This window comes from Megascapheus bottae, chromosome 26 (assembly GCF_031878675.1).
Source record: "Megascapheus bottae isolate mThoBot1 chromosome 26, mThoBot2.hap1, whole genome shotgun sequence".
Taxonomy (NCBI): Eukaryota; Metazoa; Chordata; class Mammalia; order Rodentia; family Geomyidae; genus Megascapheus; species Megascapheus bottae.
This window is the reverse complement of record NC_143534.1, coordinates 1230929-1369937: the sequence shown is the minus strand read 5'-3', so window position 1 is coordinate 1369937 and position 139009 is coordinate 1230929. Positions and strand designations below refer to the sequence as shown.

Genomic DNA, 139009 nt, shown 5'->3' with positions numbered 1-139009 from the left:
CGCCGTGGAGGTCTCCGCGGGGACGGGCGCCGACTGCGCCTGCGCCGACCCGGCAGGAACCGGTACGCACCCCGGTCCCGCGCCCCCCCTGCGGCCTCGGGTGTTCGACGGCGTCCCGGGGCCGGGCTGCGCCCCCCGCACGCAGGGCCCGGGTGGGCCGTTCACACCGGGGAGGGGCGACGACGCAGCGCGCCTGGAGGGACTTCGGGCCCCCTCGTACGGATTTCCTTCCCCGCGGCGGGGGCCCACTCCTGCCCGGCTGAAGTCAGGAGCGGCGGGGGACTTGTGAGGACAGACAGTGAGGACAGACAGCCTCCCGTGGAGGAAGAAACCCCTCCAGCCGGAGGTCTGATCCACTGCCACGCTGGGATTTTGTGCTGAGTAGGGGGTTCGGCACTGATGACTTCGCGCACAGTAGGCCTGCATGGCCGGCTGTATGCAATCAGTTGAAGGAGACACTGTCCTTTCCTGTCGTTGGAATGCTTGATTCCACCCATCTTTGGGGCGAATTCAGCTCCTCATGCGCAGCCATTTGCCCAAGACCGACCATGAGGCCGGGTTTTGGTTAGTCTCCCAGGAGGAGGCGGGGTCTCTCCTGGAGGGCCCTCCCAATCTTGAGGAGGGGTGGTTTCTCCCTGTACAGATATCCTTGGTCCACCATCCCTGCGCCTGCATCCTGGGCTCCCTGTGCCTGAACCAGTCCTGTGCCAGAGTTCCTGCTCTGTGCCTTAGTTTCCTCCACTCATGCCCGTCCTGCTGGAGCACATGCCTCCATTGTTTCTACAGGTGTAATGGTTTTAAAGTTGATGCGCCTGATAGCTCATCTAAAGAAATATCGGAACTGGGCGCCAATGGCCTATAAGTGTAGCTACTTAGGAGACTAAGGTCTGAGGATTGTGGCCCAAAGCCAGCCTGGACAGGAAAGTCCATGGGATTCTTAACTCCCAAGGACACACCCAAAACAACAACAACAAAACAGAAGTGGAGCTGTGGTTTAAGCAGTAGAGTGCAAGTCTTAAGCAGAAAAACTCAGGAACAAAACTCTCCCAGGCCTCGAGTTCAAGCCCCAGGACCAATACATATACACACATGTTTGACATCATGTTTTTATTTCTAGCATTTCCATTTGAACTTAAAGTTATTATTCATGTCTGAAAATCCCCATCTGTCCACCTGTTTATCCATGCTGCTTACCTTTCTGGTAAGGCCCTGGAATGTGTAAGTGTAGTTATTTGAAAGTCTGACTCCTGGAGTGGCCTGGGCAGCTGTACCTGCTCTCCTTGGAGCCTCCGAGGCGCCTTTGTGTACCTCGACACCCGTTCCTCCATTACTGAAGTCTGCAGGATTTGGTAGCAGCAGCATAAGTATCGTTTAAATATGATGGGGAGAAAATGGTGAAATTTGTGTAGAGAAAGGCTGATTTTCTTTTTAAACTCTTTTAGGTCCAAGTCTGTTTTGGTGGTCTGAGAAGAAAAAAGACGAGCTTTTAAAGTTTTGGGAAACTTATATTTTAATTATGGAAACTCTAGAAGGAAATCAGGTAAGTGTTTTCCCATCTCTGTCAATGCTTCAGTAGACCGGATTTCTTTCTCTTTATTTTTGGATATTCATTGCAGAAAGGCCGACTTAGACAGAGGATGGTAATACACATGTTATCATTTCAAAAAAATGTGATTACATTTCATTTTCCCTTGGTCTTCTCGAACTTTTAAATCAGAATCATCCTGACAGGTTACAAGGTGTGCATTGTCGAGACACATCTGGGCTGTGTAGCCCAGCAGGCCTGGGGCCGGGCTGGAGAGTTTGAGTTCTGTGCAAGTTCCCAGGTGTTGTCTGGGTTTCCCTCCTCCGAGTCCGAGTCCACGGGGTACACTGCAGACCACCTCGGGGCCAGGCATCTGTGGACTTAGTGTGGCAGCCCACTGTACAGCACACGTGTGTTGTGGTAGACAAGGACACGCGCGAAGGGTGTAAAATGTAGGAAGAACAACAAAGTGTCCTAAGTTGGGATAAACGTCAGGGTTTCTTTGTCAGCAGACTCGTAAAGCCTCCATTTCTTATTTTAGAGACTCCAATTTGTATACATTTCTGAAGAATGTATAGACTGCCACATGGGCTCAGTGGCAGAGCATTGCGCTCTGAGTTGGCTCTGCCTCTCATCCTGGGACTGTCAGCCACTCCGGTGACTGGAGCAAAACACACGTGGATTCTTTTTCCTTTTGGATCTCTTGGGCCTTGTTAGCCGTGTTTCTTGAGTCAGTTAAGGGGTAGCGTGCCTTTCACCATGTAACTTCCACACTCGTCCTGACCTGGGCTGTGGTCCCTGGCTCGGCCGCACTCCTCCTTACACACCTGAGTCAGACAAACTCAGTCAAACTGCTTGCCTAGTTATCATGTGGGTATAATCAGGAAGATCGCTGTCCCTCGGGCCTTTTTATGGGTGCTTTTCATTTCATATGATTTTTTGCTCTTATTTTTAGATACATGTCATAAAACCAGTCTTACCAAAGCTAAACAGTCTGTTTGAATATGCAGTGTCAGAAGAGAATGGTAATGGTGATTTTCTTTTTGCTTTTTAAAAAACAAAATAACATCACTTACCCCCCCCCCTCTGATTTTATAACTAATCCTATTGATTGTAAAGAGTTTGGGAAAACTATTAAAGTATAAGGAGGAGGAGTGGAATCGCTGAGTGATGCTTCCAGCATTGATGGTGGTGTCTGAGGCTGTCCTCACTTCCCCCGACACAGCTGGAACGCTCTCCTCTTCCTGCCCTTGTCTGTCCTGTCTGCCCCATCCGCTTCCTGCAGACCTCAGTGCTTTCCTAGAGCGTAACTTCTCATGGCCTGTGTCTGACTGATGATAGGAACTCCAGACATCTGTAGAAGAAGGGCAGTGAGCAGTGAACCCATTTCCTGGTAGTCCACAGTGGCCAGCCTGGTTCCTGTGTGCACAGCCTCTCCAGCCCCTCCCCAGCAGCTTCGCCTCTCATCCCTACAAACCTCAGGATTCATGCTTAGAAGATAAAGACTCACACTTTAATAGTGACATATGCCTCTCATCATAGCTCTTTGATACCAGTATGAAATTTCACCTGCTTTCCGTCCTTAATATATCTTATTATGTATAAATATGTGTATCTTAGCCAGGTACTGGTAGCTCACACCTGGAATCCTAGCTACTCAGGAGGCTGAGATCTGAGAATCATGGTTCAAAGCCAGTCTGGGCAGGAGAGTCTGAGACTCTTTATTTCCAGTTAACTACCAGAAAACCAGAAGTGGAGCTGTGGCTCAAAGTGGGAGAGTGCTGGCCTTGAGTGATAGAACTCAGGGACAGTGCCCAGGCCCTGAATTCAAGCCATAGAATCAACGACAAAAACATGTATCTTTGTGTTTGTTATACTTTGGGGGTTCATGTTAGGCATCTTGGGCTTCTTAGAGAACATTTCAGAGTGTAGTTTTAAATGTCATTTCTAAGCCCTCAAGAACTTCTGTGTCTTTAGAGCTCTCTAGAACTACAACAAAGCTAGAGCTTCCTAAAGTCATGTTCTGCAGTTTAGATCAGCAAAGCAATCAGCTGCTGGTATTGTCTCCATAGGAGCAGTAGAAATGCCGGGTGGGTACCATGTCTTGTGAAGATTAACCAGGCCCTGCCTTGCATGACTGCAGCCCTGCAGAGCTGAGCGCTCCTCAGCCGATGGCTGAAGCTTCTTTCTGATGTCTCTCTCTCTACCCCCAGGCTACATTTAAGTGAATTTCATTGTGACCTCACCTACGTGCTTGCTGTTAAAATGAGTGCTCTGATTAGCACATTTTGCTTATGGCTCATAGTAGACATAATCAAATAGCAGTGTTTGGTTCTGAAAATAGAGCCATTGCTTGAGACCTGGACAAGTATGTTGGTATAATTTACAAATGATAGACCAATTTGCTCATTGTCAGGGATGTTTTTTTTCTAATAGAGTTAAAGTACATTTCAGAAGTCAGAAAAAAAAGTATCTCTAAGGTGCACATTCCGTGTCTTATTTGCTCAGTAATGAGCTCTCCGAGTAGTTAACATCCAGTGTGCTAAGCACCAGGGACAGAGTTGTAAGCCAAGTGATGTTCTTTTCACCTGACTCTGGCTGTTTCCAATGGGGAAAAAAATTGTTTTGTTTATGGATTCTCTCAAGGATGCAGAGGCAAGGCTAGGCAGGGAGGGACAGAAGGAACGCATGACGAGGGTAGGCAGAGAGGCGGACTTGGGGAGGCCAGGACTCTACCCTGCCTGGAGAGCAGCTCTGCATGGAGAGGGAGACGGCAGGAGTGCAGGGCTGCAGGGCTGGCGCAGCAGCCAGCGGCCAGCTGCCTGTTTTAGGCTTGGTCTAACGGTCAAGGGTCTTTAGTAGTTTCAGTTTCCTGAAGGAGAGGACGGGAATGTGAGCCCCTGTACCCCTGTGTGAAGGAGAGGACGGGAGTATGTGCCCCTGCACCCCTGAGGTTGTAGCATCATGGTTATTTGCCAGCCTGACTATAAAGCAGAACGGCAATAGAGGAGAGAGCGAGGGTGGGAGTAGCTCAACGGCACAGCACTTGCCTGGCGTGCCAGAGGCCCTGGGTTCTAACCCAAGTACTACAAGAATAAATACGTAACTTACAAACAAGAGTAGTGTGCTGTGAACCTGGCACTTGAGCCTGAGGTTGGAAGATGAAGAATTCCAAGTTCAGCTCAAGAACCTGTCTCAAAAAAGAAAACAAAACAACAAATAATGGGTCAAAACTCAGCCATCTATCTAAAGTTCCCATCTGTATGCCTAAAATTATATTTTATACAGTGTTGTTTGCAGACCTAAGTTAAACTGTATAAATACAGAAGTATGGATACTGAATTTTGGTTATTCAGTTAACACCCTGGAGGTAATGAAAAGCAAACTCACCTTTGTAGTGCACTAGTGACATAAATGTGTTTGCCTGCACGTGTTTATTTGATCAACATGCAGAGATATAAGGTAAGACCCCAAATTTAGCCTTAGATGTTTTATTTCCACAGGCTGTTGGCTTTTTCACCCCTCCTGGCACATGTGTATTTATAAAAGAATGTTTGAGAGTGAAAACAAATCCCTGACCAAAGAAGGCGTTACCCACTTTTTGGAGCTGTATGAAATGAAGCCTCTTCCATTTTCCCCAGAGCTTTCTGAGGTAATGTGACTGCTGGTTCCCCTTCCTCACTCCCTGTCCCAGGTAAAGTCATAGACCATCTTCAGACTTGGCATCAGCACGCAGTATTTCCTGGGCTTACACAGGTCCTTCTGTCTGGGAGGAGCTGTCTTTCTGTGGGAAGGCTGAATGGTGGTCGGCGTGTCTCTGGGCCACTCAGGTGCAGAGTTTACAGCCTGGTGTCGACGCTTCCCAGGATGCCGTCCCTGCAGCTCTGGCTCCGCTGGGCACCGGCTTTGTTAGGCTTGCACTGGCGCAGTCCGGGGCCTAGCTGTCTCCTGTCTGGAGGAGAGGATATGTCGCTCCCATCCCCAGTCAGTTTACCCTGCTGTTTCCTAGCTCACTCCACCTGCTGGAGTTCTGTGGTCTGTGTGACACCTCTAGGTTTATAGCCCACCTTGCACGTTGGCTTTTCTAATTGTCTTCTGCACACAGCTGGAGTGTTTGAGATGTTCCGAGTTTCAGCATCTGCCCTTCCGGCTCGCTTTTGTTTAACAAGTATTCTAAGAACCTTTTTAGGATGTAGTTTTCCCTTTGTAGGCCTAAGTTCTTACGTGTTCTCTTTAAAGGCCTTCTGTTTTATTTGCTTGATTTCCCATCATGTAATGACTCCTTTTCTTCCTTGGCACTTAGGTTTGTGAGGTGGAAAGCTCCATGTTTAAGGGATGGGTCTTGCTGTGCTCTCTGGTTTCCAAGTAGGGGAGTCCAGGCATTCCTCACGTGTCCTTCTCGTTTGTTTGTTTTTTAGTTTATTATTGGCCCGCTAATGGATGCTCTTTCAGAGAGTTCTCTGTACGGCAGGTAAGTGGACACTGTGTAGCAGCCGTGTGTGTCTGATCGTACATTTGATGTGTGAACAGGGTCACATTGTTTAGTGCAGTTAGTATGTAATCTGTGTCGTCCAGTAGAGAGTCAGCTTTTAAAATTCCCAGTGCCTTTACCTTGACTTCTGTATTTTCCTCTTTCCTTTTTCTTATTTCCTTTGTACCTTGAATTTCTCTGCTTTTGGGTTTTGGAAACTGCACCCTGCGTTGCTAATATCACCTTGCTATGTTTTCCACCTCTATGGAAATTGTAGTGACTTTGCCTGACTAACATTTTGGGCCTTTCTCTTCTCTTCTCTTCCTCTTTCTCCTCTTTCTCTTTCCTCTCTCTTCAGGTCTCTATGTAGTTCAGGCTGGCTCTGAATTTGTGGTCTTCCTGCCCCTGTATCCTGAGTGCTAGGATTTTGACTTGTACCTCTGTGACCTCATGCTGTCCGTTTAATTTTTTATTTTAGCCTGGCCTCACACTTACAGAAGAGCCTTGGGAATAATATAAAGAAATATTTTCTTTCAGTATTCACCAAATGTTGATGCTTTCGTTTAGTTTTGTGTACTGGTTAGACAGATCCATGCCTATTTGTTGTTTGTATATGTCTATCTGCCCACCCATTCATGCTAAGAACCATGAATTCAATCTAGTTTTTCTAACTTCTCTCTAGTGCCAAGGTTCCCCCTGTCTTTCTTCTTTCCCTAATTCAGCATGTATCCACTTATTCTACTTTCCCCTGTGGAAAAGGCTAGCTGTGAGGAATGGTCAGGATTCCACCTTAGCCCATCCTGAGAATTACTTGACTCTTAAATTATCCCTTCAGACTTCTCCTACTTTCAAAATCAGGCTGTCTTTGTAATACCAACTCACAAAATTCATAGCTTTAAATTTGTTTGGCATGCTTATGAATAGGAAACTGTCCCTCCAACCCCCACCCCTACCCTTGCCCAGCAATTCCATTAAAACACTTAAGGTTCTATGCCAAGGTATTTATTTATTGGCCAGTCTTGGGGCTTGGGCTCAGGGCTGAGCACTGTCCCTGGGCTTTCTCAAGGCCAGAGCTCTACCACCCAAGCATAGCACCACTTCCAGGTTTTTTTTGTGTAGGTGGTACTGAGGAATTTGAACCAGGGCTTTGTGCATGCTAGACAAGCACTCTACCACTAGGCCAAACTCCCAGCCCTCATGCCACGTTATTTTAGCACTAATTTGTAATGTCTGTGTAATAAATATCCAAAGAGAGTGGCTGTGTTCGCTGGTGAGCAGCATCGGGAAGCCAGGAATCCCGTGGAGTGGACGGCAGGTCCCGAGGGCCCACACCACACTCAGTACCAGGCTCCTTAGCTCTCCTGACCTGGCTGCTGATAATAACTCCCCGGCGAGGCCAGCGGAGCCCGTGGTGGCACTGCCTCACTCTCAGCACGTCACTGCTGTGATGAGATTTCTTCTATTGTAGACGTGAAGATTTCAAGTCATTAAATTCCATGTTAGAAATAGCAAAGTGCAGTTTAAAGCGGTATCTTCATTCTTGCTCCTGTTTAGCCAGGTTCTCATGTGGGTGAGGGAAGGAGAGAGTCCTAGGCCGGCCCCAGGCTTGCGGAGGGCAGGACTGGCCCCGCCTCATTCTCCCTGCAGCCCGGTGGTGACAGCCACCGGGACTCATAGGTACATGGAAGCCAGGTGCAGGTGTCCCTGCCCTGTGTGCTGAAGGCCTGGGGCCCTGGGACTGACTTCAGCTGCTCTCCGCAAACATGGAAGTAACTCTTTCTCTCCCTCTTTGCCTGTAGGTCCCCAGGCCAGCTGGTAGGAAGTGGTTCTCCATTGGGATTAAAGTTGCAGACGTTTTTAGTCACTTATGTTTCTCTTCTTCCTGAAGATGTAAAGAGTATGTGTCAGTGAGGAGGTTTTTACGTTTTTATTTCTCTTTATTTTAACTGTTAGCCTGTCTTGGCATAAGCACCGCTGTGGGGGTTGGGGTCACTGCTCTCTCTGATCTGACTGTGCTGTCGCCCTCAGGAGGCCATCCAGAGGTGCTGGCCTTGGCGGGGGGCCACCCCGGAGTGTTGAGGGGCTGCGCTCGACTGACTTGTCTGTCTGTGGTCTGGTTCAGGCATCAGTATGCTAGCCAGGTGGAGCACAGGAGATGACCGCAGAGGAGCCAGCCTCATTGGCAGGAAGAGAGGAGAGGTGCTTCTTCCGTGGGGCAGACGTTGCTTTTCTTCTTGAATATGCTCTCTGCTGTGGAGACATAATCACCCCTTGTGCTTTTGCTTGCTGAGTTGTGGGAGAATGCAAGAGTTTTCTAATGCACCTTTTACTCCTGCCTTTACGACTGATACCATGATCTGAGCACAAAATGTGTTTTATTTTTTGTGTGGATACTGTGATTTGAGCTCAGAGTCTCACTTGCTTGACGGGCTTGCATGGCTGGCACTCTGGCACTTGAGCCACACACATCTCTAGCCACATCTCTGGCTTTCTTCTGGTTATTTTGCAGATGGAGTTTGAGAGACTTTTCTTCGTGGGCTGGCTTTGAACTGTGGTCCTGTGGATCTGAGCCTCTTGTGTATCTGGTGTGAGCCACCAGTGCCTGGCAGTTAATTTAAATAATTGAATCTAGGCAGTGTGGCCTAGTAGCAGAGTGCTTGCATGAAGCCCTGGTTTGATTCCTTGGCACCACATACACAGAAAAAGCTGGAAGTGGTGCTGTGGCTCAAGTGGTAGAGCTCTAGCCTTGAGAAAGCTTGAAGACAGCGCCTAGGCCCTGAGTTCAAGCCCCAGGGCTGGCACCCCTCCCCCCACAAAAAAATTGAATCCACAAATAGTGTGGCAATGTTTGCATGACAATACCTATTCAGAAATTTAAAAACAGGGCACTTTTGTTTGTTTTTAATGAGTTATCGGGAAGGTAGTTGAACTGTGGAGTCTGTTTCGGCTCTAAGCCTCTGGTGTGGTGATGTGTGACCATGCGACAAGGTTGGGGTAGGCCAGGAAGGGACAGCGGCACCCCCTGGAATCTGCCCATCTTAGCTGGGCACCCATCATGCTTGGTGAGGACAGGCGGCCGTCCAGTCTGCCCTGGTCAGGAGGGACATCAGGGCACAAGGTGGGGTTTGCTGAACTTGAATGGTGCACACTGAAGAGAAGGCAGCTGAAATGTTCGTGTACCGTTCTGGCTGCCTTTCTTCAGTCACAGATTTCCATAGAACATCTTTGGAGAATCCAGTTAATGCTGCCCACTGTGAGGGGAAAGAATGTAACTTTTCAGGAGTTACTGGAGTTTCTCATAAGTGTGCCGGGGTGCTGAGCTTCAGTAGAAGACGTGGCCCCGGGGCCCTGTGTGTGCTCTGGAAAGGGCAGGAGGGCCGGCCTGCTGGGGGCCGCGACAGTTCCCTCCCCCAGCACTTCTGTCCCATCTCCTTAGCATCTCAGAAAAACACTTCCAGCAGACAAAACTTAACATTTGCAGCAAACCCAGCTGCTTTTGTTATCCAAGTTTGGACAGTGCAGTTGAGTACATGTCACACCAGTAGGAGTGGATTGAAATTACCTAGGTCTTTCAAAACAGGAGCCTTATTGGGTTTTTTCTTGCACAAGGTCACCCTTTTTCCGACGGTTCACCTCAGTGGTGGCCGGGCTGTGCCCAGAGCCACCCTCAGCCCCTGCACCCGAGGGCCATCGCTGGTTTTCTTCCCCCACCTTGGCAGCCATTTTTCCATCAGTTCTGTGCTCCGAGCATTCCTTTCACGAATGGAGTGAGGCGTAGGGGGTCATTCAGATCTTGGTTCCTTCACGTGGCGCAGTGTTCAAGGTCTGTGTGTTGTCGGATGAGTCAGTAGTTCCCTTTCTGTGGTGGACACAGCTCCACAGCGCAGGTCCTCCGGGACCTCCGTGGAAGAGTTGCTGTGGACGTTGACGGCGTGCGGGTTTCTGGGCATCTTCCGGGGAGCACAATGGCAGCCACAGCTTCTTCACACGTTCTCTTTCAGGGAGCTTCCTCCTGAGGTTTCTTCAGAGGATGACAGACAGACACTGGTGTGCTGTGCCCATTTTGTTTCTGTCCAAGGCTTTGGCGGGTGTCCCTAGATGGACGGCCCTGGGCGTCGAAGGGCTCCTGGCTCTCAGGTACCTCCCCATGGCTGGTTGTTTGCCCTGACTTTATATTTGTGTGTTTCGCTTGTCCTTATTTCATCCATGTGGAGTGAATTCTGTTAGTATGATCTTGTAAGAGGAAGAGAATTCCGTCCATCGTCCCCTTGGTTGTTACTTTCTCATGAACTATTAGTTCCTCTGCACCACCTTCCTGTGCTAGTGGATTTTTGACCACCTAAAGATCTGCACATTTGGTATAAAAATGTAAATTGAATTTTAAAATGTCTTTCTCTATGGCCTAATTTCCAAAAGAATTTTGCTTCATATTAAACTGGAAGTGCTGCGCACTGGTGGTCCACATCTGTCACCCTAGCTGCTCAGGAGGCTGAGGTCTGAGGATGGCAGTTCAGAGCCAGCCTGGGCAGAAAAGTCCATGAGACTCTCCGTTAACCAGAATCCTGGACGTGGTGCTGTTTCTCAAAGTGGTGGAGCATTAGCCTGTGCAAAAGAGCTCAGCCAGAGCACCCTCTGCGTGCAGGCCTCAGAATCGGCAAAAAAAACGTAACAGTGCCTTGAAATCTCATGGAGGCCATATGGAAACCAATGGCTATGAAGTTCTGCCGATGTAGGTGGTGTCAGGAGTGGCAGGGACAGGACTGTCCTGCGAGTGTGACCGCCTTCTGGTCTGCCGCAGGGACGTGATGCAGTGTACCATGATCACGCATCAGACCCTGCTGAGAGGAGCTGCGCAGTGCTATCTTCTCCAGACCGCCATGCACTTGCTGGACGTGGTAAGGCTGTCTTGGGTGCTCCTGTCCCCGAGGCCCTCTCAGGGAGGGGTACTGCGGAGGAACTGGCATCGGGGAGGATTTACACTGTCCTGGGTAGCAGGAGCGGCCCGCTGGGCAGTCCTGTTCAGGACTTGGCTCAAGGTGACCCCCAAGCTCCTCTGGATGAGACTGTCAGGCTCGCGCAGGGCACAGGTGGTCTAGGCCCTGGGTCTAGTGCAGCCAGCTTTGGAGTGGCCGCACTCCACCCGCTCTGCCACAGCTTGCGGCAGGGTGGCAGTGGGGAGTGGGGAGGGGAGGGGAGCTCTCCCTGGATCGGCACTCGCTCCTGGCTCTCTATACCACCTGGAGGCCTACAAGTGCATCCTGCCCACAGCAGGCTCACAGCAGCAGAGACCGGTCACATGCTCAACGCCATCTAGACTGCATGGTTGCCCGGTCTTGGGTGTAGTGTCAGCATTCCTCCCTTTCACCACAAGCAGCCACGGGCAGCTTATAAGTAACTGGGCTTGCCCCCCTCAAGACTCGCTCTCCTCAGGAGATGCTTTGCCTTGGCTGATGGTTCTGTGGCCTTGACAAGAGTGGCTGTGTGTGGTAATGTTCTTCTAGCCATCGTACTTGGGGGAGACTGAGGATCTTGAATTTGAGGTCACCTTGAACCATGTAGTGAGACCTTGCTCAAAACTTTTCTTTTTCTTTTTTTTTTTTTTTTTTGCCAGTCCTTTGTCTTGAACTCAGGGCCTGAGCACTGTCCCTGGGCTTTCCTCAAGGTCAGCACTCTGCTACTTTAGCCACAGCACCATTTCCAGCTTTTTCTGTACATGTGGTGCCAAGGAATCGAACCCAGGGCTTCATGCATGCTAGGCAGGCACTCCACTAATAGTCCACTCTCCTACCCCTTCATCTGATCTTTTAAAAATATAGTTTTCTTTGGGTTTAACTAGTGATATGTCTCCAGAGTCCCATGATTTTGTTAACTTTTTTGATGGTGGTTCTGGGACAAGCTCTGGCTAAGTGATCAGGCTGTCCTTGAGCTCACTGCACTCCTGCCTCTGTCTCCCAGAAGTGGAGGGTTCAATTATAAATGCTGAATTCTTTTCTTAAATTTCCTGCTTAGGAGAAAGTGTCACTGTCCGAGGTCTCCACTTTTCTTGTGTCTCTACGACAAGAGGAGTCTTTGGGACGAGGAACCACTTTGTGGACAGAGGTGAGAAGAAAGCAAGTCTAAGAAATTTATAGAGGTTTTGTTCTGAGGGAGTTTTACTGTTTGTTAGACAGGATTGCTGTGTAATCTGCCAAAGGCTTCTTTCTTTTTCCATTTTTTTGGTGGCATTTGAATTCAGCACCTGCTAGGCAGGTGCTCTGCCACTTGAGCTGTCCCTGCAAAAATGTCACAGCATTGTGTCTTTGCCCTGAGAACTCTTAACTCAGCCTACTCCTGACAGAGGCTGGCCTGCCAAGCAGGAGAGCGCCAGTGAGCAGGCTGTGTTCAGGGTGAGTGGCAGTAAGAGTGACCATGTCAGTCACAGGGTGACAGATCTCCTGTTTGTGTCTCTTCTGCCAGTTAATCTGAGTCAGCGATCCAGGGTGACGTTCCACTCAGTCTGTTTTTAAATTAGTATGTGTGGATTGGGCAAAGTAAGTTTTGTTCCAGTATTTCCAGGCACACCCACGGTGTCTCCTGTGGTTACAGCCGGCCTCGCTGTGACTGTTTTAATTCTATTGTGACCTCTCTTTCTTCTCTGTAGCTCTGCAGTCGGAGGAGGCCTGTGATGTACTTTTCTCTCTGAGCCTGGCTTACTCCATGTAGTGTGATGATCTCCGGTTCTGTCCAGTTTCCTGCAGAGACTTACTTTAAGTCTTAATGTTCAAATAATCCTCCTTTGTAGACACATTTCTTCAGAACACTAGGAAAACTAGGCATTGTAATTACCTAGGAAAAGAAACATCATAAACCGATTATCGTTACCAAGCTTCATAGACGGCTCAGATGGAAAGAAAAATGTGTATAGACACATAAGGTGACACTGGTCCTGTAAGATAGTAGCAGGCGCAAATTCAACCTCTTAAGATTGGCTTGGAGAAAGTGGAGAGCCTTTGTTTAGTCAGGGTTCTAAAAACAAAATCCTGTAACTGTTTTCTTTTCTAGCTCTGTGAGTGGCTACATGCTAATGAAGCATGCTTCAGGCAGTCCCCAGCTGGCTCAGAAGACCTCCAAGAGACATCTTTAAATGGGTTTGTGAAGAGCCTTGTTCAGGAGTACATCAGGTCACCTGCCTGGGAGAGTAAGTCTGTCCATCCTTACAGAACCAGAATGCATCAGAGAGTTGTGCACTAATTTGGGATTTGGGGTGCGTGAGTGTATCGCAGTTGACTGAGTTCAGATGTGCTTCTAGTTAAGTCAGGTGGCAGCAGTGAAATGCCATCTCCTGACTGCGCTTGGCTGGTTCTAAGATTTGAAATGGTGAAATGTGTACCATGCCTTAGGAGCTGAGCTGAAAGCTTACCGAAGAGTGAGAATCAAACACAAGTCAATTGCTTTATTTCTTCTCTTGGGGTTTGAATTCAAGTTCTCAAGCTTGACAGACAGGCTTTCTACCACTTGAACCATGCCCTTAGTGCTTTTGTTTGACTTTGTTTTTAAATGGGTCTCTAGCTTTGCCCGAGGTGGTTTTAGACCACAAATCTTCCATCTCACCTTGTAAGTAGCTAGGGTCACAGGCATGAAACATTGTCATGTTAACACATTGTCATGAGCCATATCATATTCATATATTAGTATGTTCTATATTTGACAAGTCCTGAACTAGATGTATAGGTATGTTTAGAATGTGGAAATATGTGGAAGGGAACTGACTCATTTTTGCTTTTAGGAGCTGAATATGTCTGAGCTAACCATGAAAAATAATTTTGGAGATAAAATCTTGGATAAATTTGCTTTTCTTCCTTTCTCTTCTTCCTCTTCCTCCCCCCCTTTCTCTTTCTCTCTTTGTCAGCCATGGGGATTGAACTCTGGACTTGGGCACTGTCCTTAAGCTTAAGGTTAGCATTCGGCCACTTTGAGCCACAGCGCCACTCCCAGTTTTCTGGTGGTTAATGGGCACTAAGAGCCTCAATGGACTTCTCGTGCCTGGGCTGGCTTTGAATCGAGAGCCTCAGACCTCAGCCTCCCGAGTAGCTAGGATTACAGTTGTAAGCCATCTGCACTTGTCTCTTCTTCTCTCCTCTTTCCTTCCTTTTTATGCACTGCTGGGAAACAACCCAGGGCCCCTTCCACGCTAACCCCTCTCACTTAGGTATGCACAGGCATACTTCCCATTTCCTCAAATTGGACCTTAGAAAGTATTATTTTTGAAGCATGCTATTAATATGTAAATCTTGTTATTCCAGCAGAAGAAAGCTGCTATATGCCTGACTGGTCAGAAGCCAGACTGACAGCCCTGATGGTCTTGTTGGCTGTAGATGTGGAGGGAATGAAGACTCCATTCGGGTAATTTATCCTTCATTGAAGAGGAAGGCTAGTCATGCTTATGAGCTGTACTCACTTTCCAGTGGTGGGTGATTGCTCAGTCACCGAGCTATTAGAGATAGGGTTGGAGTCCTGGTAATACACTAAATGTCTTAAATTAACAAAGTGTAGGGCATATTCGCTCTTTCAGAACAGCAAATTAAATGATAGACTAAATGCTGTCGGGTTAATTAGAGAAGGATACAATAGTCACTGGTTTTATGTCAGCGTTAGAAGATGAGTAAGATCTTAGCATAAGATGAGATTAACTGGACACCTCTGGCGTCTTACTTCCCTGTGCAGTGAGTTGCACATGTCCCAAGATATAACTCCTTTATGGGATTATACAAACACTGCCTGATCTACTACTCTGTCAAACCTGTGATTGAATGCTAAGAAAGTAACAGAGGTAGAGCGACCTCATTTATATTTCCAGAAATGGAAGCGACCAAGATTACCAGATTGTTGTAGTAAGCAATTAATTTGATTCACATCAAATCTGTTATCTGGTCAAGTTACAATACTGACGTTGGTTGTGAGTTCTGCATCGTTAGGCTTTGCAGTGTTTACCCCTGGGTCTGGCATGTATTTGCTTTGCTCTTGTGCATGGTGGAGGCCGTGTCTGGCCTTGCGTCCCTGTGCAGGAGTTGGACACAGTGGGCCTGGGGAGCTTTCTTCTCTAGCACAGTCCCATAACGGGGGGCGTCTTGGGTGTCCCTGAGATAACTTTGGACTGGGCTCCAGGGTGGGTCATGACTGGGGAATGATGGCCGGGTGCTTTTGAAGAGACGGTTGATGACGCGTCATCTGGCACCCAGTGAAACGCGGAGGACCCAGAATGTGTTGAGGATATTCTTAGACCCTCTGCTGGATGCCTTGGGCAAGCTCGGAACCAATGCTTACGTGCCCTTGCTGAGGGCGGACAGATGCCTCCAGCTGCTGTTGAAGTTGTTGCACACTTGCACAGTGAGCGCGCCCACTTCCCAGGATGGTGAGGTGTCTTGCGTGGTGGGGTGCCTTTTTGGTGTGAGGTCTTGTTTGGTGTCAGTCAGTGAGTATATGGCTGTCCCAGTCTATCAGTCAGTCAGCGAGCATGCAGCCATGGTAGTCCTTCAGTGGCTTCCTGCACACAGCTGCACATGCTGTCTGTTGGCCCTGTCTGCTCTGTCTTTGTAGCCAGGGGGAAGGGGAGGGGTCCAGAGCTTGGCCCTGGGTGTTTTGGCCATAGTCTTCCATGTGTGGAGATGATTGTTGTGTTCCTGGAATTGGTTTCCCATAAGTAATTTCTGGGACACAGATGTCCCAGGATTTCAGGTGTATTTGTGCCAACGACTTTCTCTGGCATTCTTCTCCACAGACGAGGTGCCCGCCCTGCTCGAGAGCTCTGTCCTGTCTGCCACAGAGAGCGTTGCCCAGTTCATTCTCAGGAGACTCACAGTGGATGAGCTACAGAGTGTGAGTGACTTCCTTCTTTCTACCGGTCAGTTGTTGTGTGAGAAAAGAAAGTGACCTTCATGCAATGATGGCTTTTAAAGCAGCTTTCCGGAGTAAAAACGCTGCTGACTGAAGAGTCCCCTGGGTCTCATTCTCCTGTATTGTGAACTGTGGCCTGGGGAGGTGACGTGGCTCCTCTGAGCCTGTTAACCCCACATGAAGTGACCAGGCCAGCACCAGCCCATTGTCCCCCGGATCCCAGAGGCAGCCCAGCCTTCAGCCAGGCTATCTGACAGCATCTCCCATTTTCACGAGGCCTTCCACGCTGCTCATCCACGCCTGCCTACGTGCCCAGCTTCTCCTCCTCCTGCATTGGTTTTGTTTTTCCCTCGTCCTGGGTCTTGAGCTCAGGGCCTGAACACTGTCCCTTGAGCTTTCTCAAGGCTAGAGCTCTACCACTTAAGCCACAGCACCACTTCCTGCTTTTTCTGTGTATGTGGCATGGAGGAATTGAAACCAGGGTTTTGTTCATGCTAGGCAAGAACTCTACCACGGGGCCACGCTCCCGGCCCTCTTGTGGACTCTTTGATGTCTATTGTTTTGAGGAAGGGTCTTGCGGTGCACCCAAGTCTGGCCTTGAATTCCGTGCTCGCCTGTGTGGGGCTCTCGGGCGCTGGGCGGTGTGCTCTACTGTGTGAGGAGACCCGCACAAGTCCTAGCGTTGTGATTACAGATGCTTTCCCCCGGGAGTCTTTCAAATCCTTGCCATGGCGGTTATTACTCTCCATTTTCTTGGGTCAGAAATCTGAGGCCTAAAACTAGTGACTGGAACAGCCCCGTGGGCCTGTGAGTCACTGCACTCTGTGACTGGCTCTGGGCCTCCCCTCCTGTTCGCTGGGGAGGTTGGCAGATGGAGTGACACCCCCATCCCCTCCATGCTGTTGTCCTCGCAAGAGGACTGGAGCAGAGTTTGGTGGCTGTGGTGATCGGGGATGCTGCACCAACCCTGCGTACAGGGCCTTGCCACCCCAGCCTCCTAACCGGTGTGTGGGCAGACAACTGCAGGTGTGTGAGCGCGGTGTGAGTGCCAGGAGGGCCGTCCTGCAGCTGTGGGCCACCCACCCGCTGCTTGTTGAGGTGTTTTTGTGGTGGGAAAGGGCTGAACTTGGCCTCTCATTTGCTAGGTCAGGTGCTCTACCATTTGAACCACAACACCTTGGTTGTTTTTCATTTTTGCTCAGCACCCTCTCTTCCCACATGTTTGCCTGGATGGGCCAGGACTGTGGAGCCGCAGGCCGCCGTCTGCTCACAGTTCCTGTTTGCGCAGGTTGCAGACCTGGAGCGTGGCCGGCTGTACCTGCTGGTGTTCTCTCAGCTCGCCAGCCTCCATGCGAAGGCGGGGTGGAAGAGGGGCAACCCTGTGTGCAGACTCATCCCTCCTCTGAAAAACGCGTGCATCCGGCATCTCCAGCAGACGGCCGAGGGACAGGTAGCCCCCCGAAGTTGTATTGTGGATATGTGGAACTCACAGAGCACCTTTTTTGGTGTGCGCCGCACAGACAGCCGGCGGGGCTTCTGTCCACGGCCCCTGGGGGAGCCTTCTCCACAGCCCCACTCTGGTGCCTCTGCTCCGCACCCCCCGCCCTGCCCTCCGTGCCAGTGTGCCATGCTGCACCTGCACTCAGTGCCCACAGCACCAGCCCCCACTCGCCTCACCGCACTCCGCTCTCCGGGCCATCCCGGCCCCGGGCCCCTCCTGCAGTGTCCTCCTGCAGTGTCCCTCGTGTCCTCCTGCAGGCCTTGGTTTCCTCTCCCTGTTCTTCCACCTAGGTTAGCAGGGTCGGCGTCTACCTTGTCGGTGTGTGAACGCACGTGTGTGTGTGAATGCGTGCATGCATGTGCACACTTCACATCCAGGGTGCAGTGATCACAACGTGGCGTGTGTTTGGCTTCTGCCAGTGCGTGTGTCAGGGTGCGGGGGACACCTGCAGGTGTGCAAAGTACAGAAGAGGGGTTCCCTGTGTCCTCACAGGAGCCGACGCTTGCTCGGCAGATCCAGAGAGCCGTCAGCATGGCCACCCTGGCCACTGTGTGTGAGCTTGCTGACCAGCAGCCTGGGCTCCGGCCAGAGTCTCTCGATGCTGGGCCGGTGGACAGGCTCCTTTCTGCTCTTCCGCTCAACCAGACGCTGCAGAAGCCCCTGGCAGAGGAGCAGAGCGGCCTGCCCTCCCTAGGAAGCAGCAGGTGAGCGAGGGGCCCTGTCATTTCCCCAGAGTCTGGGAGCGGTTTCCATGGGGTGGAGCTGTGGTTAACACAAGCCTGCTGGCCTGACCCTCACTGGTCATGGCTCCCCTCAGGCAGTGAAAGCTCCCGCCATGCAGGTAGCTGGGAAACAGGTCTGTGTGCTGGTAGATAGCTTGTGGCTTTCGGTTCTGGAGACCCGAAATCCCAAAGCAGGGGCTGGCGTCTGCTCGGCCCTGCTTTCCCTCCCCGTGGGGAGTCACGGGGGCAGAGGGAGTGGACAGGAGAGGACAGCCCCACAGGCGCCAGCCCACTCGAGTCTCCAGACCCTGCCCCGTCACTAGCCCCTCCTAGCACTGCCTGCATCGCTGTGTGTGAAGGGAGCAGAGATAGATGGGGGGGCAGTGTGGCGTGATGTGTCTTTCGTTGCAGTTGTCTTGAGGAATTGCCACCAGGAGCCCAAGGATGGGGGAGAGTGGTGGCTCAGTTCATCCACGACCAGTGGGTCTGCCTCTCCTACCTGCTGAAGAGTCACCAGGCCCTCGTACCTGGCACAGAAAGCGGTGTCCTGGAGCCCGCTGAGATGATGCGGGCTGCGCTGGATGCACTGGCCGTCCTCCCTGCTGACGGGGTCTTGCCTGTGTTCCGCTGTATGAAGATGCTGGTTCCCAGGGTGAGCAGACGCGGGCTGAGTGTACCCTGGGGAGGAGGGGCGGGGGTCCCAGCACGGGAACAGCACCTCGCTCTCTCCCCAGCTCCTGGCCTCCTCCGAGTCCCTCTGCACTGAGTCCTTCGATGCGGCCTGGAAAGTTACATCCTCTGGAAGCAACACTCGGCTGGTATTTTGGCCCAACTTGAAAGCTTTTGTTCAGTTTGTTTTTGATGACAAAGTTCTTACGGCCGCTGCAAAACTCAAGGGCCAGGCCTACTTGAAAATAAAGGAGGTGAGCGTGTGTGGCGGGGGTGGGAGGCGGCATGCAGTTGGCAACTCTGAACACAGCCCTGGGCTTCCCCCTGTGGCTCATGCCTTCTGTGCCTGGCAGGGCCAATGTCTACCCTTGTCCTTGCCCTCTGAAACTGGGCTTCATACCTTATGTGGAGAAAATACTCAGGGTGGCTTCCTGATTCCTGGAGGCCAACCCTCCACATCCGCAGATTCAGACAGGAAATTACTCGTGAGAAGTGTTCTGTAATGAGATGCACAGGTGTGTGGCAAGGACATAAACGTCCTTGTCATGATTTCCTAAGCGGTGGGGAATAGCTCACAGTGCTCCAGGCATTACAGGGCATCTCGAGGAAGCTGATGTGTGAGAGGGGGACTGCACGTGTGACGTTGACATGCAGATGCCATGCCACTCCACCTGAGCTTGAGTGTCTGGCCCCCAGCCCCTGCTGTGGACCCCTCGCTCAAGAGCCTCACCTGGTGGGGTCAGGGAAGTAGAGTTCCAGTCCTACCTCTCAATCACCCTCTCTGCACGGCCTCTCAGCTGACCCCACCCCAGGGGCCTAGAGTCTGTCCCAGCTGCCTTAGCCGGAGGGAGGGAAAACCAAAATGTTCTCACCCCGCTGTTCTGGGCAACCATCACCAGTAACGCATGAAGAGATTATCGATCAGCTTGCAATAAGTTGTACAAACGGTAATGAATTTCACGTTTCTAGACCATTCACAGTCACATTAAACTATCATTTGAAGCCACTCAGGTTTTTAACAACTACCTTGGTAGAAGGATGGCGTGACCGCTGTTCTTGTTCTAGATCATACACAAGGTCATTGACCTGTCGGCCGTGAGAACGGGGGTGTTCAACGTGCTGATAGCACATTGCTGCCGCTCTTGGGTGCTGTCTGCATCCCAGGGGGCCCTGACAGTGGCCAAGAATTATTGCGAGCTTGTCCTGGAGGCTTGCGTGTTTGGACCTGTGTTCCGCCGGGACCAGAGGTGAGATGCCTGTATTACAGTTCACCGTCTTGGTTAGGTTGTGTCTTCACTCTGTGAACCCTTCAATGAGAAGGGTGTAAAACATTGGTTAATTTAACACTGGGTTATTCATCATTTTCCTTCTCAAAATCTTTTTTCTGGAAAGACTTATTCAGGATGTCCAGACGTACATAGAAAGCCTGGGACCAGAATGTGCAGCCAATGTGGTTATGGAAAGGTAAGGCCGTGTCCTGGCGTGGGTATCCTTCATGGTGCCTTTCCTTTACCTCTTTCACTGCTGTACTAAAATTGAATAAATTTAAAAAAGAATGTAGCCAGGTATGGTCTGCGTACATACCTATAATCCTGGATACCTGGAGTTCAAGGCTAGCCCAAGCAAAAGCCCAAAACCTTACCTGAAGAACAGATTCAAAATGCAAAAGGATAGGGGTAGGACTCCAGAGACTTGATTAGCAAAGGTCCAGGGTTGAAACCTCACGAGAGTAAAACTGTGTCCAGTGAAATGAGTCGATGGCTCTGGGGCCTGAGTCCACCCTGTTCCTTGGGGTGTGCTCAGCCCAGGGCTTTGTCCTTCGGGCCCTCTGCCAGCTCGGCCCAGGGCTTTGTCCTTTGGGCCCTCTGCCAGCTCGGCCCAGGTCTTTGTCCTTTGGGCCCTCTGCCAGCCGCAGGATGCACCGTACGGTGTTGGCAGTCACCATTGTAACCCTTTGTGTCCTGCACAGGACGATGGCTGGGTGTTCTGGTTGTAGGCCGGCCCCATGGTGTTTTTATCCTGCTGTCCTGGGGCTTGAACTCAGGTCCTGGGCTCTGTCCTTGAGCCTTTTTATTCAAGGTTGGCTCTCTACCACTTGAACCACATCTCCACTGCAGCCTTTTGGTAGTTAATTGGAGATAAAGAGTCCCGTGGACTTTCCTGCCCATGCTGGCTTCAAACCAGGATCCTAGGATCTTGGTCTCCTGAGTAGCTAGGCTGACAGGCGTGAGCCACCAGTGCCCAGCGGTTTTTGTTTCTGTTTGGAGGGTGGTGGAGCCAGTGCTGCACTGCCAGCCCCCCCTCTGTGAGGAACCCTTTCTGCAGCTGGGGTCTCTCCTGTGTCGGGGTCAGAGGCCTGAGCAGGTTTGTGCATTTGAGGCAGACATTCTCCCATTGTGGGGTTCCTGCCTTCTGCGGCCCCGTCTCCAGAATTCCCCCGAGTGTGATCTGCTTAGTGGTAGACAAGGTTGTGTGTGTCTGTCTGTCTCTCTCCACGTGTGTGTTGCTGCATTTTGAAACGAGTATTTTTCTCTTTTTGCATTGTGTTGATATAGTTTATAATTTTGTATTTTTAGTACCAAAAGGGAAGACTGTTACGTGAGGATTTGTGCTGTCAAATTCCTGTGTTTACTGGAAGGCTCCAACGTTTCCCACAGGCTGTTCATGGAAGATCTTGTAACCAAGCTATTGGATAAAGTAAATATGCTTTCTTTGGCTTCACGCTACTTTTGCCTCTAACCAGGTCATTGTCCAGAGCCTGGGCTGTGTCTTGGCAGTGATGGTCTGCAGCTCAGGTCCTTATAGTGTCATGTAAGAAGTTTAACGGGGCTCACTCAGACCCCAGTGCCACCAAGACCCAAAAGGCCATCAGCCCAGAAGAGGCGGGACCTGGCGGAGTGCAGAGCCGTGTCTCAGGACTTGCCGCCTGCTGTGCCACGCCGTGTGCCACAGCAGACAGCCCACGCACCGTGCTCCCATGCAGAGGCAAAGGGAACTCCAGCTCTTTGCTCTGCTGAGTCATTTATACGTGAGCGCTACGCTCGCTGTGTCCAGGGGCTTGTTACTCCTGGTGAAGACGGCACAGGCTCTGTCTGTCCCTTCCACAGGACTGGCGCGGAGCTGGGGCGTGCCCAGGCGCCTTGACTGCCAGCCTGAGCCACCCCGCGAACACAGGAATGTCACCACACTTTTGAGGAAGGGGCTGGGGCAGCTCAGTGGTAGAGGCATGACTGGACCGGGCAAGCAGGGCCTGGGTTTGAACCTCAGCAGTCAGGAGGAACAAGGCCCTAGACGTTGTTTCTGCACTCTTGAAGCGGGCGCAGGAGGCTGATGAAGCCTGAAGAACTGGTGGCTGTGTAGAGAAGAGCGAGGCCAAGGGAGGATGGTGAGCTCAGGGAGCATGGCGCTCAGAGGGAGCACGGTGATGGTGTGGAGCCAGCCCCGGGCCTTCCTGCCTGAGAATGCACTGAGTCTGAAGTGGGTCAGGAGAACACACCCCTCAGAACGCTGACGGGGTGCGGGCCTTGCCTCAGCCGTGTCCCTTCACCCTACGCAGGAGGCGGGGCAGGCACAGACACCGTGCTGACTTGGCACCAGGGGCTGTGCTGGTCAGAGTGAGCTCTGAGGAGCAGGGTTGGGTGTGGTGGGGGTCATAGAGAGGGAAGCCACACCACCCAGGGAGGAGCAGAGCCTGCAGGGGGCCGGACCTTGATGGCATGGCCAGCTGCTGCCACCTTGAGGTTGGAGATGGCTCTGCGCCCCCGCTCCTGGAGGGTCTTCATTCCGTGTCACATTGCAGAGGGTCTCCCTGCATTGTTCCACCCACTAGGTGCCCTGTCCCCCTCAATCCCAGTCTCAGGGCCCCGTGTTTGAAAGGTTTTCAGAAGCTCTGTCCTGTGCTCCCGTGGGGGGGGGCAGAGGTCTCTGCCCCCAGTGAGTGCTCGGAGAGTCTGAGCCAACCCCCTCCCCGTAGGACGAGCTGGTGTCCACGTCCAGAGCGCGGTACTATGAGAACTCGCTGCAGCATCGCGTGAAGAACCGCATATGGCAGACGCTGCTTGTTCTTCTCCCCAGACTCGACCAGGTATAACGCGTTCTGTCCTCACCATTTGGCATAACATCTCCTATGACTCAATCATCCCGATTCATGAGCTGTCTTAAAAGTACAAAAGTATTCTGCTTGAAAAACGGACCCTTCCGTGCTGCCCTGGGGTTCCCGAGACCCTCGGGGACATGGAGCCAGCGCTGTTGACACTGAGTGACGTGGTTTCACTTCCACCAACATTCACTGAGTGTCCACTTACAACTTAATACACGAACTTTGCTTTTCTCAGAACTTCTTGAATGGAGTTATTGACAAGATTTTCCAGGCTGGCTTCACCAACAACCAAGCTTCCATAAAATATTCCGTGGAATGGGTTATTATCTTGGTGCTCCATAAATTCCCTCAGTTCCTCCCAAAGCTCTGGGCTTGCTTTTCATCTGTAAGTAAAGCAGACTGCTGTGCTGTTTTAGAACACAGCAGGGGGAATGGTGTTGACTGTGTGACTCCAGTGGATGGGTGGGTTGGCTCCCGTCCTGCCTCCGTGGACAGCGCATGCTCACGCCCACCTACTTGTCTTGCATTTGCTTCTGTGCCTTTGCTCATCCTGTTCCAGCCCTGCAGCCAGGAGATTTGGCTGCACGGGCTGTCTGTGAGCTGCTGGGCCGGCCCCATTGGCTGGGGGAGTGCCCTCTGCCACTTGCCTGGAGTCCCTGCAGTCCTGGTCGCCTCAAGAGGGGCTGCCTCCTGAGCCTTCCCCCCAAGTCTAGCCCAGGGCCTCAGGAAGTGGAACCAAAACTTGTCGATCAAATTCTCTTTCAGGGTGAAGAAAAGCTTAAAACGAGTATTTGTACGTTTTTGTCTGTTCTGTCACATTTGGACATCATCGTGCAAAATATTCCAGAAAAGGTAGGTTTGAAGTGTGTGGCGAGTTCCTTGTATTTTTTGTGATTATTTTTTTCTTCTTTTCTGGCCATGATGTGCATCAGACACAAATGCACAATGACACATCGGCACGTGTGTGTGTGTGCGCGCGTGTGCATGCGTGCTTGGACGGCCCCGAGTTTGTGGACTTGTGGTACACAGTTCCTGACGTCCTGCACATGGGTCTGGGGTCTTTAGGACTTGTCTCACTGGACTTGGTGACTGAGTGGCAGTCATTTCCCCATTCCCGCGGGTGGGCCAGGAGGACCCACCCTCCCAGGGAGGTGACAGACGGCCACGGGGAGGGAGCCGTGTACTCGCTGCACAGAGCCTGCTGTCGGGTCCACGTGGGTGACCAGAGCCTTTCCCTCAACAGAAGCCGGTGCTGAAGCAGGCCCTGGCTGTCGCCATGCAGTGGTGTCTCAGCCACAACTTCAGCGTGCGGCTGTACGCGCTGGTCGCCCTCAAGAAAGTCTGGCGGCTGTGTTGCGCGATGGGCGTGGAGGAGTGTGCTGTGTGGACCTCGGTGATCGAGCGCGGCCTCGGCCAGGCAGAAGGCTTGCACACCGCAGGGTAGGGATGCCCAGAGCCGTTCTTCCCTCCGGGAGAGCCTGGAGGAGTGGGAGACTCCAGCCTGTCACCTTCCTGGGCATCGCTTTGTCCCCAGTGAGCCAGTTCCAGCCGCCATCTTCAGGGCACAGATTCGTAATGTTCCGGTCTCCACCCCCTATTGTTACTCTGCCCCCCTGTTCTGACAGGTGACCGCTGGTTGGCTAGTGTCCTCTTAGTGCTGCAGCAAGTGGCCCTGCCCACAGCACCACCAGGTCCCTGAGCTGCCCTGTTGGCGCCTGCATGGGCTTCTTTGTCTACCGCTGTGTTTCCTGTTGCTTCTTACGACTGCTAAGCTCTCTCGGGCCGCTGGAGGTTTTGTGAATTTGAGATGTAGGCACCATCAGTCAGTGTCAGATATTTTTCTCAAGACGCTCAAGCAGTGTGAACTCTTAGGAAGACATGGATGTTGGAGCCAGGTCCAAGTCTAGGGTAAAGCTGCCTGGAAGCAGGCAGAACTTGCATGGGTCAGAGGCGGCCTCCCCCCGCCTCACCGGCTCTCCACCCACCTGTCCCCAGGAACGCCAGGAGGAACTGGCAGCGAGTCCAGGACCACTTCTTCTTTGCCCACTTCCACCCACTGGAGGACTACTGTCTGGAGGTAGGCAAGGGGGCTGTGTGCGTACTGTCCCTGGGTCCTCACCCCAGACTCCCCATCTCCCCCGCTGCCCAGGCTCTCCTCCCTCCTCCCCTCCTCCCCTACACCCATCCCAGAACACTGTCAAGCCTTCAGAGGACCCTGCCAGCCCTGCAGGGAAGTGGTTTCTCACTCCCAAGCAGACAGTTGGCTGTCTCTTCTCTGGCAGTGTCTGGCTTGTAAAGCCAGATTTCTACAAGGAGTGAGTGAGGACATTTTATTGCACTGAAGCCCGCTGCACGGGAACAGGACCGCACTGTTAGTGTGTCGTTGGTGACGCTGGCATGCAGCACAGGGCTTCCTCTATCCCCTTAATCACAATGTGCTGCTGTCTTTGAAGTGGGGACATTTGACCCGACCTTCCCTGTGAAGAACTTACGGGAAAGCAAGGCTGTGGATCGCTTCTAGGGGAGACGGTGGCCCTCCCTGCTCTCCCGGGGTTTCCCGCCCATCCTCACCCCCAAGGTGTGCGGTTCATTTTAGAGGATCAGAGCTCATGTTGTGTCCTTGCTAGTCTCCCTCTTTCCAGCTGGCTGGGACTGGAGCCTGCTCCTTCCAGCTCTCCAGCTGCATAGGCTCTCTTCATCCTGCTCCAGCCTTCCATCACATCCTGGCTGCTCGGGAGGCTGGGATCTGAGGACTGTCATGCCAGGAAAGAGGGGGAAAGTCTGTGAGACTTGGGTCTCCAGAGAACCGCCAAGTGGTAGAGCATAACCTGGAAGGAAAAAAGAAACTCAGGGCAGCACCCAGGCCCCGAGTTCAAGCCCAGGATCGCACACACGCGCGCGCACACACACAGTATCGAAGCCCAAAAAGGTCACGTGGCTCCTCCCCCAGGCCACCCAGCTAACCGTGGTGAGGAAGGCACCAAGAAGCTCGAATAGCATGGCTTGTGGAGTTTGGTGGTCTGGGTGGGAGGTTTTTCCCCAGCAGTGTCCCTCCCTTGAATAGGACGCGTTCCCGTGCAGTGAGCTTCACCAGGCCCGGCGGTGTTACGTAGTGTCGAGGCACCCGCACGGCTCCTCAGAGCTGAGGAGGAGCAGGCGGGGGCACTGCCGCCCTAGACGAGCGAGCACACATGGCTGGGAGGAGGCGCACAGGTGCACCTGGGGTAGAGCCACGGCTGAGCTTCCGGCTCTCTGTGCAGACCATATTTCACGCCCTCCCGCGGCTGTCCGGCCTCGTGGAGGAGGAGTGGCTGCCCCTGGACAGGTTCTGCAGCTTCACAGACGTGCCCTCCTGCGCGGGCTCCCGCTGGCTCCTCCCTCGGACTCCACTCCTGGAGCTACGTCCTGGGGAGTGGTCGCAGCAGGATGCAGGTGAGACACGCCCACTTGACACTGGACGGGTGTCGGTACTGTCACCTCAGCACTGACCTGGACACCTGCCTCTGTGTAGAGGTTAGGAGAGCTCACCGCATGGCTTGGACAGGCTTTCAGCTGTACACTGACTTGGTTACAAACAGCCTCTAGATAAAATCCACTTCTCTCCTCAGTGGGATTATCAGGTAGTACTCGTTCCTCTCCTGAGAGGTAGAGACAGCTCTTGGTCACAGTCTTCTGTCTCCTCCATCTCCATCGCTGCCTGCTCTGCTGTTACCCTCCCCCCCTTTTCCCCAGCTCGAGCACTGAGGCTTGAACCCAGGGTTTTGCTGTTAGGCTGGTGTTCTACCACTGCATCCGTACCCGCTAGGCATGTTATTTTTGGATAGGGTGTCGGTCCTTCAGGATTACAGGGAGGGGTCTTCTCTGTGTATGCCCGGGCTGGGTGGGCTGGGACTTTCCATCCCCGCCCGGAGGGGCTGAGGACGGCAATGCAGCCCTTGCTTCACCCACCGCTGTCAGTAAGGATCTGGGTCGTCATCCCGGAACTACAGGCCCTGTGCATATGGGCTGTCTGCTGTCTACCCTGCCCTCAGCTGCATGCCTGCTACCTGCTGTCCACCCTGCCCTCTGCTGCATGCTTGCTATCTTCTGTCCACCCTGCTCCCTGCTGCATGTCTGCTACCTGCTGTCCACTGCTTCCTGCTGCATGCCTGCTATCTTGTCCATCCTGCCCTCTGCTTGCATGCCTGCTATCTGCTGTCCACCCTGCTCCCTCCTGCATGTCTGCTACCTGCTGTCCACTCTGCTTCCTGCTGTATGCCTGCTATCTGCTGTCCACTCTGCTCCCTGCTGCATGCCTGCTCCCCGCAAAAGCCTCTGTGTCTTGATCACAGAGCCTCCCTCCCTCTCGCAGACACGGGTAATCTTTGTGCCTGTCTGTAACCCAAGCTCCCTGACACCTCCTGTGGAGGACAGAGCTGGGGAAGGGGAGGCACCCAGGTTCATGTGTTCCTGGCTCACGCACTTCATCTTACCAGGGTGACACGGTGCTTGTGGAATAATTTAAGATACAGGTCTTACTCATTTTGTTTGCAGGAACACATTTCCATAAACATTCTAACCTGAGGTAGCACCTTTGTAAGTTACACCATATTGTATTTACCTCCAAGAGAAAAAGTTTACAGATCACAACCCTGTCCAGATTCTGTTTACCCCTTTGGATATGCTGCAAGGTGAAAATTGCATTTCCAACTTTCATGAAACGTCATAGTGTACTGGCTAGGAGAGCTGACATTGAACCCAACCAAGAAAAGCGCTTCAGTTAAGCTTTAGCTCAATCTCATTCTGAGCTGGTCTTGGCAGTGCATGTCTACATCTGTTACACTGGGGAGAGACTGGAGGACTAGTGTAGGAAAAGCACAAGACCTGGAGTTGTGGTTCAAGTGGTAGAACACCTGCCTAGCACTCCCCACCCCCAAAAGTGGTCTTGCCCTGAACCATTAAATGCATGTATGGGGTGTGAAGAAGCACAGGCGCTGGGGTCTGCACACACTTGGGCTGTTTCCCTTCTGCTCCCAGGCTCTGCGCTGGACGACGCGGGCAGCCCAGTGGAGGGGGCCAACGTGCAGAAGAAGGTCATCCCGTGGAGACCGGGCGCCCCCGAGGCAGAGCTGGAGGTGGAGGCCCAGGGCCGAGCGGCCCGGCTTGGGAAGGCTGTCAGCAGGCTGGTCGTCGTGGCCTCGCTCGTGGACAAGCCCACCAACTTAGGAGGTGAAGGGGCAGTCCCCAGGCAGTTTCCTTTCCACCCCCTCGGGTTGTGCCCCGCCAGGTGGCCCTCCCTCTCAGTGAGGCTGTTCTGGGCGGGGCCGGCGCCCTGGGTGACGCGAGGCTGTTCTGCGCAGCGCTGTGCCGGACCTGCGAGGTGTTCGGGGCCGCGGCGCTGGTGGTGGGGAGTCTCCAGTGCGTCCAGGACAGGCAGTTCCAGCACCTCAGCGTTTCTGCGGAGCAGTGGCTTCCTCTCGTGGAGGTGGGTGGAAGGCCTATGGCTCCACTCCCGGCTCGTGGCTCTGCATGGTGTGGTTGGCTGTCTTCGTGTACCAGGCCTTTTCTCACAAAAGATTCGTGATCGTTTTCCCTTGCTAGTCCTGGGCTTCAAACTCAGGATCTGGAATATGCTTGGCGGATGTTGTCCTCCAGCCTAGCCTTTTGCTGGTCACTCTGGAGGCGGGATCTGTTGACTTTCCTGTCTGCGCTGGTCCCGAGCTCACTTCTCGAGATCTCCCGAATAGCAGCAATACTCAAACCACAGGGCTAGCAGACTGGGCCCAGTGTTGGTCACCTGCCTGGCGAGTGCCGTGTCCCAAGTTCAAATCCCAGTACTGCCCCTGAAGTACAGCCCCACTTGGTACCTGAGCCATTGATTTTCTCTTGTATTTTTAGGAACCACTGATCAGGTAGCTCTTGACAAAGCAAAATTAGTCATAAAATGTATTCTGTTCTGCCTCCCTTTTTGTTTGGATATAATCTTACAATGTGCTGACGATGAAGAAAGTCCTTTTGAATGACAGTTCTTATAAGTTTTTGTGGGCGTGGCTGACTAACCCGCCTCTCCCTCGCCAGGTGAAGCCCGCACAGCTGGGTGACTATCTGCAGCAGAAAAAGGCAGAAGGCTACACCGTCATTGGGGCGGAGCAGACGGCCAGGAGCGCAACCCTTGACCAGTACTGCTTCCCCGAGAAGTCACTCCTTCTGTTGGGGTGAGGCGATTCCCGGGCCCGTGCCGTGGGCGGTTTGCCTCACTCCCCCTGGTGGGCTGCTGGGGGGACAGCTTGGCTACTTCACTGCTTCTCCTTACACCCCTCTGGGGTGGGAGGGAAGACCTGCCTGTGGTGTGGGGAGCTGACTACTGCCTGTTCTACAGGAACGAGCGGGAAGGGATCCCGGCCAGGCTGATCCAGCAGCTGGATGTGTGTGTGGAGATCCCGCAGCAGGGTGTGGTCCGCTCCCTGAATGTACACGTGAGCGCCGCCCTGCTGATCTGGGAGTATACCCGACAGCGGGGCAAGCCCACCAGGCATGCCCCGCCCTCCACAGAGCAGAGTGGGAGTTCTGAAATGTGCTGGAAGGAGTGAACACCAAACCCTTTCCTGTGCCTTAATTTACCCATGTCAGCCATCCTTTGGGGATATCAGTCCTGGCCTGGGGCTAAACTCATGGCCTGGATGCTATCCTGAGTTTTCTACTCAAGGCTAGCATTCCACCACTTAAGCCACAGCTCTACTTCTGGTTTTTGTGGTGACTAAAGTCTCACAGACTTTGCTGCCCAGGCTGGCTTTGAACCTCAATCCTCCTATCTCAGCCTCCTGAGTAGTTTCTAGGCATGAGGTGCTGGGTGCCTACCTTTTAAACTTTTTTATAAACTCAGAATGCCTTTTTAGCAGAAATTTTAAGTAACTTAATAAACATGTTTTGATTTTTTATATTATGTTCTTCCTACAAACGAGTCTTGAGCAGTTGTTCCTGAGCACCCACACCTGCCTTACAGAAGCCCGGGAAACCGCACCCCTGCACCAGCCACCTCTGGTCCATGCTCCTCCACCTGGGAAAATCACCTGGTGAAGTGCCAAGCCAGCTCCCTGGGAGGGGCAACACGTGGGCGACGGTCATGAGTGCTACCTGTATTCTGACTGACTACAAACCCGAGCCCCAAAGGACTGGTGTGCCAGGTGCCTCAAGATACCACAGCAGTGAGCCTTACAGGGGGCTTGGACGGACAGGGCTGTGTCCTCAGGCTGAGGCAAGGGAGCTGCACAGGCTGCAGCAGTGGTGTACCCCGGGCCCTGCCTCACTCATCCTCTCCACACTTGAACATACTCCAGTGTACAAAAGACGCTTCCTTGCCCATCATCTCCTATCCCTTCTCTGTGCTGCAGTGATGCTCCAGTCTTGCTCTGCGCAGTGTGTGCTGCAAGCTGCTGCTGGGGTCACTGCAGGGCCTCTGCACATGAGATGTCCTCTCACCTGCCCCCCCCATGTGTGCCCGTCCACATGGGGTTTTGACAAGTCTGAGTTCTCTCTGACCCGGATCCAGTACCACTGCATTTGCTTAAATGGGAACTTCAAACACATGACAGCCTACTTCCTGTCTAATGTACCAACTGCAGAGACTCACCTGCTGCTTGGCTCCTGTTCCAGAAAGGCAAATGACAATGTGTTTTTATAGATGTTTTTTCTTCAAAGAAATTTCTTACTAGATGAAGGTAAAGCATATTTATTGCTCTTCAGCTCAGCATTTGAAAGATGGGAACTTTCTGTTCCTTGATTGTCTTAGTTACCGAGTGCCATACACAGGTTGCAGTGCTGATAGTGGTCAGGTGACTCCAGGTTCCTATCTCAGAATCGGCACCACGTCTCTGAATGAGCAGGAAGAGTCGTTTCAGTCCTTGTGGAAAGTTCAAGAACGGCCTAGGAATTTGCAGTTGATTGTGAAGGCTGGAATTCACCTGCTTCAAATTTTTCCTTAAACTTCAAATAGTCTCTTCTTTTATCAAAATATTTGATCTGTTGAGACAAAAGGTTTGACACCTGGGTAAGCTATAAAGCTCACATAAGCAAAAGCACAACCTAGATTCGTTGGTGTGAGCTGTTGGCAAATACAAGTGATTTGTATTCTGGAACTGCAGAGCGCCCCTGATAGTGAATGAAAGGCACGTGGGAGTCCGGCCCCTCAGCCGACCTCCTGAGGGTCTGGAGGACCTGAAAGCAGGTGAGGACCAGGCTTGACTGCACACGGGCCTCTTAAGGTGGGGAAGCAGGCTTCAGGTCCACACACACCCAGCTGCTGGGCAGGTTCAGCACCTCTTGCGATTGATGACTGTGACATTTCTCCATCTGCCCCATCCAGAACCCACATGTTTATTAGGACAGACCCAGGTCCTCTAAGAAGAGGTCAGTCCCCTGGGATCACTGGAGTTTACTCACCACTCACACATGCGACACTGCACTCAACTGCTGCTGTCCATGCCAGCCCTGCTCACCAAAACCTAGATCTTCCTTCACATTCTTTATGTTAAATACTCGTAAAGAACGCATGACACCTTTCACTGGATCTTAAGTCACGTTCACTTTTATCTTGCTTTGGAGGCACCATCTGGGAGGCAGCCTTTTCCCCAAATTAAGGGCAGGGAAATGCTCAGCGGAACACACGATTTTAACAGCATTTGAAGTGTTGGTAACTGTTTACATACTTAAAATTACATTTATGGTTAACTCATGTAAAACCAGAACATTAAAGACTTGGCTTCATTCTTATTTACATCCTTTTCCCATAGGGAATTGGAAAAATAGCTTATCCTGCAAAATACTAAGAACAGGCAGGGAGTGTGGCCTAGTGGTTAAAGTGCTTGCCTAGCATGCATGAAGACCCGGGTTCGATTCCTTGGTACCACATACATAGAAAAAAGCCGGAAGTGGTGCTGAGGATCAAGTGGTAGAGCTCCAGCCTTGAGAAAGTCCAAGGACAGTGCTCAGGCCCTGAGCTCAGGCCCAGGACTGGTCCCCGCCGTTCCCGGTTCCCGGCTCTCCCGGCCCCCCGCCGCCCTCGCAGCCCCGGCCCGGCCTACCCACTGCGGCGGGCAGCTGTCCTCGAAGGAGCTCCTCAGCTCGCGGCAGCGGGCGGCGGCCTCGGCGTGCTCGTCCAGGCACCGCCAGTACCGGTCGCGGGCTGCCCAGCACACCTGCCTCTCCTTCATGGTCGGGGCCGCCATTCCTGCGGGCGCTCGCCGGGCCACTCCCGCTCTGGCCCGGGTCCGCACACGTCCGCCCGGGGAAGTCGCGCGCGCAGCGAGCCGGCTGGGACGGGCCCTTCCGGGACACCGTTCTCCGGGCCGCGAGGGCGGGACTTCCGGCGCCGCCCTCCCTTATCCGGACGACTTCCGGGACTGGGGGGCGTGGCCGCGGCGGGGGGGGGTGACGATAGCGACGAGTGGGCGGGGTCGCCGCGTCCCCTCCCCCGGCCTCGGCGCGGAGCAGCTCGGCTCCGGGCGGCCCTGTCTGGAGCGCCCGCCTGCTCTCGGGGTGACCAGAGGGTCTTCCCGGCGTCACCGCCCGCCACAGCCTGAGACCTCCGGACGGCTCTGCAGCCAGCGGCGTCTGGCGGCTTCATTTGCATGCGTTGCTGATTGGCGCAGACACGCCCCCGACACGCCCCCTTCCTGGCTAGCGAAGGAGGCCATTGGCCCCGTTGTGAGACCCGCCCCTCTGCGGCCCCCTAGCGCTGCCGCCCCGGCCTGGTGGCCAGCGTCCTCCCCGCCTGCCGGGCTGCGTGGACCTGGGGGTTAAATAGTTTTCTAGCTGTGAGGGAAAGATCAATAGATCAGCCTCGCATACAAGGCCGTCTAGCTGAGGAGATGGTCCACCCGCAGGAGAACCTCCACAGCCATTCACACGTGTGTGCGAGAACGACAGTCAAGGCTGGTTAGAACACTGAAAACTTACTGGGGGGGCCGGGAGTGTGGCCTCGTGGCAGCGTGCTGGCCTGGCATGCACGAAGACCCGGTTCACAGAAAGGACAGAAGCGGTGCTGAGGCTCAGTGGTGGAGCTCTGGCCTTGAGAAAGCCCAAGGACAGTGCCCAGGCCCTGAGCTCAGCCCAGGACTGGGAAAAGACCAACACTTACTTTGAAAAAGCCTCTTAGAGGATGTGACCTCAGAGCCGGGGGACACCCACTGCCCGGACGAATGCTGCTTACCTGGGTTACAGATGCTGGGCAGTGAAAGGGACTCCCCCAATTCCTCCCCACCCTACCCCCCCCTTGGCCTGCCAGGAAACTCCCTCCCTTTCCCTTGTCCTCAGAGCAGTGCGCCAGAAGCCCAGGAGATGATAGGCCCCTTCAAACAGCAAAGGTGTCAGTGGTTGCCCCGGCCATCAATCAACCATGTTGAATTCCATTGGCCACCTGTGTAGGCCAGCCCAGCCACGTGGCTGGGGCCTATAAAAGTAGCCTGTGAGATTAGACAGGGTCACTCTCTCCCACCTTAGAGACAGCCCTGTATGATTCTTGATGCTAGGCACGGAATAAAGCTCTGTTTAACTTCCAGCTTCCGCTTTTGTGTCACACTGGTTCCTTTGATCACGGGCCCTAACAGGCAGGACTTCCAGGGAGGACCATGTGCCACTGAGCATGGAGAGAAAACAAGAAGAGGCCATTTTCCCCAGTCCCACCTCACCTGCAGGAACTAGCAAAACCTGTTTCACAGAAGCAAAGCAATCTAGTTAAAATTATCTAACAGGAGATCAAAGGCAAGTGGTCTAGGGGAACAATCAAGGGCAATAAAGGGAAAGCATTCCCCAGAGAGAACTCTCCTGGAAGCATAACAGCCCAGGACTCAGCTGCAGCTGAAAGAATGGCCCATAATACTGTGGAGGTCTTGGAAAAGGTCTGCATCTGATGATGCCAGGATGGCAGGGAGGACAAGACCCATGAAGGATTGATTCTTTCCTCGCTCCCTCAAGTCAAGCCAGACACCAGGTGTAAACCAACAGTCTTGACTGTTACGGGGTCAAGAGGAGGGGATTCCACGCCCCACCAGAGTCCACCACACAGAGACAGTCTCATATAAAAAGGTGAATTTATTGGGGGGTAGATGGTGAACTGACCGGCCAGGGACACAGTGCAGACTCGGGAGCTGACACTGTGACCCCGAGCAGCTCTCATGCTGGGTTTTTAAGGGCAAAACCCATGCAGTCGAACCTGGCTGCACGCAGGTGGCCAGTGGGATAGTTACATACACAGAGGGACCACAGCCAGCTTCAGCCACACATGCAAGTAGCCAATAGGGTTACAGCCTAGTGTTTGAATTTACCTATCACCTTAGGTGGAGTTGGTGCTCAAATTGGGCAGGTCTCCACACAAATCAGCACCCCCCCCAAACCAAGCAGATATCCCGCCTCATGGGGGGTGGGGAGAAGGTCAAGGTTGCGGGGAACTCTTAGGCATTCCAGATGGCACCAGTCCCTGCTCCCCTTACCACTCCTTGCTCCCCTTAACATTGACCACATGCCTGTCCACAGGCAGGTTCCAATCTGGGCCTGCCCAGGGACATCGTCCTTGCTCCCCCCACCCCCAAGCCACCATAGCCCATGTTCTACTTTCTGCTTCCTTGTTAAGCCCTCTATCAACCCATCTCCAAAATCCCGTCCCTCACACAACCTTCAAACCCACAGGAAGGTCTGTGCCTCACTGGCAAAAACAAAACCAAAACCAAAACAGTCCTCACCTGTTGACAATGGAATCTGGCCTATTCCTTCTCCATTCTCTTCCATTTCCCTAACATATGGTACCGAAACCTGGGCGAGGAAAAGCACCAGGAGGCACTGGGTCCCTCCGCTGCCTCCTGGCCACCTTTCACCAGCCTTTTACCTTCTCTTTCTGAGGCCTTTCTCCATCGGGAGCACAGAGACCATGAGTTTACTCTGGGCTATACACCAGCCTGACAGGACCTCGTGGCCTTTGCCTGTGTAAGTGGTACATGCCTCGTGATGGCTACCTTGAGTGGCTTGAAGCATTATTGGGCCCTTATGGAAACCCAGAGAAGGCCTTCCTTATCTGTCCCCCTCCTAGAGATCCTAACTCATTTTCAATTTTCTGCTTTCTTGTTAAGCCCTATAGAAGCCCACCCCAAAATCCAATCCCTCAGACCACCTCTACACCAGATCTGTGCCCCTCGCTGGCAGAAAACAGTCCTGGCCTGTTGAGGAGCGAGTCTGGCCTCTTCCTTTTCTGTTTTCTTAACCACTGGGCCCAGCATCCATATTCCAATCTGATCATACAGGATATTTATTGAAATGAACTCCAGGGAATGGAAACAATGTTTTTTTTCTTCTCTTTGGCTTTGTTAGTATATATGTCTTTGAGAGGGTAAGGGGAGGCACAGAAATGGAAGGACAAAGGGTAAACAAATGCAGCAGAAAATGAACTATACAATGTGTGTGTGAGGATGGGAGGGAAAACCGTGGGAGGGGGAGGGAAGGGCTGGCAGTGTCCAAAAGGAAATGGACCTTTTGCCTGATGTATGGAACGGTAACCCTTCTGTTTAATAAAGACTTTTTTTAAATAAATGAAAAAGAAGAGAAGAGAAATGCAATAAAGAGAGCACATGGCGCTGGGTATGCCTCATGGAAGACCCCAGTTCAGCCCCTGTCTGCCATCTTGTCTCCTGGTCTTCTTTTGTTGTAGAGCTTGATTGGTTTTCCAGGGATGCCGTGTCATTCTTACGTCCATCGTGCTTTCTCATTCCTTGGCAGCCCCTCCCGCCACGCCCCACAAGTCCTCAGACAGATTTGTTTATCCTATCCTGGACCACAAATTCCCTACCTGCCCATTCTTACTACTTTCCTTCCTCTTGCCCTTGCTTCACACGTCTTTCTCTGCCTTGTTCTCTTTCGTAGCCCCCTGCCTCCATGTCTGTGCCAGGCAGGGTTTTTTCTTGATATGCCAGCTTATCTTGCCATCAGCAGTTGTATGGGCCACCACCCCTGCAGGCTGCAAGGGGCATATTCATTTTTATAAGGTGTTGAAGACTCTGAGCCAATAGACGAACATGGTGCTAAGAGATGGTTTCTAGAGTGCTGTTTGGACAAAGACAGGGTGCATTCTTCAGCTGGGGTTTGAAGTGGAGGCCCAGAAGCTGGTGTGAGGGGCAGGGACACCAGGAGCTGGCCCAGTGTGGGAGCCAAGGAGATCCCCAGTCTTGGCGGGCGGGGCCAGGCCACCCAGTCCCGCTGAAACCAAGACATTGTTTTTCCGCAGCTGCCCACAGACTTTTATTTATAACCTGTACCGTTCTACACAGCAGTCACCATCGCCACCCGCTCGGGGACGCAGCAAGACGAAGATTCCTGGGTGTTCAGTGGCGCAGGGCAGAGCCTCTCTGGACTCCAGCGGGCCTCGGGTCTCTCTCCATTCTCTCTTCCTTCCACCAGGCCAGGTTCAAGGTCAGCGTTGAGACACATTTGGGCATGGACTTTTTAAACTATCACACGTATACACACGTAAGAAGGAAAAGAAAACCAAAACTGGGGATGGCATTCTTAAATGTGTTTTCTTTAGAGTCCTCTCCTCGGAATCACCGAGTCCTTCACAGCTTCCTCTCCCCGCTGATGGCTGTGGCCAGGGCGGGAGGAGGGCTGGTGTGGAGCCGGCTGCGGGATGGCGCAGTGGACAGGGGGAGCTGCTCCCGCCCCTGCCCTCCTTGTCAGCTTCCGCCTGTGAGGTGCACTGGCTGAGCATCCGCAGTCTGCAGGGGGTGTGGATTTGTCTCCCTGTGCCTGGCTTACTTCACTCCACATGAACACTATCGGCTGCATGCCGGTCTCGAATCCACATCTGCAGGTAATCTAAGTCTCAGACACAGTACTGTCTTCCCCACCCGAAACAGCCCAGCTCCGCTCCGTGTGGCCCGCAGGAAGTAGCTGACATTTCCTTAACCATACCCAGGGGTCACTTCAACAGCTGTCGTCCAGATCACTTCACAACATGAAAACTACAGCCAGGTGCCGTGGCGCACACCTACAGACCGAGCATGGCAGGAGGCTGGGATCTGAGGATCCCGGCTGAAGCCAGCCCAGGCAAGAGAGTCTATCAGACCCCTTTCTGGCCAATAAACTTCCAAAAAGCTACAAGTGGCTCAAGTGGCAGAACACGTGAGCACTAGCCGTGAGCAGAAAAGCTTAGGAACAGGCCCAGGCCTTGAATTAAAGAAAAAAAAAGAATGTGAAAAGTAAAATATTTTCCTTTGCTTTCATGCAGAAAACCATCTGCCATGACCAGCAAATCTCCATTTTTTTTTTCTTTCCAAAACATGGCAGGAGATACTGAGAGGAGCAAAACAGAGCACAGCGGCCCCTGAGGCCCAGGGTACAGGCCGGCCACGCGGCGCCTGCCTTTGCAGACCCCCTCGGGGCTCCCAGCAGCCTCTCCTGCCAGAACACAATGTGAGGCTGCTCCGTCCCCTGTCTAGACACAGGTCCTAGCAAGCGTGGCAGGTGCCAGGGCAAAGATGACGCATGACAATCATAACCCTGGCCTTCTGCCTCCGCCCAGGCTTGCAGTGTTCGAAAACCGGAGCCCAGTGGAAGGACAGGGCCCTCACGGCTGGAAAGCCAGCACAGCCCACCTGGAGGCGGGACCTGCGCCCACTCGGCTCTCAGGGGTCCTCCTATTTGTGCCAACCACAGTCTAAGGCTGTGCCCAGCTCACTCGGGCACCCCGGACCCACTCCTCAGGTCCAGCAATAATGGCAGACACAGTCGCTGACCTACTGTGTGATTTACTCTTGTTAGCCTAAGCCTCTCACCAGCCCGATTAGGTAAGCAAAGCTCTTGACATTTCCTGTGGGGTCCTTTAAATCCACCGAAAAGCCACAGGAGGCGTGAATTCCCCTACCAGCTAGATCCTCCACGAAGTGTTCAGCTAATGGAATCCCTTAAAGATCAATCTGGCTAATATAAAGAGTTGGAAAATTCACAAGATCGATTAGAGACTTCATTTTTGCGTGCATGTTCTCAGGTAAGAAATGAAAAGTTTTTAATGTAGCACAGGAGAATAACGAAGCAGGGCTTTAACTTAGCCCAGAAATATGATATAATTTATTTTCTTGACTAGACCTGAATCTTCTTAAAATGTTAATCTAACTGCTATCAGGAGCCCTTAGTCATCTAGGCAACAGAGCAGGTTTCCATGGAAACACATGGCTCTTTTTCAAAGAAATACCTTTTCTGTAATGGTATAAAAGAATATGACAGAAAGAAAACAGACGCTCACAGCTGGCTGGAGCCCGGCGGTCAGGGGAAGGAGGGGTGGGGTCTCAGCACTTGTGACAGGACGACCCCCACCTTCTCACCTGCGCTCTTACATTCAGAGGCCCACATTGTGTTTCCTCTATCCCGCAGGGGAAGGAAGAACAGGGGCAGAGAGGATGAACTCAGCAGACCCTCGGCTTTCATTCAGGAGGAAAACCTGGGCAGGGTCTCCAAACGCCCTTCCACCCCGCCCCGGGTCTAGAGCGACGTCTGGCTAAGACTGGCTGGTTAGGAGGAGAACAAGCCTCTCTACCCTCCATCCTATTCTTGCCACGTGGCTAGTTATTTAGAACTCTCCAGGGAGATACATTAATGATGGCACACTCTCAATGCATGTCTCCTTCCAGATTCCAGATTCTGAGCCTCAAGCAGGACTCCTTGGGGTCGTGGGTGGCGCTCAGAAGAACCCATCTTCCCCAGGGCAGGCAGACGCAGACCCAAGGCGGGCCTGAGGACTCTAGAGCACTCGGGGGCCTGGCCCAGGCTGCGCCACAGGGCGACCCTTGTGGAATGACAGTTGCCCTAGGACTTGTTCAGCCCAACACTGGACATAACTGACAGCCTCTAAAGCTGCGTGTCCCGGGAACTCTTCCTGCTGAAGAAATCACTTCCGTTCTTCACCCTCGAGTTAGCCAGGAGAATGAAACGACAGGTGTGGGAGGCCTTGATGGCAGCTGACATTCAAAGGTCCACTTCAAGGTCAGTGAAGGGCATGCTGACCCAACAGCTTGGCTGCTGTCGCTCAGCAGGGCTTCCTGGCGAGCATCTATTATTAATCTTAATGTGAGTGAAATTCTCCACACGGTGGACAGCTCTGACTTCCCATAAAATGTAAACGAATTTCTATTTTTAGTTTTGACTTTTCCGCTTGCTGAAAATTCAGAATTCACACCGGTGGTCCCTCTCGGGGAGCTGGAATGCCCTGCGCATTGACTCTTTGCTTTGCACTGTTGCTTGCTGGATTGATCTGGTCGCTCTCTTTTGAAAGACGCCTGCCCTCGATTCCATTAGCTACCTCGGTGCGCGGCGGCGGTGGCGGCGCCCGTGGCCTGTCCCAGGTGGGGCTCTGGGGCCAGCTTCCCCCCTCCAGGGCTCCGGTGGGGTGTGATCAGAGCCCCCACCCCACAGCCCCGCTGCCCTTCCTCCTGGAGCCCCAGCAGCAGAGCTCTGGGGATACAGGCACCACAGCACAGAACAGCACAGCACAGCACAACAGAAACCATCAAGCCAGGGAAGCCAAGGACACTAGCTGGGCAACAGCTGCCTTCTCTCTGATTTAAAGAAAAGTGCTGGCAGCTCCCACCTGTAATCCTAGCTACGAAGAAGTGTGAGACCCGAGGGCCACAGTTCAAAGCCAGCCTGAGGAAGTAGAGTCCCTCTCCAGTTAACCACCAAAACGCTGGAAGTAGAGCTGTGGCTGAAATGGTACAGCAACAGCCTTGAGCAAAACAGTTTGATGGTGCTCAGGCCCTGAGTTCAATGCCCGTCACTAACACACACACACACACACACACACACACACACACACACACACGTAGGGAACGCAGGCAGGAAAGTCAGTGAGACTCTCATCTACAATAAACTAGGCAGAAAAAGCCAGGGTTGGCTTCAAGCCAGAATCCCCAGATCTCAGCCTCCCGAGTAGCTAAGAAGACGGGAGTGAGCTACCAGTGCCCTGAAAAATTTATTTTTAAAAACTACCTGTAAGTAGTTACTTTTCTCCGCCGTCTTTCTATTCATCCGTCCTCCACTCAGCTTTCATCTAGCCTTCCATCCATCCGTCTCTCTAGCATCTATCCATGCATCCATCGTGCTCTTGATCTGCTCGCATCCGTGGCTCTTCCCAGCAGCGCTGTGACGACCATGGACGGGAGGCTTGCCTGGGGTTCTTCAGCTTGCTCCCAGTCCTGTGCCTGCGGGGAGGCCGCCTCTTGCCTCCAGGGTAGGATTTCCAACCTTTCCATTTCACACACAGGGAACATTTGCTGGGCTGGCTTGAATGGGGGGAGGGGCCAACAGAGGTGACAGATGGGGCCCTGCGGCCACCCTCCTTGTCACCTCTGGGAACACCTGGGCTCCCCAGACCCAGAGCCTGTGCAGCAAGGGGCGCCTGGGCCGAACTCCCCAGGAGCAGGCGGGGCGCTGCGGGGCTGCAGGCCCTTCCTTCTCGGCTCACTTCCCTTTCCGGGAGCCAGATCTCTGAAGCCCCTGGCCACCCTGCCTGGCACAGTGTCCCACGGACTGGGGCGGGTTTGTCACACGTTCTCTGTAAAGCCGAGTCAGGTTTGGGTGCCAAGGCAGCTGGCAGGGTGACCTGGAGGGCTGTGGGGTTCAGGGCCTGGCACTGCCACTTTGAGCTGAGCTGAGCCTGCGAGGGAGGAAGAGAGTCCACCCTGCCCCTGCCCTGGCTGTGCCCCTCTGCCCTGGCGGGGGCAGGGAGAGGAGCTTCGGCTCACATGGCGGGAAGCCACATCACAGCCACCCAGACCGCACCCTTCTTTTTCAATATTTTATTAATCGATTTGGCCAAACAGGTAATGGAAACTGAGAATAATAAAAGTTCAGGTCCTGAATGCCCCTTCTCTCCCTCCCCCCCCACAAAAGACTCCATGGCAACTGAGTGCACCATTGGCTTATGACAACATTGCAAAATAATGTTTCTGTTTCATATGTAACAATGTAAACTTCAAAAATAGTAAACTCTAACCCCATCCCTCTTTACAGATCTATCACAGATAGAATTTTCTGGCAGACCTAAATTGTGTAAGTAAACAGCCATGTGCATAAAAGTTTCATAAAAAGGTTTATGGATTCAGTAAATAATTTTTCAGACTTGGTCTTGAAGTAAAAGCCACCAGCTGTCCCCTCCTCACCCCTCAGTCTACCGGTACCCACCTAGCATGGCATACCACAGTCACATTCCAGAGACGCAGGTCACTGGCTATGTGGATTCTGAATGCACACACAGGTAGTCTTTGTTCCTAGAGATTTCTACATCTAAATTATAAGACAGCGTCAGTGACTTATGATGTCACCTCGCTTCACATAGGTAAAGACAAAAATTCTGTAGAAGGCACTGTAAATTCTCCTGCATGAACTTGTGAAGACACAAGAGAGAAGGCCGGCCAGGGATGGACTTTCCTTGGCTTTCTGTGATCTGGCACAGGCCTGTCTTCTGATGGTTTTCAGGTCTGAAGTTATTTCCTGCTTCATTGTTTCCCATCCCACCCATGCAGCTGTCCACCATCTGTCCATCCATCCATCCATCCATCCACCCATTCATCCATCCATCCATCCATCCATCCATCCATCCATCCAACCATCCATCCAACCATCCATCCATCTACCCATTCATCCATCCATCCATCCATCCATCCATCCATCCATCCATTCACCCATTCATCCACCCATCCATCCATCCATCCAACCATCCATCCAACCATCCATCCATCTACCCATTCATCCATCCATCCATCCATCCATCCATTCACCCATTCATCCACCCATTCATCCACTCATCCATCCATCCATCCATCCATCAATCCATCCATCCACCCACCCACCCAACCATCCATCCATCCACCCATTCACCCACCCATTAGTCCACCCATCCACTCATCCATCCATCCATCCATCCATCCATCCATCCATTCATCCATCCACCCATCCATCCGTTGAATCATCCATCCATCCACCCCCCCATTCATCCACCCATCCACCCATTCATCCACCCATCCACTCATCCATTCACTCATCCATCCACCCACTCACCCACCCACCCACCCACACATCCATCCATCCATCTATCCACATATCCATCCATTCATTCGTTCATTCATCCACACACCCACCCACCCACTCATCCATGCATTGACCCATTCACCCATTCAGACTGACAGTTATCTTTTGGTTCACTGAAATTCCTTAAAATTAAAGAGTACAGCTCTGGTATAAAACAAAAGATGACCTACTACAGCTGAAAAATAATCACAGTGTACGATGTCATTTTCAGTTGCTAAGATCCAGGGCATGGGCCCGGCTCGCCAAGCTCGCCAGTCACCCAAAACGACGGACTCCAGGCTCATCGGAACTGACTTTACATTCATCCAAGAAGCGCTGAGAAGTTCTTCCGCATTCAGTCGTAACCCTTTAGTGGAAGTCTGATGTGGAAAAGTGCAAGCAAATTGGACATGCCAATAAATACCATAGAATGTACCGCAGGTTACCAAAACTGTACAGGTATGTACACCTCACCCCACGGGCAGGCCTCTGTCAGGGGCAGGCCTCCACATCCTCACCACGGGCAGGCCTCTGTCAGGGGCAGGCCTCCACATCCTCACCACGGGCAGGCCTCTGTCAGGGGCAGGCCTCCACGTCCTCACCACGGGCAGGCCTCTGTCAGGGGCAGGCCTCCACATCCTACCACGGGCTCCCCAGGGCCCCGAGGCGGGGCCTCAGCGCGGGAAGGATGGCCGGGCCCTTCTGCTCCTGCTCTGGGGACCAGAGCTCGGGTCCCCAGCGCCCTCCGCCGCCTCCTCCTTCTTCCTGACTCTGAGGCGGGCGAGCAGCTTGACGAGCCACACATCCCACTCCTCCGGCAGAAGCAGCAGCAGGAAGCCCAGGCCGATGATGAGGATGGCGATGACCCGGACGCCGTTGAAGACGATCTCGCTGCTGTAGTGATCCACCACTGCGGGGGGGGGGGGGGGGGGGGGAGGGGGCGGAACTCAGATCTCAAGGCCTGGACGCAGACCTGGAAGCCCAGCTCCCCGCTTGGCTGAGGCCTGAGGTCCTCCAGGACCCCAGGATCCTCTGCCAGGATTTGGTGCCGGGAAGGTTAGGGCTACGTCTAGCAAATCACCTTGACCTTTGTTTTGCATATCGCCTCCAAAATCCAGAACCTGAGTTTACATGCTCATCTGTGTGTGTGTGTCTGAGAGAAAAATGGATCAGGAATGCTGGGACATTTACGTCCTCAGATGGGAATATGGCAAAGCTCAATTCTAGCTGCCGCCACTGAAACAGAAGGAAAATGATACTGGTTTTTTAATGATTTGGGGGGCAGGGGCACTGGGCACAGCGGCTCACGTCTGTCACCCTGGCTACTCAGGAGGGTGAGGATCAAGGTTCAAAGCCAGCCCGGACACTGAAGGACCTGAGACTCTTATCTCCAGTTAACCACTGAAAAGCTAGAAGTGGAGCAATGGCTCAAATAGTAGGGCACCAACCTTGAGCAAAGCAAATAAGAGCTGAGAGGTAGTGTCTAGGCCCTGAGTTCAAGGCCTAGGATTGGCACGCGTGTGTGTGCACGCACACACACACACACACACACACACACACACATCTTTTGGTCCTTCTCACATTGTCTATAAGGACCTATTTTACTTCAGTGGTTGAAAATCAGTTTTGCAATATATAAACAGATACCTATTGGTTTTGAAGAGCAAATTTGACAGGGAGGTGGGCTCGAGGCTAGGAGGGTCTGGGAAGAAGATCCAGAGCGGAAGCCAGGGCCAGCCAGGCAGGAGGAAAAAGTGAGGGGCAGGGGGGCAAAGTTTGGAAGAGCTGTCCACTGTGTGTGTGTGGTGTGTGTGTGTGCGCGCGCACGTGCACGCTCATGCACGCGTGTGTGCAACTGGGCCCCAGAGCAGAACAAAGGTGCCTGGCTACCTCCCGGGGCCAGAGCGGCAGGGATACCCACACCTGCTCGGCTCAACACGCCCAGCCAGTGTCTCCCCAGGAGTTACTTGCAAATAATGAAGCACAAAGAGACCTTCTCTCAGCGGGTTACCATGCTTCATGAACCGTGAGCAACAGGAAGGGTGTGAGTGTGAACATGAAAGTGTGTGTGAGCGCTTGCATGGGAGAGTATGTGTGTATGTGCCTGTAAGGCTGTCTAGGCGTGTGTGTGTGTGTGCACTGGCAACTAGCAGCATGCAGACACAGCTTACCCGCGTTCACAGGCACGCTGAGGATGATACCGAGAGACATCAGTGTTGGATACGTCACAGCGATCCCGAAATTTAGTACAATATTGAATGCTGAAACGAAGGATGCAGAACACAGGAGTTGCACAGGCCGAGCTTCGCAAGGGGCCCAGTGCCTGGCCAGGCAGCTCCCTGGGGGATAGGATGAGGGGCAAACATTCTGACTGGCCCCCCTGCCCCCCCTTCCCCCTCCTCATGAGGACGAGCTGGGGCGGGGACGGGGCCGGGGCCGTGCTTTTCTCAGGTTGTGCTGTCCTCAGCATGCTTCATGTACCGGGAGCAATAGAAAAGGGGGGAGCGCCTATTCCTTCGTGAGGCCCAGCTAGTGGCTTTTCTACCCAGTGGTGGCCTTTGTGGAGCGGTGATGACAAGGTGACAGGAGGAGGCAATGTCCTCTCTGGGCCTGAGCTTGCCTGCTTGCCGCCCAGCTGTGCCTTGACAGGTCAAATGCAGTGGCTGGGGCCCTTGAGTACTGAGGGACCCTTTCCTTTGGGCTCCAAACAAGCTCCGTCCTCCCCCATTCTGCCCGGGCTCGGGCGGGGCCCCACTTACTCAACAAGAGAATGGAAAATCCGCAAAGGTTTCCCCAGGGAATGTGGGCAAAGGAGCTCCAGTGCTCCACCTTGGTGACGTACAGGACCACGGGGATGCAGGTGACAAAGACGACGTTGAACACAGCCAGGATGGACAGAAACAGGGCGGCTTCCCCAAACTTGGCGCTGCCCAGCAGCAGCTTGAACAGAACCTGCGGAGGGCGGCGGGCGTGAGGCGAGGCCCGCGGGGCCCGGCCCAGCCCGCATCCAGTGTGATTCGGTGTGATGGCAGTGTGATTCTCTCGTGCCCTCCACCACACGCCCGTCCCCGACGTGCCAAGCGCAGGAGATGAGGGGGGAGAGGGACACGAAGTGATGTCACTTTCCCCACACCATCCCATGTGGGCTGACAGAGCTGGGGAAAGGCCTTTTCCTGTGCATTCCCACAGAACGCTGCCAGGTAACACCGGTCCTCTGTCTGCTAAAGCTCAGAGCTGGCCTCATCGCCCCGAATCTTCCTGGAGACTGGAAGGTTCCTGTTCTGGGAGGAGCGGGGCGGGGGGGCGAGGAAAGCCCGGGGCAGACACAGGCACAGCCCTGTGGAACGAACGCTGCTGCCTCTGGGCCTGTGTTTTGTCTGTGTGTTCGGCAGTCCTGGGGTTTGAACTCACGGTCCTCTTCTTGTTTGCGTTTACCGGGCCCCACTCGTCCTTGGCATTGCTCCTCTCCCCACATCCCAGGCCCCGGGCCAGCCCCTCCCCACGCACGCACCTTGTACAGGGCCGACATGGACGCCGAGCCCACCACCAGGGCGATGCCGATGACCGAGTGGCTGTGGAAGCCATCGGCGTAGGTCATCATGACGATGCCAGCTATGGCAAGAATGGCAGCCACGATCTGCAGGGAGGACAAGAGGACGTGAGGAGGAGGAGAGGATGTGAGGAGGAGGAGAGGACGTGAGGAGGAGAAGAAGGAGAAGAAGAGGAGAAGAGGACGTGAGGAGGAGAAGAGGACGTGAGGAGGAGGAGAGGACGTGAGGAGGAGAAGAAGAGGACGTGAGGAGGAGAAGAAGAGGACGTGAGGAGGAGAAGAGGACGTGAGGAGGAGGAGAAGAGGACGTGAGGAGGAGGAGAGGACGTGAGGAGGAGAAGAGGACGTGAGGAGGAGGAGAGGACGTGAGGAGGAGAAGAAGAGGACGTGAGGAGGAGAAGAAGAGGACGTGAGGAGGAGAAGAGGACGTGAGGAGGAGGAGAAGAGGACGTGAGGAGGAGGAGAGGACGTGAGGAGGAGAAGAGGACGTGAGGAGGAGGAGAGGACGTGAGGAGGAGAAGAAGAGGACGTGAGGAGGAGGAGAAGAGGACGTGAGGAGGAGGAGAGGACGTGAGGAGGAGAAGAAGAGGACGTGAGGAGGAGAAGAAGAGGACGTGAGGAGGAGAAGAGGACGTGAGGAGGAGGAGAAGAGGACGTGAGGAGGAGGAGAGGACGTGAGGAGGAGGAGAGGACGTGAGGAGGAGAAGAGGACGTGAGGAGGAGGAGAAGAGGACGTGAGGAGGAGAAGAGGACGTGAGGAGGAGAAGAGGACGTGAGGAGGAGAAGAGGACGTGAGGAGGAGGAGAAGACGTGAGGAGGAGAAGAGGACGTGAGGAGGAGAAGAAGAGGACGTGAGGAGGAGGAGAGGACGTGAGGAGGAGAAGAGGACGTGAGGAGGAGAAGAGGACGTGAGGAGGAGGAGAAGAGGACGTGAGGAGGAGAAGAGGACGTGAGGAGGAGAAGAGGACGTGAGGAGGAGGAGAAGACGTGAGGAGGAGGAGAAGACGTGAGGAGGAGAAGAAGAGGACGTGAGGAGGAGGAGAAGGACGTGAGGAGGAGGAGAAGAGGACGTGAGGAGGAGGAGAAGACGTGAGGAGGAGGAGAAGAGGACGTGAGGAGGAGGAGAAGAGGACGTGAGGAGGAGAAGAAGAGGACGTGAGGAGGAGGAGAGGACGTGAGGAGGAGGAGAGGACGTGAGGAGGAGAAGAGGACGTGAGGAGGAGAAGAAGAGGACGTGAGGAGGAGGAGAGGACGTGAGGAGGAGAAGAAGAGGACGTGAGGAGGAGAAGAAGAGGACATGAGGAGGAGGAGAGGACGTGAGGAGGAGAAGAAGAGGACGTGAGGAGGAGGAGAAGACGTGAGGAGGAGAAGAGGACGTGAGGAGGAGAAGAGGACGTGAGGAGGAGGAGAGGACGTGAGGAGGAGGAGAAGAGGACATGAGGAGGAGGAGAGGACGTGAGGAGGAGAAGAAGAGGACATGAGGAGGAGGAGAGGACGTGAGGAGGAGAAGAAGAGGACGTGAGGAGGAGAAGAGGACGTGAGGAGGAGGAGAAGAGGACGTGAGGAGGAGAGAGAGGACGTGAGGAGGAGGAGAAGAGGACGTGAGGAGGAGAAGAGGACGTGAGGAGGAGAAGAGGACGTGAGGAGGAGAAGAGGACGTGAGGAGGAGAAGAAGAGGACGTGAGGAGGAGGAGAGGACGTGAGGAGGAGAAGAGGACGTGAGGAGGAGGAGAAGACGTGAGGAGGAGGAGAAGACGTGAGGAGGAGAAGAAGAGGACGTGAGGAGGAGGAGAAGACGTGAGGAGGAGAAGAAGAGGACGTGAGGAGGAGGAGAAGACGTGAGGAGGAGGAGAAGAGGACGTGAGGAGGAGGAGAAGAGGACGTGAGGAGGAGAAGAAGAGGACGTGAGGAGGAGGAGAGGACGTGAGGAGGAGGAGAGGACGTGAGGAGGAGAAGAGGACGTGAGGAGGAGAAGAAGAGGACGTGAGGAGGAGGAGAGGACGTGAGGAGGAGAAGAAGAGGACGTGAGGAGGAGAAGAAGAGGACATGAGGAGGAGGAGAGGACGTGAGGAGGAGAAGAAGAGGACGTGAGGAGGAGGAGAAGACGTGAGGAGGAGAAGAGGACGTGAGGAGGAGAAGAGGACGTGAGGAGGAGGAGAGGACGTGAGGAGGAGGAGAAGAGGACATGAGGAGGAGGAGAGGACGTGAGGAGGAGAAGAAGAGGACATGAGGAGGAGGAGAGGACGTGAGGAGGAGAAGAAGAGGACGTGAGGAGGAGAAGAGGACGTGAGGAGGAGGAGAAGAGGACGTGAGGAGGAGAAGAGGACGTGAGGAGGAGGAGAAGAGGACGTGAGGAGGAGAAGAGGACGTGAGGAGGAGAAGAGGACGTGAGGAGGAGGAGAGGACGTGAGGAGGAGAAGAGGACGTGAGGAGGAGAAGAGGACGTGAGGAGGAGAAGAGGACGTGAGGAGGAGAAGAGGACGTGAGGAGGAGAAGAGGACGTGAGGAGGAGGAGAAGACGTGAGGAGGAGGAGAAGACGTGAGGAGGAGAAGAAGAGGACGTGAGGAGGGGGACAAGAGGACGTGAGGAGGAGGAGAAGAGGACGTGAGGAGGAGAAGAAGAGGACGTGAGGAGGAGGAGAGGACGTGAGGAGGAGAAGAGGACGTGAGGAGGAGAAGAGGACGTGAGGAGGAGGAGAAGACGTGAGGAGGAGGAGAAGAGGACGTGAGGAGGAGGAGAAGAGGACGTGAGGAGGAGAAGAAGAGGACGTGAGGAGGAGGAGAGGACGTGAGGAGGAGGAGAGGACGTGAGGAGGAGAAGAGGACGTGAGGAGGAGAAGAAGAGGACGTGAGGAGGAGGAGAGGACGTGAGGAGGAGAAGAAGAGGACGTGAGGAGGAGAAGAAGAGGACATGAGGAGGAGGAGAGGACGTGAGGAGGAGAAGAAGAGGACGTGAGGAGGAGGAGAAGACGTGAGGAGGAGAAGAGGACGTGAGGAGGAGAAGAGGACGTGAGGAGGAGGAGAGGACGTGAGGAGGAGGAGAAGAGGACATGAGGAGGAGAAGAGGACGTGAGGAGGAGGAGAAGAGGACGTGAGGAGGAGGAGAAGAGGACGTGAGGAGGAGGAGAGGACGTGAGGAGGAGGAGAAGAGGACATGAGGAGGAGGAGAGGACGTGAGGAGGAGAAGAAGAGGACATGAGGAGGAGGAGAGGACGTGAGGAGGAGAAGAAGAGGACGTGAGGAGGAGAAGAGGACGTGAGGAGGAGGAGAAGAGGACGTGAGGAGGAGAAGAGGACGTGAGGAGGAGGAGAAGAGGACGTGAGGAGGAGAAGAGGACGTGAGGAGGAGAAGAGGACGTGAGGAGGAGGAGAGGACGTGAGGAGGAGAAGAGGACGTGAGGAGGAGAAGAGGACGTGAGGAGGAGAAGAGGACGTGAGGAGGAGAAGAGGACGTGAGGAGGAGAAGAGGACGTGAGGAGGAGGAGAAGACGTGAGGAGGAGGAGAAGACGTGAGGAGGAGAAGAAGAGGACGTGAGGAGGGGACAAGAGGACGTGAGGAGGAGGAGAAGAGGACGTGAGGAGGAGAAGAAGAGGACGTGAGGAGGAGGAGAGGACGTGAGGAGGAGAAGAGGACGTGAGGAGGAGAAGAAGAGGACGTGAGGAGGAGGAGAGGACGTGAGGAGGAGAAGAAGAGGACGTGAGGAGGAGAAGAAGAGGACATGAGGAGGAGGAGAGGACGTGAGGAGGAGAAGAAGAGGACGTGAGGAGGAGAAGAGGACGTGAGGAGGAGGAGAAGAGGACGTGAGGAGGAGAAGAGGACGTGAGGAGGAGGAGAAGACGTGAGGAGGAGAAGAGGACGTGAGGAGGAGAAGAGGACGTGAGGAGGAGGAGAGGACGTGAGGAGGAGGAGAAGAGGACATGAGGAGGAGGAGAGGACGTGAGGAGGAGAAGAAGAGGACGTGAGGAGGAGAAGAGGACGTGAGGAGGAGGAGAAGAGGACGTGAGGAGGAGAAGAGGACGTGAGGAGGAGGAGAAGACGTGAGGAGGAGAAGAGGACGTGAGGAGGAGGAGAAGAGGACGTGAGGAGGAGGAGAAGAGGACGTGAGGAGGAGAAGAAGAGGACGTGAGGAGGAGGAGAGGACGTGAGGAGGAGAAGAGGACGTGAGGAGGAGGAGAGGACGTGAGGAGGAGAAGAGGACGTGAGGAGGAGAAGAGGACGTGAGGAGGAGAAGAAGAGGACGTGAGGAGGAGAAGAAGAGGACGTGAGGAGGAGAAGAGGACGTGAGGAGGAGAAGAGGATGTGAGGAGGAGGAGAAGAGGACGTGAGGAGGAGGAGAGGACGTGAGGAGGAGAAGAGGGTGTGAGGAGGAGGAGAAGAGGACGTGAGGAGGAGCCGGCCGGAGCCGGGGTGCTGGGGCTGTGGATTGGGACTTGGCCACGCATGGCAGGGCCACAGAGCCTGGAGTGGGTGACATGTGCAGAGTGGCCAGCTGGGCCCTGGCCGCACCCCCGACGCTGCGGCTTGGACACAGGTGGTCACACCAGAAGCCAGCTGCCTGCCAAGGCCCCTCGGAAGCCGCTCGAGGGAGCTCGCCTTTGTGCCTCCCACTCCTGCTCCGGGACCGAGGTGGCGCACGCTTGCTGGGCAGGCAGGCCGCCACCTGAGCCACACCAGGCCCTGGCTGTTACTTGTTTACAGAGCATCTTTTGGTCTCTAGTCACGGATCTGGACCTCTCACTCCTCAAACCAGGATTTTCCCCGCTTGCCAGCCAGCTGGGATTACAGTCGTAGCCACTGCACCTGCCTGGCTGTTTTCTGATAGTTTGATGTCGGCAAGAAATACAGATCCTGTGTCCAGCAGCTGCTCCCCCCGTTCTCACACCAGTGGCTGCTGAGCACTGCGAGTCAGGGCTGCGACGACCCTGGCCTGGGGCCGCTCGGCTTCCCCTCCACTCTCCCCACGCCTCCCAGGTGGGGCCCCTTGAGATTGCATTCTCAGGAGCGTGGGCTCAGCGCGCATAGCCAGAACCAAGAGGCAGCCACAGAGCTACCCTGTGCCATGGGCGCGTGTGTGCGTGTGTGTGTGCACGTGCATGTGTGCTCAATTCCATTCTCCTCACCTGAGAGGCAGGACAACCCAGGCTCAGAGAGGCTACATAAGCTGCCTGAAGTCACACAGGTGAGGGTGAAGGAAGACCCACAGGTCCCCCTGCTTGCAGCGTTGGTAAGCATTACACACACACACACACACACACACACACACACACACACACACACACACTCACACACTCACACACCCCTTTGCGTAGCATTCCTGGAGAACCCTGCATGCATTTAGAGATTGCACAGGTCCAGCGAGGCCACCATTGGCTGCTCCTGGCCTGGCAGGAGCAGCAGCGGCACTGCAAGCCTCCCTCTCCCCGTCCGTCCCTCCATCTGTCTGTCTCACACACATATTCATAGTCTAATGCTATGCGGACAGAGGTGAGCTAGACAAGGTGAGCACGAAAAGCCCCGGGGGAAACTAAGAGACACGGTGGCTTTGACCCCAGGGCCACACGTGAGTAGCAAATACAAGGTCCTGGGGCCCCTGCCACCCCACACCGTGGCCCTGTGAGTGGCCACCAGGGTGCCTTTGAGAGAAAACTGTGGCTGGCCCGGCCCTCTGTTCAAGGGGCTTCCTCAGCGTGTGGGGTGGCTGGGCCCCGGCCTTGTAAGGCACCATTGCTTCTCTCTGGTCTGTCTGGCCAACTAGGCCTGCTTGTGCACCCCACAGCACGGCTGATGACCGGAGCAACTGTCCTGACAGAGCCACCCACGTCTCCCGCGTGACTGACCCACACTCTCCGGCCGGGCCCCGGCCCCCCCCCCCCGGCCAATGCAGCTAATCTCAGACTCTTGGCTCAGCCCCAGGGGCCCCAGTGTGGCCCCGTCAGAGCATGTCCAGTCTCCATGGAAGGGGCTGGTGGACCAGGGCCTCTGTGCAAGGCCAGCTGTCCTGGAATCAGTTATTTTCTGGAACTCACAGTCCAGCTGGTGTCCAGGGGCGCCCTCCCCCCAAGTCCCACAGCACCTCTCAGGTCTGCGGGTTCTAACATCCATCACCCACACTGCAGCCCCCCCCCAGCACCGCCTGCACAAACGTCAGTGTGTGGCGATCGGTCAAATGGCCGTGTGGGTAGACGGGGTGTGAGGGCAGGGTGCTGGAAACACCTGTCTTAGCTCTGAACAGCAGCCAAGAAAAGATCCGGGGCTCTAAAACTGTCTGGGACGGGGGGTCCTTTGACATTCACACCTCCTTCGCCAAGCCCCAAAGACACCCTGTCTTCCTCAGCTAAGTAAGTTGCAAACGAACCTCAAAATTTTTCTCCCCTGCAGCAGGATCTCATTTGGAAATCTCTGGGGGATGTCTGGGTCACACAGAAGGTTCCACGAGTTCTTTGGACTCTTGGCACCAAGGGGCATGCTGGGGCGGCCGAGTCTCAGCCCTGTGGCAGGCAGACCCAGGGCTGTGAAGAGCGGGAGCCCTGCAGACTCATTAGATCATTTGTTTACCGAAGACTTTTCTGGAGAGCGGGGTTTTATTCCAAAATTAACACTCAGCCTCAAAACAAATTCTCCCCCTGCTACAAGTTAAAAATACGACCCAGCAGTTGAGTCACATTCCCACGGCTATCTGAGTAACTCAGGGGGTGGGGGCCTGCCCGCCCTCCCGTGACATCACAGCCCGGTCAAGGCGGCAGGGGCAGAGGGGGTGTTGGGGTCAGCCCAGCGCTGGCAGCCAGAGCGGCTCCCTCACCGCCTCTGGCCTCCGGGCAGGAGGCCATGGCGCACTCAACGGCCCTCTCTCCAGTGGGAGGAAACAGCTCCTGGCCACCAGAGGGAGCCAGGAAGAACCACGAGGCTGTCACGCTGGGTGCCACCTGCCCCTCCCCCAGGGCTGACCGCCTGGGCCGGCTGGCCTTTGCTACTGCATTTGTCACACAAGTCTCGTGAAGTCTGGCTAGCTCCAAGAGCAATGCACTGCCTCACCCCTGTCACACAGGAGGCGCCATCGCCTGCTCAGTTCAAGCCCAGGACCCAGACCCACGCATGCCCAGATCCCAGGGTCTCAGATGCCCCCTACCCAGGAAACAGCAACATGGCAGAGAGCTCCAAGCCGCAGGGCACAGCCTGGAACGCCAGCCCCAGGGGGACAAGAAGAGCCAGGCCTCAGTGGGGACCCTGCCTGGCACCCACTCCAAAGCAAGCTGTGGAAATGCCTGGGAGGGCAGGTGTTTTAATGAACGCACATCAGCGGGAGCGCAAGGCCAGGCAGCCCAGATCCACGTCAGTTCCGGGGCTGCCTGCAAGTCAGAGGCCAGTGATTAGCAGCTGGCACCATGGCCTAGCACAGGGAGCCAAGCAAGCCAATGAGTGGGCATGGGGGGGGAGGGGAGGGGAGCAAGGCTGCAAGACGAGGGAGGGGAGGCAGACAGTAAGAAGGGAACTTACCCTCACTCCCATGAACCTGTCCCTGAGAACGGTCCATGAGAGCAAGAACACAAATGCTTTGTTGCAGCAGAACAACACGGAGACGTCCGTAGTGTTTATTTTCTTTATTGCATGTAAGTACAGGTAGTTTGTCAGGGTCCAGAGAACCCCAAAAGGGGCAGCCTTGGTAAAAAACACCTTCAAAGTCAAGCCATTCTCTCCAAACAGTCCACAGCAGTCCCTAGAACAGGCAGAGGGAGAGAGGCGCTGTTATTACACTCGTGGTTGAGGCAGACCCGCTTCCTTCTCTACCGAGCGACTTCGTTTTTGTTTTTTTGTAGAGAAAATGTAGGAAGGCTCAGGGTCTATTTCTGTATTCTCATTTAAATCAATACCATCAATAAAGACTTTTTTGTGAAAGGTTTTAGACCTACTGCTTTTGTCAGCTGACGGGCCTCACATCCCAGACTCACACCCTTTTTCTGCCTGCTGGCACTGGAGCCAATGGCTTTGCCAGGAAGGTTAGTTGGGGTTGTTTGCTCCAAAGCCCAGGGCTGTGGACTGAGTGGTTCTGTCACTGGCTGAGAAGAGAAGGGAGTTACGAGACTAGAGAGGGTGGATAGAGCAGGATGGGTATAGATGTGTGTGTGTGTGTGTGTGTGTGTACCTGGGTTTGAACTCAGGAACTGGGCACTTTTCCACTCAAGGCTGATTGGAAGCCCACCAAGATTAAAGCTCTTTGTTTACAATCTTATTAGTGTCAACTGTTCCTGGTCATTTCAATCACATGAATTCAATGAGTTATTTCGTAATCTTCCAGCTGTGGTGGGAGGTGGAGGCAGAAAGATCATGAGTTTGAGGCTAGCCCAGGCAGAGAGAAGGAAAGGACACTATCTCAAAAACAAAGCAAAGACACAAGAGCCAGGAGTGTGGCTCAACTGGTAGAGTATTCGTCTAATGTGCTAAAACACAATCACAGACCAATGAAATATGAGTGAGAAGACCGTTGTCCTATTGCTCTCCCTATCAAGCCTAAGCGGAATCACCAGGACGACAAAGGCGTGACCTGCATGTTTCCAGGATCTCAGCGGGGAAGGAAGGACACGGCCTTCTCAGAATTCTTCTGCCTGGACTGAACCCGGAACTGATCTACATCCCGCCTCCTGAGAGGTGAGGGCAGCAGATGTGGGTCAACCATACACCGCGTCAAGTTCAGGTTTCTCTTTCTGCCAGTCCTTCAGTTTGACCTCAGGACTTCTTACTAGGCAGATACTCTGCTACTGACCCCAGACCACCAGCCCCTAAAACGATTAAGCCAGTCAGCAGCTTTGGATTTAATTTCCAAGAGCAGTCTCTGCTCTTGAGAAGTTCATGGCATAACTGAAACAATAGGACTGATACTTTGGTGAGAAAGACGAGTAAAGATAAACGATAACCATAAAGCCATACTGCACTGGACAGATGGAGAGAACGCTCTGCGATTCTTACTCAAGGTAGAGCTGGGCTGCATGGGTGGAAGCTCAAAAGAAGATGAGGATTTTGCAGGGCAGATGCGAAAATGAGAAGATTCAACCAGAACAGAGAGTGTGGAACGAAAAGAAGGTCCTTAGAGAGGACATGGAAAGATGAGGTGGAAGACATAACACAGGAAACAGTTCCAGAAAGTTTCTTAGACCCAAAGGACACAATTGTTCATACTGCGAAGACCCACCAAGGACCCGGGAGAGACACAGCCCATGCCGTTCCTGAGAGCCTCCGACCCTCTCCCAGCCCCAGTCCTCCTCTCCCCACCTCCCAGGCCTCCTCCTCCCCACCTGACTCTGCTCTCCCACACAGCCGGCATGGCTCCCACTCGCCTTCCCTCTTCTGAACCCTCACCTTTCTCAGTCTGCCTGGGTCCCGCATGCAGCCCTCCTCTCGCTCCAGCTCTCGGCCTCCTGCCTCCTCACCCACGCAGATGCCAGGCCGACCACTCAGGACCCAGTGGACATTCCCACTGCTATTTCTCTGCAGTGGACATGTCTTGGGTTTCCCTTGCTCTGGTAGGCCTCCCCTCTCCCACAGAACAGTTCCGGGCTTTGTAACGAGCCTGTTCCTCTGAGCTTCCTGCCACCTCCCCACGGCTCCCTCCAGGGCCTCTGCCACCCTACACACACCAACCCATCCCAGAGCCGCTGGCTCTCCACCTCTCCTTTGTTATGTCTAACCTCCTGCGAATGCACACATTTGCTCAGAGCTCCTGGGGCATGGCCGGGGCTGCCCTGTGCCCCCCAGAGCGGGCAGACGGGTCCTGGAGATGTGTGACTCCGCCTGGGCTCCTGCAGGTGTCATGGTGGAGGGCTGTGACCCAGTGAGCTCTTGTCCACAGTGGCCCACGAGCGGTACCGCAAGGCCATCCCAGTGGATTGCAAAGGCTCCACGTCCTTCGCGTGTACATTCTGCTGCCCTTGACCTTCCTCAGCCCAGTGTGGGCCATGTCTGGCTCTGGTGGTCTGGTTGCCTACAACTGGACACCGACACGGAGCATCTATTCTAAGAGCTTCTGCTGTAGCTGGAACAGAATGGGGTGAGGAGCACTAGAGGTCTAGAGCAAGAAGAGGGCAAGGAGCTATGAGCTGCATCAGGAGCACCCAGGAGACCTGTCCAAATCCATCCGGGGCTCCCAGAACCCCATCGAGGAGCTAAGAGCACAAGGTAGGCGATCAGAGGGACCGACAGCAGACACAGGCAGGACGGGTTGTGTACCAGGTGCTGTCCTGTGCACAGACGTAGAAGTCAGGTCTGCATTCAGCCCCCATCACCTCCTAGCTGAGCCTCAGCTTGGGCATGCATGAAAGGAAGAGAGGAGCCTCCATTACAGAGCCGTCCCCAGTGAGCAAGGAGGAGCTGCTGAGGCCCTGTTCGTCGCCGCCCGTCTGTGGATCAGAGCAGGTATTGGCCGTTTGCAGGTGCAGAAGTGGCCGTTCTCTTGATCCAAGAACTGGACTCCACACGTCACCACGTCCACCGTAGAAATGGAGTGCAGGCTCGTGGCGTGCTGGGGAAAGCCTCAACAACGGCCAACGGACGACCCTGGAGTCCTTGCAGGCTGGGTCTCTGCTCCTCTGAGGATCCAGGCTCCAGTCCCCCTCGGGCGCCTCAGTTTCACAGAATCCATGTACTTGCGCCATGATCAGATCTACCTCTCTGCTTCAGAGCCACCGGGCCGGTTTAGTGTTCACTTGATCTGGGGTGTTGGTGCTTTTTGTGCCCACAAACACCGGCAGACTTGAACCCAGGGTTCACACGCTACTTTATTCCTAGGCGCTGAGAGCGCCATGGCCACAGAGTGCTCAGAACACAGCTAGGTTTTGTGTGCGCGTGCACGGCAGGCTGTGAACTTCCAGCCCCCACTTGGCCAGTCCAGGCAGGAAAGTCCGTGAGATTCTTATTGGCAAGGAACCACCAGAAAAGTCAGAAGTGGAGCTGTGGCTCAAGCGGTAGAGTACCAGCCTTGAGAGAGGAAAAAAACCCCAAACACCCAACTCAGGGACAGCACTCAGAACCACCACCAGCTGGCACCGGATGCATGAATCTTTAAATGTGTGCAGTCATCACCTCAGGTTTTCTCTTGAACTGGGAGGGGTCCATGATTAGTGGTCAACTAATCTGTCCACAGATAGCCTTCAGAACGCCGTGGATGACCTTCAGAAGGGCGAAGCTTTTCACTTGGAAGAAAACTCAGTGTTGTCAGAGCCCACGAAAGAGACACAGCAGTCTGATGAGAGCCCGAGCCCTCTGCCTCTGGACTCTGGGCGTAGTACAGGCTCTGCCGGGGCTTTTCTCGTCTATTATGTCTCACGTTGAATCTCCAGCCTGGCCGGCGGAGTGCAGGAAGCAGGCCCTGGCTGTGAAGCTGCGGCTTAGTGTAAGCTCTCTGTTCTCATTTCATTTTTTTGTGCACACGCAAGGCGTGCTGTGTACTTTCAGCCCCAACTTGGCCTTTGTTATTTCCCTAAGGGTTCACGGGGGGCCCAGGGCCTCTGCATGTGGGCTAGGGGCACAGACAAGGCCTCCGTTGCCGGGAGAGAGCTTGGCCTGTGCTGCCCCTGCTCTCACGAACCTGTAGAGGACGGAGGCCCTGGCATGGGCTGCCAGCAGGGTCTGCTCAGGGACGTGGATGCTTGAGTTCAATTCCCAACCAAGGTAAGAGACAGTTTGTGCTCAGCCTCTCTGGACCTCAGTTTCCTCATCTCCAGCAAGCAGAGAGCAGTGGTTTTCACCTCTGGGACTGGGAGCAGGAAGGAGATACAGCACGTCTGGCATCCAGCACTTCATAGACACCACCAACAAGAACTTGCCAAGTGAGGGCGTGTGCCCGTGGGCCTCACGTCGCTCGGCTTCCTCTCTTGTTATCTCTACTCAACCATGTTTCTCCTTTGAATTTTTATTTCTTTTAGAGACTAGACCATGACTTTTTCACCGACAGAAGGCAACCGTACGCATTCACAGGGTGTGCCGTGACTGCCCAGTGCTCACACCCCGTGGACCACTGCGAGCCTGGGAGGACGTGGCCAGTCAACGGGGACAAAAGTCCAGCTAGATGGGAGGACCGGTCACCAGTGGTGGCCAGCTCAGTGTGGTTACTGCACTGGGAAGCACCCACCGTGCCGCTCAGCAGAGCCAGCGCACTGCAGTCTGCAGGTTCTGGGTGCTGGTCGCTGAGCTGGTGGGGAGCTGTCTGGGTGCCGGCCGCTGAGCTGGTGGGGAGCTGTCTGGGTGCCAGCCGCTGAGTTGGTGGGGAGCTGTCTGGGTGCTGGTCACTTAGCTGGTGGGGAGCTGTCTGGGTGCTGGCCGTTGAGCTGGTGGGGAGCTGTCTGGGTGCGGGTCGCTGGGCTGGAGAAGTGGAGCTAATGAGCCTGGGAAGGGAAAACACCTCCCATGTTTCTATAACCTGGCAAAGCCCAGGCCTCGAAACAGACAATGGACATAGCTCATCCTGGCATTGCCAGACTTCTGCCCTCATCCTTCTCCACATCCAGACCAGCCTACAAGGGAAGCGGGGCCCCAGGTGGTCCTGCAGGCCGCCTGGCACCTCCCTCTCACCTGTGGTGGCAGTCTTGGGCAGAGAGGACTTGTGAACCTCCTCTCTCCTCCCTGTCTCTGTCCAGTGAAGAAGCTCGTCGGGGCGCTCTGCCACGCAGCTTCCTGACTCCGCGGGACAAACCTTCTTCAGGAGGGGAGGAGAGGACCCCTCCCCTCGGGAGAGCTGGGGTTTGGGGCATCATCTCCTCTCTCACTCGCTGAGCACCCAGGGTCTGCTCCCGGATGCCATCGCTGGCTTGGGCCTCCCGTCCAGCTTCCCCCTCCATCGTGGTCTCCAGATCGTCGGGTGACGTCTGTGTCCACACGCATGTGGCATCTTCAGCACAGCGGGGAGGGATGGGGCCTCTGGTGGAGCCCAGCAGCAGGCTCAACGCACGCTCCCCTGCTCCTCCCTCCCTCCGTGTCCCTCTCCTCATCACACGCAGGTGCAGTGAGAAGGTGAGAGCAGGGTTTGCAGTCCTGAGAACGGACCTCGGATCTGCTGTGGCCTCCGTCCCTCTGAGAAATCCACACGTGTCCCCCAGGACACCCTATCTGTGGTTGTTTGTCACAGCAGCTGAGAGTCGCGCCAAACCCCACATACACAGCGGCCTTAGTCATCGAAGCCCCTTCGTGAGACAGGATGAGGTGATGGAGCTGAAAGACCCACAAAATGCGAGCGGATGATGCTACTCAAGACCTCAGAGGCTCTAACAAGGAAAAGCTTCAGGCCAGCCTGGCGAAACAGTGCACTGTAGCCCATGGCATTGCAAGTGCTGTAGCATCCTGACCACTTCCCTGAAGGTTTCCAAGTATTTTCACCAAGAACAAACACCCACCCATAAACGTAACAGAAAGGCCGGTGACTCTGCTTTGCAGGAGGCGGCAGCTCTGAGCCCGAGGAAGTCGTGGACTAACAATGAGTCCACTGAGGCTGGCTTAGAGGTGTTTCCCGTGTATGAGCGTCTCCACGAGACCTCAGCCGCCAGCACGTCAGGGACACGGTGAGGTTCTGGAAGCAGGGAAGGCTAGGTCACCACACCGCGGGGCTGTGTGGGCCTCTGCCTGCCTGGGCGGCTGGGCAGCAGCTCAACTGCGAGGCCCGGGATCTCTGGGCCCTGCGCCCTCACTTTTAACTTTACAGCTAGCCTCCCGCAACCATTTCAGGAAGCCTGTGATTTGGACTTCATCGGGGTTTTAAGTTTGCATGGTGTGTTGAGGAAGGGCTCTGGCGCACAGGCATGGCGCTGCTGGTGGCTGAGCCCCGAGGGGCGAGGTGTCCACGCACACGGACCCAAGCCCAGCAAGGGGACCACAGCACGTGACCAGCTCCCCCTCTCCCCCCCCTGGGGGCTGCCACTGCACCTGCCTCCACCTTCATGGGCCACGAGAGACAAACAGCCTCACCGAACTCCCAGAGCATATCCTAGCTGCACATCTCCCACCGCCTCGGTTAAAAACAGCATGAGACGATTGAAGACAATTTCATTCTGTGTCTAATTATATACACAATGTGGGTTCTGTTTTGCTTTGCTTTCCTAGGGGTGGTGATACTGAAGTTTGAACTCAGGGCATCGGACATTCTAGACAGGCTCTCTACCACTTGAGCCACACCTTAGCCTTTTGCTATTACTTTGCTTTTCAGAGAGGGTCGGAGCATTGATATCCCATCCTGACCGAGATTTACAGACCTGTGCCACTGTGGGTAGCTTGTTTTTCAGATAGGGTCTCTAACACTGCCTGGATTGGCCTTCAACTGTGATCCTCCTCTCTCTGCCTCCCAAGAGGCTGAAAGAACAGAGGTACCCCTGTGATCCCCAAATTAGATCACAGCATCTAATTTGCCTCTGGAATCTCGCTCTTACCTTACTCCCTGAGAACTCAGCCCCTCCCAGCCCCCACTCTGATCTCTGTCAAGTTCTTGGCAGGCAGTGACTAATCTCAGGTCTTTTTCTTATCGCACCTCCTTCTGTCTCGTCTCTCAGGGCTGTATTCTGGGTAAATTCTTCAGCCTAACCTTGAATTTATTAACTTTTTCTCCCCACCTCCTCTGGGCAAGCATAATCTACTTTTCAATGTGTTTACTGTGTTTTTCAGTTTCAATTATTGCCATCTTCATTTATAGATTTGGTTTGGTGCTTTTCCAAGTCTGTCTTTTAAAATATGTGGTGGTAGTTTTCTCTTGCTACAAATTGTCATGATTACAGCAGCGTAAGCTACACACACGTCTTCTCTGCCAGGCCTGGGGCTCAGAACTCCAACAGAACTATTGCAGGCCACACCCCTTCACCCAGGCAACAGGCAAGACTGTTTTCCCTGTGTCTGGTGCCCAGAGCACTGAGACCCCGGATCTGCTGTGCTGAGCTGGCCCTGGTTCAGAGGCTGCCCAGAGGTCCTTCTCCATCAGAGCCTTCTAGAAAAAACTGAGTCCCCTGCCCGAACTGGGAGACCTCCTTATTTATTCTATTCTCTCCTCTCCAGACTCCCTTCCTCCCTTCCTCCCTTGCTGCTGCTGCTGCTCCTCCTCTTCCTCCTCCTCCTCCTCCTCCTCCTCCTCCTCCTCCTCCTCTTGGAGTTCCCAGCATGCTCTCCCAGCCTGCTGTTGTGGAGCGGGCCCTGGCCCTGATGGGGAGCTTACAGACAGCAGTGGGCGTTCTCAGCTCCTGTGGTCTTCCTGTGTTGAGGGCCCTGTGTTGTCCCTGATCCCTTCAACTATTAAATGCACTGAGGTGAAGGTTATTTTGCATAGTAAATAACACTTTCTTTAGTGTGTGCCAGTCCTGGGGCTTGAACTCAGAGCCTGGGCACTGGGTTGGCATTCTACCCCTAACTAAAGCCACATGAACACTTCTGCTTTTTGCTGGTTAGCTGGAGATAGGAATCTCATGAACGTTTCTGCCTGGTTGGCTTTGAAGCTCTGATCCTCAGATCTCAGCCCCTGAATGGTCAGGATTACTGGCTCGAGCCACCAGGGCTGGTAACTTTTGATAAGGCTTATAATTCTCCCAGACGTCACTGTCCAGTTAGCACTCATGTTCTTCTCCAGGGACTCCCTCCCTCCCAGCAGCCCTGGGCCTGGACGGACCCCGAGGTTTCTACTCCACTCCGCCATGTGCCGCTCCCTTCCTTGGCTCACTTGGTCTGGCTCTGCAGGCAGCACCCAGCTCAGGGGAGCGGGGTCAGTTGCTTGCACGATTGCATTACCAGCCGTTCCTTTGTTGTGCCTCCACCAGTGCACACTCAGGCTACCCACATGCAAGGCCGCGTGACCAGCGGCACACCTGCTCTCCAGCCCCCCCCCCCCCGACCCCCGCAGCCCCGCACAGTAGTAACCCGGGAATGTCCACAGGCAATTCTTGTTCCACAGCCAAAGCCAACAGGGAAGGGCTGTTTCCCGGGTACAGATGGCGGGGGGGGGGGGGGGCGCTGCATGGCAGTGAGGCAGCCCTGTTCCTCCTATGAAGTGTCAGGGGCTGGGTGGGAGCCTAGCTGGGCAGTTGGGGGAGGGATGGGTCCTCACCACCTCCCGGAGCTCACGACTGGACCTGGTTCTGGGCAGAGCCTGGACTCACCCTCAGACACGCCGAGGGACAGGCCCAGAGGCCTCACGGTGCACTTGGTCCTCCTGCTGCCGAGCTCAGACACCCGAGGAGCCTGAGTGCATGGGGGAAGCACAGAGGCCGCCCAGGCAGGGGGAGATGGGGCTGCTTCCTCCTCCCACAAGAAGAGCCAGTCCTGGACAGCCACGCCCGAGCACCTGTGCGGTGGGCCCTGTGAGGACACACACGTGGACTTCCAGGGCTGCCATGGCCTCAAGTTATTTCTCAGAGCGGCACGGAGCCGCTGTGGAGGGGGGTTTGTGAATCCACCTGACGGGAACCTGTGTGCGGGCCTGTTTCCAACCCGTACCCCAAGTCTTCCTTCCTCTAGCTGAGGCCTGTGCACACTGTGGGCTACACGTGGGGAAGGAAGCCCCGGGAGACGAGAGGTGTCTGTCTGTCTGTCTGTCTTGCTCTTGTCTTGGGTCGCTGGGGTGCCAGGGGAGGGGGTGGAGGAGCTGAGAGTGCAGGTGGAACGTCCACCCTGAGCTAAATGCTCACGACCGAAGCCTCTTCCCATCCACACACCACAGAGCTGTGACTCTTGACAGAAATGGAGGGATAAAACACTCTGGATATTTGTTCAGAAACCTGAGAGACGCTGAATAGCCAAAACCACCTTGAACAAAAAAACACAGTTGGCCACGTCACAACCACTTGACTTACATACGCGATCAAGCTCTTCCCTCACTCAAACACCACGGTCCTGGCACACAAACAGACACACAGACCATGCAGACAGAAGAGAGTGCCCAGGCAGAACCGTGTGCATCGCGGCCAGCTGGTTTTTAACAAAGGAGCCAAGGAGACACAACGGGCACGCAGTCCCCAGAGCCGGGGGCTGAGAAGCGGGATCTGCGCCTGCAGGAGAGGGAAGCCTGCAGCCACAGGCCGGCCTCTTCTCCTGGCTGAGGCTTGCTGAAGAAAGCAGAGCCTGCCCAAGCTCCACAAGCCCAGAGGTGCCTTCCCCCACCTCTGAGACACAAGCTGAACTTCCAGCTATGTGCTCCCCTCCCAGGGCAAGCCCCCCACCCTTCTTCCTGATCTCTACCCTCGAAGCGAATGCGCACAGGAATGCACTGGTAAACAAGCATGCCAGGAAGGCCCTTCTGGAAGAACACGTAGAGACTCCCCGAATAAAGTCTCCCAGGGGTTTAGGAGCAAGGCGGAGGCAGAACCGAGGTCCACGAGGGCGCGTTCCACGCAGGCGTCCCTGGGCTGGGGCCGCCAACCTCAGACTAAATCTCCAGACAAAACTAGAGATAGCAAAACACTCGCTCTCCAACCACTTCAGAGCCGAAGGACTCGCCAGGCAATGGGTGGAGGGGCTGTTCTGGAAGCCACACATGGTTACCTCGTCCCTGGAGAGGACAAATCTCAGCCTATCCTCTCTGACCAGGAATGTGAGGAGCCCCTGAACCGCCACCCCCACTGGAGGCCTTCCTTCTCCCGCCCCCCCCTGAGGGAGGGGAAGAATGGAGACTGTTCAGTATGATACTTCGCTATGCAGATCAACTCGCAGCCTCTCACACCTCTGCAGGTGGACAGGGGACATTTTAACCCCTGCTCATTCTTTGTCCAACATCTGTAAAACCCGGGGAGGCTTTGAGAGTGCCAGGATGGTGGGAAAGGAGGCTGGCAGTGCCCACCTCCTCCTCTGCTGTGCTGGGCACAGGGCTTCCCACAGGCACGTCATGTGGCCTGCTGGAGAAGCAGGGCTCCTAGCTGCCAGCACCCACCCCTCTCTCGGGAGGACCCCAGGTGCTTGCACCCTGGATACTTGGGGGTTTGGCCCAGGGCATCTTGAGGGCTCCGTCAAGAGAGGATAGACTACACTTCGCACAGCTGGGGCAGAAGCCTCTGCAAGATGCAGGTGTGACAGGGCATTCCCCGCCCCAGGGCTTGGGAGGTGTGAGAAAACACCCCCGGCAGCACGGATGCTCTCCGAGGCTTCCGTTCAGCTTCGTCAGGGCCAGACAGCCACCAAGCCGCTGGGGAGCTGCAGGGAGACGCACCCCACCCAGCCGCCACGAAAAGTTACCCAACATCTTTCCAGGAAATAACTATTCGCTTTTTCTCCTCTAGAGAAAGGAGGAAATTAAGGCTGCGTAATGCGTCTAACAACAGGGGAGCTTTCGTTTCCTGGGTGCTTTTAATTTGTCCTATGGTATGAATTAATAATGTATGTATGATTGAGAGTAACTCATTAAACATAAGCATTATAAAATAAGCCACTTAGGAAAGAAAAGCACAAAACCGTCCTGATACATTTCTAAATGTTGCCTTAAGTATATAAATTACATTTGTTTTTTTTTTCTTTGCCTGCAGTAGGAAATGGGCGGAGAGGTACTAATATAATTGCTGTAACTCTATCTCAAAAGGTCCAGAAAACACAAGAATACGATTTGCACAAACATCAGAAAAGCAAGTTATTGGGGCCGGTTGGGTTCTTTGTTGTGGTGTGGTGTGACCGCATGCCAGTGTCACTGCAAGTCATCACGGAGTCTCCAGGCTGAGCTCGTGGTTCTGGGGTGAGGAGCATTGTGAAATGGGGGTCCAGGCTGAAGGGCGCCCTGAAGGCTCCCTGAGACGCCATGTGGAAACCCAGCCTCTGCTCCTCTCCGGACAGGACGCAGCCTGCACCCCAGGGATGTCACCGCCACTAAGGGATGTCTGGGCGTGCAAGACCTCGCCCTGTCCTCCGTCCCTGGACCCTCTGACCTGGTCACTCAAATGGGCTCCTGGAACCCCACAGAGTCTGCCCAGGCCCCGCCTGCCAATGGACTGGGGCCGGGTGAGGGCACACAGTCTCTCGGGTGCCATCACAGCTGGCAGAGTGCAGGCTGCAGCGGGAAGATGCGCACACAGGGAGAAGTGACAAGGAGCTGATTAGCACCCGGCAAGGACATACCAGGCGGCCACAGGCACAGGCAAGACAGGACAGACTCCCAGCCCTAGGCACGCCTGACTCCATCTTTGCCAGCTGGGTGCCACGTGCCATTCCTGCTCCTTTCCCACTGGAAGGGCAGTGCCTCAAGATGCAGACTGTCACTGTCCTGGGGCGGGGGCCTGACACCTGGAGGGCACTCACTCTGCAGGACTGGTGGGTTGGCAGGCTCTCCCTGTCCCCCTCAAATGTGGCACTTCACCCGACGCGGCCGGGATGTGTGTGGGGCTCCGTGGAGCGGGCACGGGAACCCCGTGTGCGTGTGGAGTGCGAGGCCTGCTGGTGGTGAGGGGGGGGCACCGCTCCCCGGGCCCCGGCTCTGCATGCACCACAGTGACTGGCGTGTTTGCACCCAAGCTCCCTGGAAAGAATCTCCCCCACCTTCTGGAGGCTGGAGTTTGGTGACTCTGGGGATCTGAGGGGATTGTTTCCAGCACAAGAGCCTGCCCTAGGCCGGGGCGGAGGCGGCCAGGTCAGAGTGGGAGACCCAGAAGCCTTCCTGGTCTGCACTTGAACTTCTTGCTGTAGCGGGGGAACCAGCCCGCTCCCCGCAGACACCTGACAGCCACCCGCCTCCGTGGGAAGTGGGAACATATGCTCCACCCGCTTACATAACACGCTCCTAAGCCCCACTCCGGAAAGCAGCCTGGCCATGGGAATTCTCCATCATCCAAACACCACCTAGGGAGTGGTCCCGCCGGACCCGGACCCGTGGCCAGCTGCAGCCTCTCCCAGGCCCCCGCCGGACTCCAGAGCCTCCCGTCAGCACAGCCGTGCCTGCCTCCTCCTCCTCCTCCTCTTCCTCTTCCTCCCATTCTACTCTGCAATCCTGTGAGCTCTCTCCCACTGAGTCAGGAGCCCTCTGGGGTCAGGAACCACGCCTGCCCTGGGCACAGACATCAGGCGTGATTGGTGAAGGGACTGACTCGAGCTGCTGCCATTTACCCACCGCCCACAGAGCGGCTGGATGGCTCTTCTCAGGGCTCATTCTGGCCGTCCCCGGAGGGCACCTGGCATGGTTTGTGCCACGACCAGACCTCCTCTGCCTGATACGGGGCTCTCATCTCCCCTCATCTCCCTGCTGCATCCCAGAAGCAGCTCCCTGGACCCCATGCTGTCAGCCCTCCCAGAAGGCTCTGGACCTGCCTTGCCTCGCTGGCTCTGTACCAGGCTCTGGAATCCTGGAAGGCAATCCCCAGAGCCTCTTGCAGTCAACATGCACACTGACCATTTTCAGACTGAACAAGCTCCCTCACTCTGTCTTTGAATGGCCAGCAAAGTGTGGCTGCTGTGCAAAATCCAGGATGGCTGCCTGTGTGTAGCCAGGTATCCGTGCCCGGGCCTTGTGTGCAGGGACCCCAAATGGCCTTGTCCCTTTTTGGCTCCGAACATGGCTCAGAATCAATGGCTGGCCAGCTTCCCGAGGCAGAGGGAACATCTGTTAGACATCTGTCTACACCTTCACTTCCCTTAGCAGTGGTGTGATGGCAGAAGGTCCCAGCCTCTGCTCTGGAAAGCAGGTCATTAGATCAGAAATTCCTGGAAGGCTGGCCGATGGGATCATAAATGCCTGCTCTGCTCATGGGTTCTGCCAGCCGCAGCCACCCTCAGATCTGGAAAGCCCATCTTCCTGGCCCAGGGTCGGGGGGCGGAGGCATGCGTCACCCGCCCTGGACCGCAGCGGCTCCAGGCCGCAGACTGGACATGGCTTCCCCGTGCCACGGTGCCTGCGTCTGCGGTGTGTGCGTGACACTGGAAACACCACATGGCCCACAGGCCTCGCCGTGGCTAGCACAAGCTCTGGTGCTGCTTCCTCAGGGTGCCCGCAGCTGTCCCGGGCTTCCTGGCTGCCAGGGAGCCTGGGCAGACACGGGGCAGACACAGGGTGGGGCATGAGGTCTGCAGGCCTGGAGAACCCACAGGCTGGCCTCTCCCAGGGCCTCTCCCTGGCCGCTCTCTGGTGCGCTGGCCGTGCTCTGAGGGGCACCGGCAACCAGAGCCCAGGCTGCCTCCTCCTACGACGCCCGGCGGGGCTCGCCACGTGGACTCTGCCCTGCATTTGGACGGCAGGCCTCCTGTGTCGCACATTTCCGGACACTTCCTGTCTGAGCCCCACTGGGCGACGCAGTGATTTCTTGTGCAAGGTGGCGTGCACAGCATCCACTGTACACAGGCTGACATACCTTGTCTCGCGGGCGGCAGAGGACCGGGCTGGGGCTCTGAGATGCCATGCAGAGCCTGTATCCTGGCTGCTGCATACGAGGAGACCCACAGCGCTTTGAAAATCCGGAGCTGAGAGTCAACAGCCTGAAGCCATCTGTGCTCAGGGCGCAGCCGGGGGCTGGCAGCAGGCTCCGGTGCCGGTACGCTCTCAGCACCAGGCCCAGCCTGGTCCCCCGGCCTGCCATCTGCCTGAGCCTCCCAAGGGCTGGGGAAAGGAAACTTGCGCTCACGGCTCCCGGAAGCTCATGCTGCTCCAGCCGTCCGGCCTGGCCTTCCTCTCTGGACTGTAGCCTCTGCTTCCTCCTGCACCCCAGCTCCCTGCTAACCCGTCCAGCCTAGGCACCCATCTCTGCGGCCTTGGATGCTTGCTCTGGCATTAATGTTGATTACAGCGCAAAGATGAAAGATGTGCTCTTACTTTTGCTCCCTCCTGGGACTCCTCGAGTCGGAGGCGTGAGTCGTGACTCCTCAGAGGAAGTCTGTGATGTTTTCTCACCCCCCTGGTGGGGAGGCATCTTATCACCCCTGAGGTAGACAGCCAGTATCGCTGGAAGCCAGAGGCCAAGTTCAGCCGCAGACCTGACTACCTTGCAGCCGGAAGGTCTTCATTAAGAAGACTGAAATATGCAATCTAGGTTTTAACCTTGATTACAAATTAGAATGGTCCTTCCTCCCCATTACTCCTCCATTTAACACGACTGTGGGCAGGCCTCTTCTCCATTCTTTTAGAAAGACAATAGACTGACCTTGGGTGCTAGTGAGTTTTCTGTGTGTAAGGACTCCCCTCAAACGGACTTCCAACCCCACCATTTCCTACTCTTTCCCAGAATGTCTTCTTTTGAGGAGGTAGTATTGGGGTTTGAATTCAGAGCTTGCAAGGTGATAAAGCCACATGCCCGGCCCTTGCGACTTCATTTTTTCAGACAGAGTCTCATCCTCACTTTGATCTCAGGCTGACTTCTGTCCCCTTGGACAGATTGGAATCATTCTGCCTCAGCATCATGAAAAGCTGGGGTTACAGGTGTGTAAAACCACACTAGCCCAGGCTCTTCTAGTGATTCTTTTCAAAAAAGGCCCAGACTGCCATCTCAGTGCTTTGTTGGGGTGGCAGGGCGCTGTTGGCGTTAGATTAAAGACAGGCAAACTCCTTATTATAACTCAGGTACCTGCAGGGCTGTGCCAGGCTGAGCCTCAGGGTCTACCCCGGGCTGTCTCAGCCATGGGATTCACTCCAAAGCCTGTGTCCTGAGAGCACAGGGAGGCAGGCTGGGACCCTCACACAGGCACTTCTAGAATCTGTGCTTGGCTTCAAGGGGCCAGGTACTTCCATGAGCCTGACAGCTCCCTGCCCTTTCCATGCGGGGGCTGCTGGGGGGGGGGGGCGGCAGCTATCAGCGCTCCATCCTCACCCCACAAGAGAGCGGGTGTGTCCATTCCCAGAGCCCATCCCCGCTGCCCGCCCAGCGCGGGCCTGGGGCACAGCTCCCGGGCGGCGCCTGCCCTCCGCCAGCCCTACCTGTATCTCTGCTTCACAGACTGCTTCTCCGCAGACTTGCATACGTGCCCCGCGTAGTACAGCGGGAAGAATAAAAAGTTCCAGTTGGTGGCAAACCAGGCCAGCGTGAAGGGTGCGTCAAAGGTCTTGAAGGTGAGTCTGGCGAGCTGCGTGGAGCCGGCCCAGGAGGCACACACGCACAGCACCACAGCCACGCCCCACCACGTCTTCTTGAGCTGCACCCGCGAGCACGTCCACTGCGGCCAGCTGGTCTTCCCACTGGCCTCCACCCCAGCCGGCGCCTGGACCTCTGCCGGGCCCGGGGGGTCCCGGGGGCGTTCCTCCCCTGGGGAAGAGAAGGGGGTTAGCTGGGCCTTCAGTCCTCAGAGTTGATGGGGTAGCCGGGCAGGGGTGGGAAGAAGGGGGCACAGGGTGCAGCAGGGCAGGGGTGAGGAGAAGGGGCTCAGGCAGCCTCCTGACTGCTGGTCATACCATGAAAGCAGTCACCTGGGCCTTCAGGTACGGCCCAAAGCAGGCTGCAGAAAGTCCACCCCTCCAGAGCCTCTAGGAAACAGTCCTGGACCCTCCCCAGCCTGGACCCAGACTGTGTGGACGAGTGACTCGTAGCAGCCCTTTGGGAGCCATTTCTCAGATAAAGAGAGCCACCTGCTCCCCTCCCCAGCTCACAGCTGCTGACCGCTCCTGTGTGCGGGGCCTCACTGCGGCCAGGGCCAGGCCGGCCTCGGCCTCTGGAAGGGCCAGGACCCTGCCAGGCAGGCGCTCTTCCCCGCAGAAGCCAGGACCCTGTGGCTTGTCGTGCTGCACTCTCAGCAGGACTGTCCTCCCCACTCCTGCTCCTTCTGCTCCAGCTCACTTCCTGCCAGTGGCCTCCAGCTCCATGTTGAAGCTTTACTTTAAAACCACAATTCCTGGTACTTACTGGTGTGTGTGTGTGTGTGTGTGTGTGTGAGCAGACAGATACTCCATTATGGAGCTGTGTCACTTCAGGGAACTGGGCTATGGCCCAGAGCAGAAATAAAAGGTGGTATTTTCCAGTGTTTGCTTTTCATCATGTTTGTGTGTGCACCAGCCAGCTGGAAACTCACACAGAGCTGCAAGCCTGTGTCCTGTGGCCATGGACAGTGGTGGCCCGTGTCCTGGGGCCGTGGACTACATGGAAAGTGAGTTCAATGCTAGTTCGAGCAACACAGCAAGACCCTGTCTCAAGAACTAGAAAGAAGAGAGGAAACACGATCTCCAGTGAGCTAACCGACCCGATGTGCTAACGCTTAACATGTCATCTCCTCCTCTTTCTTTCACACGCTTGGGAGCCCCATCGAAAAGCCCCCGGACACCCCGAGGTGTGTGTCCCACCCTCCCCAGTTCTGAGCCGCGTCTGTCCAGCCAGGGCTGCGGGGTGGGGAGAAGTCAGAGGATGAAGGGGAAGCCGAGTCTCAGCCCTCGGTTCCTCCTCCACAGTCCCTCCCCAGCCTCCCCAGCCACTGCCAGTGCAGGAGCAGCTGGCAGTGCTGTACACACTTGCATGCTGTGCACACTTGCATGCTGTGCACACTCCCACGCTGTGCACTGTTCCCTTGGCCTCCATGGGTCTTGTTACTGGATAATCATGGATGCCTACAAGAAAAGTCACAGCCCCCCCACTGAGCCTCCACCCTCGGGGGCCGGGCTGTGCAGGTGGGGGCTCAGCTCACTTCCTCGTGGCTAGTGTTTTGCCTTGCAGCAAGTTCTGCTTCACACCTCGGGGAACCAGGCAACCCGCGTTCACAATGCTCCTGCAGCTCTGAACGCTGCAGTCGCTCTGACCCTCTTGCCCAAAGAGCCTGAAAAACCCACCGTCGAGAAACCCTCAGACGTAAGCGGAGCGCACGAGAACTGGAAAACTACACCGTGTGAGATAAAACACCATGTTTCCCTAAGTGCAGAGCAGGTAACAGACAGCGTAATTGAAAAGGGTTCGGTGGCTGAGCCAGTGTGGCGCAGGAGGCTGCCATGGGCAAGGGCCCATGTCCCTGCCACACACAGACACAAACCCACAGCCACACTGTGTTGCTGTGATGTTTCTTTTGTCACTGCGCCTCTGCTCATTGGTGGTGCTCTCCCACCTGAGCCACGCCTCCCACTCCTGGGGTGACGCTTTTGTCTCAGGGCCACAGGGTTAAGTGAGGGTATCAGGGAGGGGTTCCCAGCAGAAGAAGTGAGTGCCAGGGCGCTCACCCACTCAGCACCAGGCAGCGAAGGGCCAGCCATCTGCAAGCCAGGCCTCACCGGAAACTGAACGTGAGACGAGAGCTCTCGCTCACACCCCGCACCTAGCTGCCAGATCTAGGGGTTCCACGTTCAAGGTCAGCCTGGGCGAAAAGAAGCCTGAGAGATCCCCATCTCGACCAGTGAGGGACAGGCATGGGGATGCTTGTCTGTCATCGCAGCCCCACAGGCGGATGTAGTCTAGGCAAAACGAGGCCTTTCTCTGAAAAATAAGGAGAGGTGACAAAGGGCTCACGTGGCCTCTCTGGGACCTGTTGGAGTTTCCACCTGCAGCAGCCTGAGAGCTGCTTATATCCACGTCAGCTCCACACGCTCAGGCTCCCAAAGCCCCAAGGACACATCACTCGAGGGGGGGGGTTGCCAGCCCAGCTGGGTGGTTTTGCCCACTACAGACAAGATGTGCAGGTGTGAATGCTCCTGCCAGGGGCAGGCGCTGTGCACTCCACACTCCCTGCAGCGGGCAAGCCCAGGGCTCAGGTTTCCACACCTCCAGTCGCAGCCCGAGGGACGCCTGCCACTCCCCTGAGCCCCTCGTGTCCCCGAGCACAGAGCAGGCGCCAGCGCACAGTAGGTGCTCAGCAGCTGCGCAGCTGGTAAGGTTGGCACTGCTGCCAACCTCCCGCAGGCCCAGACAAGCACACTCCTATCTCACCTCCGACAATTCCCAGGGAGCTCAGATCTCTGGATTCCCCGCTTTTGTGTAGACTGGAGTTCTGCCCACTGGAACTCTCGGGGCAATTGTGGTTTTGCAAGAGGGTAGATCGTATTCAGAACTGCCCCTCCAGGAACCAGGTCGCCTCCCCTGCGGTCCCAAACCCTTCAGGAAATGGCTGCTGGCTCACCAATGCAGCATGGCCGTTTGGGGTAGCTGCCAAGCAGGGCTAAATCTCCAGCCCTCTGGCATTGACTGGGTGCAGTATTATTTGACAAACATGAGCTAAAGAGACAGAGCGAGGCTGGGGGCGTGAGCCAGCGCAGACTTTGTCTCAAAGCGGATCTCGGGAGTCTTGTGTGCAAGGCAGGACCAGGCCTGCTGGGTGGCAGAGGAAGGGGGCGGGCAGGTGGCTTGCTGGCCTGGACCTGACCGCCCAGCTTAATCCTTTACACCGCTGGGAGCGACTGTGCCCCAGCTCAGGCGACCTGCCTGCCCTGAGCACTGACGGTTTCACACACAAACACCAGGGCTGCCCAGGCAGGGCTGGCAAGGCCAGCAGCCGCTCAGAGGCCTCTGGTTCATCCCTGGGGTCCAGTCATGGTCCCCTCTTGGGCTGAAGAGCCACTGCACAGGTGGTTCTTGGTAGCTGGAGTTCCGCTCCCCATGCTCAGGCAAGACCCCTCCGCTGGCCCAGCCTCTGCACCTCGGACGCTGCTCTGTGCAGGGTTAGCCAAGAGTGGGGATGGGGTCAATCGATCTCGGCTCATGAGTAAGTTCCCTGGTGGACTGTGAGCTTTCCTGCCGGAGCGGACGGAAGCCCTGGTCCCAGCTCCACTCTCCGGGAGGTGGAGAGACGCATCTGCTGGGCTCATTTGCTACTGGGCTTGCAGAAGAGAAGCCTGGCATTGTGACACCCAGAATTCTCCCTTCTAGATTCTTCCCTCCAGCCACAAGAGGTCTTAACCAGTGGAAAAGCACCACTCGCCAAAAAGGCTTTTAAGAATTAAATCTCTTCTTGGCTCTCCTAGCAGAGCTGTTCTGAACCCTTCCTCCACTTCAAGCCTTCATCTTCATCCATCATTCGAGCAGACAGCTCCACTTCCTACCCTGGGAGCCCAGGCGTCCAGGTGAATGGCGGGCCTCCCCCTCCGCCCGGGCAAGTGGAGCTGGGTGGGGGCTGAGGTTGTCTGCAGCACCCTTCCTGCCCCGTTCTCTCGCCCTGTTTTCCCACCGGGAAGGGATGGCAAGCAATTCACACACAGCTCAGGCCGGGCAGAAAGCCAACGTGAGGCTCCCCAAGCCTGTTAACACCCCAGGACCTCTGCAGGGGCCCCCGCTGGCCCTCTCCACCAGACCCTGTCCAGCACGGGCTGTCACGCCTTCCCTGCACCTTCCACACAGCACACACACACACACACACGATGAAAGAATCCCCCGAGGCTCTCACTGCAGGCCATAGACTCTGGTAGACTTTATCCTACATGGCCTGATAGGAAGCACTTCTTGTGGCCGAAGAACCAGAGCCTGCCATTCAATCCCAGCGTCCCTTCTGCCTTCGCTTCTCTTTCCTGGCTCCCTTCCTGACTGTTACAGCCTCTTTCCCAGCAGAGTCCAGTGTTCTGGATGCCCCTGTGGTCTGCCTCAGTCTCCCACACCACCTCCAGCATCGACAGTAACTGGCGCTCTTCCCCGCAGCCACCGGGAGCTGTCCCCAGAGTGTCCCCACTGCTGGTGCTGTCCCCAGTCTGTCCCCCTGCCAGCAATACTGGTTTCTACCTCCCACCCGGGACAAGGTGCAGGGCGGCGTCTCCCGGGTGTCATCCTGACCCCTCCACCAGACTCAACGAGCTGGCCAGGGAGAAGCAGGCCAAGGATGCGAGGCCACACTCTGCAGGGACGTGTCCAGTTGCATTATGTCATTCTGGCACCAGGGCTGGCGATGGTGGCAAGACGGCAAGCCTCATGGCATCTGAGGCACAGCCGGAGGGTTTGCCCTCAACACAGACACCTCGTTACGTATATGCTGATCACACTGCAGTCGTTGGGATCCTGGGTAGATTTTGGGGTCCCCTTGTCTGGAAGTCCTATAGGGTCGAGTGTGGTGTCATTTCTGGTGGGATCACTCCAAGTGTCAGCTTCCCTCTCTAGCGCCCGTGCCAGCATGCCTCAGGCCTAGGAGGAGCCGCCAGGGTACATCTTCAGAGCCCGGCCTCCCGCCCGTCTCCTCGGGATTCCTCTGGGTGTGGGCCAGCACACCAGCAGTAAGAGCTGAGCACCGTCGGATAAGCCCAGCGGTGGAGATGGGCTAGCCAGACCCTCTCCATGCAGGGCCCGGGTCCCCCGGCTCCGGGGAGTAGAGGGACGCAGAAATCCAGCGGCAGCCAGATTCCATGAGCCTCACAGCATCCCCACCACTGTGGAACCTCAGGGAACAAACCCTGGAGACCCACGGGAGCTGGGGCGGACGCCATGCTGCCTCCTGCTTGGGAGAGGGGTGTGCACAGGTTCCTGAGCGTCAAGCCCAGGAAGATTTGAGTTTGAAGCCAGGAAGCTGCTTTTTAAACTCTATGGCCTGAAGGAAATGATTTTCTGAGCCTGGATCTCTTCACCCGTAAGCTGGGTGACAATGTCCGGCTTTGCTTTGGGGGGCAGAGCCCCCAGGATCTGTAGCGTGGCAGTTGTCTGTTGGTGGAAATGGCCAATCTCCGTTTTAAGAGAAGTATGCCTTCAACCCCCTCTCACGTAAGAGAACCCCGCGAGCTTCAGCCACGGGCCTGGCGGGGAGTCCCACCGGCGAATGCCTGTGTGCGCCCTCTCTCTGCTCTCCAGCCCTGCTTTCTGTCAGCCTCTGCAGTGTGTTGTTCACAACTATTAATTCTCATTGCATAGAATCGTATTGAACATAAATCCGCTGATTGGGAATTCAGAGGATCCTGGCACCTGCTTCTCTCAGAGAGCCATGCTCCCGATCAATAGTCAGCATCTGCCTGCTTCTGCTAGGAAAGCCAAGACAAGGACATGAAAGCAAGACGTGTGAGGGAGGCAGGAGCGTCAGGCTGGCTGCAAGCCACTGCTCAGCTCTGGCCCCTCCTGGAGGCTCAGGCCACTCTCCTGGTGCTTTGGGGTTGGGCCTGGGCACACAGTCTCCCTCTTGAAAGAGCCTCTACTCCCTCTGGGTGGCGTCGTTCCCCGCACCCGGCCTTGGTGCTAGCACCTCTAGCACCTCCCTGCACTGCTCAGAAAGGATTCGGGTGTTGGTATCCTCCTCCTCAGACAGGCCTCTGCTCCGAGAGGCCTCCCACCCAAACAGCCTCCTCCTGAGCCAGGCGCCTCCTTGAGAAGCCTTCTCCTCAGATGGCTCAGTCTTCTGCCTCTCGTGACCGCTCGCTCTGCACTAGAACTTTGTACCTTTTATTTGTTTATCTGTCTTCACAACTCTTTCCTGCCAGACAGACTGAAATGTCCTTACGACAGTGAAGTCATCACGGTTCCGGTGGCACTGGCTGAACTTTCAGGGGCACTAGGGAGGGATGCACAGAGCTTAACAACCCCCCTGCCCTCCGCCTGGGCTTGAGTTCAAGTGCTGCGTTTTCTAGTTCCAGTTTTAGGTGCACCTCATGCTTCTCCTTCCACGACACACACCGGTGGCCGATAAGTGTTTCTTGCTGGCTCCATTCCACCCCTGTGGTCTGTCTATCATTTGTCCCTGTGTGCATGTGCTCGTGTGCGCACACACGCACACACACACACACGCACACACACAGCCACAGGACCCAGGCTCAGGAATGCCCGGTACATCCAAAGCAAAATAAAGTGAGTCAACACTTCCAAAATAAGCACTGACGATGCAAATGGCTTTAGAAAAAACAGACCCCCAAACCAAACAGAACAGAAACGCCAAGGAGAAGCCAGGCAGAGAGGAAGGGCTCTGTGCACACCCAGGCACACGGCTGGTTTTAGCAAGAAGGCCCTGACCTGTGCACACGGGCTGACACGGAATGGAGTTCCAGGACAAAGTGGGGAGGGCAGGAGACTGGAACTTGCTGGAACTGGAGCTAGGCTACCTACTTACTGCCCTCCGCCCTGAGCGGAAGGGTCGCCGGGCGAGCGGTTTGCCACAGTGTCCGCGGCTCAGTGCGCTCCCTCCCCAGGCAGAGCCTGTGCCACACACTGTGCTTCCTTCCCTTCCCACAGGTGGGAGGCCACGGCGACGCCCCTTCCCAGCGGAGGCTTCTGAAGTGGGACCCGTCCTGGGGCGCCAGCGGCGGAGGGCATCTCAGGTCTCAGTCTGTGCAGGTGGCGCTCAGCTCTGGACTTGGCCAGGACCCCTGATGAGGATGTGGAGATGCTGGGCCCATAAATCAGGCCTGGGGGAAGGCAGCTGCCCAGCCTGCGTGGTACAAAGGGTCAGTCTTCATCACCAGCCCGGTGCCACTCGGCCTTTGCCGACCACTGAGGCTGACAGCCCCGCCTGGCGGCCTCACCCCCTGCCGCTGGCTCCTCTCCTGGGGAGTTCAGCCCTGTCCTGCCAAGTGGACAGCCCTCCCTCAGGGCCACCTGTCCCTGTGCCTCAGGGCCACCTGTCCCTGTGCCTCAGCACCAGCAAGCAGCCTTGGGGGTGGTGAGGACCACGGAGACCCCACGAGTGAGACAGACCCCAGCTTCTCCAGGGGACAGAAACGCCAGCCTTTACTTTTCCTAATTCACCAGAGCTACCGGTGTGTGGGTCACATCTGGGGGCTCAGAAATGCAAATGGCTGCCGGGCTGTGCCGCTGTCTCCTGTCATCCCCACTACTCAGGGGGTGAGATCTGAGGAGCGTGGCTTGAAGCCAGCCTGAACAGACAAATCCAAGAGTCTTGCCTCCAACCAACCAGCACAAAGCGGAGGTGACTGGTACCAAGTTTAACCTGCCTGGAATGGGGGAGGAGACGGACATAGGGAGTCAGCGCCTGAAGACAGACAACCAGGAGCGATGGGTCCTTCTCACTTGTTCCCAGCTCTGGACCCAGGCTGCCCCGGCCCGCCCGGCCTCAGTAGCCCCTGGCTGGCCCTCTCCCACCAGGCCTGGGTCCTCCTGCATGAACCAGGAGGGCGGGGGAGACCTGAGCAGCCCAGCTGCCCCCACGGCGGGCGGGTCCCTCCCCAGGCTTCTGGGCAGCTCCCCGCAGGCGCAGCCCTCCTCCGCGCACATCCCCGAGCCGGGCGGCTCCTGCGGAGGGGCGCACAGCCTGGGGACAGTCCGGGGGCTCGGGCCTCTCCCCCATGAGGCCTGGCCGAGACCCCGTTGACGGCGCACCTGCCGCCCCACGCGGCCCCGCGGGGCGGGCGGGTCCCTTCCTAGGGTCAGATGTCCGGGTCCCCGCCACCCCCGCGGCGCGGGCACCACTCCTGGGCGCCGGGGGCGGCACGAGGAAGGGGCCCCCAGCCCAGGCCACTGCTCAGCGCCCGGGCCCCGCGCGACGCTGGGCACGGGGGGTCCGCTGGGCACGGGGCCCCCCCGGGCCGCGCGGCGGGCGGGACGCTCGTCTGGCCGGCACCGCGCGCTGCACTGCGTCCCAGTGGCTCCCCGCCGCCCGCCCGGCCTGCCCGCGGCGCGCGCCCCGTGCCGCTCCCCGGGCCGGACGCCGTGCCAGGCCCCGGCGCGTTACCTTCCACTTTGGTGAGGGTCAGGACCGGGCTGTTGCAGGCGCTGAGCGGGGCCACCCGGGCCGAGTGCTTCTTCATGGTGAGCCGCCGCCGCCTGCGGGAGCGCCGCCGCCGCCGCTCGCCTACATCCTGGGGCCGGGCCGCGGCCTCCGCGCCCCGTCCGCGTCCCCGGCTCCGCGCTCCGCGCTCCGGGCCCCGCCGCGGCTCACTGCGGCGGCCGCCCCGCCGCGCTCATCCCCGGCCGCGCCGCGCTCCACACGCGCGCAGCCTCCCACTCCCGGCCCAACTCCAACGTCACGTCCAAGGGCGCTCCCCACGCCACGGCTGGCTCTCCGCTCCGCCCCCGCCGCCGGGGCGGGCACCTGGGGCGCCCGGGACACCCCGCACCCCGCCAGCCAGCGGGCCTGGGACACCCTGCACTCGCCAGTGCGCCCGGATAGGGACACCCTGCACCCCGCACCCCTCCAGCGCGCCCTGGACAACCACGACCTGTCAGGGTAGGGTGCTCAGGACATCCTGCATGCCGCCAGTGTGTTCTCCGACACCCCTCACCCAGCCAGTGCACCCTTGGACCCCCAAACACGCCCCACTGCTGTGCCCCAGGACACCCCTTGCCCTGGACAGTTCATCCCCAGACCTTCAGCTCGCCAGTCCCAAGTGCTCCAGGATGAGAGCCTGGGTCAGCGCTGAACCCCAGAGCTGCCCAGTTCACCGGGATGTGTTTGGTGGGAGGCTGACCCTTCCCTGCCTCTCCTTGACTTGTTTTCCCAGGGGCTGGGAAAGAATTCCTCCAGCCGGTGCCTGCGGGGAAGGAGATGTGAAAATCCCCACAAGCAAAGCAGGCACCATGGAGAGGCCTGAGCCCTGGGAAGGTGTGTGTGTGTGGGGGGGGGGTCCAGCCTGGTGTTTGTGTCTGTTGGCGCCTGCATCCTGGCTGGAAGCTCCTGGCCAGTGCCACACACTTAGAATCCTAGCTAAGCAGGAGGCTGAGATATGAGGATGGCATGGATAAGCGGGATTCTCATCCCCAAGTAACCACCAGAAAACTGGAAGTAGAGCTGTGATTCAAAGTGGTGCAACACTAGCCTTGAGCAAAAAGAGCTCAGGGAGGGTGCCAGGCCCTGAGTTCAAGCCCCCGGACTCACAGAAGAAAAGCATCGGGTAGGCAGAACCTGAGGGGCTCCCTAGTCAGGCGAGGCGGGGTGTACTCCACTGCGGGAACGCAGTACGCCATCACAGGGACCTGCCCTCACCCTGCACAAGGGACTCTAGGCCAAGACTTCCTGCCCTCCTACCCCTGCCCGAACCTCAGCATGCAGTCCTGACTTCTCTGAAAAGGGCCGGGCCTCCCTTAAAGGCTGAGGTCACCTGCCATGGTCTGGAGGTGGGTCCAGCTCCAGGCGGCAGAGGGGACAGGCTGGACAGTGTAGAGAGGACACCTGACCCCCAGAAGTTCCCTACAGTGCTGGGTGGGGCTTAGAGACTAAATGTATCCGTGTTTGGTCTCTACAAGAAACTACCAGAGCCAGGGCACATCTGGCTTCGAAACCACCTTCAAACAAATAACTCCACAGCCCTCTGAGGACGGCAGCCTGGCTCCGGAGAGGTGGCTGGGGTTACTCAGATCCTGGTAGAAGCCGGTGGCCTTTCATTGGTGACAGCAGGAACGACTGAACCTTTGGAACTTATTTAATATAAGCCGGGTATGGTGGCACATGCCTGCAATCTCAATATTCGGGAGAAGAGGCAGGGGGATTTCAGGTTCCAGGCTAACCAGGGCTAGGTAGTAAGACACTGTCAAGGAAGAAGAAAAGGAGAAAGAGAAGCGGAAAAGGAGGATGTGTAGGAAGAGGAGAAGGAGGAGAAGAAAGGGGAAGAGGAGGAGGGAAAAAAAGAAATGAACCGCTGTAAAATCTGTTCTGAAGTTTTGTCAATCAACTTCCATTTCAGGGTGACCACCGCATGCATTTCACGTCAGTGGAGATCAAAAGCCTTTCCACGGCTTGCCAGTATCAGTCCAGATGTTTAAAATGAAGACTCGAGGGGCCTACTATTTCCTATTCTCATTTTATTTTTTTTAATTATTATTATTTTTTTTGCCAGTCCTGGGCTTGAGCCCAGGGCCTGGGCACTGTCCTTGGACTCTCTCAAGGCTAGAGCTCTACCACTTGAGCCTCAGAACCACTTCCAGCTTTTTTCTACGTATGTGAGACAGAGGAATCGAACCCGGGTCTTCGTCCCTGCTAGGCAAGCACTTTAACCACTAGGCCAAACTCCCAGCCCCTATTCTCATTTTAAATATTTTTTCCCAAAGGAATAATCTGATATAAATATAGATATAATAAAAAAATTTCTACCCAGCCTTTGTCCCTGGTAAGGAGTTGGACGTATGGGCCACATCCAGCCATTTCTTTTCCTTTGGTTATTTTCAGGTAGGGTCTTGTGTTTTTGCCCAGTGGGGGCCAGACTGCCGTCCTCCTGTTCACATTTCTGGCCGGGAGGTGGAGTCTTCCTCTACACTCAGCATACTGACTGAACAGGAGGTCTCTCACATCTGGCTCAGGCCGGCCTCAAACCCTGACTCCCCCCACCTCTGACTCCCAGGGAGCTGGGATTACAGGTGCTGCTGACAACGATGACAATGACGACGGCTGTGGATGGGTTTTCATATGCCCGCTGTGTTGTGTAAGAGCCCACACCTTCTCAGAGTAAATCTACTCAGCATGGTACTCGAAAAGTCCAAGGGAGCAGACACACTTCAACGCCAGCCCTCTTCCCAACTCGATTTACTCACTGCCATCGAAAACAAGCCTCTTCCATCCACTCACACACCCCAACCCCTTCTTTTAGCCAACTCCCAACCCTCCGGAGCCAGGACCACGCCGAGCTACGGGCCGAGTCCACAGGAGAAGCTTCTGCTCTGACCTCATGTGTACTCCACCAAGCAGCCATCCAGTGCTGTCCACCAGCAGGGCTCCAGCTTGGACAGGCAGCCAGCGAAGACGTCCCAGACCAGAAGGAAGGGTGCTGTGGGGGCTCTGTGCCCTCACAACCCAGGACCCAGGTCTCCTGTGGCAGCGGAGACAAAGGCGGCCACAAGGGATTCCCCTGGTGAGCACTGCGGGCCTCTGAGGTGGACTCAGGAAGCACTCCCGCTGGGGAAGTCTGCCCTGAAGCAATCCAGGTAATGTCAGTCCATCCCCAGGCAGGATGCAAATCTCCAGGCTGGAGCGGTGGGGGTGAGGCGGCCCACGCAGCCCCACGAACTCACAGCGGGGGCTCTGGTGCCCGTGGCACAGCTGCGAGCACCACGTGCCTGGTGCCCAGGGGCTGGGCGTGGGGAAGAGCACAGATCTGGGGGGAGGGTTTCAGAAATCATCTCCTATGTCACCCTCAATTTGGGGCAGGAAGGAAACGAGATGAAGAGGATGATTGAGAAACCCAAAACGAGCGCTATTCCGGGAGCACTAAATATACCTCCCCGCTCCAGCAGGGCAGGAGGGGCGGAAGCGGCAGTGCCGACCTCCCAGCCAGCGGTGTCTGGAGGGCAGGCTGGGAGAGGCCCCTGCTCCCCACACTCCACTGCTCCACTCCTGACAGGAGCCAGGAACAGCAGATCCAGGGTTTTGGGTGGAGGAACTTGTGCCTTTCGGGGTTGGGGCAGGGAAATGTGGGTGATGTCAAGGCACACAGGCGGTGCCAGTGCCCCCTGGTGCCCCCTCCTCAGGGGACATGGGACTGCACAGGGCTGCAAGGACACTGTGGAAGGGCAGGGCTGTCTCAGGGTCCCCAGGGCGGCTCGGGCCCCTCACCACCCCCGAGAAGGGCAGCACACACCAAGAAATCTACCAAGAGGTCCTGCGGTGGTGAGGAGGCAGACCCACACCCAGGGGAGCGGCCCACAGGAGACACAGCAGCGGCTCATACGCACACAGCTCGACCTCGCCAGGCACCAGGGAAATACAGATCAACCCCAGAGAACCCGCCCCGCACGCGCGTCTCTCTCCAAGCACACATCCATGCCGGACCAGCAGAGGCCCAGTGAGCAGAGGCCACCCTCCTCCTCGGTGAGGGACCTGCACACTCCCACCACCAGCTCACCGCCACCGCCCTCTGCTCCCTCACTCACCAGCACTGCTCATCAACTACTTTTCTTCTTCTTATCATCATTATTGATAATAACTAGTAGTCGTTGTGCAAAGGAGTTTATGAGTAATGTCCCCTGATCTTTGTCTTGCTTTTCAAGATTCTCTCCCACCACTCCCCTCCCCACCTTCTCCCTCCCTCTTCTTAATTGTGCAGGACACATACTGGATTTGTGTCTATTTCCCCCGTCTTCTCCTCCTCATTCATCTCCTCCTTTTCCTGGACTCCACTCCACCCCCTTCCAATACCCACTTCCTGGTGTTTTCTTTTGCTGAACTTTACTTTGGGCTTTCTAAGGATTTACACTATTTGAGATATCCCTTGAATCCGCTGTATTTCAGTGAATACATTTACGTGCATTTGCATATGTATTGACTGTATTTACGTATGAGTTTGTAAGCTAATTCTGCCTTGCACAGTGGATGCATTCCCCTGTGTGTGTGTATCACGTCTTCTGATCCGTTTGTCCATGAGGGGCCTCTGGGCCGATTCCCTGCCTTGGCAGTGACAAACAGTGCTGCAGTGACCCTGGTTGTGCTGGTGGCTTTACTGTGCCATGGTTTGTGATATTTTGGGTACATGTCTTACAGTTTGGATGGAAGCTGCCCTAGCCACCTCTTGCTCTTTCCAAGGGTTGAGAGTCTGCTGCAGGGTGGGAAACCCGGGCTGTCCCTCCCCCCACCAGCCTCGAAGGGATGACAGCATCGCTAGTGGAAACCCACTGCCAGGGGACCCGAGGGCAGGAAATGGCACAGGGCATGGCAGGAGTCAAGTCCTCCCTGGATCACCAGCGCTGGTGGGCAGCAGGGCCATTGCGGACGCCGCTCTCCTTTCCCGCTCTGTGCCATCACTGCTGCCCAGGGCGCAGGGCTGGTGGCACAGGTCAAGCAGGTTTGTATTTGTGGCACACTGCAGGGGAAGGGCCGGGGCGGGGGAGGGACGTGGGGCAGGGCTGCCCCCCACAGCTTGGCAGGACCACGCTGGCTCTGGAGTGGTGAGACGACAAAGCTCTGTGACCTCCCTAGGACTGGAAAACGTGGCATCTCCACCGCTTCTGGTTTCCTGGTGGGCGTTTCAGCACCGCAGATGTGTTTTTGCTCCAAACACGCTGGCATTGTTACCTGAGTCTGGGCTGGGCACGTGTGTTCTCTCAGTCGATGATGACGTGAAGTCAAGGTCAAAAGTGTGCTGAGGCAGGTCTGCCACCTGTCCTGAGCATGCCGGGGCTGTGAGGACGCTCGCCTCCAGAACGCCCCTCCACACCTGGCACTGCCCCGGGGTCTTCACCTCCTCTTCTCCCCTCCTTTATTCACAGACCCGGGCCACACTTACTATGGAGAAGCGCCAGGCTGGAGACAGACCAAAGCTCTCTCCCCGACTGAACCCCAGCCCGGCTCCTGGGGGCCCCGTCTCATCACTGGACTACGCAGACTTGAACCAGCGCTGGCCTCACTTCCCTCAGCCCAGAGACAACTCTGAACCTGCACTGCGTCTGCTTGAAAAGACCCAGCTGCCCCCAAAGCTCGAGGCCCTGGGCTCCGCGCTCAGCACTGCAAAAGGACGGCAACTTTACAGCAAGTGACCGCGAGGGGATCTTGATCTGAACGATCAGTGCCTAGATCTCGCCACACCTGCTGCTAGCCAGCTCCTGGGCTCAGGGCGGGCGTCACCCACATGGGCTCTGGACGGGCTCAGGGAGGGCCTTTGGACTGGGCGGAGATGGCACTTGTCTCAGAGCAGCAGCTCAGCCAGCCTGAGGGTGGGGCTCGCTAAGATCCTCTGAGACGTTGTCCTACTCCTCCACAGAGTCCCTGCCTGCCAGTCGAGGTGCAAGCCACAGCCAGCCGGGTCTCCCAGCTCTCTCAGCGCCGACAGGTGAGCCTGGCACCAGTGGCAACACCATCGAATACTGACTCAGCAGGAACTCTGCTGCCCGCCCGGCCAAGGTGATGCTCACGTCTTCACTGTCCTTGCTGGGTGACTCACACACACTGGTGAGAACGGAGACCCACCATCCACACAGCACTGCCCACGCCCCCCCCCCGCCTCTGCTGCACCTGCTAAGCCAGAGGCACTGTCCAGTCCTTTCTCCTGTCACCTACGTGAAGCCAGCAGGATGGAGTTGCTTGAGGGTCACAGAAGAAGAGCCAGCACTGAGTTACATGTGTGTGTGTGTGTGTGTGTGTGTGTGTGTGTGTGTTCGTGCATGTGCAGGCTTGCACATGCATAAGTGTGCACACTGGAAGGTCCAGCCAGGTCCTGCACTCATGCAGAGACCATGTTGCTTCTCCTCCTGCCACTCCATCTTGGAAAGGGGATTTAAGCAGACCTGAGCCTCAAACCAGCCTCCCTGCTTCAGAGAGCTCTAGACAGACACCCACAGACCAGGAGAGCGTCTCCCCCGCATGAAGACTGAGCTTTTCCTCCTAGAAAGGCAGCAAGAGAGCCGGCAGGGTGAGCTGAGGTGAGTTCTGCTCACCTGCAGAACTGTAAACCACCGGGGTAGACGGCCGACCATCCCTCCCAAACCACGAGCCTGTGGGTGTGCGGGTGACTCACTGGCCCCACCCAGGGGTTGAGAGTGGGTTAGGAAAGTCCCTACCCAGAAATCAAGTCCAAACATGGCTGGGCACAGGGACGGGTGCTGAGACTCCAGGAAGGCACTGGGAGGCAGGGAGAGAGCCAGGCGCTTCCTGTTCACTCTACAGCTTGTAAGGATTGTTGGCATAGAGGCGATGTGCAGAGGGTGGGGGCTGCGTGACAGCCTCCAGTCCATCTGCTATAACTGTCCACCCCCCCACCCAGAATGCCACACCACGAGCCACGAGCCTCCCGTGACTGGATCCATAAAATTCAGAAGAGTTCCAGCCATGCTGTTAAACCCTGGCTTTCTGTTGGATGAGCTGAGCTTTCACTCGTGCTGATAAAGCCAGATGCCAGGGGTGGAATGCATGCATTCCCAGGAGTTCTGGTTTGATTGATCAGTTCTGGTTTAGCTTGGTTTGAAAGGTTTTCCAGGTCCGTCTGTGGGTATCACCAAGGGCAGTGAACATGACCCTCGGCCCCCGCCTCGAGGCAGCATGGCTGCATGACTTCCTGCCCCAAGGTTTGTAAGCTCCACAGTGGAGGTGGTGCTCAGAAGAGTGCCTGCTGTTTCCAGCTTTGTTACCACGGTCCACACCACCACTCCACAGCCCTGCCACACTCTCCACCACCCTCCCCTGCCACCCCCGCCACGCCCCTGGCAAAGCTCCCCAGCCACGCACACCCATGACCGACGTGGCCCTGCCACACCCCCTGCCCAGGCCTCCGTCCCCCCTGCCTGGCACACTGGGCCACCCCCGCTCATTGGCTCTCCTGGCTTCTGAGGGCTCCTCTCAGCCTGGTTGTCGAGGGCATGCGCAGTGCGTGTCCCAGTGTCCAGCCCCGGGCCACCTCTTTCCTCTCCAGGAGTTCATTCTGCTCTCTTGAGTGAAAGACCAGACAAGGTCAAAGACAGCGGCCGAGGCGCTGCTGCCACGGACTGTCAGCCGGCGCCTCCCCCCCCCCCCCCCGCCCTCCCTGACCAGAGGTTGGGGCTTCGTGCAGGCTGCCCCATCCTTTCCCGTATGAGCGCGGACCCCTGTGTCACCACACAGCCTGTCCCATCCCTCTGTCCTTTACAACCCTCAGCACGGCCGCTGCCGCCACCAGGGCCACCAGGCTGGGGCCTCTCGGCCTGAGACTCAAGACTCCTCACAAAGGACAGAAAACACCCACGTCACTGCATCAACCCGGCTTTGGATTGGAGTGTGGCCTGAAATGTTCCCTAACAAGTTCCCTGAATCTGCAGCCACCCCTGGGGGCGGAGGGGGCTTGATCCAAGGACCCCGGAAGGGGCAGAGGGAACAGAAGGGGAGATGACGAGGGGCTATGCAGAATCTTCCCCTCAGTCAGCTAACTGCGAGTTTGCAAATTAAATTTCCTAATTGTACTCTTGGCTTCACCCAAGAACACGGCTTGGCTTGCCAAGATCCTGAGAGGCAGACAGTCTCCACGGCCGGGCCACGGCCAGGTGAGGTGTGGGGGGAGGGCTGCAGTGCAGTGGGAGGACTTGCTGGGTGTGTGGCCCTGGCGGCTCCCTGAGGTCAGGCTGGGTGACGGCTGTTTGTCCTTGGGGCCGGGATGTGCTCACAGCCACAGAAAGCAAGGCAGTGCCTCTGAGATGCGCTGTCTGCTCCCTGTCCTGGAGGGCGACATCAAGAGTTGACAGCGTTTGCTTGGTGTCCAGGCAGCGCGGGACTCTGGGAGCCAGCGTCACCTCCAACCTCTCCGTCCACCTGGGTAGCCCCAGTGAAATGGTCCTTCACTTCAGGGTCGGCTGGCTGACCACCTGGGGGCCCTTTAGGGATGTCTGGCTGACTATGGGCTGCTGTGGGCGATCTCCCTGCATGCTGGCCACTGGTGGGAAGGCAGAGTAGCTTTGCTCTCCTCATTAAGCCCATGTTCCCTTTCTTGGCCCCCTGAGGTGCTCCGACCTCTCCAGGCACAGCAGCCCTTCTGCTCACTGCCCACTTTGTAAGGCTCCTGCAGAAGGAAGGGAACCCAAGCAGCGGCCAGTGTGGGGTTCCCTGGGTGGACAGGGTGAGGGCAGAGATGATGCAGATGTACAAGAAGAACTTCCTTCTCCTTCAGTACGGAGCCCCAGGAGCTCTGTGTCCACCCCCTGCCATGCAGAGGCCGGCAGCCTCTGGGGAGCCTGGCTGGCTCTACAGCAGGGCTGGGTGCCCATGACAGCCATGGTACTGGACGAGCACACAGCCAGGACCACGATGGGCACAGCAAAGTTTCTAGGTCAAGGCCAGTGTCCCTCTGGCTGCTCACTGTGGAGAACCGTGGACTGTCAGGGCCCAAGAGAGCTGGCAGCGCGGCGGAGGCCATGGCTGTCTGTGGAGCTTGGCGAGGCCCCAGGCCCAGGACCCCACTTTCCACCTGGTGACCGTAACTCTTACAGGTCAGGTGATGAGCAGAGGTTCCTCAGAGCTGACGAAGCACCGCTTCTCAGTGAATTGTGAGGATGCTTCCAGAAGGGAGCCTTGACACCCCTGGCTGATGCGGGGGTGAGCAGCTGACCCTCCAGGGCCTGGTAGAGGAAAGGGGTGGGGGAGGCAGGGTTTGCTTTCTCCCCCTGAAGCTGAACGGCTCCACCTTCTCCTTGGCTCTCAAATGAACATCAGGCCGGGCTTCCAGGTTCGTAGCTTGCAGGCAGCAGATCCTGGCACTTTTCAGCGCCATAGCCATGTAAGGGATTCCAGGAGCTGGTGTGTGCCAGGGTGTTGCACGAGTCCTTCCTCCCGAGCAGGCCGGATGGGCTCCTCCTCTGGGCCATGGCTGGGGGAGATGGAGGTGACCCCACCACAGCTGCCGCAGCAGGCAGGGGAGGAGCTTTTGGCCTTAGGAATCCTGACTCTGATGCATCTCTTCACAGTCAGGTTCCCTGGTCTGGAGGTCCTGCCACCCTTCCTCCCCTCCCCGTCCCCCTCCCCCTCCTGGGTTTATCCCCCCACCGGGCGGAGCTAACCTGGCCAGGCCCCGCCCCTCGCTCCTGGCCCACAGTCAGCAGCAGCCATTAACAGCCACAGCTGTAAATAACAGTGACCCTTCTGGCCAGCTGCCCTGTCCTGCCCAGCTCGGGAGGCCGCTCAGAGGAGCTGCAGCAAGGACACTCACCGGATGAGGGGAGCAGCCTCATCCAGTGATGGTCGCCTGCCCCTCCTTCTCAATGAGAGGACTCCAGGCCCAACAGAGAGGGAGAGGCCTCTTAGCTGGGTGGGAAGAGAGGGTTGCGTGCCAGATGGGGCCCTGGGGCATACAGACCCCGGAGCAGTCCTGGCCATCGCAGGCTTGAAAGGCCATCCGAAGGCCAGGGCCCAGCCCTCAAGTGCAGGCAGGCTGCTGGCTCTGTGCTGAGCACAGCCCCATGGAATCCAGGCCGGCCACCATGGAGGCTTTGACTCAAAGACCAGAGCAGAGCTGCACCCCACCCAGCCAGGTCTGGCCAGCGTCCTCGCTCGGGAGCACCCCCTCCTCACTTCCGATCTGGTCACACAGGGGAGAGGGGCCGACTTCAGTGCTGGCATGGCTGGCCTCCAAAGCCAGGCGCTGTCGAGGGGACCAAACACAGCCCCTTTGGGAACCAGAGGCCAATGATGCTTCAACACGGGCCCAGAAGATAGATGAAAAGAATGCCTTCCGTGGAGTTGGGCACGGACACCCCCCACCCTCCTGAGAGAGTACCGGGGGCTCCCATGAACGCGCTGCTCTGCCTGCCCGGCCTCCACGGCACGCGCGTGCCCCTCCCTCCGCTTCTCCCCCACCTTGGCCACAGGTGCTCCCAGAAGGCACGTTCTCCTGCAGCCAGGTCCCTCGAGCACCCGGTACATGACATCCTTACTGTGCTCCCACTTAGTGCACGGCACGGGCTGTGGGAACAGCGGTCAGGGGTGGCACGTGCTTTATGAGCTTCCACTTCTCTTGGAGTTGTGTCTGGGTCCCATGGCGAGTCTGTATTTTGAGGAATGGCCGGTCTGTCTTCCAAAGCCACTGCCATTTTGCATTCACAGGAGTGGTTCCTTGCCCGCAGCACCTGCTTTTGAACCGGGCACCCATTGGCCCCTTCCGTAGCTCCTTCAATCCATGCGCGTGGCTCTGCTGGGCTCACCTGGGTCCTTTCTGAAGGCCGTGGGCAGACACGGTGTGGGTCTCTCACAATGGCCCAGCCCGTGTGTGGCAGCACTGCCACATCTGATCCCCAGCAATCCCCACCAATCCACACATCGTGGTTCTGTTCCATCTTTTCTAACCCCATGTTGGAGCGGGAGAAGTCATCTCTGTTTCCGTTCTATTTCTTTTATTGATTGTTAATTTAGAATGTGTTCTAAGAGGTTCAGTTGGGCTGTCAGAACCATATCTCGCAAAAAGAGCACTTTGATATCCATTGTTGGTTTATTGAAACGTAAATCAATTTCCTGACACGAAGCGACGCTTGCGTGTTTGCATTAGGTCTTCTCATTTTTGTGTGCTGCCGGGTGTGATTTGCTGGGCTGCTGTGCAGAGTCTGCGCCCCTCGTCTCTCCTGGGTTTGCTTGCATTTTCCCTCGCAGGCCTGCTCTGGGGTTTTGGTGGCAGCCCTGGTGTGGTGTGTTGAGAGCTACGTCGCCGAGCTTCCATGCCACCTCGTGGCTGAGCTGTCAGCTCCTCAGATCCACTTGAGTCCCGCCATTTCCCACCCGTGAGAAGAGAAGAGACTGGCATTTCTCAGAAGCAGCGCACAAGTAAGAACCACCTCGGCGAGCACAGAAAACCATCAGGAGAGCACCGCTCTCACACGGGGACCTCATAAAGACTTGCAAGGAGGGAGCAAGAAATCAATCCGATAGGAGCTGTGATCAGACAATCTGCCTCTGAGGTCTGCTTCTGCCTCAGAAAGTTGTCTTCCCGTACTGATGCCAGGCAGCAGGGTGCCGGCCAATCTCGCCCTCTGGTGGCACTTTTAGGTCAGTACATCAGGTGGGAAGGTAAGAGTGACATGCCTGGAATATCTAATTGGCATGGCAGGAAAGGTTATGAGGGCCTTCCAGCTGTGGTGGGGTGGTGGCTGGGTGAGGCGTGCTCTGGCAGAGCGGGGTGAGGGCGCGAGGAGAGGCCACAGGAGGACACCAGGCAGAAGAAGCAGCCAGTGTGGTGCTGGGCAGGCTCGGGCTCCCCGCAGGCTGAGTCGGGGCAGACAGGCCTCGGGGCAGGACGGGGTCTGGGAGCAGGGCCCCGAGGGGGGCATCCCCCAGGAGGTGTGGAGGGGGCCTCCCAGCTTCCCAACTGAAACTCCAAACAGCGGCTCCTGCTCCCACCCCCACAGCAGGCCCCATTCCAGACCCTCCATGTCTGGTGGGCGCTGTGCGCTGTGTGGTCAGATGTACGTGGACATCTGCTGCTCCTGGCACCCCTCCCCCTTCAAGTGAAAGGAGCGCTGACCTTCAACAACAGAGAAACTGACACCCAGGGAGCAAGAGATTGGAAAAGTTCATCCATAAACATAAATAAAAACATCATGTCCTAAAGCACGGGGTGGGGGGAGCGGTTAAAACTAGGTGCAAACACGGAAATCACACCCATGCGCCCTTTACCAAACAGACCTTGGTGGTGAGCTGGGCTGTCAGTATACGGGTTGTCCTGTCCAGCCCAAGACCTGGGGACCAGGACCTCGGACAGTGGCCTCGAGCATCCACACTGACGGCACAAGAACTCCCTGTCCACACACCGGCACAACAAACTGATGGTGGAGGTGGATGTGATGCTCACCAGAGCATGTTTGTGGCAGTGAAATGTTATAAACAAGCTAAATATATAACAAAAGGAGGCATTTAAATTAGAAGCACCAGGCAGCAGTGACAAAGGGTGTGGAAGGGTGCTCTTCAAGCTGAGAAGAGTGGAAGACATTTTCCCCAGTGGACAAGCCAACGGAAGCCAGGGTGCACACAGGAGGCTCTAAGCACGTATGAGCAGGGAGCGACATGGAGAGAAATAAACAGCAATGTCTCTGCACAAGGAGGAGGTGCTGTATTTTTTCTTTGTTGCTTTTACATTTCCTCTACTGGACATGAACTAGTTTTTAATAAACAAACCGTTTGAGGGTAAAGGAAGAGCCAGGGAAGTAGGTAAGTGGAAAGAGCGGAGAATCAGAGTAAAGGAGAGAAGAGGTAGCAGAGGAGGAGGGAAAAGAAAAGAGGAGGAGGAGGAGGGAGGAAGGAGAAGAGGTGGAGAATGAAGAGAGGAAGGAAGAAGGGAGGGAGGGAGGCGAGGCAGAAGAGCAGGAGCAAGAGGAGAAGGAAGAAGAGGAGAAAAAAGAGGAGGTGGAGGAGGGAGAAGAGGGGAGGGAGGGGGAGGGAGGGGGAGGGGAGGGAGGGGGAGGGAAGGGAGGGGAGGGGAGGAAGGGGGAGGGGAGGGAGGGGAGGGAGGGGAGGGGAGGAAGGGGGAGGGGAGGGAGGGGGAGTGGCAGGCTGCAGGAGGCCGTGGCTGCGGTCTCTTCACTGTATTACGCTCGAAAGACCTCAAATAAGCAATTTAAAAATTTTAAAATTTAAATCCTGTTCAGGAGGCCGAGATCTGAGGATCACAATTTGAACGCAGCCCAGGCTAGAATGTCCAGGGTAGGCTTACCTCCAATCGATTCCCAAAGGGCCAGAAGTGGAGCTGTGGCTCAATGGGAGAACCCTCGCCTTGAGCACCAAGAGCTCAGAGCTGCTTCGGCCCTTTGTTCCAGCCCCAGAACCGGCACAAACAACCAAAGCATGATAACCCTTTCCCAGGAGTTCCAGTGCCTATTCCTCAGATTTCATCTCCTTTCCAATCCCACGCAAAATCGCACACATTTCCATCTGCAACAGACAGCCCCATACGGCCTCTCCAAGGACCCGCGGGGAGCTGACACTGCCCGCTGGCCTGCAGGACTCAGAGGCCGTGAATCGCTCCCGGCCCCACACAGGGTCGCTGCACCAGCCGTGGACTGGAGCCCTGTGCTATGAAATTGGAAACCAGGCCTCGCCTCTCCCCTGGGAGCCAACATTCACCGCCACAACTGCCCAGCAGGGGAACAGACCCTGTATTGAATTCCTGCTTCAGCAAGAAGCAACTCACACACTGACACAGGCTCCGAACCAAACTCAGGACACTCGGGAAGAAGCCGGTAACGAAACCATTAAACATCCTTAATCATGGTTATACCTCGGACACTGTTTACGTAGACCGCTTCCTCTCTTTCTTGGCGTCTTTCCTTGAAGTAATCTCATCAACCGGGAGACTGCAAGTGCTGGCTTGCTGTGAGTTCCACGCAGAGCCTCTAGCCGAAAACAAACTTTCTGGAAAGGTGAGCAAGAGGCAGACATTCCTGGGAGCCAGGTCACGGACCTGCCTCCCAGTCCCACCTGACTTGCTTGGGTTTATGAGGATGGCTGTGAAAAATGAATCTGCGGTGGCATGGAGGAAGCAGGGGGCTCCGCCGCGGAGACTCACGGACCTTCTTTGCCTCCAGAGAAGCTGTAGGCATGTCAGAGACAGCTGTTCCTGGAACCAGCCACCAGGAATGTCAGGAATGACTCTTCTCAGAGGCAAGCTGGGCATGGTGGGGCATGCCTGTACGCCCTGCACTACTGAAAATCCCAGCGCTCGGGAGGCTGAGGCAGGAGGACCAGGGGTTTGAGACTGGCTCTGTCTTCAGGATCAAAACAGATGCACCCAAGTGAAACCCCCAAATACAAAGCAGAAGAGCAGCGCTGTGGGGCTTGGGGTTCCTTCAGGACCTGGGGCAGAGGACAGAGGGCAGCGGTGTGAGGCCTGGGATCCCTTTGGGACCTTGGGCAGAGGACAGAGGGCAGTGGTGTGGGACCCGGGGCTCCTTCAGGACCTGGGGTGGAGGAGGAGCTCTGACCGGGGTGGGCAGAGGGTGAGCGGTGATGTGGCTTTTCTGGGAGAGCATCCTTAACGTAACTATTGACAGAGTGGCTCCAGTCTAAGCACACTAAGCATACTTCCTGCAGAGCTGAACCAGGACACGGGGAGGGGAGGTGGGGGGAGGGTGCAGGGGGAGGGATGAGGCCTGAGGAGGGGCTGGCATGTTTCCCCAAGATCTCGTGGTGGCCCCAGAGACAAGGGGGACAGGGCCAGCCCCTCTAAATGTCTTATGACACCCTAAACCCCATCTTATCATTGCCTGTCTGGGCCCTGCTGCCTCTGCAGCCGACAGAGGGCGCTCAGAGCTCACCGAGCATGGCTCTGAGGGTTCCTTCTGTGTGCGCAGGTCCAAGCTCAAATCCCAGTTCCAGTTACCCCCCAAACCAGCCAACACTCATTCCTCTCCTCCGACTACAACTCACTTACGCTTTTACGTCCTCAGTTCTCAGCAGCACAGCTCAGGAGAGAAGCCCTATCTACATGACTGGATGTCTATTAAATGTCCCACCGTTATAAAAGTAAGATCCCTCCTATCCTTCCAAACCAGTGGGGTCTGGTGCCTCACACTTGTAATCCTAGCTACTCAGGAGGCTGAGATTTGAGGATTGAGGCTCAAAGCCAGTCTGGGCATGGAAAGGCTGTGAGCCTCTTATCTCCAAATAGCCACCAGAAAACTGGAAATGGGGCTGTGGCTCAAGGGGTAGGGAGGTAGCCTTGAGCTGAAGAGCTCAGGGACAGCACCCAGGCACTGAGTTCAAGCCCCATGACCAACCAATCAACCAAAAAATTAAAATAAAATAGATAGAATTGCAACTATTAATGGGAAGGTCCCAGTCAGCTTTATCTGGGTGTTAGAATTGGGGAGCTCCCCACTGCCCGCCCGTCCCCCCACCAACACAGTGCAAGTGTTCTATGGAGCTGAGCGGGAGGGGCTGGTTTTTGTAGAAAGAGAAACAAACCCCCCAAGAGCGGGCTGGGAAGGGTGAGCAGAGGACCTGGCTCACAGACCCGAGCCACTCACATGAAACCTGAAGTGTGGATCGGCCTGTGGCCGTGGCCTCTGTGGCAGAGCACGCCTGCATCTTGACGCTGCTGAGCCTGGTGTTCGGCGGCGGGGGGGGGGGGGGGGGTTGAGTGTCCTTGCTGGCTTCCAGCCCTGAGGACTGGGCTCCTGGCCATTACTCACCCGCCGGGCCTGGCCTCCAAGCATGGCCTGGGGGACAGCTGCGCCTGTGGTTAGAACAGATGCCCGGATTTCTCATAGGAACAACGGGCTGGAGTTGCCAAGGCAACCCTAGGAACCACATTAGCAGAGGCTGGGGTCAAGGGTGGTCTGACAAAGCGCAGCCTTTATTTATCACCTTCCCAGGATGACACTGGCCCCACGTCGCTGTGCTCTGCCCCACAGGATACCAGAGGCAGGGCTCCAGATTTTGCCTACCATGCTTGTGGTCATTTTTGCCTCTCCCACCAACATCCACTTGCAGCAAGTTTGTTCCTACATGCAGGTGTCATGCGCTCTCCCCCAACGGGCTCGCACAACTTTGCAGGACATCAGACGTGGCCCAGGGCGGCTGAGACAGGGGTACTGTCCCCTCCAGAGGATTCCCCCTCTGTCGGTTCCTTCTCTCCTGCTAGCTCGGCGTCCGGGTTAGTGATGAGGAGGGGCACAGGCCTGTCTGGCCTCCGCGTGTGGGAGGGTGCTTAGAGAAGCGCCAGCCCCGGAGCTGATGCTTGGGTGTGGGCCTGGCGGGGAGGGGGGGGGGCGGAGGGCAGGGTTCTGACCAGGGCCGGCCACCTCAGCTACCATGTCCAAGAAATCTCAGATACCAGAAGAAGCAAAGAAAAGCCTCCCATGGAAAGCACCAGTATTTATGGAGCCTCAAGAACCATTCAAAGCCTATGCTTTCCCCTGAACCTTCACAGAGCCCATATCCACCCAGAGCCACTAGAATTAAGAATGGGCTGTGCCTCTTGACAACGCATGCGACCTTTGGTCTGCAGTGTACTGGAGACACACCAGCCAGAACACTGCCACGGCGATGCCGTCTGCGAGGTGGGGGACCATAACTCTCTCTTCATTATTCCACTTTCCCCTAATGTCTGGGCCAGGATCTGGGGCCACGTTTCTTTTACACACTCAATCAACAGTGAGAGCTCATTGAATAAGCCAGTCACCGAGGGAGGGCCAGATCCCAGGAATGATGTCGCCGGAAGGCAGGCAGACCCAGAGGCTTGATGAGTTACAGTGGCCGTGAAAACTGACCCTCTGACCTGCTGTGGAAAGCATGGAGGAGGGACATTCCATGGGCAGGACTTGTGTTCTGAGACTGAGGAGTGGCTCGTGAGATGCAAAATGATGTGAATGGAGACGGATGAGGAGGTGAACCACCCACGAGCAGCCCTGGAAAACTGAGCGCCTGCACTGAAAGCACAAGGACCGAGAGGCCCGGGTGGAGCCTGCTCCATTCCGGTGCAGGCTCTGCTGGACAGGGTCAGGTGCTCCATGAGAAGAGGGCGGCACCGCAGTCCCGGCCCGAGGCTTCCATGTTCGGCTCTGTGGAGAGGCCAGGATTGAGTTCAAGGGCTTTGGTTTAGAGGCAAGAGGATCCATCTTCCCTCTCTTCCTTTCATCTCCCCCACAGAGTTCCCATGGGCATGTGTGGACCCACACTTTTATTTATTCCTAAGTTTGCCTGCTAAGCTTTCCAGGGATTTTTAGATCCGTTATAAGAACAGATCTAGGGCTGGCTCTGCATGTTTCCTTGGAAGACACATAGAAGAAGGGACTGACATCTCCCCCGATTCACGGGGAAAATTCTCTCCAAGTGTTTTTGGTGACAGGTGTTCAAGGCGTGCACTTTTGAAGGCAGGTTCACTACGGGAAGAGCACGTTTCTCAAGATTGCTGTGGTGCAGCCAATATTCCCAGCAGCGCCGCAGGCTGAGATTCGCAGGAGAGAAGGACGGCCTTGAAAGTGTTGCAGAATGGATGCAAGCATCCGCGAAAAGATTTCCCCGAGAATCTTGACCCCAAACCAAGGAAAACAAGGCTAGGAGAGTGATGACCATGGCATTTCCTTATTTTCCTTTTTTTTCCTTCCACTGTTCTTTTAGGGATTCTGCATCATAAATACCACAAGCCCTAACTTAATTTACCTGCTCAAGAGCTAAGGTTATTAACATGGAACCCTTAGGAATACACTGATTTTAAAGCCATGTACCGTCGTGGGTTCTATGAAGTGGTCTGTGCACTGTATGCAGAAACTACTAGTTAAACCGCTGGCTGTTGATGGAACCACATCTGTACAGTAACTCACATCCAGCGCAGGTGCAGTGTGCCTCTGCTTCGAGAGTCCCAGCTCCTTGTGTCTGCCAGGGAATCCCCCGTCCTCTGGGAGCTGGCAGGGCTCTGCCCTGTGTTGCCTCGTCGTGTGTGTGTGTGTGTGTGTGTGTGTGTGCGCACGCGCGCGCATGTGTACATGCCCAAGGGGTTGGGAAGTGAAGACACCTTCTCCATGGCTGCAGGGTGAGGTCACTGAAACAGCTCAGTGGTTGGTCTCCCCACCCCCATCCAGGCGCAACCCTTAAAACCATCGACCCCAGACCACACAGGCTTCCCCCATGTCTACTTGAGATTCCGGGCCGGGGTCTCACCAGTCTCTAGTCTGGCTCCCACCACTAACTCCTGGGCTCTCCATTCCAGCCACGCAGAGCACTTCGTGGCTCCCCGAATGCCCATAAAGACACTCATGGTCTGTTGTGGAGAGATGAAACAGTATCAGAACAGACCCAGAGCCACATCTGGGCAATAAACAACTACCTCAGTAACAATCAATCAGTGTGAGAGGCATGGAGCACGGCTGTGGGACCTCCACGGGAGGCCGGCCTGGGAAACGCAGGCCAGCCCAGGAAGCTGCAGCTTTCTGTCTGCATCAGCTGCCAAGTGAAGAATCACAATGGGTCTGTCCTCCAGGAAAGTGGGGGAGACATGCGGCCGCTGGCTTGGGAGGCCCGGTGAGAGTGTTGTTAAAGAGAGATGGACATCTTGCCACTGGTTTCCTCAGAGGACCTGAGGACACCCGGGGTGGAAAGTCACAGAACACGATGCAGGACGGGTACAGAGGCTAGAGGAGAAGCCAAAGGCTTGCTAGGTCTGCAATGCTAGGGGTGGATTTTCTTCATTCTCAGGCAATGCAAACATAGGCATGCCAGCACCTGCGATCCAAAACTTGAAAACCCAAATTCTCCGACAGAGTGTGGGGCCTGGGGGTGCAGCCAGGGGCAGTCAAACCCCAGACTCTGAGAACATCCTCTGAAATCTGGGGTCTGTCGGTGTGGAAGCTACAGATGACACTCAAGTGACCCGCGTGGTGTAACTCGGAGCCACCCCAACATGTCCCACACACACGCAAGTATTTCGAAATCAAAAGTTCCCCAATCCCAAGAAGCTGGTGGCTCTCAGCACAGCCCCAGGCCCCCGACCCCTCCCCACACCCTCGCCTGGAAAACCCCCAAACCAGCCACGTCCCACAGGCCCTGCCCCTGGCTCCAGGGTAGGCCAGTGATGACTGTGGCTTGCTGTGGTCTGGCACTCTAGATGTGCCCCTGGCTTCCCTCTGGCTTCCTTCTCCAGAGCCACGTCTAGATACGGATGATGGGAGAATGTAGTGGGGAGAGAGGGCAGCCTAAAGTGGGGGACATGGAACATTCAGACTTCTGGGGAATCAGGGTTTGCGCCTGGGTGAGACGCAGCGTCGCCCCACCCGCTGAAGGCAGGCGTGAAACCTGAGGCTCGGGAGGAACAGAAGTAGAGGACAGGTCCGTAGCTCGGAGACTAGCTGTCCGAATGACCTTCTTCCCTGTCTTTCATGGTAGGTACACGTGTGTAGATGGGTCCACACGGGTGGCGGGGACACCACCAGACACTCCTGCTGTTCCCAGGCACGGTGGCCATTCCTGCCCTCGGGGGCTGAAGCTCCACTTCCACGGGTGTTCTCAGAGTCCTCTGAGCCTCCTCAGTCGAGTTTCATCACTCCCTGCTCGGTGCTAGCAGGAAATTCAGAGGCGTTTGAGAATCAAGCCTGAGACCTGGGCGGGTTGGCTCCGCTCACCACGGCTAAGGGCTGGTTAGCACCAGCTAGGACGCAAACTGTCCATCACCTGCTGCTCCCATGGAAACCACTCACTGAAAAGACTCCCAGAGACCATGACCCAGAACTGGGGATGGCCTCATGAGAGCAGCAAGCCTCTCCTGAGACGCACAGACTTCTCCGGCTATCGGACGCCCAGCTTCAAACAGCTCGGTAAGAGGACATTGCGGTTAGAGGACTTAGCGGGCAGAGCGATTCCCTCCCGTTCCAGCTGGACTGAGAAGCCACCTGTCATCCCGCTGGCTCCCCCAGCGATGGAGGCCGCCGGGAGCCCCCACACAGGCTCGTCTCCTCTGTCTTCTGATCCAGGTGGACCAAAACCGAATTCTGGGGAGTGGCCCAGAGGCAAAGGCAGGCCGGCCCTTCCAGGAGGGCAGCCTTGGGATCTGCAGAGCCACCTGAGCGTCACCGCGGGACGTGGTGCCAGGAGCTCTGCTGGCTGCGTGGGTGGCCTCTGCCTGGACGCCTGCGAGGAGTCCTGAGGAGCCTTCGGCCAGCACATCTGCAGCTGGCAAAAACTCTCCACAGCTGCAGAGGCCCCCGCCGGGGACTCCAGGGCTCCTGGCTTGTCCCAGCCTATTCCAATCAACTTGTCACCATGTGCGCAGGGCAGTGGCACAACACAGAGGAGCTGCTCCATCTGCAACGTGCAAGGAGGTTTTCCAGGGATGGGAGGTTCGCCGAGCACAGATGCATTATCATCAAAAGGGACCGGAAAGAAAAAGGTGGGAGCACTGTCCAAAAGCAGGAAAGACCAGTGTGAGTCCCACCAGACCCCGAGCTCTGAAACCCATGTTCTGTAAAGGAGAAGAAGACCTTGGGAAGAAGGCTGTGCGGCGAGAGCCAGTGTCCCCCACGTCCCGGGCAATCCTGAGGCAGGTCTTGCCCTGCTCGCTAGGACAGACACACGCATGGCTTCATGCGGAGCTCACAGAAGAGCCCGAGAAACCAGACTCAGAAACTGTGACGCCCAGACACTGGTGAGCTCCCACCCAGCTGGAAACTCTAAGACTCTGTCCCCAAAAGAGAACTTTCCAGAAAGTATGCATGCGTGAGGCCAGGTCCTGGAAAACCGAGGAGTGCTCTGCACGGGCTGTCCCCCCTGCTCACTACGACACGTCCACGCCCGCGTGCCACCGCTGACAGGACTTGGTACTGGGGAGCGGCGTCTGTCCCCTCATTCCACGGTGCCGGGGTGCTGGAGGGACAGATCCCCTCGAAGCGGTCCAGAGACCTCCTGCTCTCATGGGTGGAGCTTAGAGTTGGACAGCACCAGAAGGCCACGGAGAGCAGCTGGCAACCACCCGGGCTGAGGGCGCATCCAAACCCCGAGCAACCTCCTCCAGTACCATGGCACTACCCAGACGGGTCTGCTGTTCATTAGTAACCACGGCTGAGCTCTCAGGCTGCCTGGGGGCCGGGGGGGAAGTCCTCTCATGGGATTGTATGTCCGTGAAGGAGAGGCACCTCTGTGAAGGGAGCACGGGCATGCTGGGGTCTAGATATAGGAAGGCTCGGGTAAGAATCACCCCTTATAATTGCCTGTTATATTGTCTCAAAGGTAAGTCAAAGCAACCTTGTGTGGTGACAATCGAAACCAGGGGGAAAGAGAGGACCCTGCACAGGTGATTGGGAATTTCAATCTTCAAATCTGACCATGCAGAGATTAGACTAGGATCTGGAGAACAAGAGCCACGTCTGGGGGCCTGAGCGTGGGCCACGTCTGGGCAGATCCACTCACAGCTGTGAGACCTTGTTCTGCACACTCGCCTGGGTGCCAGCTTCCATCCCCGCCCTTCACAGAGCTAAGACCCCCTCCCCCCACACTGGCAAACCAGCTGGGAGTTTCTCCAAACTGAAGGCAGCCCCGTGGGTGGAATGGGTATGGCCTCTCCAGGGCTGTGCTTCGGAAACACATCCCCACCTAATTTCCTGATATTCCACGAACGTGACGAGCCATTCCACATCCCAGTGCCTAGAGCTAGCACGCCAGAGCGGGCTTGCAAGCTGAGGTCTTCTTTGCTCATTTTATGGGCACAAACACATGGCATGGTCTCTGTCACCTTCCCATCCATTTCTTAGAGTCATTTCATTTCTTTTTGGGAGAGGGCAGGAGGGTGCTAGGGTTTGAACTGGGAACCTCCTGCTTGCTAGACAGGCAGCTCTGGCCCTTCTCACTTTTATTTTCCCTTCTGACTTTTCTTCTCCCAGGCTGGGCCTCTAAGCCCACGGATTAATGGAGAGGAGGCTTTGTGGCCTGGAGCCACAGTCTTCCCATCTCCTCCCTCAGAGCAGCTGGACTGCAGGCGAGAGCCGTGGCTGCCTGCTCGGGTCCTTTAACGGGCATCCGAGCCGTGCTTCCAAACACATCAGGCTGCTCGACTTCGCCTTTCTCTGCGTGGGAAGCATGTGTTTCACTGTGCAGCCTGTACTTGGGGGGCATGGACTGTACTTTAGACTGTGTGGCTCATAATTACTTGGCAAGCTGCACACAATTGCCTGGGGTCCCTGGTCCACCCCCCACTCACAGGCACAAAGCCCGCCCGTGAAAAGCCGGCCTGCTCCCCTGCCCACACATGCTTTCTCTTCCCCAGCCCCCCTCGTGGCCTCTGACCCACAGCGGGCGGCACGCTGTGCAAAGGCACCGCTCACCCCTTCAAATGCTGTTTGTTCCAGAACGCCTTGCCTCTCCTCCCACAGCCTTCAACCCAGCAGGAAGTTCAGAGCAGGGGCAACTCAGGTGACCCAGACTTGGGCTGGGAACGAAGTGGGTTGTGGAGGAGGAACTTCTAGGAAGAAGTCCAAAGCTGGTCCCGGCTTGCAGGAGAAACAACTGGAAAGGCACCAGCAGTCATGTGACACCGGCAACGGGTGTTGCCAAGGCCCTGAGTAAAGCGTTCTCTGTTTGTGGCTTTGGACAATACGCAGAGGAGCAGTTGACGGGACAGGCAGTTGACGGGACAGGCAGTTGACGGGACAGGCCGCCGGAGAATCCCGCAGGCCCCAACCCAATGCGACCATTCTGCAATCCCGGCTGACCTGGGAGGCCAGGTGGAAAGATTGCCCTACGAGTCCAGCCAGCCTTGGGGACAAAAATGTGAGCTCCCATCTGGAAAATGAGCGACGGACGGTGTGGCTCAAGAGACAGTGAGAAAGAAGGAAGGAGGAAGGAAAGGAGGAAGGGAGGGAGGGAGGGAGGAGAAGGCGACTGCTGTTCAGGCATACCCAAGCCAGAGCTCACTGCAAAAGGTGGTATCAGACTGCTGCTAGGTGTGGTCCATCAGAGGATGACGGACCTATTTTTTTTCCCAGCATTCATACGGTTTCACATATCATGATGTAGAAACTTCATTCTAAAGACAACAACAATGAAACGGAGAATGTCAATTTTCTATTCTCAAGTCTTAAATCTTCTTACCAAAACACATAAATGTCAAACCAGAAGCCAATTTCTGTTCAAAAAATAAATAACTGCTTTTCTTGGGCAAGTAACACATCTCTTCTCTCATTGGGAGTGCTGTGATTACTTAATAACCTTCCAGAGCTGTGGGCCCAGCACGCTGCGGGCTCTTCTTCCCTCAGCGCTGTTCTTTAGGCTTGGTGATGGGCAGGTACCTGCGTCCTCTGGGCTCTAGTCTTTGTTGCTTTTTTGTAAAGTTATTGAAAAACAAGACAGAATGTTCTGTTCTTCGCTTCTGAATCTTGTAATACGCTCACCACACAGGCCACCTTTGAGGAAGGTGCCTGCACCTTAGAATTCAAGAACAAGTCCAGCAAGTCTGTGAAATACAGTATCTACATGCAAAATGACTTGCATTTCTATAGGTTAGCAATGGACGGTCCAAATGGGAAGTGAAAGAAATAAAACCAATTCTATTTACAATGGCCTAAGGAAATGGTGTATTCAACAAGTGAAGTCTGAGCGTTATGTTCTGAAAACTGTGAGACGAAAGGGAATGGGAAAGCATCCACTGTAGTCTCAGGGGATAAAGGCTCAGGCCCAGTGTGGCACTACTGCTCAGAGGTGATGGATCCTTTAAGAGGCAGGGTCTACGGGAGGCCTTCCATGCTCTGGAGTGTGCTTGAAGGGGCTGGGACCCTCCAGTCTCCTCCGCTCCTTCTTACTTGGCCATGAGGTTACAGATCTCCTCCACCCTGTGTCTTCACCACAATCAGCCACATCACCCAGGCCCCAGAGCCACGGGGCCAATCTACCATGACCCCAGACCTCCAAACCAATCCATCACGTTGGCTTTTCTCTGGTGTTTGTTCTAGGGATGGAAAAATGACTTCTAATGGCTCTACTGCCTCCCATACCACGGGTCCAGGCCACATGTCCAGGCCACACAAGCCCATCCCCACAGGACAGCACAGTCCAAAAGCAGACGCTCACCAAAGAGCACATCGCAGGGGCCAACAACTCACAATAATGTGCCCACCCTCTCCAGAAAGCAGGAAATGGCTTGTTAAAGCCACAAAACTCACCATCCGTTTCATGGGCATAAGATCAGAAAAAAAAAAAGAACACTTGAAATCGCCAATACCAGATGTCCGTAGGGATCCAAATAATGAGCTTTATATATGGCCTACCCGGTCCCAGTGTAAATTTAACTGACATAATCTGGGGTGCTGTTTAGCAGTCTCCCTGTAACCCTAAATCTGCTCATAACTCTAACCTCAAAACTCCACTTTTCCATACACACTTTGCAGAAAATTATTCATGCTCAGACACCTGCATAAAATGTTTCCTGCAAGCCCTTTTACTTAGAAAAACACTGGAAATAAACTGAATGTCCAGTGACAGGAAGCAGACAGGAAGCCAGGCCATCCATCTACAGAGGAGCAGGAACTCTCACAGCAGGAGAGCTCAGTTACACATCCACACAAACCAACATAAGGGCTGCTCAAAGGGCAGGACGACCCTGGAAGCGAGCACAGCTCGAGGTGTGGGTCTTGAAGACGTGCACGACGAGGCGGTGTGACTTTAATGGATAAACAGGGCACCTCTTGATTGTGTGCGGTATTCTAGCTTAGCAAGGTAACTTGCAATTGAAAGGGGAGCAGAGGTGGTTCTGGATGGCATGGGTCTGGAGTTCTGAGCACGTGCTGGGTTTCTGTTCTCTTTTGCCTTGTGCTTCCAGGGAACAGCTAGAACACGCGCGGTGGACTGGCATCTTGGTGGGACTCTTGGGACTCGATGTCCCTAAAGGTCACTGACCCTTAGTGTCTTCATTTGCAACACAAAGATGATAAAGACTCACAGCCATGGTGAACAATGGATGAGTTATGTATTCATTCCTAGAGCCCTGCGCCCAGCACTCAGTAAGCGCTCAGTAAAGGCGAACTGTTAGTATACCAAGAGATTTGTATTAGAAGTGGTAACTTAAAAAAAAAAAAATCAGGGCCGGGATGTAGCTCAGTGGCAAAGCGCTTGCCTAGCAAGTGCAACGTCCTGGGTTCGATCCCCAATGCCAAAATAGAAAAGACAAAAAAAACTAACAACAACAACAAAAAGAATCAAGATGCACAACAGGCCAAGGTAATTCTATCAATGCACAGCTGGTGTTATGTACATGCTCACCACTAAGGTGGAAACAGGACAGCGTGAATGACGAAAATCTAGAGCTCTCAGTGAACCCAGTCTGGAGGGGTGGAGAGGAATCAGCACTTCAGGTGTCTGTAAATCCAGCAATGCGTCAAGACCCTGCCCACACCAGGCGCTGCTCACCAAGTGACTCACTTCAGTCCCCAGCTGCCCTGAGCACACGGAGTCTTGTCGGAGGTGGTCTGCCAGCAGATTTTCAGTGCAGAAAACTGGCAAGGGCATTAGTATTCAGAGGGTACTGCCAAGATCTACAAAGTAGTGCATGAACTTGGTGGGACTGGCTCTGGGGTCAGGCTCTGAATCGATGAAGAGCTCTGACAGGCTCATAGGAAAATGGCGAATAATCCAGCTGAAGTAACAACCGAGCCCAGGGAAGGCAGTGATGAGGAAAGTTCAATAGTGCTGGGAATCTAGGAAACACAAATGGAAACTAGCGGGAGCTGTAATGTTATACACAGAAAGTAGTCCACAAGTGGAAAATGTAGAGACTCGTGAAGGCCTGTGGACACGCAGGCAGGGACTCCCACCGTCCGGGACTTTTTTCCCTAAAAAGCCTAAAGGAAGTTCAAGGAGCAATGCGTTCACCAAAGCAGGGTCCTTGTTTCGTTGTATGCTTGCAGTTCTCAGTATATTTAAAATAATGCATTGTAGTTTTGAACGTATGAAAGTGGTGGGCAGAAGTGTGAGTGACGAGGCTATCAGTGGGGTGGAGGCTGGCCAGGACGGGGCACTCCTGTCCAATGTCCCGCCTGAACCTGGGACATGTCACCAGGGACGCCACAGCAACGGAAACAGAACCCCCACACAAACACAGAACCCCCACACAAACACAGAACCTCCACACAAACACAGAACCTCCACACAAACACAGAACCCCCACACAAACACAGAACCCCCACACAAACACAGAACCCCCACACAAACACAGAACCCCCACACAAACACAGAACCTCCACACAAACAGAACCCCCACACAAACACAGAACCCCTACACAAACACAGAACCCCCACACAAACACAGAACCTCCACACAAACACAGAACCCCCACACAAACACAGAACCCCCACACAAACACAGAACCCCCACACAAACACAGAACCCCCACACAAACACAGAACCTCCACACAAACACAGAACCTCCACACAAACACAGAACCCCCACACAAACACAGAACCCCCACACAAACACAGAACCCCCACACAAACACAGAACCTCCACACAAACAGAACCCCCACACAAACACAGAACCCCTACACAAACACAGAACCCCCACACAAACACAGAACCTCCACACAAACACAGAACCCCCACACAAACACAGAAACCCCACACAAACACAGAACCTCCACACAAACACAGAACCTCCACACAAACACAGAACCTCCACACAAACAGAACCCCCACACAAACACAGAACCCCCACACAAACACAGAACCTCCACACAAACAGAACCCCCACACAAACACAGAACCTCCACACAAACAGAACCCCCACACAAACACAGAACCTCCACACAAACAGAACCCCCACACAAACACAGAACCTCCACACAAACACAGAACCTCCACACAAACACAGAACCTCCACACAAACAGAACCCCCACACAAACACAGAACCTCCACACAAACACAGAACCTCCACACAAACAGAACCCCCACACAAACACAGAACCTCCACACAAACACAGAACCTCCACACAAACACAGAACCTCCACACAAACACAGAACCCCCACACAAACACAGAACCTCCACACAAACAGAACCCCCACACAAACACAGAACCTCCACACAAACACAGAACCTCCACACAAACACAGAACCTCCACACAAACAGAACCCCCACACAAACACAGAACCCCCACACAAACACAGAACCTCCACACAAACACAGAACCCCCACACAAACACAGAACCTCCAAAACCAGTATATAACAAAAACAGGGATGATTACATGAACTAGGTGAAATGTACAAATAAGAATAAGTTCTAGAAGGAAGATTTAAAATGATAATTGTGGGGGCCAGGAGTGTGGCCTAGTGGTAGACTATTTGCCTAGCATGCATGAAGACCCGAGTTTGATTCCTCAGTACCACATACTTAGAAAAAAGCCAGAAGTGGTGCTGAGGCTCAAGTGGTAGAGCTCTAGCCTTGAGAAAGTCCAAGGACAGTGCTCGGGCCCTGAGCTCAAGCCCAGGACTGGCAAAAAAAAAAAAGTAATTGTGTCATTTGGAAGGCTTGTTTGTACAGTTTTCCTCCTTTATGTTCACGTTTTCTGTTAGTGCTGTTACATTGTTCTATATGATAAAGTTTATTTTAGAATTAGCAGGGTATTTTAAAAAGACATAAATTACTTCCTTTCTTAGGGAAGGCACTGACTGTGGCTTCCATTTGGACTTTTTATACTTTTTAGGTCAGCAGCTGCCAACCATTTTTACTTTCAGGACTGTGATCAAGGCGACTTATTCTGTAGTCTTTTGTGTCTCTCTAGAGACACAGCTAACCTCCCTGGATCATGCCGAGTGAGCGGGTGGGGTGGTACATGCCTGTAATCCAGAACCTGGGGAGGCTGGGACGGGAGGATGGTGAGTCTTGAGGTGGTTTGGATGGCAGAGCAGGACCTTTTCCAAAAACAAACGAAGTGAAGTGGGGTGATGCTGTCAGAATCCTGGCTACATGAAGATGACTTAGGGACATGGACCCACCCACGTGGCAGGTCCACTGGGTGCCTGACTTCAGATCCATTCCCGGCACTCGTGCAGAGGCGGCTGCAGAGGTGGCTGCACGCCTGACAAGAGGAGACCCTGGAGACCAGTGGGAGACTGGTGCCCAGGCGGCTGGCCACGGCCCAAGGAAGCCCTCAGGATGAACACACAGGTTGATCCAGGGGGGCATGCCGACGCCCGATGGGGGATTCGACCCAGGCACTGCCTTAATCAACAGGGAGATCACTTTAAGATCCTTGGAAAATGACACCCGAAGAGACCACAGGCCAAACCAGGCCACGCTCTGAAGTTTAGGTACGCTGGAATTTGGGTCATTTCCCCAGCACAAAGGCCAAGCAGAGCCCGGGAGCAAAGGCCCTGCCCTGTGGAGAATGCTCTGGCCGGTCAAGACAGGCGTTGGTCAAAGGGAGGCCGACTGAGAGAACTCCGCACAAACGGCCCTGGACACAGGAAGCTCTGCAACTCTTCCAAAGCCATGACCACATTTCCACGGATTGGCCGGTAGCAGAAATGGCAGGAAGCAGCAGAGGGGACCGGGATCGCAGATGTACAGAGAGCAAGAGAGTGCTGATGCCACTGTCAACGGCCATGGGTCCTGACATCCAGATCGAAGAGTCATAATAGCCACAACTGAGGCCTGCCTGGGTACCACAGTACCCAAGGCTGTCCCAGGGCTACTCACCACCCACCCACTGCCACCTGCTGCTTCTTCTCACTGCTACCACAGGCCGAGGGTTACAGCCACTGCTGCATGCTAAGGCGTACAGGCTGAGGGTTACAGCCACTGCTGCATGCTAAGGCACGCACGTAGAGGCCCAGAGCCACCTGCCTCCAAGCTGAGCACCCAAAGCCACAGGTCTCTGGCTTCTCAGGCCGGAGCTATGGCCCCCAAGATCTCTAGGCTGGATGCTGGGAGGCTCTGGGTAGTCCAGTCCAGCCCCCAGGCCTTGGGCACTCAAGCTCTGGTGACGGCTGCTAGAAGACCTTCTGCTCCCTGAGCTGTGGCACCTGCGCAGGTAGAGTTGAAGGCCAGGCAGCTACCATGGGCTTGTGGTAGCAAATGCCAACATTCCCATTGGGGACATACGTCACTGCTGCCACAGTGGGTATCATTAGCCCCATCCTTTAAAAATTTTATTCTTCTTGGTAGATAAAAGTTTTATTAAATGAAGCCGTGAGGTGGCAGGCATTTGATCGAGAATAAAAGCCTAATGATAGCTGGTGGAGGTGTACGGTCAGTGGTAAGAAAAGCCTGGTGAGAGCCGGTGGAGGCGTATGGACAGTGGTAAGAAAAGACAAGCTGCAGGTCCCCCACGCCATGCCAAGTCCTTGAGGGAGGCCTCGGCTCGTGTCCACACGAGGTCCTGTGGCAGATGAGGGAGGCCACTCACTCCCACGCTCCCTACTAACCACGCTGGCCAACACATGGCCTTGAGGCACCAACCACAAGGCAATGGCTCACGATGTCCCTTAGGCAGCTGCCCTGGCTGGGGATGGACCAGAGAAGGCGTCAGTGGACTCAGCCTGTCCCGCAGCCTCAAGGCAGCGCGAGCTGTCAGAAAGTTTCTCTGCTCAGCTGCTGCTCTGGAGTTCACCAAGCAGCGGATGCATGCAGTCGACTCTTGTCCAGAAAGGCCGCAGGGCACCAGTGTCACAGCCAAGGAGGACAGGACACTGGGAGCAGGGGACGCGGAAGGACATCCCCAGGACTCATTGCCAAGATGTAGAAAAAGACACCAGCAGAATGAGCCCAGGAGGCCCAGGGAGCCCAGAGATGTTTCTAGAAACCTGGGGTCTGACCCAGCAGGATGGCTGCAGGGCCCTGGTTCACAGCAGTCTGTGGTGCACCTGCCTGTCTTATTACCCCGGTGCCTCATGCTGCAGCTCTTGGAAGGGAAAGACCCGGCACTGCTGTTATCACAGAACTGGGGAAACCAAGTTTCACAGGGTTAAATGCTTTGTCCGAAGCCATCAGAGGCCGAAGGCATCTTCAAGTGGAAGGAGCAGCTCCGAGATGTGGGCTGAGAGGATCCCCGTGTGGTTTCCCTGCCACCCTTCCCACCAGCCACGAACCGACACAAGGATAATGGAATTAAGTGCACGCTGCGGAATTCCACACAAAGGTGAAATGAAGTGACAACAAGTGTTCAAGAAAATTAAGCGCCATAAGCATCAGCTGACAGGTCCTCGGGAGTCTGGCTTAACCGCAGGCTTCACAAACCACCCTTGACGGGTAGGAGAGAGAAGGCCTCTCCCACTTCCTGGGCAGTCTCCTCTCTGCTTAGTGAGGTTTCCTCTACAGCTAATCAATAGGAACTTGGGTAAACGCAGAGGAGAGCCACCGTGACTTCTAAGACATTTTGGGCATTGCACCGAAGTATAAATTAGAAAGCAAGCAAGACTCCTTCCACACTTACGTCACAGCCGTGGCAGGGGTCTGTAGCTCCAGCCTTTGCCTCCCCCAGAAGGAGGGGGAAAACTGGCAGCCCTTCTGTGACTGCCTCGCTGGCGGTGTGCGGCCGATGTGGTTTGGCTCTTACGGATCCATCCAGGCTGGGAAGAAGTGACATGCAATACCAATTTGCCTTTTACATCTGGTTTGGGAGAACCTGGGGTTTTCATTTTTCCTGTTTTATTCTTTTAACTGAGAACAAAACATATTTAATTTCTTGCTTAGGATTTTTCCCCGTCGAGTGTTCTCAAACAAGTTTCTTTTTTCTCTAAAGTCCAATGCTTCTATGATTAATGAATTTCTCCCCTAATGTATATTGAACAAATTGTAAATTTGCTACCAAGGCGGTGACTCAAGAACTAAAAGGCAGAAAAGCAATTGAAAATAAGAAAGAAATGAAAATTACAGTGACTCATGTACTGAGGGTAGGAAAAAAAAAGTGCTTTTATCTGAAAATTACCTGATTTCTAACCAAGAAAGAGATTTTCTCCTTAGCAATAAATCCCAGATTTTGGAACTTTGACAAATATGGTTAGAAAAACCATTTACCATTGTTAAGAGCTTGTTGTTTTTTTCCCCTTTCTCAGTAATTGTGTAAATTTTTTCTTCTTTAAATGAATTTTTAGCTTTGTCATCAATAGAGAAATGCATTCTACTTACTGAAAGAGTTTCAGAATGCATTCAACCCCACCTTTAGAAGCCTGTTCTCAGCTTCCTCAATTATCACCAATGTGACCATTTGGGAGGCTATACCACAACTTCAGCAAATAATTTTATATCTGCATAGAAAATACATTGTACTGGGGCCGGGAGTTTGGCCTAGTGGTTAAAGTGCTTGCCTAGCATGCATGATGACCCAGGTTCGATTCCTCGGTACCACATTCATAGAAAAAAGCCGGAAGTGGTGCTGAGGCTCAAGTGGTAGAGCTCTAGCCTTGAGAAAATCCAAGGACAGTGCTCAGGCCCTGAGCTCAAGCCCAGGACTGGCAAAAAAAAAAAAAAAAAAGAAAAAAGAAAAGAAAATACATTGTACTGTCTTGTATGTTTTAATCACAGACAGCAATAATCCTTCGTTCACAGTTTAAGTCACACTCCCCTTTTCTGGTTACTGCTTACTTGCTCATTTAGTGGACTGGCTGTTCTGATTTTCCTGTCTCACCTATCTCAAGGGTTTATATTTCTTTTTTTTACAAGTGTTTATATTTCTAATTTTCCATTCCTCAATTAGTTTTGTTTGTTAAGAGGTCTTCCTATATTCCCCTCCCCACAGAGTCTTGTCTTCTGTCCCATAGAAATGTTGGTGTCATTATTATAGCTAATAATATTTTCCCTTTAAGAATTTTGCTGTTGAGCGTGCATCTACTTCTCCAAATTGTCCCTTCTCCAAATTGTGCGGCTAAATGCCCACATGTGTTTCCAATGCATGTTTAGTTCTTTTGCATATGGTTCTTGGTCTGCTGGGCTTGTGTGGGGCTTATGGAAAAAGGGGAGGCTCCTCTGCTGTGCATTTCCATCTATCAAGGCCTCTTCATCTTTCCTAAAGGTTGGCAAAACCATCCACCATATCCTATGTCATTTTGTCTTACCGCAGAATCCCCATATTACTCTGCTTTCCCAGTTGCCTAATGCCTCCTGGCCCGAAGCTCTAGACTGAAGACTATCTGGACTTGACTAGATAACCTACATGGTTCCTAGCAGCCTTAACTGATTGAAAGGAAAAAATATCAAGGCTCTTCATCTATTCACTCACTTTTGCTTATTGCTTATAGAATATTTTTTTTTCTATTCAGAATGGGAAGATTTACCAGAGCTTGTTTTCCAATCCTGTTCTGTAGTAAAGAAAAAAAAAAGAATCTGGGCTCTTTGGAGACATGGCAGAATTGTGGCAGGGGGGCAGGAAATATACAAAATGTGCCCGGAGCATCCTGCAGTGCTGGGCAGTAAGGAAGAATGCAAAAAGCAACAAGAAAACCCCACATAGCGATGGATCATTTCAAAGGAACCTAGCAGCCAACAGAAGAGCCAATAGAAAGAGCTCCCCCTGGGCAAAGCAGCCAATAGAAAGCACTTTTTCTGCAAGAGTGTTGTTCTCTTTGTATTCCTACCTCCCGGATTCGGACGTGTTGTTCTCTTTGTATTCCTACCTCCCGGATTCAGACATGTTCCCTTCCTGTATCTTTGTATAGATTAAAGTGAGGAGCCTGCAGGACAGCCACTATTCCAGTCAAAGAGTGGCAGCTGCCCCCCCCCCGCCACGCCCCGTGAGGCTGCAGCACCCTGAGGAGGCAGAGTGTACTGGGAATAAAGAAATTAGCTTCCCTACAGCTCCACACCCACTCGGGCCTGGCCCCCACCAGCCCTGCCAGAGGCTGAACAGCTCACAAGCTTGATAATGTGCTAACTCACTTCCCACTAGGCGAATCAGGAACAACTGGATTGCAGTATTTCCATGGGCAGTGAACTCAGATTCTGCTCAGTTTCTGTTCCACTACCAGTTCTGGTCACAGAGGGGCACTCAACAGTTGCTTTTACAGATTAATCTAGAAGCTGACAGCCTTCCCTGACCAGTGATGGGTCATAAAGCCGTCATTGTAGGATGTAACAGGCCAGCCTGTCTTTCTTAATAATTCTCTGTGGCGTGCACATCAGGACGTCCAGTAAATACATATCAGACAGAACGCTAAAGAGCAATCCATCCCCTGACGACACCTAAAACTGGAACAAAGACATAATTTCCAGTCACGGCAACAGAAAACACAAAGGTAAAGCAAAATTAGGGCTGGGGGCATGATTCAGGTAGAAAAGAGGGCCTGCCTAGTGGGTTCATACCAAGTACTACCAAAAGTCAATTAAAATTGAAATTGAAAACAGAGCAAAATCAAAATGAAATGTAAAAAGCCCAGTCCCAGAGCTCCTGCTTGGGGTTTTAATCCCAACAGGCTGGGTGTGTGCTTTCCTGAAGAGAGAGAACAAAGCTGCTTCTTGCTACTGAAGAAAAAGCAGCCTACACTGTGGCCGTTAACAAACATGAATTCTCTGCGGGGTTAAGAGCTTTCCTGCCCCCACATCCATCCTCATTTTTCAGATATTCAGATGTCTTTGTTATACAGAAATCCGTCTTTTCATGATTGAGATGACGCCTTTGGGGGACCGTGGGCTTTGCTATGAATAAATGAAAAGGCTCTGCTACAGGGAATCCGTCCTAAGTGCTGAGAGGTCTTTGTTTATTCATTTCTTTTACCAAACCTTTGATGTTTATCAAGTGTGGTTAGAAAGACTCCCTCTCTGACTCTGTGGACTTTAAAGTCTAGACAGGAAATGCCTGTACATAAACACACCATGAGCAAGCCTGAACAAACATGGACGGGGCTAGGAACTGGTACGGCCAGAGACACCTGGAGAAGGCCAGGAAGGAGTGAGAGATCCCGGGAGCTCTGCCACAGATGACAGCTTTGAAATGTCACTGAAGGCGTAGGGGGCCCCAAGCCAGCAGGCACACAGGGCTCGGGCTGGAAGTGACCCCCGCTGACAACACAGGCCCCGCTTTGTAGACCAGGAAACTCAAGTACGCAGTAGGCCGACACTTGCTTAGTGTTTGTAAAATTAAAACCATCATTCAGAGACGCTTGGACAGAAGCGACCTTCCACTACCAGCAGATACCTGGCGTTTCTTGCAATCCCATCTCTACAACCAACGGAGTAGGCATTGACTACATGTGGCTATTTAAGGTTAAAGTCATTGAGTTTTGATTTAAGTTGAAATTTGGTGTCCCTTTAGAGTGCGCCTCAGTCTACCGTCAGAGCTGACGAGCAGGCGGGATGCCTCATTACTGAGAAGGCCCTTCTGACAGGCTGTCCAGGACGCAAGCACAATTTCCTTGAGAAATGATTTCCTAAGTGCCACTGCCTGCGAAGAGGCCCAGGACGCTGCCTGTCCACACGTGACTGTTCCCATCGCTGGAGCGTCAGGCAGACGAGTGCTGGGGCACAGAGGACAGTCAAACGCAGTGCCTGCCCCCCAACGGGCTCCCAGCCCAGCAGAGAAGAGGAAGGGCGTTAATCACAAATACCATGCTGCACTAGGTGAAGCATGGAAAGCACACCCACAACCTTGGGAGGCAGAGAAGGAGAGAGAGGATCAAGGTTCAAGGCTAGCCTGGACAAAATAAGTTACTAGGACCTTAGTATAGCCAGGCATGGCGTCTGCTGTCCCAGCGAGGTCTGGAAGACATCATCTGAGGCTAGCCAGGGCAGAGCACAAGACCCTTTCTGAGAAATAATCTAAAGCAAAAAGTTGTGGCTCAAGTGGTAGAGCACCTGACTACCAGCTCCAGGCCCTGAGCTCAACCCCCCCAATTCCACCAAAGAAAATCAAAAGCTGAAAAACAAAACAAAACATAGTGCGTGCAGACATGTCTATGCTGGAGTGATGAATTGCAGCATAATGCCATTTAATTTGTGGAAATAAATGTACCAGAAATAAATGTACCTTGAATATAGAACAACACAGACCACTCCTGGAGCTTGAACTCAGGACCTCATGCTCTCCCTTGGCTTTCATGTGCAAGGCTAGCACTCTACCACTGGGGCCACAGCTCCACGCCCAGCTTTTAGGTTTCTGCTGGTTCACTGGCAATAAGAATCTCACTTCTCTGCCCAGGCTGGGCTTTGAATTGTGATCCTCCAATCTCAGCCTCCTGAGTAGCTGGGAATCAGGTAGGAGACGCGAGCCACTGGTACCCGGCTGTCTTTTCTCTTCGTGGGGTTGTGAATGCCCCTCGGTCGGGGCCTTGGCCTTTGACTCTGCTTCTCAGACTTCATGGCGACAATGCCATTTCCTTTCTCTGCAATCATTCGCGAGCAAATCACTCTGCACTTCTCCCTAACGTAACCAGGCAACAGCAGCCTTATCACACGGAGGAAAAGCCCATCATGCCCGGCTCTGATTCATCGCGGCAAGCTGCGGCCCGGGCGGCTGAGTCACCCTCACCCCCTGAGAGTGCGGTTAGGGAGCCCAGGCTCCAGCAGGGCCCCTGAGCCCCCATCTCAGCAGCTCCTCCCTGACTCACCAGGAGCACACTTTCTCCAAGCCCAGGGTGGCTGAGGATGGAGCCTGACCAGGACCGCACACTGACACCCGGGGCCCCGGCTTCCCGCGCACCCATGCGGGATGCTCAGCCCCACGGGGCCTGTGGCTCTCCAGCCCAAAGGCCTTTTCTCCCCCAGGGCCCAGGCTTGTGTCAGAGGCTCGGGTCTGGGGCAAAGTCCTCCCAAAGTCAAAGCAAGAAAATCATCACACGATGTGGATGCTGACCCTCCATGTATGACGCCGACCGCCTTCTGCACGAGACATGGAGCCCTGCTCCTGGGGTGTGCGGTGTCCCTCCACCACGGGTCCTCACAGCTACGGAGAGCTGGCTGCTGCCCCTGAACGCGCGGGCTAGTGCTGACAAAATCCACTACGCCTTTTGGATTTCCCCCCCTTCTTTCCTCTTCATTTGGAGTTAGTAGTCATTGATGAGCAAGAACTACATAACAACCGAGGTCCAGCGTGTCGGGCCCACTGCCCTGGTGCTGTCCAGCTCCCCAGCACCGAGCAGGAGCACCTGAGGCTGGTGACCGCCTGGAGCAGGGCCTGGGCTGACCGGCTCCCTCCCCTCCTGCTCCAGCCCTATCCAGGAGGCTTCTGCCATATCTCCTGCAGGCCCCAGCCCTGCCGGGGAAACCTTCCGTGTGAAACCTTGCATGCTTGCATGGCAATAAGAAATGCATGGAGCCACGTATTTTCTCCTTTGCCTCATCAGAACACGTGATTTTGCAGTCACAAAGTTCACTGCATTGAGGAACTAGACAAGAGCCCGATCCAGCCCAAAGAAACAGATGGTTTCTTCTGCAGCGGGCCTCTGGGACAAGCATGCCATTTTCGAAAGGGAGGTGACAATTACATTTAGAACAGAATTAGGTTCATAAATAATGCAAATCTCATTTTGAAAAATTGAGCCATTTCACAAAACACCCATAACCTGAGTCTATTGGATCAATACAGCCTTGGAAGTAGAGCACGCCTCAAGTAGACCTTCTCTGTGCCTCCAGTGTGCAATGGCTGAGCTTAGAGGCAACAGGGCCACTGGGCAAGGGATACAGGGCCCTGCAGGTCCATTACAGGATGGAAACGCCCCTGGCTGCCCCGCGTGTCTCCAGGAGCTGGTGGACAAAGGAGTCCACCCACTAGACTGGCCGCAGGAGCAGGATCTCTTCTCTGTATATTTCCCTCAAGATCATCTGTCCATCACGCTAAGTAACTCACGCTGATTGCATTGAAAGCCAGCATTTAGCAATGTAAATATGCAAATGAGCTCCCTGGCAGAGCAGGGGCAGATAGGTGGTGGCCTGGGGGCGGGAATTCCCTCTGCCCACCCCGCTGCTCCAGCCACTTCCTGGCTCTCTGATGCACAAACGTAGTTCTGTGCTTGGCCTTCTGGGCTGGCGCCCACTGCCGTCCACACGCATTGGCCTTGGTCTCTATGGGGTCATTTGTCTTTGAAGAGGCAGGAGAGCTTTGCACAGCTAATCCTCTGTGTCCTGTCCAGCACAGGATGGAACCCAGCAGAGAGGCAGGAGGGAGCTCCAGGCAGGTGGCAAGGAAGAAAGGGGAGCAGAAGGGCAAAGCTAGGGCTTGAAGGCACTCTGGCTGCATCCCCTGGGGCCACACCACCTGTCGAACCACATCAGCCCCTAGACAATCCATTTGTGAGAGAACATTCTGCCCCAGAGAGCAGGGAACAGGGCCTGCGGAGTCCCAGGTCTTCCTGCAGCACCTGCTGACACAATGGTGCCTAAAGAGGGGGAGCAGCCCGTGGGACACACGTGAGGGAGGCAGGAGGCCACACACGGAGAGCTCCGAACCTTAGGTGACATTGAAGGAGGAGGAAAACTAGGCAACCTCTGTAAGTTCTGTTAGGCTGCCGTGTGCACACGGAGTGCTAAGGCCTGAACTGCATGCAGTCCTAGCCCCGAGACCCCAGTGCAGCCTTCCTTGGAAACAAGGTGATAACAGTGGCAAACAGACGCGGTCCTTCTAGAGCAGGGGCCCAGAGCCCACTGACCGATGCCTTACCCAGAATGTGGTGTAAAAATGCCAAGATGGAGGCCAAGCCTGCAGCAGAAAATCAGCAAGCCAACCCCAAATCAGGGACAGTCAGACTCCACAAGCCTCTCCCTTACAGCCCGGGTCGACCCCGCTGACGCCCTGGCTTGGAGAGAGGCCTCCACGTGTACGAGACAGTGATTTGTAGCATTCAAGCCCATGAAATGCATGACACCTTGCTTATGCCAGCTCTGAGAAAGTAACACATCCCATACTCCCCTAACTTTCCACCCCGTGGAGGTTTTACAGCTTCTGTCCCCAGGCACTTCCTTCCAATCCATTTTAAATAAATAAAACACACGAGTTGTAATGAAAACATGAAAGAACTCATGTCCTCTGCAGAAGCAATTGACTATCTCTCAGGCCCTCTGCACTACGCTCTTCCACGCCAAAGAACAGAACAATTGATTGAGACATGAACCATTGCTTCTCAGACTAAATTAAATCTACTTCAGAAAAAGATTCTGCAAATGAGAAAACAGTTCCTGACAGAGGTGTCTCTCCACCGCAGTCCCCCTCAGCGTGCTGTTCTCTGGACCAGCCTCTTGGAAGGGGGCCGCCATACTAGAAGGCAGCCATGCACATACTTCAGTTTCCAGTATCAAATACTGTCTTCTCATTCATTAAACGACTGAAGCACAGCTGCCATGCAATCCCTGCCACCTCCATGTTCATAGGACTCCCGCCGTCCGTCAATTTACCTACACATACATTTCCATCCAACGCAACAAAGCAAAGGGTATGAATGGATCCACTGATTTCCCTTCCAAGGATTCTGGGAGGGAACTGTCAAAGTCCTAGAACTAGCACTCCATCTCCCCTGGAATTTCCACTGAATCACTGCAGTGGGGCTGCAGAGTGAAGAAGAGGATAAAATGTGGCTTTCCCACCAACAAAGATTTCCTGAGTAAACATAAGCGTGTCCAGTGCTCTACTTGACATACAGCTACCCTAAGAAAGCAATTAAAATATACCCAACGGCTTGCTCTGTTCATTTGCCAATATCAGCACAGGTATTGAACCCCAGCCACGGGGAAGTGCCACGGACAGGGGCTTGGGCCTCAGGATTGCCAGCCTGAGAGGAGTTAGGGCCGCTTCCCATCCACGAGCGGCAGGGATTGCTGGCCTCCTTACCATGAACAAGCAGGTGAGTACATGCAGGGATGAGTGACTTCACAAGGGTCTCTCTGATCTTGCACGGCTCTGTCCCTGGGCACACTGACTGGAACACCACTGGCTCCTCTGTCCCTAGCGCCGCCCGCTGTTTGCTTCCTTGCAAGCAAGTGTGAGGCCTGGGGGCCTAGCTGACAGACAAGGGACATGGGGTTCCCGGATTGGAAGAGGAGGCGGTATCAGAGACAGCAGCCAGCCCAGGAGGCAGAAGGTGTATAAAAGGAAGGATTTTGTGCCTCTCTCCTTGGGACCCATGCGCCCCTCTGCAAGCGCTGGGTTCCGGGGTTTATTTCTGCTGCCTTATCCACAGCTGGCCAAAATGAACCAGAAACCTCACAGGCAGCCATGTGAAGGAAGCTTTGGGGCATCTTTCCCAGCACCCCAGGATGTCAGTGGCGCCCAGGCTAGCAGGGTCCCCAGAGTGTGCCTCCCGGGAGAGGTCAGGGTCCGAGGAACTTAGAACGCCTGAATCGCCCATGTCCCAGGTCTCGTGCTGGTCTCCCAGGGCCGCGGGGCTGAGACGTTGTCCCGTTATCTCCCTGAGGAAACAGCATTAACTAGGACACAAGGAGGACTTATAAAGAGAGGCATGCGCCAGGGAGGAACGAGACATGTTCTGACCCAGGAGGCAGGCCGACGTCCAGCATGGCCAGACTGCCGAAAGGGCTGGCGGGGACAGATAGTGCTCTGTCCAGCAGGCAGCCAGTGCAGAGCAGAGCAGAGCTGACCGCCATCCGCCTCCCGCCACCACCGCGTGGAGAGAGGATACTTTGCTGGGCGGGACACTGAGCCAGATGATAATTCATAAGGGCGTCTCCATGTCTAAACGCTGTGTTTCAAAGTGACATGGGACGACCTGCCTGGAGAGGAGAGTGAGGAAAACAGACACAGCTGTTTAACTGCCTCACCTCCGGGCCAAGGGGAGTGTCTGTGCTGGGTCTCATGTTTCTCTCTCTCTCTCTCTCTCTCTCTCTCTCTCTCTCTCTCTCTCTCTCTCTCTCTCTCTCTCTCTCTCACACACACACACACACACACACGCACACACACACACACACACCAGACCACATCTTTGATCTATATCTTGACAATTCCCTTCAGTCCTAGCCCCAGAGATGCAAGAAAGCAAGAGAAAGGAAACACCTAATATCTGAAGAAGGGACCGAGCAGACCCCTGCCCCCACGGTGCTATGGGCCCAGGTGACCCCCTGGAGCCAGCTCGGGTCCCCACCCCCGACTAGGCAGTCCTGGTCAGCTCCCCTCACCTCCTTGGGGATCCACCAAAACTCAGCCCCCGGCAGGGGGTTATGGAGCTTTGTTCATGAAGCCTCTGTGTTAGAGCCTGAGGGAGAGACGTGGTGGCCTGGCCAGATCTAATCACAGAATTCTATTGGCTTCCTGGTGTGAGCTGTTATTTAAAGATATGCCATTTCCCCCCTTGTTTAATACTGAATACTACTAACCTCCCATGTCTCACTTCCCTTGGGCTTAGAGGAAATGGGAGGCTACCGATGAGACTTGTATTATGCACATGTATTGCTTCTCTTCATTTCTGTAGCTGCTGGAGTTCTGGCAAGTTGTTAAGGATTCTCTGATATCTGACTGTCCAAGGATTCATTCCTGGAACTACAGATAAGACGAAGCAGCTGCCTTTAAATTAAAAAATAACAAATCAGTGATGAGTAATATCCATCCGTGGCCGCTGTGCACTGCTGTCCGTCTGGGTGAGCTACTGGATTAGAGGAAGCTCTGAGTTAGTCACACATGCCAGTGTCACTCGCGGCTACTCAGTCAGTGACTGGAACTCTTCCTGTTCACGGGGGCCACTGGGGATGGCAGGCCCAGGACGGTTACTTGTGTCCCTGGAGGAACCCAGAGCACTTGCAATTACTTTTGTTCTTTTCTGAGGTACCTAGTATGCTCCACAGCTCTAAAAGGGGAGAAAAAAGTAACATAAACAGCGGTTTGAATAACTTTCCTATTTCCTACCAAGGAAAAAGGGTAAGGCTAGGAGCAGCGGGCAGTTCAACCTCTGGTAGTCAAAGGTCAAGTAGAACTCCAGGGAGGTCAAACTACTTCCTGCTTTTTCTCTGCCTTCTACAACTCTGAACCAAGTTTTACCTCCGCCTCCTACAAAGTCCAGGAGGGGAGCCTGGATTCAGTCCTGGGGTGCTGCTAGCCACGGGGACACCTCTGTCCACCATTTCCACTCCCCACCCACTGTCACACTTTTGCCTTGAAGCTTCTCCTTTCTCTGAGAAAGACTAGACTTCCTGCTGAGGGGCAGCGGGGCGGGGGCAGCCACTTCTTCAGGGCTGCTCCATTCATTTGTTCAAGGAACATTCATCACCCCACCTCTGTGTGTCCACCTGTCCTTCCTGCTGACACCAAATGGGGTGGGGACAGTAGGCGGGTCCTCTCCACGAGGAAGAGCGAGTACACCAGAAGACGCTGAGCAGACTAGCTTGAGCGGGCACGGGCTGCGGACGCAGGCTACAGACACAGAGTGTGGACGCAGGCCGTGGGCACAGGCTGCAGACACAGGCTGCAGACAGAGGGTGCGGGCACAGGGTGCGGGCACAGGGTGTGGACGTAGGCCGTGGGCACAGGCTGCAGACACAGGCTGCGGGCACAGGCAGCAGGCATGCCCCTCCCCTCCCCCGGGCTGGCAGAGCCAGCAGAGCTGAGATGGATGTCTGTGCAGCCCCTCTCTTCTAAAACAAGGTCTGAAGGACACTCAGGAGTCCTCAGCACGCGCCACCACAGCCTGTCACTTCAAGACGATGGCACTGAGATCCGCTGTGATCTCTCCCTGCTGACTTCAGGTTCACCTTGAGAGAACACTGATTTCTCTTACCCCCGTATGCAGCTTTGATTCATTCCTGGCTAGCCTTCCACAGCTCCATTATCCCACGCCCCACTTATGTTTAGAATGCAAACCACCCCACCAAATCTCAACACTCCCAAGTATTATTGATGTTTCCTTCTTGTATATTTTCTTCTTTTAGAACCTTATCACCAGTAGCTAATCTGGGGCCATTTCAGGTCATGTTCTCTCTTTGGACGGCATCATAAGTTTCCAGCTAGCCCCACCCCTCCCCCAGACTCTAATCTTTTCTTATTTTGCACTCACCCTTCCTTCTAACCACAATATTAATTTCCAAGTTCTTTTTTCATATTCCCTCACTACTCAAGCGTTTTCATGGTTATGCGTCATTAGCAGGTAAAGGTCAAAGTCTTCCATTGTAAAGATGGTGGCAGAAAGTCAATATTTTCCCCTTATCTTCTTGGAAATCATTCAAAAGCAACAAAAAGAAGAGAACTCCATTTGGAGTGAAATGAAGAGTTAAAATCTCCAATTCCCCCATGACTGGAAAGTGTGCCATTGATGAATGGAAAAGGGGCCCTGCAGGAAGGAAGGCTGGGGGCAGTGGGAGGAAAGCAGCACACAGAGCCAACCCAGCCAATCCCTCAAGGTCAGAAGGGTCAAAGGTGCCACAGCTAAACGTCCTGTTCACCCCAAGAAGCTCAGAAGGTAGACCGAGAGGGAGGGCCTAGGAGGGGTCTGAGCCGGATGCCGGAACACACGCAGAAAGCTGGCCGTCTCAGTGGCAGGAGGTGGTGGGAGACAGACGTTCCACTGTGAAACCCACACGGCTTTCCCTGCTGGCCAGGAAAGACCTCTTGTCCCCAGCCCTCCATGTCCACCTCTGCTCCTGGCCACTCTGAGGTGAGCAGCCCCTGACAGACGCTTCCTCCATTCCAACTGCCCTCTAGAGCCACTGTCCTGGTGATGAAAGGAGGAAGGATTCCACCAGGGAACAGGGAAGGGGCGAGAGACGGCGGCAACGCGTTCGGCAGATCCTTTTCTGCCTCCTTCTTTCTTCCTCCCCCAGTAGCTTTCCTTCCGAGAACAGATCGAGAGCGTGCGGACAGAACGCTGTGTCCCCATGCCAACCCCTGGGCTTCCTGGCTGGGCTGCAGAGGAGGCTGGGAGGCCGGCTGGAGACCACGGGTGGGGCCTGCCGTCCCGACCCCAGTGCTCAGCGGAGGCCTGGCACTCCTGTCCCAAGCCTCACGTGCCACACTGACCATGCTGCCTGAGGACCCAGGGCGACAGGTGCAGGCCTCTCTGAGCCCCTCCACCGTACATGGCTGTGCTCCACAGAGAGGCGTGCCCTGGGGACACTCTTGCCCCATTCACTGCAGTGGTCTTGGGTCAGACAGCCCTCCATCCCTGAGAAATGGGGGGGGGGGCGCTGGCTCTTCCTCCCCATCACGTCACCGCCCCTGGCTCCCAGCTCCTGGCACATACGAGTCATTATCCACGGGGCCTCCAGCCCCCAGCCGTGACAGCCACAGTCCCAGTACACAAACGCCTCCATTCCACAGGACGGGGCAGGGGCAGGGTCATTCCTCAGTTGGCTCATGCAGGGGGCGACGGGGAGAGATGTCTGCCTCTCACCCCACCGTGTCCTGTCCCCAGAGCCCATCGGAGTACAGGGGCTTCTGGGAGGAGGGATGAACCTGAGGCCCCTGTGAGGCCAGAAAGGGAAGCAGCCTCCACTCCGTGCAGCTGGGTTTGTGTCCACCTGGTGGCCCATCCCAGCAGCCCAGCAGCGTCCACCCTCCTCTCCCTCCTGGCCTCTCCCCGCCTCACCTGTGTCCTGGCCTGAGGCTCTGCCTGCTATGGCACCCAATGGGAAACATGGAACCCTGAGGTCTCTACAGAAGCAAAGGAGCAGGGGCTGAGATGATGCCCCCAGACCGTGCTGCCCCCAGCCTGCAGAACACACCCGCCTGTTCCCCATGTGTGCACTTGCTTTCCAGCCCGGGTGCACAGCCTCTCTCTCCTCCCCTCCACCCCTGCCTCCCACTTCCCTCTTCTCTTTCCAGGGAGTCTGGGGGGAGCCTGGGGGAGACTTGCCGGCACTCTGAATGTCTCGTTCCCACACAAGCCGTAGCTAACGGAGGAGAACATTTCCCATAAATTAGGTCTGGGTTAGGCTGGGGCAGAATTTAAATCCTCGAAAACCGAAGCTGCTGCCTCCCAGGGCCTCCCGGCCACACAACAGCCCTTTCTGCCCAGAGTTTTAAAAAGCATCTTTTGCAAATTTGAATTCATTGCAAATATTAAAATTTAAGCTTTTTTCCCCAACCTAGAAATCCAAAGTATAATCATCTCTTGAAAAACCCCGGGCTCTCTCCACCGTGCCTGAGGGCGGGGGCAGGTCACACTGCCCCAGGAAGGCCTGCGTGCCATTGCTGCTGCCCTGAGCGGGTGCCTGTCCTGGCACCCCATTCTCCTCCTGACCCCACTCCCCTTCCCACCCCACTGCCCCCCATCCCGTTCCCCTCCCCACCCCACTCCCCGCCCTGCCTTCTTGTCTCCCTACCAACATTGAGGCCAAACATTGGCTTCTGCCCTATCTAAGTTTATCAGGACACAGCAAAAGGCAGTGTGTCTTGCCGGGGACCCACGAGCCCACGCAATGCAGCTTAACAAGGGCCCCAGCCCCTACGCCCTGGGAAGAGCAATGCTTTGTGCAGTGAAATTCATTCTTAGCCACGACCCACATTGATCGTGTGTTTTGCTTGCCTCTCAGTGACATCTGAGGATTTATTTGCTTGAAACATTACGCTGGGCTCCGTTTTACAGGTGTAAAATCGAGCAAAGGGTAAGGAGCCCACCCCAGGTCACATTGCGTGGTGGTGGCAAAAAACGGTGGGGACACAACCCTCCAGTTCTGCTTCACACCTCACCACTGGCTCTGGGTGGACTTGCACAGCCTGTGGTCACTGTTGCCTCTGTGTTTGAGGAGCCAGGCTTCCTCAGGCCTCCAGACTTCCTGTCAGGGAAGCAGCATGGTGCAACAGAGATGGAGAGAAGGGAAAACTTAGTGGACGAGATCACCACAGCCGCTGTCCAGCTGTCCAGCTGGTTTTTAAAAGCTCGTTCAGTTTCAATACGTTGACTGTTTGTTGATGGACTCCACGCACAAGGGGGCCCAGCTCTCTTGTCAGCCATGCTCTGACCCCTGCGCTTCTGGAGGTTTCCCTGATCATTTAGTGAGAGCTGTGGTTTAATAGCTTTAAAGACACATCCCTTACCCCTGTGCAGCGAGGCAGCCACGAGGAAATGAATCCATAGCAAAGCCCCAAGTTTCGCTACATCAGTCCGGATAAAATGGATTTCTACAAAAGGGTCTTAGTGTTGTGCAGAATACCTGAAGGACTGGCAGATGCCCAGAGAGTGGAAACACCAGTTACAGAAACCAGAGCCGGCCGGCTAGCAGGACACCAGCACTTCAGCTACCACAGTGTCAGGGGATGAGGTCCCCACTGCCCGCTGTCCCGTCAAACGAAGCACAGCGGGCCAGCCGCCAGCCAGGCAGCGGGCAGGAGAGTCTTAGTGGGAGAAAACGGTGAGTGCTAAGTCTCTACCCTGCACCCGAGCAGCGTGGCATCGCACGCGCAGTGGAAAAGTGCTAGACATCACCAAGTCCTTCCTGCAGGGCGTTTTGTAGTGAGACCACCGTGTCCATAGTACAGTGGGCACCTGAACACACGCGCTGCCACGGTCTACCTCGTGAAACCTCCTCACCGATGCACAAAGGCGGTTGTTGCCTTCTTCTTACCTTAGAACAGTTGTACAAAAGTTTCCATTGATGTGCATTTCTGAGCACAACGCGTGACCACGAGGAGCCGAGGTCCCCCGGCAGCACCGGACACCAGAACCAGGAGGCGGGGGCCTGTGAGGTCACGTCCACCCACTCCAGCCTCCACCTGTCCTGAGACCCGGAGAGTAACCGCAGGACGAGTGGAAGCAAGGCACTGCCCGCCTGAACTCCAGATCTTTCCACGAGCAACAGGACATTTCGCTTTACCTTACTATGCAAAAGTAAAGACGGCCCTGAGAGATGCCACTCCTATCTATGGGACTCCATGCTGGGGCTCTTGCGTCCCAGGCCAAGAGAACGGTTTCTGAGGATCACATCCCAGAAGCCTGGAGAAGGCACACGGGCAGAGCAAGCAGCAGCCAGAGCAAGTGGGCGCAGGAGGAGGGCCCAGCTGCCCCCCCCAAGGCTAGCCTGGGCCATTTCTGCTCCCCCAAGGCTAGCCTGAACCATTTCTGCTCCCCCAAGGCTAGCCTGGGCCATTTCTGCTCCCCCAAGGCTAGCCTGGGTCATTTCTGCCAGGCCCCTAGCCAGCTTCCTTCGGTGCTGGAAAGAAACAAAATGCCCGCAGCACAAACCATTAGGGAAGAAATGTGCTAGCTTAGTAGCTCAGATCTCATTAACCCTGTCAGATAAGCTCACTGCCGCGTCGTTTAAAGGTGGGGGGGCTGCTTCGTGCTCCAGCTACATCCCATGGAGAAATCAAACTCTGATTGCAGCAGCAGAGCTCAGACCTCCAGAGCAGGAGGGAAGGGAGTTCTTCGTGGTGGATTCCCTTCCCCGAGCCCCGGAGCCGGTGCTGTCCCAGCAATATCCCCACATGGGGCAAGGTTCTGCCCACCACATAGAGCTCAGGTTGTGAAGGGCACTGTTGGCCCGGGTTCTCATCACGACATCTAGTAAGAGAAGGTTCAGAGATGAAGATAACGTGTACCCATGGGATGGCCTCAAACAGGAAAGGAATGGATGGGGCCGGCGTAACGTAGGAGGTGTGTGTGTCTTATCTCCCCACGCTGGAATTGTCTAGAAAACAGGAGCTGCACCATTCTTCCAGTGACTAAGTGGATGAATGATGGCCGTCTGGGTAAGAAATGATGACGTACTCATGGGGGACCCACATGCTTGTCTGCCTCAGAAGTGAGGAGTCAGGACTTCTGCGGCGAGGTGTGAAGCCCACACGTGGCCCGCACCACGTGCTCCTTGCTCCCCCTCCAGCCACCCTGAGACTCCTCAGTGTGCATGAGAGGCCACTTCACTACAAGGCCGGTCGGGGACAAGCCACGGACACATCCTCAGCGCATGTGTGGCACGTGGCGATGGCCTCTGAGTGGAGCTGTGGCTCCCGTGTGCACCAGCCCTGAGTGGAAAAACCCGAGCGGACATATGAGCCCCCGAGTTCAAGCCTCAGAACCAGCCTGAAACATGAACACTAACCTCTAATGGTTCATGTCTTATTGATGCTGACTTTAAAAACACACCGCGCAACATCAGATCGACCTCTGCCAGCCTTTGTGGTGAATATTTAATAAGACGGAACGCCGGCAAAGTCAGAGTGCCTGGATGAACCCTTTGAATGCGTTGTTCGGGGTCATGGCATTTGCAGTTCTGGATGGATTCTTTAAAGAATGGGGGGGGGGGCACGGGAGTGTGGCCTAGTGGTACAGTGCTTGCCTAGCATGCACAAAGACCCGGGTTCAATTCCTTGGTACCACATACATAGAAAAAAGCTGCAAGTGGTGCTGAGGCTCAAGTGGTAGAGCTCTAGCCTTGAGAAAGTCCAAGGACAGTGCTCAGGCCCTGAGCTCAAGCCCAGGACTGGCAAAAAAAAAAAAAAAAAAAAAAAAAAGAAAGAAAGAAAGAAAGAAAGAAAGAAAGAGAGGGGGTGAGGGCTCGCAGCCCTCCCTCTCCCTTCCCCCCATGCACTTTGCATTCCGTGAGACACATGGAACATGCTTTCTCCACACCTACATCATCATTGCAATCCACATCGCTTGGAAGATTTCATAGAAAGGAAGGAAGGAAGGAAGGAAGGAAGGAAGGAAGGAAGGAAGGAAGGAAGGAAGGAAGGAAGGAAAGGAGGGAGGGAGGGAGGAAGGAAGGAAGGAAGGAAGGAAGGAAGGAGAAAAGGACTGAGCGGCGAGATTCAGGAGGGATTTCTAGGCCAACCGTTTGTGAAGCTGTCGGCTATTGCAGCCTGTAGCCTGTGGAGAAAGACACAGATAACCTCTGGTAGACCCCATCTTGTCAGGCCCGCAGACGATGCAGACGGCTGGGAGAAAGCTTGAATGTCACAGAAACACATTTGTCAAGCCCAGAAAGTTGTTGTGAGAAGTTGCACGAAACAGCTTCTGTCTCCTGAACCTGGAACAGCCTGGTGCTGCCCCAGGGCCTTCTGGGTACTCGATTTACATCCCACACCTCAAAGGACCCCGGTCTAGACTCCCAGAAACCACAGGGGTCATAGTTCAAAAGCCGCCCCCCACACGGCCTACCAGGCTTCAGAATGCCCACACTCCTGTCTAGGCCCCGCGATAAGGTGACAAGACAAAGCCGGCTTCCACCCCGACCGAGCCGTGCACAGTCTACCTCACTGGGCCAGACGCTACTGAGACGCGGGGTGGAGCAAGCCTGGGCAGCGCTCCGCCAGGGACGAGGGCTGCCTGGGTCACCTCATTCTGAAGGACTTCAGGCTGACCCAAATGACTTCTTTCTCCCAGCTAAGAATCCTTGGTGTGGAGCCTCGTTTTCTTGTCATCTGCCACCCAGACCAGGAGAGAAGCATCCCAGGAGTCTCCTCCAGGGAGGAAGCCTCGGCTGCACAGGACAAGACTGGACTTCTGCATGGGGCAGGGGGGACCATGGGCGAGACACAGCAGTGCAGGGTAGGGCCATCAAAGGGGCTTTGGCTTGACCTTGCTCAAGGAGAAACAGGGCCAGGACCGGGCCCGGAATCACCACTGTGCGCTCTCCCCCCCGCACCCCCCACCTGCTGCTTTGCACACTTGCTCACATCTCTGTACAAAGACCAGAAGCCTGCCAGGCCTCTCCGTGCCTGCGGAGTCAGAGGACTGCCTCAGCACCTCTCCACCTCTCACCCCACTGCACACTAGGGCAAGCTGCTGGCTTTTGCTTGTTCACTTGAGCCTGGATCTGGTTATATCCTCAAGGCCGGCCCTGAACTCACGCTCCTCCTGTGTCGACCCCCCAACCTGCACAAACAAACATGGCTTTCCTTTTTCCTCCCCTAAGAGGAGCTATGGCAGTTTGGCCCAGGCTGGTCCCAAACTCCTGGGTTCAAGCAATGTTTCAGCTGGCCCTGCAGGCAGGCCCCACACTACCAGACTCAGGTCTAAGGAGAGGGGTGCTGGGTGAGGGAGCTGAATCGGGGGTCAGCCCAGGCTAGCTGGTGTGTGAGAGGGAGACGACACCCATCTACCACTATGGGCTGGACCTGCGGACGCTGGACAGGGCAGCTGAGGGGGCCTGGACAAAGGTGTGGTGTGTGTGAGGACAGGCTTGGGCTCGCCACATCCCTTTGTAGACGAGAGACAAGAGCCCACAAGTGGCGTGAAGCTCGTCACATCTCAACCAAAAAGGCAGGTCTAGTGCCCGCCCCCGTAATCCCGGCCGCTCCAAAGGCGTGGTGGGAGAGTGGGGGTTCCAGTTAGCACAGGACAAAAACTGAAGACTCTGTCAACAAACTAAAAGCAAAGACCCTGGGGTGTGACTCGAGGGGCAGAGCACCTGCCTAGTGCAGGGCTGTGTTTACAGCTCCCCCCCCCCTCGTACGTAGTTTGATCTTCTATTAGTTAAGCTGACCTCTGTTCTGGAGCAAACATTCCCAACCGAGCCACCAGTCTGTCACCGAGCGTCATTTCCCAGCCACTGCCTTGACCTTTCGTATTCCCAGGGGTCACACAGGCGTGGGCACCGTGACGTCAGCGGCGGGGAGGGGTCAGCATGGCCCAGCAGCCCAGAGACATAGGCAGCAGAAGGACCACATCCCCTCCCCCAGGCCTCTAACCCCCCAGCAGCACCCCACATCCTGAGGCATCCTGCCTAAACGAGGGGCTCTGTGCAGGCCCCACATACCCCTGGCCTGCACCGGGCACCCTGGGGCAGGCGGGAGCCAGCTGGAGATGGACAGCCTTGGGGACTGGCCTGCCCGCCCCTCTACAGATGACTTCAATGGGACCCACCAGCACCCTAGAAATATGTGGTTTCCATCCCAGCTGTCCACGCCACTCAGTGTCTGCAGATCCACTCGGAGCCCTGGGTCCCCAGCTCTCCCCACACCGCTCCTGAGACGCGGGGCAAGTGCGGGCAGCCACACTGTTTGGAACGCCGGCTGCACGGGTCAGCGTTCGGCTCGGCGTGCACACACGTGTGGTGGCACACTTGCAGGTGGCCTATGCCAGGCCTTTGTACACTCTGAATGGAGCTCACTGTGAGGCCAGGACCGCCTCCACCGCCTGCTCCACGTCCTTCCACGGGGCCAGGGGAAGCAACCGGGATCTGGAGGTGCCTCCTGCTCCCCATCACACTGGGTGCCGGGGCCAGACACACGCACGCACGCATGAGCACAGGCACACACTCAGTGCACATACACAACGGATGCTCCAGCCTTCGTCCCTTCCCCTCCCTCTAAGCACAGCACCCAAAAGGAAGTTGGGCAGCCATGTTTCCTCCCTCTGGCCCAGCGTGCGTGAGCGTGAGTCGGGGGTGGGGAGTCCTGCAGAGAGGCTCCCCGGCAGTTCTCCTGCCGCCCAGGCCCCCAGGGCCATGGTGGTGCCGAGCGGATGTGGAGTTGCACCGCTCACTCCTGGAGCATCAGAAGGAAGGCTGCGGGCCAGGTCTCTTCCCACCCCGCCCCCCACTGCTGCCGTCGGGGGAAGGGAGGCCGTGGGGAAAGCGCAGGAGCGAGGGGACAGTGTTGCCCCTTGAGCACCTTTGGTCAGCAGAGCTCACTTGGAGTGAAAATGCGGGGTTCAGGCTAAATGCAGGGACCACATCAAGCACAGCCCTCCCCAGAAACGCTTGGCAATGTCTGAAGATATTCTGGTTGTCACAACCGGGGTCTAGCACGGCATAGGAAGAGGAGAGGGCCGCTGACAAGCACTCCACAGTGTGGCGGCAGTGCTGAAGCTCCAGGTGTTGTGTGACCCCACAGCTTATCAGGAATTCCGCACTCGTCTATGAAGAGTCAGGAAGGAAGGAAGCCATTCTAAACTAAGCACAGAGAGTCCGCACAGACACGTAATGACCCGAATCCTGGCAGAGAGACCTTCAAAGGTCCACTGCTCCAGGGCCATGGTTCAGGCAGCGTCCACTCAGCCAGGGTTTACGGAGCAACCACTGCACGGCAGCACTGCGCACTTCTGGCTGTGGTTCCAGACCCACGTCTGAACAGCTGCAGGGGCTGCAGGGACGTCTGAAGGGCACGCACAGAGCAGCAGTGTGTGGTTTGGTTTGAGAACACGCACTGGGGAGTCTGGAGACCAGAACACTCCTGTTTGCTTGTGAGAGTCACAGGCCCGCCCGCCCGCGTGGGCCCGCAGGCTCCCCACATGCCATCAGTGAGCAAAGATCCTTTCTGCACAAGGACCTCATTTATCCAGACATGACGCACACACGATAAACAGTTGCTCGTGTAAACGCTCTCTGCTGCTACCCGGCATCTGGCAGCCCTCAAATACAGTCCGGGAAGGGTAACGGGCGTTCTCACACATCAACGAACAGTCGGGATCACTGGCTGTGCAGTTGGGACCCCTGCTCTGGGGACCCTGAGAAGAACCTTTCAATGTTGTCATCGTGTGTGTGTGTGTGTGTGTGTGTGTGTGTGTGTGTGTTGGATTATTAAGCACATGCAGTGAGATACCAGCAACTGACCCCCTTCCAGATGGATGAGCTTGGCTCTGCTTTCACAGTTGGGCGGGGACAGCAAAGGGCCCCAGTGCTGCCCTAAAACGTCTTGTCTCGTGAATAAAACATGAGTGCCTCTAAATTTAAACTTAAAGCCAAATTAATTCATCAAGATGTCAGCTGTCACCTACAGCATTTTAGGAGCAGGGAAAACACCTTGGGATACAGAAGGGTCCTCACAGGCCCGGAGTGGGTGAGGATGGAGGGCTCTGCTCACACGCTTGGAATCAACACGGTGTTTGTGGTGGGAATGATTCCTACAGAGCGGCCTCAGAGACGGAGGGAGCCAGAAGAATCTTGCTGGTGGCATAGGAACTCATTTTCCACACATCTTTCCCTGGTCTTCGGGATAAAGTCTGTCCTAAACACAACCATCGTGCCTGGGGCCTGCTTGCCCTCCAGCACCCCAAATTACAAGCCTTGGGGCTCAGTTCCACAAAGCTGGACACAAACAGAATTACAAAGCCAAACCTTCCGACAACATCTGGGACTCCAAGACGTCTCTGCAAAGCCTGTAATTTGTATCATCATCCTTAGCTATAAAGAAAGCAGGGAATGGAAAGGAACGGAGACTTCCTTCTTTCCTAACACAAATTCAAACTCCAGACGTCAAAACGGAGTATCCTGGCCATTCCCCTAAGAAAGCTGGTTTCCCTGGATCCTGTTTTTAGCCTGAGCTTCCCAGCACTATTCAACCCAAAGAGAGTATGCTATCAGAAGTCACGGAAGGTTTGCTCTGAGTTAAAGGCAAGCACCATGGCTGGGAAAGACAACTAGTGGAGGGAAACTGGAAGGTCCACACTGTGCTTCTTCTTCCAGCAAACAGACTGCCAAGCTGGCTGCCAGCCTCGAGCCCGCTGCCGGGCCCCTGAGGTTTAGGAGTCATTTAAAGCCAGGCTGCATGGTTCAGTGGTGAACACGACGTGGTGCAGAAGCTCAAGACTTCTGCCTGGAGACCACGAAACCCGACGCCATTTCCAGCAAGGAAACCCCCCAGGCTCATCCAGCTGTGAGCCAGCCCGGGCCCGGCCGCCTCCCACATCCACAGCCCAGGGGACCCTGGACGGTCAGCCCCGGGGCGGGGGTGGTCACGGTCACCCACCCGCGACCCCGCCGCGCCAGGGCCCCACCGGCGGCCAGGCCTCGCCCTCGGGCACCTGGGACGCCGACGCGCGGGGTCCCGGGGCAGCGCGCACACCGGGGAGCCCGGAGCCTCCGCCCGCCCGCGCCCCCGCCCGAGCCCGGGAAGCCCCGCAGCCGGCGCCGCCCGGCGGGGAGGCGGGCGCGGGGCGCGGGGCGCGGCGGGCCGCCTTACTTCCGCAGCGGGCCGCCCAGGGCTGGTAGCCGTAGTAGCCGGTGATGCGCAGGATGCGCTCCTCGATGGACGTGAGCCCCGCCGGCCCGCCGCTCAGGTCCTCCACGGAGCGCGACCACCGCAGGTCCTCCTTGATGGCCTCGTCCACCGCCAGGAACTTGAGCTGGCGGAGCTGCGGGCTGATGTCCGACAGTCTCCGGGGGCTGACGTCCGGGGACCTCCGCATGCCGCTGCGGGACGGGGCGGAGAGGGCGGTGAGGACGGCGCGCGGCGCGGGGACGCGGCCAACTTCCCGAGCCCCGCGGCCCCGCGCCGGCCACTCACGCGGCGATGCCCTTGCCCCGGGGCGCGCCGCCGGGAAACTCTCGGATCCCCATAGGCGGCGGCGGCGGAGGAGGAGGCGGAGGCGGAGGCGGAGGCGGCGCGGGGCCCGGAGAGGGGCTGGGGCGCCCGGCGAGGGGCCGCCCGCCCGAGCGCGCCTCCGCGCGGAGACGCCAGGCGGGTCGGCGGCCAGCACGGCCGGCGCCGAACGATGGGGCGCGGGAGCCGGAGGGCGCGGGAGCCGGGAGGGCGCAGGGAGCGGGAGGGCGCGGGAGCCGGGAGGGCGCGGGGAGCGGGAGGGCGCGGGAGCCGGGAGGGCGCGGGGACCGGGAGGGCGCGGGAGCCGGGCGGGCGCGGGGACCGGGAGGGCGGGGGAGCCGGGCGGGCGCGGGGACCTGACGGGCGCGGGAGCCGGGCGGGCGCGGGAGCCGGGCGGGCGCGGGGACCGGGAGGGCGCGGGGACCGGCGGGCGCGGGGATCGGGAGGGCGCGGGGACCGGCGGGCGCGCCCAGGAGCGCCCAGCCCCACGCTCCACTCGGCTCCGCTCCACTCGGCTCCGCTCCGCGCGGCGGAGGCACCTGGCGGGCGGGGAGGGGCTGGCCCCGCGCACCGGCCAGGCGGGGGCGCTGCGCCCCGCTCCCGCCCGGCCCCCGCCCGGCCCGGGTCGGCGCTCCTCCCCGCCACCCGCCCTCCCCGCCCAGGGTGACCCTCCACAGCTGCAGGAGCAAACCCACAGGGACACCGGCCCGGCCCCGCACGCGGGACGCCACGCTGGACGCCACGCCTCCTACACCGGGGCCGGCGTGGGCGAGCTGGACGCAGAGCGCGCCCTGGATGAGGGGTCGCCGCCCTGGCCGAGCCGCTTCCCACCCAACCGGACGGCGCTGCCCCGCTGCCCGCCTGCCCGCCTGCCCGCCTGCCCTGCTGCCGGCCTGCCCCAGCTGCCCGCCTGCCCCTGCTGCCCGCCTGCCCGCCTGCCCTGCTGCCCGCCTGCCCTGCTGCCCGCCTGCCCCTGCTGCCCGCCTGCCCCTGCTGCCTGCCTGCCTGCCTGCCCCTGCTGCCTGCCTGCCTGCCTGCCTGCCCACCTGCCCTGTTGCCCGCCTGCCCTGCTGCCCGCCTGCCCCTGCTGCCTGCCTGCCCGCTTGCCCGCCTGCCCACCTGTCCACCTGCCTGCCTGCCCGCGCTGCCCCATAGGCCACCTTGGTGGCCTTCTGTTTCCTGGTTTGATCTGGGGATTTGTGCTGGGGTCTGGGAGCCATGGGGCTGGTTTTCGCCCAGGCCACAGCCCTTCTCTCAGCCCACCTAATCATCTTTTATACCATTATTGTTGTTACTGGGCACAAATTAGGAAATACAGAATATGTGAAGGAGAAAATGCCCTTTATCCAGCTCCCTGTGAAGGTAAATGCAGGCTGTTCCCATCTTTTCTATAAAACATCTTCCCACAAAATCACACATTATCATTACATTTGCAGTGGGCTGGAAGTGTGGGTCAAGGCCAGCGCATCTGCTCTGTTGAATACAAGGCGCTGAATTTAAGTTCCATTGCACACACACGCGTGCGTGCTCACACTCCAGCGGTCTTCCGAGGCCTGGCTGGCTGGTGAGAAATGATGGAGATTTCCTGCCAGGGACTTCTCACCATTGTTCCTTTCCAGCACCACGCTGCCAGTCCCAGCTATTGAAATTAGACAGGGAGAGGAATCAAGCGTGTGCTGATTGGAAGAGGAAGTAAAAGGAAAGGGAACTGTCTCCATTAATCTTTTGCAGAAGGCATGGCTGTTGACATAGAACCATCTCAAGGTTGAAGTATTGAGGTACAGATCCCACAAAATGTGTACAATACCTGAGTGAGAACAAGGATAAAATCCAGGTGAGAGAAATCCACCAGGAACCAAATAAATGAAGGGACATTCCATGCTCACGGATGGAACACTGCCATACTGCTCCCATATCAGAAAAGGTTTCTTTTATTGTTGAGCCACCACGTTCTTCTAAGGTGTGCCTCTCCAGTGTTATTACGGTGTAATTGATGCGTGAAAACTGAGTTTACAGTTTAGAGCCCAATGCTTTCAGATATGCGTGCATTGTGAGATGACTGAAGCTCCTTAGCATGTTTGGCACCTCAAATGCACAGTGCGAACAGAGCCGTGGGGGCTGGCAGGGCCTGCAGTCGCTGCCGCCAGCTCCCAGACACTGTCCATGCATCCCACTCCGCTCCCTCCCACCAGGCCTGAGCCACAGAGCCTTTCAAGGACCAAGGTCAAGGGCCCATCTCCAGTGAAACACTGTCTCAAGTGCCTCTCACTGTCTTAAGCTGGAGGCCCCAGTCCTCTTGCTGGTGCCCCTGCCCCACGCTCCCTGGGTGCTTTATCCTCTCCAGCCTCTAGGAGCCCATGAACTGGGTCCTTTGCTCTTGCACAGGACACGCCCACTGGAAAAGCCCCACCCTGCCCTACTTTCCCCCTGCACCTCCTTCACCGGCCCGGTGTCTCAGGTACAGAGCCCGGCTCCAGGAAGCCTTCCCTGCTGATTTCCAGAGTAGATGGAGCCCTCCCTATACACCCCTGCGATCTACTCCAGGAGCCAAGGGTGCTTTGCTTTCACTGCAGCCCTCGGGGCTGAGAAAATCACAAACACTTGCTAAATGAATGAGTAAAGAGAGAAAAATGAGAGAATTACACTGTAACTGGAAACTAAGCCATGCGGGGAATAGGAGCAGGGGATCCCAGCAAGATCCGTTGGCACTTTCTGTTCCCATCAGCTCCCTTGCTCAGTTCCCCTGGACTGGCCTTCAGAGGCTGGAGGGAGAGGCTTCTAATTTCTTCCTGGCTCATCTCACATCCACTCTTCTCCACTCCTCCCAGCTCAACCAGGGCAGCTGGAGCCACAGCCCATGGTCCCGGTTCCGGAGCCGGTCACAGCACAGACACCCTTGCTGTTCCCCTTGCAGACCACAGCTTCCAGTGGTTGCTCCAGGAAATGGAGCTGCTGTGGTGTGTGTCTGAAATGTGCATGTGGCTAGACAGATGATAGATACATCAACAGATGAGAGATAAAGGGTATTAGATGCATGCCAAATAATAGATACAGAGATGGATAGATGTTTGACTAATAGGTGACAGGACACACGCTGGATATAGTTACATAGATAATAGGTGACAGATGTTAGGTAGATAGATAATAGATAGATGATGGATAATAGGTGAAGATAAAGGTAGATAGCAGATGATAAATAGATGCAGGGTGTATGTATACATGCACAGAAGTTCAGATCAGGCACAGTTGAGTGGTGCATGCATGTACACAGAAGTGCAGGTCGGGCACAGTTTCATGGTGCATGCATACACACAGAAGTGCAGGTCGGGTACAGTTGCATGGTGCATGCATGTACACAGAAGTGCAGGTCGGGCACAGTTGCATGGTGCATGCATACACACAGAAGTGCAGGTCGGGTACAGTTGCATGGTGCATGCATACACACAGAAGTGCAGGTCAGGCACAGTTGCATGGTGCATGCATACATACAGAAGTGCAGGTTAGGCACAGTTGCATGGTTCATGCATGCACACACAAGTGCAGGTCGAGCATATTTTCATGGTGCATGCATGCAAACACAAGTGCAGGTCAGGCAGAGTTGCATGGTGCATGCATGCACATACAAGTGTTGGTCAGGCAGAGTTGCTGAGAATCCTGGGACCCCCTGGAGGTGGCCTGCTACAGTGGCTCCAGCCTTTGTGTTCACCAGAGGCCATGAACGGAAGGTCTGGCGGCTGTGTCACCCTTGAGGGTTTCGATGGCACCTCAGGGAGGGAAGCAAGGTCTCCAGCAGTGTACCTCAAGCGAGTCGTCCAATGACCTCTGCCCACCTCCTCCCTCTCCTTTTGCCTCCTGGCTGCTCTGGGGTCAGTGGTTTTGCTCTGCCTTGTTTTTCCCAGGTGATATCCGCCCTGTCTTCAGGCCCAAAGCACAGACTGAACCCTCTGAAGCTGGGGGCCCAAATAAGCCTTCCACCCTTAGAGGTGGGTCGCGGGCCCTTCCACCCTTAGAGGTGGGTCCCGGGCCTGCTGGTCCAGGCACAAATGTGAGGCCTTGTTTGAAACACAGTAACAAGAGAAAGGAGGGGAGAGGGTGGCTTAAGCCCTAGAGCACTTACCTAGCAAACACAGGGCCTTGAGTTGAAACCCAAGTGCTGAGAAAAGACAACAGGGTTGATGCATATTCCACTAAACCCTGCAACAGGGTGCTGGCAGGTAACAAAGCCGAGTGGGTTTAGATCTCACCTCTTCACTCTTTCCCTGTCCACCCGGGGCGAGTCTAACTTCGGTGTTCAGTGTCCACGTATTTCCTCTCCTTTCTAAACACCTTCTCTAGCAAGCATGAGGCTGGGGTACCGGGGAAAAGCAAGAGCCGAGGAGACCTGGGAAGCTGGGAAGGCGGAGTGATGACTTCAGAGCTGAGTTGAAGGTGGAATTCACATCCAGTCCCGTCAGCAGACTTTCATCTCATTCTACTCTGTTCAATATTACCCTTACATCAATGCCTGGGGAATGTCAAATATCTTCGCAAAACACAAACTGACTTTTGTGTCCTGTATCCGTATGTCCATTGTCTGGATGAAAACGCTGAGGACTGCATTGGCTGACCTGAGCCACACATAGGACATAAGAGGCTCAGTGCGGGGCCCATGGGACCCCCGAGTCCACGGCGCAGGGCGCAGGGCGCTGGGCTCCCTGTCCTTCCACAAGGCTAGAGGCACGCGGACCATGCACCGTCCATGCCCAGATAACCTGGACTCTCCCTCCTGTCCCACTGCTCCTGTTCAGGGATTCTCAGAACTCTGCATTCAAAATGGCTTTTCAAATCTGTAGCATAAGTTCTTTTTTCCAACCTGGTCTTCACTGACCATTGTTATTCATGGAGATTGACTGTAGGCTTGGAAAACAGCCAAAAATCATTTGGAGCAAACTGTGGTTGATTAAGCTGAAGTAAAATCAATTTAAGATGCTTTTTCTTACCTTTCCCTCCCCTCCCAGCCACTCGGTCTTGGATAATTATCAGGAGACAGAAGAAATCAATGGGCAGCCCTTTCTCCTTGGCCCCAAGTCTTAAGCTCTTGAAAAGCAATTGTTCAGAATGGCGTGATACGTTGAATAACACGCGCGTGAACGGGTCCTGTGTCTGAGAGCGGAGCAACCCCCCCCCCCCAACCAGTCTGGCAGGGTGAGCGGCCAGGCCACCCAGACACGGTCACTTCCTATGTGTATTCCAGGTCCCCGTTATCACCAAAACAATAAAATCAACCCCAGAATGCAGACTGGAAGACAGTTCTATCTGTTGCGGTCCTCTAGAGAGACAGAACCAATCAATGAGCACAGAAACCCAAACCCAAAGGGATGTGTCACAAGGACTTTCGGCTCATGCTCCGTCACCCGTGCTAACAAGCCCCGAGTCCTCTTACTTGAGAGGGGTCAGCACGTGAAGCCACTTGACACCTTCAGTGCACTGGGTGAGCCCCCCACCCACTAAGGACAGTGGTCGCTTAACCCAAAACTCAGTGGGTTTTATGGTTATCTCATCCTAAACCGTCCTTCACCTTGACACGCCAAGGGACTATCGCAGGTATGCCTCCCACCACCTGGGGGCCCCTGGCTTGTCCTTAAGCACGCTTGGCTTCTAACTAGAGCAATAACCACGTCTTCCTTGTACGCAGGCGGTCACACAGCCTCGTGACAGCGTTTTCTCCTCCTGACTGCCTGTCCCTGGAACGCTGTTAACTAAACAGCTTCCAGATAGGATAGCACAAAGCTGGCTCCTCTGCCACTCCAGGGCAAGGCGACGGGACCTGGGAGTTGGGCGGCGCTGCTGTCCCTGCTGTGTAACCACCCCCACTCAGGTGGCGGTCATGGCCACGCCCCCTTTCCCTTTGCCTTCGGCAAGGCAAGGACTCAGCTGGTAGGGAAGACCTGAGACTTGGTCCTTGAAGAGTCGTGGTGGTCTTGTCGGAAGAGGGCGTGGATTGTGAATGTAGGAGGCACCCACCCCTAAATGTCCTCACGGCACTGACATTTTCCTTTTTGGTGGGTCTGAGTCTTCTATCTATTTTTGTGGCTTTGGGTGCCGTCGTTATGATTCGTAGGATATTTGAATCAATCAAATCTCTGGCGTTTTTCACATCCAACAAGGGAGACACAACGAATCCAAGCAACCTCGTAGCGTCTCTGCAAATGTCTTCCAGCCTTTTGTGTGACTCACCAACGTTCACTTGACATTTTTACTGATACATGTCTTGAATGTGCCAGCTGTCTGCTTGGCAAATTCACTTAACTTGACGCAGATTCGATGTGGGTTTCCTGTCCCGGTGAGCCGTTCCTCGTGTGTACCCTGGCACTCGACCCTGTGGGGTCAGGTTTGCCCTAAGCAAAGGCCAAGCCATTGCCGGGCTGCTCCCACTCGCATGCGGACTGAAGAAGGGGCAGCCGGAGAAATGTAAAGTCACGCAGCTGACCCCGCTAGCTATCGGGCCCAGTTCTGTCACTGCTCAGGACACCAGCACCAGGCCTTTACTCTCACACCGTGTTCTACCCTCGCCATTTGGGCATGGGTTTATGTGGTGTCTGGTATAGCGCCTCGGTCCGGCTGCGGTGTCTCCCGGCGCTGACTGCGACCGAGAGAATGTCCAGCAGTGCGCTTGCCCGTCTTCTCAGTCACAGCCTGAGCACGCCTGTTTACCTGTATATACGTCTACCTGCGCACCCCTGTTTACCTGTACATACGTCTACCTGCACACAAGTCTACCTGCACACCCCGTTTACCTGTACACACGTCTACCTGCACACACGTCTACCTGTACACACGTCTACCTGCACACCTGTCTACCTGTATACATGTCTACTAGCACACACGTCTACCTGCACACCCCTGTTTACCTGTACACACAGTCTACCTGCATACCTGTCTACCTGCACACACATCTACCTGCACACCCCGTCTACCTGCACACACGTCTACCTGCACATCCGTGTCTACCTGTACACATGTCTACCTGCACACCCCTGTCTACCTGTACACACGTCTACCTGCACACCTGTCTACCTGTCTACCTGTCTACCTGCACACCCCCATCTACCTGCACACCTGTCTACCTGCACACACGTCTACCTGCACATCCCAGTCTACCTGTACACACGTCTACCTGCATACCTGCGTGCACGTGCACACCCGTGTCTCCCTGCACACCCGTGTCTCCCTGCACACCCGTGTCTCCCTGCACACCCGTGTCTCCCTGCTTTCTCAGGCTGAGGCTTTCTCCATCATCGTCACGACCACCATCATCACCGAAATCCACCCCCCATCATCTTTCCCTCTCCATCCGCAGCTTCTTCCTTCCCCTTCCGCTGGTAACTCAGGCTAAAATGTGTGTGCAGCCCTGGTGCAATCGACACCAGACAGCGTAACTCTCTTCACAGGGGCTCAGATGCCCCCAGTTCCTCCTCAGCTCCTCCCTGTACAGGCATGACGGGGGCAGGCGTGAGCCGGCGTGCTCCGGGCACACTCCGGGCACACTCCGGGCACACTCCGGGCGGGGGGTGGGGGCACAGACGTGAGCCGCTCCTGGCAGGCTTCCTCCCGGCCTCGCCTCCATGTTGGGGTGAGAATGGATGGCCCTTCCCTGGCCCGGCATCTGCTGGGCTGTCCCTCCTCGCCTCTTGGCACTCTGTCGCTGCTGGGCTGTCCCTCCTCCCGGCACTGACCCCTGGGGACACACTTCCTGCTGCTGCGGTGGCTCTGTGCAGTCCCTGCGAAGTCTCCACAGTAGCGAGCTTCTGTCTGTGGTGCTCATGGCGCTGTCCTCCAGGTTTCCTGTCACGCCTGGCATAAACCATCCCCGAGGCGCCAGCCCCTGAGGACAGAGCCCCTGATTCTTGCCTGGAACTCACTCCGGTTGTGCACAGAGTCCTGGGCGCCTTGTCTGCTGGAGCCCCTGTCGGCGCTCAGCCCTGCAGGACACGCATGCATTTAGTTGAGAAGGGATTCCACTGGAAGCAACTCCGTGACACTGGCTCCAGGCAGCCACACGAGCCGGTCTTTGAGGTTTGCTCTGCCTCCCCCTTGTGTCTCTCCGGTTTGCTGCCTTTTTTGCAAGAGAGCACATACAGGACGCGGAGCTCCCTGTCTGCCCAGGGAAGCTGTGACCCGCGTTGACGTGGTCTACGCCTACAGGTGTTGCTGCCGTCCTCCTTGCACGTGAGACGCCGGCGAAGGGAAAAGCTGCTTCCACACTCGTTTTCTGTTCTGCGTTTTGAATGTTCAGAGGAGCATTAAGAAAACACTGGTCGGGAGAAACCTACATGAGCAAGGCACACCGTACACACCCAGGCCTGAGGCATCCTTCTCAGGGGAAGCGAGCAAGAAAAGCCAGAAGGCAAGCTTTGGAGTGAAGGGCGCTGCACCATCCGGCCACCCTGGAGTCCTGAGACCACTGCACCTCACATGGGAAAAGTAGCCGTGTGCCATGGCTCAGGAGCCTGAGATCTGAAGACTGTGGTTCAAAGCCAGCCCAGGGCAAGACCATGAGACTCTGGTCACCAACTCACCACCAAAAAGCCAGAAGTGGAGCCATGGTTCAAGCAGTAGAGCACTAGTATTGAGTAAAACATCTCAGGGACAGAGCCTAGGCCCAGAGCTCAAGTCCCGGCACCAGCAGGACATAAATAAGGAAAAGGTCATTCTTCTTTGTTCTTTTTTTTTTTTTTTAAGTTGTGCAGGCGAGCATGCAGAGGGAAGGAGCTGTTCCAGGCCTGGATCCTGCCTATGATTCATGTGGATTTCTTCAAAACCGTGTGCCTTGGGGAGCACAAAGGAGAAAGCAGGGTAAGAAGGAAATTATAGAGGAGGAATGGAAAATCTCCCACTTAAAATATTCAGTAGAAAGTGTACAAAGGAATTAGCAAAACCTTGCAATACAAGCAAGCAAGCACGTTCCAGCCCTGTCTTCACCTCAGCCCTAGG

The 139009-nt window shown here is 55.4% G+C and overlaps 3 protein-coding genes and 1 long non-coding RNA gene across 7 annotated transcripts in view; 2 read left to right on the top strand and 2 right to left on the bottom strand.

The window, feature by feature from the left end:
- Tarbp1 (tRNA guanosine 2 -O-methyltransferase TARBP1) overlaps positions 1-29773 on the top strand; it is a 30561-nt gene extending 788 nt beyond the window's left edge. Inside the window, exons 1-30 of one of the 3 annotated variants that reach the window (XM_090318738.1) lie at positions 1-62; positions 1443-1540; positions 2481-2550; positions 5029-5177; positions 5944-5996; positions 7796-7893; positions 9998-10133; positions 10795-10891; positions 12006-12095; positions 13038-13173; positions 14282-14378; positions 15215-15387; positions 15754-15851; positions 17158-17319; positions 17863-18074; positions 18504-18744; positions 18827-19015; positions 19827-20008; positions 20154-20225; positions 21338-21458; positions 22735-22845; positions 23096-23245; positions 23626-23712; positions 24104-24300; positions 24856-24937; positions 26121-26292; positions 27877-28068; positions 28200-28324; positions 28918-29054; positions 29219-29773. The exon at positions 1-62 is cut by the window's left edge and continues 788 nt beyond it. In XM_090318738.1, coding sequence (XP_090174864.1) covers positions 1-62; positions 1443-1540; positions 2481-2550; positions 5029-5177; positions 5944-5996; positions 7796-7893; positions 9998-10133; positions 10795-10891; positions 12006-12095; positions 13038-13173; positions 14282-14378; positions 15215-15387; positions 15754-15851; positions 17158-17319; positions 17863-18074; positions 18504-18744; positions 18827-19015; positions 19827-20008; positions 20154-20225; positions 21338-21458; positions 22735-22845; positions 23096-23245; positions 23626-23712; positions 24104-24300; positions 24856-24937; positions 26121-26292; positions 27877-28068; positions 28200-28324; positions 28918-29054; positions 29219-29429 — 4000 coding nt within the window. In that variant the 3' untranslated portion in view covers positions 29430-29773. Of the gene's footprint in view, positions 63-374; positions 565-1442; positions 1541-2480; positions 2551-5028; positions 5178-5943; positions 5997-7795; positions 7894-9997; positions 10134-10794; positions 10892-12005; positions 12096-13037; positions 13174-14278; positions 14379-15214; positions 15388-15753; positions 15852-17157; positions 17320-17862; positions 18075-18503; positions 18745-18826; positions 19016-19826; positions 20009-20153; positions 20226-21337; positions 21459-22734; positions 22846-23095; positions 23246-23625; positions 23713-24103; positions 24301-24855; positions 24938-26120; positions 26293-27876; positions 28069-28199; positions 28325-28917; positions 29055-29218 lie in introns of those variants that run through there. The other 2 variants (XM_090318737.1, XM_090318741.1) reach the window with 2 other exon arrangements.
- Positions 25204-32197, bottom strand: Coa6 (cytochrome c oxidase assembly factor 6). Its single transcript, XM_090318748.1, has 3 exons — positions 31920-32197; positions 30470-30858; positions 25204-25688 (listed from the first exon to the last, which is right to left on the bottom strand). The coding sequence occupies exons 1-2, from the start codon at positions 32061-32063 to the stop codon at positions 30763-30765; spliced, it is 240 nt and encodes a 79-aa protein (XP_090174874.1). The 5' UTR covers positions 32064-32197; the 3' UTR covers positions 25204-25688; positions 30470-30762.
- A 6447-nt stretch (positions 32198-38644) lies between these two features.
- On the top strand, positions 38645-42829 carry LOC150045816 (uncharacterized). The gene is made up of 3 exons (XR_016532685.1): positions 38645-38856; positions 42170-42396; positions 42759-42829. It is a non-coding gene; the product is annotated as an uncharacterized LOC150045816 (long non-coding RNA).
- On the bottom strand, positions 42325-130067 carry Slc35f3 (solute carrier family 35 member F3). Of its 2 annotated transcripts, XM_090318744.1 has the most exons (8): positions 130001-130067; positions 129677-129906; positions 68310-68634; positions 52982-53201; positions 45449-45574; positions 44697-44889; positions 44109-44198; positions 42325-42847 (listed from the first exon to the last, which is right to left on the bottom strand). In XM_090318744.1, exons 1-8 carry the CDS (start codon positions 130051-130053, stop codon positions 42612-42614), a joined length of 1473 nt encoding a protein of 490 aa, XP_090174870.1. In that variant the 5' UTR covers positions 130054-130067; the 3' UTR covers positions 42325-42611. The 2 variants fall into 2 exon arrangements, with proteins under 2 accessions (XP_090174870.1, XP_090174871.1); XM_090318745.1 differs by lacking the exons at positions 129677-129906; positions 130001-130067 and adding an exon at positions 76880-77086.
- Positions 130068-139009: the final 8942 nt, after the last annotated feature.

Coding starts and splice junctions, on each gene's coding strand:
- Coa6 (XM_090318748.1), bottom strand. CDS start 32,063: ATGGCGGCCCCGACCATGAAGGAGAGGCAGGTGTGCTGGGCAGCCCGC. Junction 30,859..31,919: donor ACAGCTGCCCGCCGCAGTGG/GTAGGCCGGGCC, acceptor TTGTCTCAACAG/ATCAAATATTTTGATAAAAG.
- Slc35f3 (XM_090318744.1), bottom strand. CDS start 130,053: ATGGGGATCCGAGAGTTTCCCGGCGGCGCGCCCCGGGGCAAGGGCATC. Junction 129,907..130,000: donor CGGGGCAAGGGCATCGCCGC/GTGAGTGGCCGG, acceptor CCCGTCCCGCAG/CGGCATGCGGAGGTCCCCGG. Junction 44,199..44,696: donor ATTTTCCATTCTCTTGTTGA/GTAAGTGGGGCC, acceptor CCTTCGTTTCAG/CATTCAATATTGTACTAAAT.